This window comes from Lemur catta, chromosome 20 (assembly GCF_020740605.2).
Source record: "Lemur catta isolate mLemCat1 chromosome 20, mLemCat1.pri, whole genome shotgun sequence".
Taxonomy (NCBI): Eukaryota; Metazoa; Chordata; class Mammalia; order Primates; family Lemuridae; genus Lemur; species Lemur catta.
Window position 1 is genome coordinate 19,826,785 of NC_059147.1, and position 118,857 is coordinate 19,945,641.

Consider the following 118,857-nt stretch of genomic DNA (forward strand, 5'->3'; position numbering starts at 1 on the left):
GACTGAAACAGGGGGGCACGGGCCTTTGTGGGAGGGGCTAAGTTCAGCTGTCAGAACCTCAGAGGGGGAAAATCTTGCGATTTCTTTTGGGCATTTAATTCTCTAACATGATTCTCACTAATTAGAATAGTAGCTGTAGATCCCGGGGCAGGGAACCTTGTGGCACTGTTGCCACTTAAAAGGCATTTGGGGCAATTGAGAGTGGTTGGACTGACTCCTAATAAAACACCTCCTCCTGGCATCGCCCCCCTGTCTACTATTTCCGCGTTGCCTGCCTTCCTCTCGTCTGTCTTCTTGTAGAACGCCTAAGACTATCTCTGACAGCGCCTACTTGCAGCAGTAGGGAGTGCAGTGGAAAGAAGATGAGATCCGGTAACAGAACATCCAGCTTTGAGTCCCAGCTCTGCCACAGACCAGCCTGTTGACTTCGGGCAGGTCACTTCCGTATTCTGAGCCTCTGTTTCCTAACATGTAAAATGGATAATGATGTAATAATTTCTGGCCCCTACTCTCATAGGGTTGTTGTGCCAGTTAAGTAAAATGGATTTCCGAAAACATTATGCAAATATTCCTTATGATTACTGGCCCGACAAAGGCAGAGCTAATGAGGATGCTGACTCTTGCTGATAGAGTGACGTCTTGGTATTTGCATACAGCATTTTTCCAAATTGTCCTTCCCCCTAATCTTTAATAAGATGATGTCATTGTCTGCCTCTCGTGTTTAATATGATAGAATGGCTGAACTGAAGGATTTTGGTCCTTCACAATTCTGTGATAAATAGCCCATTCATTCATTCATTGTAACTGGTATATTTAGACAGGAATTATTAACTTCAGTCTAGGAAATATTTTAATTCTTTTAAAAATTTAATCTCTAGCCAGAAAATGGCACATTCTCATCCAACCAGCAAGTTTTTAAACTGCTTTGTGTAAGAATGCAAGATGGAATAAACACTGGCTTTTATATTTAACAGTGATCATTTTAGACTGAGGGATACAAATATGGCTTTGTTATGTCACTTTAGAGTTAGTTGACATTTTCAACAGGGAAGTAGCTAACAGGTAAAGTTAGCCTCCAGTGAAATTTCCTGGACTCATTGTTAAGTTACTGTGTAAAGTTGGACAGCTTGTTCCGTCTCCTTGAGTTGCAAATAAAATGAGATCATAATAATGCTATTCTTTCTTTTTTAAAATACCATTATACAAATGAGGAATAAGGCTGTTCTTATAATCTTCCTTTGCTCTAAAAATGTCTCTGAGACCTGTTGTCCCAGCTGAAGCAGGAGGACTGCTTGAGCTCAGGAATTCAAGTGCCTTGTAGTGAGAAGCCATCTCTTAAAAAAAAGAATTTGCTTTCACCTAAACTTGTTCTAGATGAAGACTTTTTAATGAATCATCATTTCTTTCAGCTTCACTTTTATTTCTAGTTTCCCAATCTATTCACAGAGTTATGCCACTATTTTGCCACTTCAGCTATATTAACTTTCCCCTTGAAATATCTTTGTAATCCATTTTATATTTATTAGCTCCTACAATGATCTTGCTAGGGCTTTACATTCCAAAAGTAATAGTATGAAAATTTTAAGAACCTCATACTTAAAACATTATTATTAAGGTATAATTCACATACCATGAAACTCACAGTTTAAAAATGTACAATTAAGTGTTTTTTTAGTATATCCACAAGGTTGTACAACATCATCACTATCTAATTCCAGAACACTTTCATCACTCCCCCGAAAAATCCCATACCATTAGCAATAACTCCCCATTCTTCTTCCCCCCCAGCTCCTGGCAACCACTAATCTTATTTTCTGTCTCTATGAATTTGCCTATTCTGGACATTTCATATAAAAATGAGATCATACAATACGGGACCTTTCATGTCTGGCTTCTTTCACTTAGTATAATGTTCTCCCAGTTCATTCACATTGTAGTATGTATCAGTATGTCATTCCTTTGTATGCCCAAATTATTTTCAGTTGAATGGATAGACCACATTGTATTTATCCATTCATTAGTTGATGGATTTTTGGCTTGGTTCCACTTTTTGGCTATTATGAATAATGCCACTAAAAACTGTGTACAGTTTTTGTGTACATATGTTTTTAATCCTCTTGGGTATATATATACATGTATCTAAGAGTGGAAATGCTGGGTCATATGGTAACTCTGTGTTCAATTTTTTGAGGAACTGCTAAACTGTTTTTCAAAGTGGCTGTATCATATTATATACCTACCAGCAATGTATGATAGTTCCAATTTTTCCACATCCTGGCCAACATTTGTTATTGTCTCTCTCTCTCTCTTTTTTTTTCTTGTGGAGACAGAGTCTTGCTCTGTTGCCTGGGTAAAGTGCAGTGGCATCAGTGTAGTTCACTGCAACCTCAAACTCCTGTGCTCAAGTGATCATCCTGCCTCAGCCTCCTAAGTAACTGGGACTACAGGTGCATGCCACCATGCCCAGCTAATTTTTTTATGTTTTGTAGAGATGGGGGTCTCGCTCTTGCTCGGGCTTGTTTCCAACTCCTGGCCTCAAGCAAACCTCCCACATCAGCCTCCCAGAATGCTAAGATTACAGGCGTGAGGCACCGGGCCTGGCCTTTTTTAATACTCCTTAATAATTTAAAAAACCATTCTTATCTGGAGAGGCAATACAAAAACACATCTGACTGGTTTTGGCTTGCAGGTCTGTTACAGACTCTTACACTGTTAATATTTGGTTCAAACACTATATCAGGTTTTAGTTACAGCCACTAGTAATAATCCATTTACATAAAAAAGAGTATCTGGTTATGTACCAAAGAAATGTTACATGTTAATTTTTCTCCCAACAGCGAAACAGGATTTTCAAGTGAAACAATGTGTCAGTTTGCTTGTTTGTTTATTTTTTATTATGTTTAGTTTCTGAATGAAACTGGTCTGTTCAGTGAAGGACAGAGATACTGTTTTGAATAACAGGCTAATTGTGGTACAATTTACAGTTGATGTATTATGGGATCTAAGTAATTAGATGGATTTGCTAAAACCCAGGACACAGGTGATTGTTGAACCCAAGCAACTCCTGAGTAGAAAGCAATTTTTCTCAACAAATCGTATCACTTTTAGTAGATGGGGCTCAATGACATTTTCAGTTCTTTACTTTCATGGTTTGGACAACGTTGCAATAATGTCAAGAATCCCAGACGTTATCTAAACACACTGTGGTACGGAGGGCTTGGGGAAATAGAAACTCTCATACGTTGGTGGTAGTAGTGTACAGTAACAATACTTCCTCTTTGAAGGGTGATTGGGCAATATCTATTAAAAATAAAAATCCACCTACCCTTTGACCTAGTTCTTCTGCTTCTGGGAATTTACTCAGTAAGTACAATTCATGCAGGCAAGTATCTAATCATTGCAGCATTGTTCACAGAAACAAAACATTGGAAATAACCTAAATGCCTGTCAATAGAGCACTGCTTAAAATATTATGGTATACATACGTAATGGAATATTATGTAGTCCTTTAAAAGAAAGTCATAGATAATTACTGATATGAGACAACCTCCAAGGTACATATCTTAAAGCAAGTTATAGTACACTATGTATAGTATGCTACTATGTATATAAAAAAAATACATATGGTTTTACATGAAGATAATATCACTGGAGGAATATTGATAGTGTTAAACATTATGTGTCACTGTTCTAAGATCTTTTCATAAATTAACACATTTAATCCTCACAACTTTATTAAGGTAGTTGGTATTATTCTCATTTTATTGATGAGGAAACCAAGTCACAGAGATTAATTTGCACAAAGGCACAAGAATCTGGTAACAATGGTTACTGCTGGAGAGAGGGGCCGAAAGACTGAGTGAGGGTCAGAAGAGGGAGGCTTATTTTCACTGTATATCTTTTTCAGCTGTGCATTTGGTTTGCCTTGTCTATGCATTACTTAAAGAATTTTATTTTTATTTATTTATTTTGATACAGGGTCTCACTCTGTTGCCAGGAGAGTACAGTGGCATGCATCATCATAGCTCACTGCAACCTCAAACTCCTGGACTCAATCAATCCTCCTGACTCAGCCTCTCAAATAGCTAGGACTACAGATACATGCCACCGCAGCCCCCTAATTTTTAAAATTTTTTGTAGAGATGGGGTCTTGCTATGTTGCTCAGCCTGGTTTGGAATTCCTGGCCTCAAGCGATCCTCCTGCCTCAGCCTCCCAAAGTGCTAGGATTACAGGTGTGAGCCATTGTGTCTGGCCTAAAAATATTTTATTTTTTTAAATATTTTTTACCTTTTTTGAGCTATAAAACATAGCAAAAAATTTTTATCTTCAAAATAATCTGTAACATTAAAAAGATGTTTCCTTCAGTGTGCTGTGATTAAAAAAAATAAAAAAAGAATTAAAAAAAAGATGGGCAAAAGACTATCATGAGCACACTATTCACAAGATAGTCAATCTTACTAATGTAACTTACAAATTAAGATATTTTGTCTTAGCTTCAGAAAGATTTGAAAGATTGATAATGCCCACAGTTGGGGAGTATGAGAAAATGGGCACCCCCATACACTAGGAGGATAAACCGGTAGAACTTCTTGGGAACTCTGGTTTTGGACTCTGTGAGTTTGCTATGGCTACTATAACAATATACCAGAAATTGGGTGGCTTAAACAACAGAAAACCTACTGTTTCACAGTTCTGGAGGCCAGGAGTCTGAGATCAAGGTGTTTGCAGGATTGGCTCCTTCTAAGGGCTATGAGGAAGAATCTGTTCCATTTCTCTCTCCTAGCTTTTAGTGGTTTTCTGGAAGTCCTTGGCATTTCTTCACTTGTAGATGAAGAAATTTCTGCCTTGATGTTCACATAGTGTTTCCCCTGTGTGTGTGTCTCCAGATTTCCCTTTTTATAAGGATATGGGTCATACTGGATTAGGGCCTAATACACATATATACAAATGGTCTAATACACAAATACACATAAAAATTACCATTTTAGCCATTTTTAAGTGTATAGTTCAGTGGCATTAAGTACACTCACATTGTTGTGCAACCACCATCCATCTCTAGAACTTTTTTATCTCCTCAAATGGAATCTCTGAACCCATTAAACAACCATTTCTGGCCATTTGTGGTGGCTCACGCTTGTAATTCTACCACTTTGGGAGGGCAAGGCAGGAGGATTGCTTGAATCCAGGAGTTTGAGAGCAGCCTGAGCAACATAGTGAGACCCCATCTCTCCAAAAAATTAGCCAGGTGTGGTGGCACATGCCTGTAGTCCCAGCTACTTAGGAGGCTAAGTCAGGAGGATCACTCCAGTCCAGGAGTTTGAGGTCACAGTGAGCTATGATGAGGCCCCTGCAGTCTAGACTGGGCAAAAGAGGGAGACCCTTTCTCAAAAAAGAAAAAAAAAAAACCCCACAAAACACAATTTCTCATTCTCCCCTTCCCCCTAGTCTCCAGAACCATCATTCTACTTTTTGTCTCTATGAATCTGAAGTTGACTACTCTAGGTACTTCACATAAGTGGAATTATACAGTATTTGTCCTTTTGTGGCAGGTTTGTTTCACTTAGCATAATGTCTGTTAAGATTCATCCATGTTGTAGCATGTGTCAGAATTAAGGCTAACATTCCATTGTCTGTATATACCATCTTTTGTTATGCATGCGTCCCTTGATGGACAGTTTGGTTGCTTCCCCCTGTTGGCTATTGGCTATGAACATTTGAAAAGACACTTAAAGGTACAATAGTCCAATAGTAGCCATCATCCGATTCAACAATTATTCAGATTTTTGCCATTTTACCCCCACATACAGGATGAATTTCTAAAATTAAAAAAAGAGAGTACATTTTCTTACAAAATTTCACCGCCATTTTTAGGCTTATCAAAATAACAACTCTTAGGTTATTTGGTATCATCTAATACCTAGTCCATAATATAATTACCCGGATTGTCTCACAAACGTCATTTTTAATTAGTTTGTTTGAAAGAATATCTAAACAAGGTCCACACACACACTACATGTGGTCTCTAGGGCTCTTTAAACTAGAACAGTTTGCCCATTCCCCCTTTTTTTTTATTTTGTAGAAGTGACTCAGTTTATATGTGCGTGTACTTACTGAAGAAAAGAATCTGCACATTTTAAAGGAACCAAACACTGTGTATTTTGAGGTCCTGGAACCTGGTCTTATCTTGAAAGGCTGCAAATGGTGATAGAGACACGGTATTTCTAAATCCACATAAACCCCTTAGGGTAACGCGCAGCTTCGTACTTGTCACGTGACTGCCCCAGCACAACTCAGCGAACCACAATTTTGGTCTCCGTCTATGCAGCCTCTACAGCAGGGGGCAGGATTACTTCCTTCTGGGAGCCCCTTCCAATGCTAAACGGAGTGAATGGATTTCAAGCTAAAAACAAAGATAACCAAATGAAAAAGTTTCCTCTGAATCCAGAGATAAATAAGAAATCGCCAGAGAATGTGGTGCTGAGGAAACATGACTGGATGAAACCCAGACCGGAGAGACTGGTTGAAGGGGCAATCAGACTTGGCCGAAGAGCGGAGCAGGGGAATCAAAGTCCGTAGATGGAAACAGAGAGACACAGCGGTGAGCTGCCAGACACAGGTCGAAACCTGGTCGGCCACTCCACCCGGGGACAGAAACCACGAAAGACCCCAAGGCCGAGAGGACAATCGAGCAGGGGAGGGGAGCACATCTCGGGGAGTAACGTCTGGCGTTTGAGAGGCAGTACTGGAGCCTGTTTTTCTGGGGGCCGGAAGAACCCGGAAAAAGAGCACTGGGCGCAAAGTCGCAAAACCAGCCACAGACCCCACCTGACCGCGCCCAGGGCAAAAGCCAGAGCACGCCCAGGGCAAAATACAGGGCGCGCCCAAAGCAGGTGACTCAGTGGAAACGACTTGCCACCCGCCACGGCCCGTGCCTCCGCCGCAGGAAGTAGTCCCCGGGCCGCGCCCGCTCCAAAAGGAGCCGAGGGAGAGAGCCCCGAAGCCCTCAGTGCGTGCGTCCGGGCAGCGGCGGGAGCGTAGCCAATCGCTGGGTAGGAGGGCGTGGCTACCTCGGCCCCGTGGATCCCTCCGCTCGCGCCCCGGGTGCTGAGTCCGCGGGAGCCGCCATTTTGGATGCTGATCCGTGGTTTCGGTGTCGGTCTCTGTTGTTTTCACGGCTGGACTCGGTCAGGTGAGTGGGGTATCCTGTGTTCAAGGGTTTTCTTCGTCGTCTTCGCTCTACGCTCAGGATTTAGCAGTCCTCAGCCAGCGCTCAGGGCTGGGGTTCAGACGACCCCGGAGGTCGCCCCTGAGAAAGGGAAGGATTTTGGAAGTGGGGGTCAGGCCAGAGGTCAGGCCCGCGGGGCAGGAGGCGGCCCCGGCTCGGGGGTAAGGGCGTGGCGGGGCCGCGAGCTGCTTGAATACCGCTGGTTCTGGGTCCTGGAAGCCGCCAAACTTTCCTGTCGTTCTTCCTGCTTAGAGGCGTCTCTTCCGTGGGGCGGAAACGCCGCGGCCTCGGCCTGGGCTCTTCGGCTACACCCCTCCCGCATCTCCTCTGCCCTGGGGGACTTCGGGAAGGTAGGGGTCTGCAGTGCCGCGAGGTCGCCTCCGGGTCCGGGCGGTCTCCGCCGAGCGGGGTGGCCTCCTGGGCTTGTCTCTGGAGGGCCCAGACTTGGGCCCTCTTTGGCCGGAGGAAATTACCGTTTCTTTCGCTGAAGCAAGCAGCGGCTTCTGCTCCCTTTGTCAGGCCCCCTACATGTGTGATGAGAGACCTTGTGAGGAGCCCGCGGCCCCTCTCTGTATTCTCAGCGCTCCCCTCCCGGGGTGCTGGAGGTGAGGTGAGCACTTGGAATTTACCAGTATAAACTTCGAGGATCCGGACCCAACAGCATCCGTTTCATAATTAGGTAATGGGACCGTAGGGTAATCACAAAAGACAGCCACCTGCACTGTGCGTAGTAGTGAACTGAAAGCCTGGTCTTAAATAGCTCTTTGGGGGAGTTGTAATTTTTAAAATGGTGATGTGTTGTAACTTTTTATTGTGGAAAATTTCAGTCAGACAAAAGTAAGGAATATAATGAATTCCCTCTTCATCTAGTTTCAGAAACGCTCAGCTTATGGCCAGTCTTGTTTTATCTGTACCCCTCCTTATGTCTGTATTTGTTTAATTTAATAAAATAGTTTATCTTACCCCCAAGTAGAAGCCTTTTGGCTCTCGTATCTACAAACCAAATAGTTCATTGGAAACTTTGTTTTTACAGCTTCTTCAGAACCACATCTTTTGGCATAGGAGGACTTGATAATAGTCATTAGAAGACAAAGGTGTTGTGAAATGTTTGCATTACATTTTTAAACCATCCAGTTTCTTAAGTCTTATTATTTTTAACACATTGACTGCCACACTAGAAAAAATTCCGCTGGGACCACGGTGTTTTATTAAAACAAAAGGATCCTTCCTAATTTGTTATTTTTCATTGTTTTCTGTGAGGGAGTTACATACAACACAGTCCACATTTTTAAAATTAACTTGTCAGTGTTAATTGTAACAATGAGAACATCAACAAGATTTTCACTAACTGCAGGGTTTTGCTTCAGGTGGTCCAGGGCTCAAAACTAGCCTGAGTTAAATACAACTCACATGGCAGTCAGTGTGTTAAAGTAGTGTTATTATTTTGTCCAAATAATTTTTGGTTCTCCTTCTCTTTTTTTTCTGGCTTCTAAATGATCAGGAGCTCCAGAATCCCCAACTCCAGTCTACTTAATTTAAGCAGTTATATTTTAAACTTATCAGAATCAAATCCCAATTAAATCTAGCCTGTTGTGATTTTAAAATTCAGCTGGAAGACAGAAAATGTAGTCTGAAGAAATCATTTCAAAGGAAAATCATTTACAGGAGAAGTAATATGCACATGAATACTTCAGCATTATTTATGTGATATAAATGTTGGGGAATTAAGAAGAACATTATTACCCAGTGAAATATTAGGCAGCCGTATTTTAAGGTTTTTAGACTGTAACGTGATAGGATGTTAGGTGATAGAAGGATTCTATAGTGTTTGTAGTCCATGAGTACAGCTTTATAACAATATGCCTTAAAAACTCTTGGTAAAAGTATAGTGTAATGTTTTTGTATTAACTTTATTGAGAAACAAATTAAGGTTAAGGTATTATACTTTCATATTTATAGCTTCTTCAAGAAAACTTTGGTCTCTGAATTCTGAAGCCTGTACTTTATTGTGAATTTTACATGATGCTGCTGGTCTTAGAGTCTTTTATTAAATTCTCAGTCTTGATTAGTTTGGTCAGTGAAGATTTGATTATGTTTATAGTGTGAAAACATGGTAAACTTTGTGGTAGCCTATACATGAAATGCTTTTAAGGGGATTGGACTATATTATGTTGGAAATGCCTTGTAGCTTCACATTATGTTTCTACTTTTATATCACATTTTCATAATTGCAGTACAGTGGTCATACCTAAATCTGTAGAAATCACTTATAAGAAAAAGTGTTCAGAATAAATAATACATTTCAAACACTAAAGTTTTTGTATCTATTGCAAAGTATCTCGTAGCCACCATTGACTCTGCTCTGTCCCTTCCCCAAGTAGTACTTTCAGAGCCAGAGAATAAAGCTTGTCCCTGATGATGTCTTCTGGTTCTTTTTATTTATTTATTTATTTATTTATTTATTTATGTATGTATGTATGTATGTATGTATGTATGTATGTATGTATGTTGGTTTTAGCTACTTTGACTAGAGCTTTCAGGATCACTACCTCTGGGCAGCTTCACTAGTTTGGGCAGCAGTTCTCTGACTCCTTTCTTCCCCTAAATAACCTGAGAGGAAGGACTCCATCCATGGTTTTACACTTTTCCTTTGTTCATGACGGAGAGATTATCTAGCTCCAGAAGGCTCAGGGAGCTGAGTGATAAAAGAAGGACTAGGTGGGATTGTTGTGCCAGCATTAAGGATTGGAGTAAAGTGAGGACTTGGAAAGAGCCAAGACGTGAGGCTGCCACCCTGTGTGTGACAGTAATAAAAATAATGGTGTTACACTAATAAAAACAGTGTATTTTAGTATGTAAATAAGCAGAATACTGAGAATTAGTATCGCAGTCACTAGTTTATAATCCTCTAACAGGGGTAAGTGGCATAAAAACAACTATAAGACAAAGTATAAGACAACTTATAGTTGTTTTTATGTCGATTACCCACGTTAGATTGCGAGCTCCTTCAAGGCTAGATAGAGTCAGCTATCATTTAAATGTCTCTCTACTACAGCGGGTTAACACAGTGTCTGGTAGAATAGCACTCAACAAGTGTTTGTTGTATGAATGAATGATAGTAAGATGTTGAGGCATGGAGTGCTTTTAGAATAACCTCTGAATGACAGAAAGAATTTTAAATTAGGTATTGGACAATATTAGTATGTGGTATATATAAAAATGTATTTATATACACATAAATTTGTTTATCTATGTTTATGTATTTGTACATATACAAACAGTAACTGTTGACCAGAACATTTTAACATTTCTGATACTGATGTTTTCCTTTTTCTTTCTTTGTCAGTTTATTATATAGGTTTATCAATTTTTAAAACCTTTTTGAAAAACCAGTATTTGGTTTCCTCTATTTTTCTCTATTTTTATTTAGTTTCATTGATTTTTATCTTGTTTTTGTCTTGTTTCCCCCTACTTGCTTTGGGTTAATTTTACTCTTTTTTTGGTTTCTTGAGATAGAAGCTTAGATTACTAATTTGAGACTTTTCTTCTTTTGCTAATAAAAGCTTTAGTGTTGTAAATTTCTCTCTGAGCACTGCCTTAGCTACATCTCACAGATTGTTGTATTTTCATTTTCTTTCAGTTCGGTCCTTTTAAAAAAAGATTCTCTCTTTGACCCAAGGATTATTTAGAAGTGTATTGTTTAATTTCCAAGTGTTTGGAGATTTTTTTCCTTCTCTCTCTTTTTTTTTTTTTTTTGAGATAGGTTCTTGTTCTGTCACCCAGGCTAGAGTGCAGTGGTGTCATCGTAACTCACTGCAACCTCAAACTCCTGGACTTAAGCCATCCTCCAGCCTCAACCTCCTGAGTAGCTGGGACTATAGGCACTTGCCACCATGCCTGGCTAATTTTTGTATGTTTTATAGAGACCAGGTGTCTCTCTTACTCGGGCTGGTGTTGAACTCCTAGCCTCAAGCGATCCTCCTGCCTCAGCCTTTCAAAGTACTAAGATTATAGCTCTGAACCATCGCACCCAGCATGGCGATTTTCTGTTACTGATTTCTAGTTTAATTCCATTATGATTAAAGAACTTTCTTCATGTGACTTCAGTTCTATTTAATTTGTTAAGGTGGTAACCCTGGACTTGGTCTGCATTCATGAATGTTCAGTGTGCACTGCTGTGTTGGGTGGAGCGTTCTGTAATGTCAATGAGATGCAATCAGTTGGTGGTGGTGGTCAGTTCTATAACCTTGCTGATACTCTGTTTGCTAGATTGATTAATTAATGAGCGAGGTATGAAGTCTCCAACTGTAATTAGATTTTATATTTCTTCACTCCTGCCAGTTTTTGCTTTCCGTATTTTGAAGCTCTATTTGTTGGGTGCATTCACAGGATTGTTATATTTTCTTGTTGAATTCACCCTTGTATCTTTATGTGATGTTTTTCTGTATCCCTGATTTTCCTTGCTTTAAGTCTATTTTGATGATACAGCTTCTCCAGCTTTTTTTTTGATCCAGATTCTTGCTTTATGGCCCTGGGTAGAGTGCAGTGGGGTTATCATAGCTCACTGCAACCTCAAACTCCTGGGCTCAAGCTATCCTCCTGCCTCAGCCTCTTGAGTAGCTGGGACTACAGGCACACCCCACCACGACCGACTAGTTTTTCTATTTTTGGTAGAGACGGAGTCTTAGTGTTGCTCAGTCTGGTCTCCTGAGCTCAAGCAGTCCTGCCGCCTCGGCCTCCCAGAGTGCTAGGATTACTGTCCCAACTTTTGTTTTGATTAGCATTTACAGATATACCTTTACCGATAGTTTAGAGAGTTGAGAATTCTGCTAGAAAGGCACTTTACTTTTAACCTATGTATATTATTATTATTTGAAGTTCCTTGCTGACGGTATATATTTGGATAATTTTTTTGGTCCATTCTAACATATCTATCTTTTAATTGTGTTTATACCATTTACATTCAATTATTTATGTAATTATTGAATGTTCAAATTAAGGTCTACCATTATTTGTTTTGTTCCCTGTTTTTCATTTTTGTTTCTGTTTTTCTAGCTTTTGGATTATTAGAACACTTTTTAGTATTCTAGTTTAAAATCTATTCAGTCTACTTAGAGTCAGTATTTTTCTCATGGACTATAGAAACCTTACCATCATATAGGATATGTCTCTTTTCCTTCCCCTCCCCTTATGTAGTGGTTATGTTAGTAATACATCTACATACACTGACAATTCCATCAGATAGTGTTACTGGTTTTGCTGTCAAACATTATACAAGACTTTTTTTTTTTTTTTTTTTGAGACAGGGTCTCACTCTGTGCCAGGGCTAGTGCGCATGGCATCATGATAGCTCATTCCAACTTCAAACTCCGTGGCTCAAGCAATTTTCCTGCTCAGTGTCCCAAGTAGCTGGGACTACAGGCGTGTGCCATGATGACACCTGGCTAGTTTTTCTATTTTTAGTGCAGATGGGGTCTCAATCTTGCACAGGCTGGTCTTGAACTCCTGAGCTCAAGCAGTCCTCCCACCTTGGCCTCCTAGAGTGCTAGGATTACAGGTGTGAGCCACAGCACCCGGCCTTTTATGAGACTTTAGTAGGGTCATCTATACCCAGATAGTCACAATTTCTGTAACTTATTTATTCCTAATGTTCCGAGTTTCCTTCTAGAATCACTTCCTTTCAGCTTTAAAAATGTCTTTCAGCAATTCTTTTAGAGCCAGGTGTGCTGGTGACAAATTCTCTTATTAGTTTTCCCTCATGATATGACTTTATTTCATCTTTATTTCTAAGGGATATTTTCACTGGATATAGAATGTTAGATTGACCTTTCTTTTCTTTCAGCACTTGAAAAATGTTGTTCCTCTTCCTTTTGGTCCCCCTGCTTTTTGATATGAAATGCACTGTCATTTGACTAGGTCCCCTAGAGGTAATGCATTGTTTTTTCTCTGGCTGCTTTCAGTATTTTAAAAATTTGTCTCCGGTTTTCAGTAGTTTGATTGTGATGAATCTGGGCATGAATTCTGTAGGGTTTTGTCCGATTGCAGTTGCTGAGCTTTTTGAGTCTGTAGATGTAGATATTTTGCCAAATGTGGCATGTTTTCAGCCAGTATTTTTTCAAGTATTTTTTTTTTTTTGGTACCACACTCTTTCTTTTATCCTTATGACTTGACACAATTGTTAGTCCCTTTGCTGTTGTCGCACAGATCTCTAAGGCTTTGTTCGCTTTTTTTCAGTTTCAGATTGGTTACATTCTATTGTTTGCTGCTGTCCCACAGATCTCTAAGGCTTTGTTCAATATTTTCAATGTTTTTTCTCTCTGTTTTTCATATTGGATGCTTTCTATTGATTTATCTTCAAGAGCACTGGCTCTTTCCTGTTATTTTCTACTCTGCTATTGATACCATACAGTGAGTTTCTAACTTTGGTTATTGTTATTATATTTTTTAGTTCTAAGAATTCTTTTCTTTTTCTTTTCTTTTTTATAGAGACAGGGTCTAATTCTGTGGCCCAGGCTGGAGTACAGTGGCACAATCAACAACAGCTCACTGTAACCTTGAATTCCAGGGTTCAAGCAATCTTCTTGCCTTAGCCTCCTGAGTAGTTGGGACTATGGGCACACGCTACCATGCTAGCCTAGTTCTAAGATTTCTGTTTGTTTCTTCTTTATGTCTTTCATTTCTTTACTTTTTATATTTCCATTCAAGAGTACTGTCCCTTACTCGTTGCAGTATTTTCATAGTAGCTGCTTTAAAGTCTTTGTCAGTTAATTCCAACATGTGTTGTGTCAGATTGATGTGTGCTGATTATTTTTCCCATGTGAGTTGGTATTTCACCCACTCTTCATACCAGAGGTCCCCTTTACAGTTCCGCAAGCCAGGACTAGAGAGCTTCTCTTGATGCTCTGTGCTGATGTATGCTTCTTGGTTTCAGGCTGCTTTGCATTCAGGCCAGGGATTATCAGAGGGGAAAAAAAAGATAAACTCACTGCCCATTTATTTGTACTTCACATTCTGTCCTTCATCCATCTGCTATTATTTACTTTTCAGAGTTTTCAAATAGCTGCTACATGCATTCTCTTCAGGTTTTATAGCTTTGTTCAGTGAGAGAGACACTGAACCTAGAAACCTGTTCCTAATTTTTTTTTTTTTGCTTCTGTTTTTAAAGACTACCCATGTTGCTCTAAGTATAGCTGTTTCAGTAATTCTTACTGCTACATAGTATTCTGTCTTACGTTTCTTTCACATTTTATCTGTCCTCTTGAAGTGGAAAATTAGCATTCTTCCACCTGCTTACTACCATAAAATCCTCACGCATGTGTCTTCATGTTCCTATGTACAAATTTCTTTGGTCATACATGTCTAGGAATGGGATTGCTATATCTTAAGGTGTATGCATACCTTTCATTAAAACATAAATTTCGTTAAGTACTAGAAATTCGTTTCTAAAGTGGTTATACCAACTTATACATTTATATTGACCAATATTTGAAACCCTACTTCTAATTTTTGCCAGTCTGATAAAATTTTATCTATTTTTGTTAGCACATTAACTTGTAGGATTATGCACAAGTGTAAATGAAAATTTGAGAATAACTCCTCAGATTATTCTTCTCTTCAGAATGTTACTGTTGGCTTGGCGAGTTTGATTTATCCACATTAAGCTGGAGTAATTGTCTGCTAACGGCAAGATCTTTGTAGGCATATCCGGGAAAACTTTTTCTTATATATTTTTAAACCTAATTTCCTTATTAGTCATGTATTAATGATTAGCCTAATCTCCTTATTAATCATGTATTAATGATCTAGCCCAAGCTAGAGTGCCTTGGCGTCAGCAACCTCAAAGTCCTGGGCTCAAGCAATCCTCCTCCCTCAGCCTCCTGAGTAGCTGGGACTACAGAGATGCACTACCACACCTGTCTAATTATTTCCTACTTTTTAGTAGAGATAGGGTCTTGCTCTTGCTCAGGCTGATTGATCTCAGACTCGAGCTCAAGCGATCTTCCCGCCTCACCCTCCCTGAGTGCTAGGATTACAGACATGAGCCACTGCGCCCAGCCTAGTTTTCTTTACAATATAATTAAAAACCTTGATATGCAGTAGTCCCTTCTTATCTCAGCTCTCAGTTTATGTGGTTTCAGATACCTACAGTCAACTGTGGTCCGAAAATTTTAAATGGAAAATTCTAGAAATAAAAACAATTCGTAAGTGTTAAATTGTGTACCATTCTGAATACTGTGATGAAATCTTGTGCTGTCTGCCTGAGACATGAATCATTCCTCTGTCCATCATATCTCCACTGTATATACTACCTGGTTGTTAGTCACTTAGTAGCCCTCTCTCGCCTCAGATCAAAAAAACATAGTACTGTATATATACCATTTGGTACTATCTGTGGTTTTAGGCATCCCCTGGGGGTCTTGAAATGTTTACCCTCCACAGATAAGGGAAGGGGGACTGCTGTACTTAATAAGGGAAAGGGTAGTTACGTAGAAAACATTCTTACCTAGACATACTTGAATATATTTTTATAAATATTCATTAATATAGAAGTATATAAGAAAATATTAAGATTCCCATTCAGCACTATTTTCCAGAGCTAACACTATTAAAATTTTGGTATGTGTTTTTATAGACCCCTTTCCCATGCATTTGTACATGTGTATAAAGTGATATCATACTATATATGCTATTTTTGGTGTGATTAAAAAAAATCTTGGAGATCCTCCATTTCATTTATTCAAATATTTGAGTGCTAGCTATGTGCCAAAATGTTTTAGAATGCTGCATTACCTTTTGTTAAAAAACTACTGCCAAGTAGTCCGTAAAATAGATACATCTTAATTTTAATCAGATCTTAATTGTTGGAATTTAGATTATTTCATTGTTGTACATTGCTCTGTATACATGTGAATGGTTCTTCAGGGTAAACATTTAAGCTTGATAATTTGAAAGAGTGCCCTTCAGAAAGGTTGTACCAATTTACAATTTCAGCAGGAGTTTGAGAATGTACCTGTGTCCTCACACATTCATCATCGCTAAGTTTTATTAATCTCTCTTGCAGCATTCCCCCCAATATTGCTTACCTTTTAATTTCACTTATGGTTTAAGTCTAATTTGTACAAAATAATTAATTTATGTGTCTTCTTAAAAAGACCTATCTCCATTATAAAAATATTCTTTTATATTTATTCTAAAACATTAATAGTTTTTTAGCTCTTAAAAATTAAAAAAATCTTTTTAAACTGTGGTTAAAAAACACATGACAAAATTTATCAACTTAACCATTTTTAAGTGTACAGTTTAAGTATGTTAAGTATGTTTATATTGTTGTACAACAGATCTCCAGAACTTTTTCATCTTGCAAAACTGAAACTCTATAACCATTAAACCATTAAACAACTCTCCATTTCTGCCTACCCCAGACCCTGGCAACCACCATTCTACTTTGTTTCTATGAATTTGACTACCTTAGATACCTCACATAAGTGGAATATTAACAGTATTTGTCTTTTTGTGACTCAGAGTTCATCCATGTTATAGCATGTGACAGGATTTTCTTTCCTTTTTAAGGCTGAGTGATATTCTATTGTATGTATATACCATGTTTTATTCATTCATCCCTACCTGGATATTTGGGTTGCCTCCACCTCTTGGCTATTGTGAATAATGCTGCTAGGAACTATGGGTAGGCAAATATCTCTTTGAGATCCTGCTTTCACTTCTTTTGGATATGTACCCAGAATTTGGATTGCTAAATCATATGGTAGTTCTATTTTAAATTTTTTGAGGAATCACCATACTGTCTTCCTTAGTGGTTTGCACCATTTTACAGATCCCATCAGCAGGGTACAAGGGTTCCAGTTTGTTCACATCGTGGCCAACACTCGTTATTTTCTGTATATGTGTGTTTGTTTGATAATAGCCATCCTGATGAGTGTGAAGTGATGTCTCATTCTGGTTTTGATTTGTATTTCTTTAATGAGTAATGATACTGGCATCTTTTGATATGCTTTTTGGCCATTTGTATATTATCTGTGGCGAATTATCTATTGAAGTCCTTTGCCCATTTTTAATTGGATTATTTTGTTGTTAAGTTGTAGGAATCTTTATATATTCTGGATATTTTAGCTCTCTTACTAATCTGAAAATTTTTTTGTCTGTATGATAGACTGAATGATACTCTCTTGCATGTATGTACCATACTTGGTAATATATGTACAGGCAGTGATTTTTTTTTTTAAATTGTACTTACAGAACCTAGCACAGTTTCTAGTATATAATAAATTGCTTAATAATTATTTGTTGAATGAGAGAATAAATAAAAAATTGCTGGGTTTAGGCTGGGTGTGGTGGCTCAGGTCTGTAATCCTAGCACTTTGGGAGGCCAAGGTGGGCGGATTGCTTAAAGTCCAGCCTGACAAAGAGAGACACCGTCTCTAAAAAAAATAGAAAAATTAGTCCAGCGTGGTGTCGCACGCCTGTAGTCCCAGCTACTTGGGAGGCTGAGGCAGGAGGATTGTTTTAGCCTAGAAGTTTGAGGTTACAATGAGCTATGATGACGCCCCTGCATTCTAGCTGTGGTGACAGAGTGAAACCCTGTCTTGAAAAAGAAATGAAATCACTCAGTTTATTTTTGTAGGAAAATAATGTTATGTTACGTTTTAGAAATAAGATTCCTAAGGAATGGCTTAAGGCACTAATCTCAATTGTGCCTTTTCCCTGTTCCATGTAATTTAGTACAGTTATTTATGTTCTTTAGAGTCTTAGGGCTGGAAGGGACTTTAGAGATTATATTGCAAGAACTTAAAATATGTTCACTATACCTTATTTTTATTTTATTTTATTTTATTTTAGAGACAGAGTCTCACTCTGTTGCCCAGGCTAGGGTGCCATGGCGTCAGCCTAGCTCACAGCAACCTCAAACTCCTGGGCTCAAGCAATCCTCCTGCCTCAGCCTCCCGAGTAGCTGGGACTACAGGCATGTACCACCATGCCCGGCTAATTTTTTATATATACATTTTTAGTTGTCCGGCTAATTTCTTTCTATTTTTAGTAGAGACGGCATCTCACTCTTGCTCAGGCTGGTCTCAAACTCCTGACCTCGAGCGATCCTCCGGCCTCGGCCTCAACCTCGGCCTCGAAGAGTGCTAGGATTACAGGTGTGAGCCAGTGCGCCCGGCCATCATAACTTTTTAAACTGTATGTCATTATATCATTAATATATCCTCATGTCAGTAAATGCCTTTTAAAAATATCCTAATGGCTATGAAAAGTTATATACTATAATTTATTTAACTAATAAACAATATTAGTTCATTATACAGTTTAATTCTAATTTTTAGGTCTTAAAATGTGATAAATATTTTCATGTAAAAATATGTGCATTGGCTGGGTGTGGTAGCTCACTGAGCCTGTAATCCTAGCACTCTGGGAGGCCGAGGTGGGAGGATTGCTCGAGGTCAGGAGTTCGAGAGCAGCCTGAACAAGAGTGAGACCCCTGTCTCTACTAAAAATAGAAAGAAATTAGCTGGACAACTAAAAATATATAGGAAAAAAAAATTAGCCGGGCATGGTGGCACATGCCTGTAGTCCCAGCTACCGGGGAGACTGAGGCAGAAGGATTGCTTAAGCCCAGGAGTTTGAGGTTGCTGTGAGCTAGGCTGACGCCATGGCACTCTGGCCCGGGCAACAAAGCAAGACTCTGTCTCCAAAAAATAAATAAATATATGTGCACGAAGCTCTATTCCTTAGGTTAAGTTCTTAGGAGTGGAATTACTAGGTCTAAATACATACATATATATACATTTATGTATTTTGTTTGTTTGTTTTAGAGACAGGGTCTTACTCTGTCACCCAGGCTGGAGTGCAGTGGCGCAATCATAGCTCACTGCATCTTCAAACTCCTGGGCTCAAGTGATCCCTCTGCTTGGTCTCCCATAGCTAGGACTGCAGGTACTTGCCACCATGTCTGGCTAATTTTTTAAATTTTTTGTAGAGACAGAATCTCACTGTGTTGCCTAGGCTGATCGAGAACTCATGGGCTCAAGTGATCCTCCTGCCTTGGCCTCCCGAAGTGCTAGAATTCGAGGCATAAGCCATCACAACTGGCCCAAAAATATATATGTTTTTAAGCGTATTGAAAATACTTAAAATATAGACATGACGAAAATTTTGTCTGCAGGCATTGACACATCACAAAATTGATACAGACCCCAGCATAGACTAGTGAAGAACCACACAGAAATCTTGACATTTTTATGTCGTAACTTGTGACTCTGTATTAGACGCCCAGTTTTGTTATCTCTTATCTTTCAGACAGTTTCCAAGCAAGAAGCTAAAGACGTCAGATCCCCTTATAATAAGTCCAGAATACCATTTATTTCTTTGTGTCACTGACTACCGTTGTTATTTTACAGTTAGTGACACAGTAAGTTTCTCCAAGTGTAAACTCCATGAAGGCAGTAATAACCCTGTATGTATGCTTTTCCTTACTAATATATCTCCAGTGCCTGTTACAGTGTAGTAGGCATTCAGTAAATATTTGTCAGAAAGGGTTTAAAAAACGTATTATGATATATAGTGCTGAAAATGATACAGTAGTGTATGATTAAGATTGTTTACTTGGGTTTTGAATTCAGATACACTTAGGTTTTATTCTTAGCTCTACCATTTAGTTGCTGACTGATCTGGGCAAGTGCCTGGTAGAGTAAATGATAGTAGTATTTAGTGTTTTTCTGGCTGCCTTCCCACTTCTTATCCTTTTCTGGTTATGAATGCCTTGAGAACAAGGATACTTTCTGGATCTAGCTAGCACCAGAACCTAGTACAGCGCTTGACATCTTATAAAATTGTTGAATTAAAGTCTTGAAGTTATGATTATGAGAGGCACATTATGGCATAAACTATGGTTAATCCCATACTTCAACTGTACTGAACTTGTGTCTCTCAGAAAGCTCCTTGTTGTCTCTGGTACCTTGGTTTTAGCACACACCACTCCCTCTTCCTGGGATATTTATACCCAGGTCTTTACACATATCTTGTTTGTCCTTAAGACTCAGCTTAGGCTTTCCCTTCTTCTGGAAAGGTTTCATCGTCTCCCTCAACAGGTTGGGTGTGTTTTCTCTAGGATAGCTTTCTCAGTCGTGGCACCGTTAACATTTTGGACTGGGTAGTTTTTTTGTTGTAAGTGCGGTGTCGTGTTCATTGTAGGGTGTTTATCAGCATCCCAGGCCTCTGCCCACCAGATGCCAGTAGCATTCTCTCCACTTGCGAAACCCAAAACATCTCCAGTCATTGCCAGATGTCCCCCTAGGGAACAAAGTCACTCCTGAATGAGAATTAGAATCTAGAATTAAAGTCCTTATATAATAATATTGTAGTTTTCAGATTTTCTTGGCTGTTTTTTTCAATAGAATGTAAATTCCCTTGAGCACAGGGACTGTACTGTATTTGTACTTTTTATCTCCAGCATCTAGCTAGTGTCTGACATACAGGTAATCAGTACATATTTGTTGAATGAATGGAACATAAATCAGGATAATGGATTCCAGATACCTCGTGACATACAAGCCTCATTTTAAACTGGGACTTGGCTTCATTTTTAAATGTAACATAAAGGCTTCTGGAGGCGATTTCACAAAAGGAAAATACATCTGATGTTTTCTATTAGTGGTTTATTCACAAGTAGACAAGTACTATTCCTAGTGTCTTCTTACATTGGATCTCTTTTAATTTGTCTGTTTTTCACTCACTTTGTTAGACCTAGCTTTTGTTTGGATATTACCTATTTTGAAGATTGAGTCCACGGTTGAGTGAAATTGAAATTGTGCTGTCTTGAAATAGAATGCACAGTGGGCAGTGGTATACCCTAAAGTCTTGTGGATAGAGGAAGGATAGTTTTGTTGACTGTAACTTGCTGTTCAGTGAAATTCTTGGTAAATAGCCTTTTGTTGTAGAATTTTGTAGAGCATTTTTCCCCCCTTGGGCTTTTCACCCCTTTTTATAACTCTGTACGTGAGTAGATAGTAATGATATTTCTGTGATGTTGTGCAGTGTCTTTTCCCCAAAGGCTGAGATTTAGTAGCAGGATTTGAGGAATTAAGAATATATTTGGTTTTGGATGTAAATTTGATAATCTTTTCCCATCACCACCTTGGTTGAGATTTTTGGGGAGAAGCAGGGGGCCTTACTGCTTCTTTGTCTTTTTATCATCCCAGTCCTATGCCAATACCTAGGTGCTCATTTCATCTATCACCAAGTTCTTTCAGCTGTGCCTTCAAAGTAGATTTCAAATCCAGTTGCTAAACCACCCTGGTCTAAGCTATTACCATCTTTTGTCTGTACTGTAGAATTAGCCTTCCCATTGGTCTTCTTGCCTACAGTATTACTTTTCCCTGATCAGTTCTCTGTACAACCACCAAAATGATTTGTATAAAATGTAAATTAGATCATGTCATTTTCTTGTATTGGAAAAATCAGTGGTTTATTGTATCAAATAATTCACCTTTAAGTGGTGTTAGTTCCTGAAACAATTTTGACTTGAAAATAGTCATTGTGCTGCTTCTTTTTCTAGGAGGAACAGCACAACATGCTGGGCTCTGGATTTAAAGCTGAGCGCTTACGAGTCAATTTGAGATTAGTCATAAATCGTCTTAAACTATTGGAGAAAAAAAAAAGTGAGTAGCATATGATTGCTCTACCTTTTCTTCACTAAAATATATCAGTGGGTGCTAGCACCGCGGTACTAGATCTTTTAGGCCAGTACTGTGAAGTCTAAGGGATCTCATATGTTTTGAACTTCTGATGCATTTCTGCCTTCTGTACCTAGTTAGACGGAATCATTTTGTTGCAGGGAAAGGGACATAGTCTTGCTGTGGAATAGGCAACATTACTCCTGAGTTGGAGATGTCAAGCCACAGGAACTATATCCTTACCTAGACAAAGCAATAAGTTCTAGAGTAGATGGGATGGAACTAGATTTCCTAAGGGAGAGTGTGCTGGGATATAGTGGAAATACCCAGTTCTCTGTTGGGATGGAGGTCAGCTCGCAGACCAGGTGCCAGTGCACTACTGCTGTGTGACTGGAGTGGAATCTGTACCTTAGCGGAACTGGCTCAGAAAGCAAGGAAGGAGATTGCTGACTATCTGGCTGCTGGAAAAGATGAACGGGCTCGGATCCGTGTGGAGCACATTATCCGTGAAGACTACCTCGTGGAGGCCATGGAGATCCTGGAGTTGTACTGTGACCTGCTGCTGGCTCGGTTTGGCCTCATCCAGTCTATGAAGTAAGATATCTTGATTCAAAGACCTAAATCACTTCTGGAAGTTGAGAAGGGAGTAATAATGATCTCTTCCTACTAAGGGATGATTTCATGTACCCAAGGATGTTTTTCCTACCAGTTGGCTTGAAGGTCTGACCTCAATGTAGGTAACGGTTGAAAAGAAAATATAGAATCTGAAATTGAGTTTGAGTCTGGCTCAACCTGTGGCCTTGGGCTTTTGTTGCCTAGTTGAATTTCCCTAAAAGAAAAATAGGGTAATGAAAACGGCTAGAAGCCTAGAGTTACTGTGAGAATCCAGTGAGATTGTTGAAATAGCTTTAGAGGCTATCAAATACATGATACAAAAGCCATGGTTTTGTTGATTTTGAATGGTTAAGTTACATTAATTTTTTCCTTGACTAGGGAGCTAGATTCTGGTCTGGCTGAATCTGTGTCTACACTAATATGGGCTGCTCCTCGACTCCAGTCTGAAGTGGCTGAGTTGAAAATAGTGAGTACAACCAGTTTCAGTGCTGTTTGTAGCTTTTCATATTAGGAGAAAGGTTCGTTAATGTAAGTTACTTCTGCTCATTTGACCAGGTATTTTGTACCCTTCTCATGGTTTCAAACAGCTTTGTAAATTTCTTTTTCCTTTTCAGGCCTCAGATGATAGAACAGTATTTTGCAAACTTGAATAATTGTTTTAAGGAGCAAAGTTTTGTGTATCTCTAGTTTTGTCTTAAATTATTTGTATTATAATGTTATTTATACAAACAGAAAAGTTTTTATACAATTGTAAACCAGCAAAGTTAAAATAACAGTAATTTAAGGTGATAGATGTTTTGCTTTATTTGTTAATTCCACAACTATTTATTGAATGGATGCTGTGAGCTAGGTGAGTGCTTGAGGGTAACAGTGGTGAGCACAGTGTGGCAGTAGCCATACTGTTGTAGCTTAAAGTCTAGTGGAAGAGATGGACATTAACCAGCAAATTGCACATTACGGCATGGGTACGGTACTAACTGCCAAGATACAGATTCAGTTGAGTTGTTTTCTATTTTCTGCATCTTTGGCTTTTTATTTTCTAGGAGTTTGTCTCAATCTTATCTCCTGCCCCATCTTTTGAGATTTCTTTGTCTTCTATGTTTTTTTTTTTTTTTCAGAGCTCTTTTTAATTCTTTGAATATTTTTTATAATCTGTTTTTTTGTTTTTGGAGATTGGCTCTCACTATGTTGCCCAGGTTGGTCCTGAACTCCTGGGCTCAAGCAATCCTCCCACCTCAGCCTCCCAAGTAGCGGAGACTACAGGCACCATAGTCTATTGCTTTTGTTTCATGCCTTCTAACTTCCTGAGGATATTAATTATAGTTTCTTTTAAACTTTTTTTTCTTTCTGTCATGTTTGTTTCCTTCAAGTTCTTTGTTTTTTATTTCTTAGTTTTACACTCTTGTTTTGTAGTAGAGGCTTTTCCAAAGGTTTAGTGGTCCTTGGCTGTCGGTTTACATTTGAGAGAGAGGCACTGAAAAACAGATTGGAGCCTCTGTGTGCATGGATGGGGTTTACTGCCAGATGCCCTCATGATTGAGTGAGCTAGCAAAGCCCTTTCTTGGGGGAATTCCAGACTGTCGGAAACTAGTTTTCTTCCTTTGGGTTGGTCATTTTCTCCAGAGGAATCCTCCTATCTTCTACCTGGAGGGTATAAACTGGCTGCCAGTGTTTCTGAGAGCTCAGTGAAGAAGGAGGCCAAAAGTCTCACTGTTTAACATGTAGACTTACACTTAATTCTCCTGTTGTCAGTAAGTATCTCTGCTCTGTCCTGTGTGTGGAGTCCAGAGTCCCTCTGATTGTACTTCCCCAGAGCATAAACCTCCTATTTTCTGCTAGGGTAAGGAGGGTAGTCATTGAGTTATGTGGACAGAGAAAGGGGAGAGTAAAGGCAACTGCTTCTTACACAGACTTTTTTTTTTGAGACAGAGTCTCGCTGTGTTGCCCAGGCTAGAGTGCTGTGGCATCAGGCTAGCTCACGCAACCTCCAACTCCTGGGCTTAAACAATCTTTCTGCCTCAGCCTCCCGAGTAGCTGGGACTACAGGCATGTGCCACCATGCCCGGCTAATTCTTTTTTCCATATATATTTTTAGCTGTCCAAATCATTTATTTCTATTTTTAGTAGAGACGGGGTCTCGCTCTTGCTCAGGTTGGTCTCCAACTCCTGACCTGGAGCGATCCTCCTGCCTCGGCCTCCCAGAGTGTTAGGATTACAGGCGTGAGCCACCGTGCCCGGCCCTGAATATTCTTCATAAACCCATTTTGACTTCCTTTAGTATATTTACCATTCCATCAGAACAACCTCAAGGTTTTATTCAAAACACAGATGGAATCCTGTCACTACCTCTTGCTTTAAAGCCCTTTAGTAGCTTTCTGTTGCCCTTGTGATTGAAACAAAACTTCTTAATATGGTCGACATGGCCCTGTATTGTCTGGCTCCCACCTGCCTTTGTTACTTAGTTTCCTACCATACTCCTCCCTCAGGCTGTGTACTAGAGGCTCCCTGCCTTTATTTCAGGCTTGAGGGATTGGCCATGTTTTTTCTTTGCACATGCTGTTTTCTTGTCCTGGAATCTTCTTCTTGAAGCATCATTTCCTTCAGAAAGCCATATACTTTTCTCATCAGATCTGATTGTCCTGTTATAAGCTGGTGATAGCATGGTGTACATTCCCCTTGGTAGCATTTATCACAGCTGCAGTTGTACCTTTATTTGTGTGATTATTTGGTTAATGACTGTTTTCCCCAGAGACTGTAAGATTCTGTGAGTAGGGACAAATGTCTGTTCATAATTATATTTATATTGCATGCCATAATACTTGTTTGTATAGTGTTTGGCACTTGGTTGCTGTTAATTGGATGGATAAACAGATAAGTCAATGAATGAATGAGTATCCCTTAAGGTTTTATAGACTCCAGTTTTTTGGAAATCCTATAATAGAAGCATGTCAACTATTGATAGAAGGAAGCTTGAAGTGGTCTATAGGAATGGCTTCCATTTTTATTTACTGTTCTTTTTTCTCTACAGGTTGCTGATCAGCTCTGTGCCAAGTATAGCAAGGAATATGGCAAGTTATGTAGGACCAATCAAATTGGAACTGTCAATGACAGGGTAATGAGCATACTTGGTAAAAATGAAGCAATGCATGGGTGGGAGCAGGATATTTTATTGCTTGTGGTGATTTTAGTGGGTGCCACTGTGTGACTCAGATCATCTAGGATTGCCATTTCATAGTGAGGACAAGAAGAACAGCTGTGTGACTGGCAGTTCAGTCAACTCCTTACCCCTGCCCAGCACCTCTAATTGTGATGCTGTCATTCCTGGCTTTTCCCTCATCCTTTGTGGCCCTTGTGATTTGTGAAGGTGGGGAGAAGTGTGGATGAATTGAAATGTGGAATGAAGCTGTGTCAGTCTTTTACCAGCACCTGGGTGATGTGTACTGGAGAATGTGAGGGAGAGATGGGTGCTGTGACATGCCTTGTGATTCTGAAAAAACAAAAACAAAAACATTGAATTGCTCTGAACTTCTTTTTTCCTCAACTTTACCTGTAAAATGAGAAGAACGAGGTTTAAATAGTGAGACAGGTTAGGATTAGGCTGGTTGATGTAGATCCATCTTAACTATGGGTCTTCTGCTTATAGCTAATGCACAAACTGAGTGTGGAAGCCCCACCCAAAATCCTGGTGGAGAGGTATCTAATTGAAATTGCCAAGAATTACAACGTACCCTATGAGCCTGACTCTGTGGTCATGGTAAGTTTATCCCACAGTGCAAAGGCAAATGAGTTTCTAAATATGACCTTCTTTGAAAAAATAACCATATTCTTTGCACTGACTTAAGTTTGTGGATGTGAATTTAAGCCTTTCTTCAGTTACTGCCTTTTTCAGTGATAATAAATATGCCACCCATATTTCTCAGAGTATACTTAAGAATCAGATTAGGTGAATAAATGCAAGCACTTTGAAAAGGTACAGACCTTGATACAAATATAAAATGCCATTATTGCTGCTAAAAATATATAGTGAAAGTCAAGAAATAGGGAATCCCCGCTATGGGTAGCAAGAAATGTCCCAAGACCTAAACAGTTCCTAAAACATTTCTTGGGTGTCCACCATGTGCCAGATAGTGCATGGAAGGCTGAGAATACAGAGATATATATAAATAAGGTCTCTGTCCTGACACCTTACAGTATATAAGGTAGGTAAATACGCAAACAATAATCATCAGCAATTAAAGTTGACAGGGTGTGGTGGGTGCTTTGGTGTGCTGCTCAGTCACCCCCTTTAGCCCTAGTTGAGGATACTTCTGCAGGTCTATCCCAGCTCCAGAACTCACTGGAGAATTGGCTGACGCCTTTGTTGTGACCACGGTGCAGTCCAACTTGTCCGACTAGCCTACTCTGCTTCCTTCACTTTCCCCACAGGTGTTCATCCCAAGAGCACTCTCCCATAAACTTCCTTCATGCTGATCTCCCTCTCAGAGTCTGTTTCCTGAGAAACCTGGCTTTGGACATGGATTAATGATAGAGGTTTCTCTCTTTTTCTCAGGCAGAAGCTCCTGCTGGGGTAGAGACAGATCTTATTGATGTTGGATTCACAGATGATGTGAAGAAAGGTGGCCATGGAAGAGGAGGAGGAGGGGGCGGGTTCACAGCACCGGTTGGCGGGCCTGATGGAACAGTGCCAATGCCCATGCCTATGCCCATGCCCATGCCATCCCCGAATACACCTTTCTCATATCCACTGCCAAAGGGACCAGTAAGTATATATATAAATAAGTGTGGAAGTAAGCTTTATAAAACGGTACAGAGGATGACAAGTCAGCTCTGTGAATACACTCAGGAATCGTAGGTTGTCAGGAGTATTTAGCAGTATGAACATTTGGTATTAGCTTAGTTGTGGGAAAAAATAGCACTGGGATTCAGAGAAAGTCTTTTGGCTGAGGTTTATAGGTAATGGAGTGGGAAAATCTAGAAAAATGGTGTTAGAAAAAGCCTTTTTCTATAGGTTTACTTAATATCTTTGGGACTTGCTGCAGTCATGCTAGCAGGTTTTTCCACAAATGAAGAAACCACCATTTATTACCAACCCAAAAAAACACCTTTGTGGACAAGGAGAAAGAGGTCATAGCTAGTATGGAAGTCTGATTAGAATTTTCCTTTGTAGACAATGAAGTACTTAAGTAATTTGAAGAATAGCTATTAGCTGTAGATCTTTAAAAATCTGGAATCCTTTCAACCACATGTGGCCCTTTTGGGCATCTTGAATATATATATTCAATGTGAAGATATATATATATATATTTCTCCCTTCCCACACACAAACCTCAGAAATTGCAAATTGGGGGCAGTGTCTCTGATGTTGCCTTTCTCCTCCTGCAGTCAGATTTCAATGGATTGCCAGTGGGGACTTACCAGGCCTTTCCCAATATTCATCCACCTCAGATACCAGCAACTCCCCCATCGTATGAATCTGTAAGTGCCTGAGCCTCTTTTATAAGCAACAGGAGAGAGAATCCCACGAAGAGAGCGCAAAATAATAACCACAGGGAAGGCAAAGTTTTCATCAACTCCTAGTACCAGCATTGCTGTTGCTTTGGGATTCTTGTGTTGCTTTAATGCTACCCTGGAAATGGGGAGTGGCGGTGATGGCAGCGTCATTGGTGGCAATGCTTTGTCCATGCAATTAAGCCAGGAATCAGGAAGGAGCTGCAGGTCTCTTAGAGTTGTAGTACCCTCTGAGGGTACTTAAAAAAAAAGAAAAGAAAAAAAACTGGTTAACTAGCTATGCAGAAAATCACATTGAGCTGGTATAGTCTTGGTGCTAGACTATCATAATTATTAAAATAGTAACGTTAAAAGTTCTCAACACTTATGTAAAGGAATAGTGACCAGATTTTTATCTTCACAAGCATTTAGCAAATTTTAGCCTATAGCATTGATTTCACATTTTAGTCTTGTAGGTAAAACTTGCTATTTATATTAATAGCTAGTATGATAATGATACCTTGAATTTTAAGTGGTTGTTAACAGCTTTGGTTCAGAATTAGATTTTTTTTCTGCCAGCCTTGTTTCCTCAGTATATACCTTTTGACCCCTGTTTCCATCTGACACTTTACTGAGAAAACAAGTTGGTATGGCACTTGGTGTGTAAATTACTCATCTAGGAAAATCTCCCTGTTCCTGAGCTTTTTATTTTTTTGTTTTCTACTTGGGCCTGAATTTTTCTTATGCTTTGGTCTTGCATGTGTCAAAGCATGACCCACAGCTATTTCTAGGAATGAAGTAGAAGATCTTTAACAGTATTTAAGGACTTGGTTCTTATAGGTGTATTCAGTGGTTTAGTGCTTTCTCTTTGCCTGGAAGGTGAAGGTATCATTAAAAAAAAAAAGAAAAAAAAAGGTGTCATGGTGTGGTAAGAATTTTCCTTTTCTCTGCTTGGCAGTTAAGAGTTCAACATGGTATCTACCTGGTTGGAAGAAGGGGGGGAGCAGTTCTTTGGAGCAGGTTCTGTTGTTTTTGGTGAGCAACTTAGCTCTTGGGAAACACAGGGGCTTGTTGATCCTTGTATTTCTCTAGTGCTGCCATTGCTTTATCCTCTGATAACAATCTTTGTGTTTCAGGTTGATGACATTAATGCTGATAAGAATGTTTCTTCTGCACAGATTGTTGGTGAGTGTGTCAGAAACTTTCCAGGTTTCTGAGTCCTCTGTTTTGTCATTATTGTTCTTCCCTCAGAGACTGTTTACACATCCATGGTATTCTACCCACGTTTCCTATTCTCTTCCCAGAAGTAGTATGGCTAAAACAGAACTCAAGATTTCCTGCTTCCAAAGATAAAAGATTTTCCTTGACTCAAAAGAATTTCCCAAGTTCCCTGTTTCTGTCAGTGGTATAACCTTTTTTTCTGGACAGGATCTCACTCTGTTGCCCAGGCTAGAAGTGCAGTGGCTCAATCTTAGCTCACTGTAGCTTTGACTCCTGGGCTCAAGCAATCTTCCTGCCTCAGCCTCTCTAGTAGGGAGGACTGGTGATGTGCACCACCATGCCTGGCTAAGTTTTTAAAGGTTTTTTATAGAGACAGGGTCTCGCTGTAGTGCCCTGGCTGGTCTCAAACTCCTGGCTCAAGCAATGCACGCCCTCCCCAAAGCACTGGGATTACAGGCATGAGCCATGCCTGGCATCACTATTCTTTTTGATCTTGTAAAGATCAGTTCACGTGCAAGTGTTTTTATTATTGTTGCTTCAGTTTCCATTGTGCCTGGAAATACAAAAAAAATTTTTAAAAATCAGGGCACTAGTGAGATGTTAAAGAGGTGAAAATAAGCACAGATCATAAGAGTAGCTCAGTTGATTTTCACAAAGCAAGCATGTTCATGTAGCTCTCCATGTAATTAAAACACTACCAGAAACCCAGAGGGGGAATACTTTTAAACTTAGAGACAATAGTTTATTATGTACAATTTGGATTTTTAAAAAAACATAGACTGAGTTTTTATACACACTCAAATACCACTGGAGTGAAGGAATAGAATGTTTCCAACACCCCAGGAAGTTTCACCCTTTCCCCCATAGGCAAGCTCTGTTCTGTAATTTAGTTTTGCCTATTCTGGAAGAACTTAAGATATAAATAGAAACATAATAGGTAAATGGGGGGACGATTTTTACATAAGATACAAAGCAGAAGACTGGAAATACAGATTAGGCCATTACATCAGATAAAATAGGTTGTGTTACAGCACCAGACTTTTGTGAAAGGGAACCGTCTGTTTAGGTGAATGTTCTGTGGACCTGGCCCCATGCATTACACTTTGACTTCCCTTAAGAAGAAAATGTTGGCCGGGCACGGTGGCTCACGCCTGTCATCCTAGCATTCTGGGAGGCCCAGGTGGGAGGATTGCTCCAGGTCAGGAGTTCGAGACCAGCCTGCGCAAGAGCAAGACCCCCCCTCCCTACTAAAAATAGAAAGAAATGATCTGGACAGCTAAAAATATATAGAAAAGATTATCCGGGCTTGGTGGTGCATGCCTGTAGTCCCAGCTACTCGGGAGGCTGAGGCAGAAGGATCACTTGAACCCAGGAGTTTGAGGTTGCTGGGAGCTAGGCTGACGCCACAGCACTCTAGCCCAGGCATCAGAGTAAGACTCTGTCTCAAAAACTAGTGTTTTCTCCTGTATTTTGATAGTTTTATTTTTTCTGCCAAAATGGATCTGAGCCATTTCTCTGGCATTTGTAACATCGTGCTCCTCTTGCCCTAATTTAATTAGGTCCTGGACCCAAGCCAGAAGCCTCTGCAAAGCCCCCTTCCCGACCTGTGGATAACTACGACAACTTTGTACTGCCAGAGTTGCCATCTGTGCCAGACACACTACCAACCGCATCTGCTGGTGCCAGCACCTCAGCATCGGAAGACATTGACTTTGATGATCTTTCCCGGAGGTTTGAAGAGCTGAAAAAGAAAACATAGGCCTCTTAAACCAGGCAGCTTCCAAGTTCTGGGAGTTGAGACTGAGCAGTTTTTCATGTAACAAAGAATCTCCATGAAATTCCGTTTCATCTATTAACCATCACTGAGCACACTTCCTTGGGGCTCTCTTCCTGTTTCTCCAGATTCTGCTGCTTTCCAGTTCTCTATTGATCCTAAGAGACTAACAACCAGAGACTCTGTGGCCAGAGCGGCTGGCTCCAGGCAGCTGTGCTTGTCCATTTCCTGTCAGCGTGATCCTAGGTTCTCTCCTGGTCTCTCCACAGGAGAGCGGTAAGATGAACGCCTTGTGGGGAGAGCTGTCAGAGATGGCTGAACAGTTGAGGAGAGCACCCCATGAAGCCTTTCAGCCTTGTGTTGGGGTTCTAGACTTAAAAACAAACCCTTCTCTGTACAGGGGGATTGAGGTGAGAGAATCAAGGCCCTGGTGTGTGTTTTCTCATGCTCTAATATGAATGGGGAAGAAAGAGAGAGAAAATGACTCAGGAGGCCAGTGTTGTAACGGTTACTGGAAGCTGGGCCCTCTCATTGGCATATACACTACTCTTCGCTGCAGGGCACTGTTTGACCTGGATCCAGTTGCAAAGTTTGGAAAGTTGAAGGCCTCTCTTAGTTCTGCTGGATTCTCAGGGAGCCCTCTGTGGCCTTTTGCTTTATTTTGAGTGCTGTGTTTCCCTTTTACAAGAGGGCAGCACTGTAGAAATTTCTGTTTTCCACATGGCATGTTCTGTTGGATTGCATTACTGGCAGAAGGAGGACAGGCCACATGCTGGGCAGAAGATGCCATTCAAGCCTAGGGTGGGCTTCCAGCTGCCTTAATAGAAGTACTCAAGTCTCTTGGGTAGTGAGCTGGAAAGCCTACAGGAGAAGAGGAGGACCTGTTTTCATTTGAAAACTTTATGATTGGTGGAATCTTTAAAAACTGATCTCAGATAAACTTTTGGTGCCCATGTGGCTGTAATTCATGGCTTTCTGGAAGGGATGAGGCTCTTACTGTTGTAACTCACATGCTCCTGTGCCCCATAGCTAAAGCCATCCTTCTTCACAGGGATGGTTTTGGGATCAAAAGCTAAAAACTTTTGTTTCTGTGTAACGTACCTGTACGAACCTGTTTCAACCAATTTTAGTGTTTTTGATTGGGTTGTATCTCATGGCCCAGTAATTGCTAATAAAGTTAGAAGATCCTGTATCCTCATTTCTTTGGGTCAAACAATGATGTATAAATTTGGATTTTAGTGGAGAATATTTTAAGCAAGTGATCCAGGTTGGTGTATAAGCCAGAGCCAGCCCTCACCTTCAGCCCCCTCAGTAATGCAGGGCTTATTTTGATCTCTGTATTTAAGTACACATAGCATCTACGAATTTGGCTACTCCTCTGTGGCAGGGTTCTGCAGCAGCCAGAGCTCATGTTTATCTCTAAGTTGCAGTGAGCTCACTTCTGACTCATTCATTTCTCACAGCCATCCTATGGCATGGGTGGTGTGCGGTTGACTTGCTGCGTGGCAGCAGAGCTGGTTTATTCTGTAATGTTCTTGCAGTGTTATCCTGACAGTGCCAGGATCCATAAGCAAGAACTTGTGCCAAGGGTACTTTGATTCCTTACTAACGGAATTAAAAACAAAAGTGTAGGGAGGGGGCAGTGGCGGGGGAAAAAAATTGAAAAAGTGTGTTATATACATCTATAATTTTCTAAGCTATGCAAACATAATAATATGCTAGGAAATAAGCCAAGATAGGAAGTACCAGGATTAAGGTAGTTCATCTTCTAAAACTTCAGTGTCAGTGGCCATTGATGTCATGGCTTCTTGCTTAGATGAGGGGTTCTGGTGTTGCTGGATTCCTAACAAACTTGAGAACTTCTGTAGCAGCACATCTACCAGTGTAGCTTCTCTCTGAGTATTTGAAGACCAAAGGAAAAAACTGAAATTATTGCTAATGTTCAAGTAAAGAAACACCAAAGATAAAAAAAATTAATGATTCATTCTCAAGTACTGTAGTGTTTCCGTGACTTAATGGTTGAGGGCCAGCTTTTTATGGGACATTGGCTATAGAACATTAAGTCGTCCTGGTTACATGGGTTTCCTAGGAAAATAGTTGGCAGAGCTGTTGAAACTAATAAAGGGAATATGCTGATACTGTGTATTGTGTCAGTCTGTAATCTTAACAGTTGAGCTTTCCCAGTGATACAGTTCATTTTTCAGTTACCAAGCCAGAGTTACCTACCTTAGAGGACTTTCTTTCTTTTCTAAAGGCCATTAGAATGGCAGAAACAAAAAGATTAATTATCACAAGTACTATCAAGATGACACTGGTGAGGATCAGAAAGGAGCCCAGGACTGGGTCTAAAGCAATAACCTGGAAAGACAATAAGAACACGTTGAGAGACTAAATTTATTTTCTACTTTATGAACATAGCTATATGCTAACATTGGGGATCCACTCATAAGACGTGGCTGGTAGAAACTAGAGAGAGAGGCAAGAGGATATTAAAAAGGAAAATAATTTTAAATGAGCAGAGCAGGAATGACTGACAGTAAAGATGTTAAAATTTGATTTCAAGGCTTTCACAAGAAGAAAACAGTAGAATTGTAAATGATTGAAATCGCCTGTGAGTTTTGACTGTTCCAGAAAATATATCTAAACATGGAAGCTTCAAGGGATAGCAGATGTGTACTGAAAGAATAAACGCACATCAGAAGTGAGAATGCAAACAGTCTCTGCCATATCAAGAAATTTCTACTCTGCTGGGCACAGTGGCTCACACCTGTAATCCTAGCACTCTGGGAGGCCAAGGCAGGAGGATTGCTGGAGCTCAGGAGTTGGGTATCAGCCTGAGTAAGAGCAAGACCTCATCTCTACTAAAAATAGAAAAATTAGCCAGGCATTGTGGTGTCCCAGCGACTCTCAGGAGGATGGCTTGCACCCAGGAATTTGAGGTTGCAGTCAGCTACAATGACACCACTACATTCTACCCAGGGCAAGAGAGTCAGACTCTGTCTCAAAAAAAGAAAAAGAAACTTCTACTGTAAAACACAGGATTCTGAATAAATTTTAACAAGGTTAACCTACAGAAAACTGGCTTTTATTACAGGATTTTTTCCGTTATCATTATAATTACCAAGTCCTGTCAATTTTTTTCTTGAGACAGAAACTACCTCTGAAAGTTCTGTCATTTACTTTTCTGCATGAAGAGATATTTTCTCAAATTCCAGGCCAACTAGAATGGTTTCTGTAACAATGATTTTTTTTTTAAATCTGGGTGTTCTTTTTAACAGATGTTTATTTTCCATTGGTATTGACCCCATTCCTTGTTGCCACTAGGGCACTGTTTAAAAAAATAAATAACCCAACTGAGAGAACAGTTTACTTGTAATAAACACTACCATGACAAGACTCTCCTAGATTACAAAATATTTTCAAGCACCAACCTGTCAGCCACTTAAAAGTGCTTAATTATATAACAATATAACAATTGCAGGTGAACTGAATAATCTGGGCAGTCTGAGTTTGAGAGACAAGATTTTTTCCCAACAAGTTTACTGTTTTTCCTTCACATTGCACAATTTCATTGACAACAGAAAAAAAATTTTTTTTTACTCAAAAAGTACATGTTAGGGTTGGGTGCCGTGGCTCACACCTGTAATCCTAGCACTCTGGGAGGCCGAGGTGGGTGGATTGCTCGAGGTCAGGAGTTCGAGACCAGCTTCAGCAAGAGCGAGACCCCGTCTCTACTAAAAAAATAGAAAGAAATTATCTGGCCAACTAAAATACATATATAGAAAAAATTAGCCGGGCATGGTGGTGCATGCCTGTAGTCCCAGCTACGGGGGAGGCTGAGGCAGTAGGATCACTTACGCCCAGGAGTTTGAGGTTGCTGTGAGCTAGGCTGATGCCACGGCACTCACTCTAGCCCAGGCAACACAGCAAGACTCTGTCTCAAAAAAAAAAAAAAAAAAGTACATGTTAGCAATAGTTTATTCTGGTTGTCACTTCCTTTGGAGCTTTAGGATACAAAGTGCTCCAGGGGTGAGGGCTCATTCCCTAGTGATTGGAGCTGGGACCCACAACAAAATAGTCCAGGCAAAATAGCAGTTACAGTTGCCCCTCACTAGCTGCTGGAGATTGATTCCAGGACCCCTTTGGATACCAAAATCCAAATGCTTAAGTCCCTTATGTAAAATGGCATAGCATTTGCATATAACTTTTGCATACCCTCTTGTATACCTTGTCATCTCTGGATTACTTAGAATACCTAATACAGTAGAAATGCAATGTAAATAATTATTCGATTTTTTTTGGATACAAGGTCTTATAGTGCACCCAGGCTGGAGTACAGTGGCATCATCATAGCTCATGACTGCAACCTCAAACTCCTGTACTCAAGTGATCCTCCTGCCTCAGCCTCCCAAGTAGCTGAGACTACAGGTGTATGCCACCATGCATGGCTACTTTTTCTTTTTTTTCTTTGGTAAAGATAGGGTCTCCTCTTTGTGGCTCAGGCTGTTCTCAAACTCCTGGCCTCAAACAGCTCTCCTGCCTTGGCCTCCCAAAGTGCTGGGATTACAGGCATGAGCTACTATGCCTGGCCAAAATATGTATTACTTTTTATTGTATTTTTAATGTTATTTCCAAATGTTGAATCTGGATACAGATTCCACGATACACAGGGCTGACTGTATGTTCTTTCTCAGAGAGTAGTAATTTCCCACATTAGAAACAGAGCTTTCCTATTTTATTTAGTAACCTTTGAATTTCAGATCATCAGGATGATCAGCCTTGATCAACGTCTTGCCAGTTTCACTAACTAAAACTGCAGTGTTTTTCTTTCCTTGTGCAAATGTGCCGATCACGCACTCGTGTTTGGAGCCCAAATCTTCATTTGGGTTTTCTGCTGCTTTATCTTTTATGTTGAGGAGGACAAGGACTTGTATTGATAGTCCCTTGGGGAAAATTAAACCAAACAGAATTACGTAGAAATTTAAAATAGAACTAAACCAAATAGAACTCTACAGAGACACTAGGATGGGTTTTGTTTTTTACCTCCTTGTGGTGAGAAATTCCCATCAGGAGACCAACAACAGTCATTGCTGAGCTGACAAAAGTCTGGTAGTCAGAGATAGTCCATCCAAACAGCAGGTTAAACTGAAGAGGAGAAAGGCGAGTCAGTGGGTGGGAATGCAGGTCTCTGTCCTGAGGTGCCTGATGTGGCCAACATAGAACCAAAGGAATGGAAAGAAATTCCTTGTGGCATTCATATTACTGTGCCCAAACATTACATAAGATTCCTTTGTAATTACATAGTATTGTCATTTAAATTTATTTGACCATCACATTACCCAGTGAGCTACATTTTATCTCCATTTTAGAGAGGAGACAAACATCTGGGTATAAGTTATACTAGTTAAGTATGGAACTACAACTAAACCCAACTTTCTTACTCTGCTACCTTTTCTCCAAAACTCAAGGGTTTTCTTTTCTAAGGGGAGTGATGTGATTCCAGGATCACAGCCCCTGGGGACAGACAGACAGTGGGCCCAGGGGCTTACAGCAATGGCATAGCTTGTGAGCAGGATCAGGATGATCAGCAGGAAGCCCGCCACCTCGCCCCAGGCTTTGCTCAGTGTCCTGCCAATGACCTGCAGCCTGGCGTTACGATGCAGCAGATTCCACAACTGAACAGTGGCCAGCAGAACCAGGAAGCCTGCGAGGTGAATGGCAGCAGAGTTCACTTTTGCTGCCTTGTAGAAGCTGATGAACCTGCACCAAGGAAAGCGGGCAGTTACTCGGCAGGAAATATGTGCCATCCTCAATTCCTGTGATGGCAGTTTCTCCAGAGCTCCTGCTGCCGAAGTGCAGCAGCTCTGAGTCCTATTAGGTTGAACACTTGCTGATGTAAGAACTGTGCTTTCTAGTGTGGCCTCCTGTCCTGGCAGCAGATGTGAGAACGTTAGCAAAAGGCCGTGTATCTGGTTGGGAGCTGTGCTGAGGTTGAAATGTGACCTCTAGCTGATTTTATTTAGTCCAGATTCACCTGGAAATCAAAACCAGCCTCCTGTACTGCTCTGGTCTGAGTTTAAATCTCCCGTCTCAAAAGGAGATGAGTTAACCCAATTAGAGGAACCATCATGCTAATCTGTTTTCTCTAGCACTGTACTCCTGTATGGTTCTGTGGTAGTCAATAATTGACCTATAGGTTTAATGGTGCTTAGAACAGATGATGGATAATGAACTAGAGGCGAGGGGTGTTGCTCACCAAATTAGGTTTTGTTATATGAGAAATAACAATTTCATGTTGCAGTAACTAGGTTACTCAGAAAGACCCCCATAGACACAAGCAAGTTGGTGCTTGATCACAATTCTTTTACTGTCTGAGACCTAGGCAATGCCACACAGCAGGCTGGACTCAGGCTGCCATCACCATTCAAGCTGCAGACCTACTGTCCCTGTATGAACAACTTTGCATAAGGCCCACTGGGACAGTACCTCAAGAAAAGTCACACAGGTCGCAGTCCAGGCTGGTGCTCAATGAAGAGATTAGCAGAGCACCAATTGGCAATACCTGGTGTGGGAATACTTGATTCTCCTCTCCATGGGAAGACCAGAGAAGGTGGCCAAAGGGGCAGCAAACATCTCTCGGTATGGATGAGTTTGGATGAACATCCCTACCCAGAAAGTGATTCCATTGGCATTTAAAGGATGGACTAGGCGTTGTGGTTTTATTTAAAAGGTGATTATTTGTCATGCCTTGGGCTTTATGCCTTGGCCAGGGTGCAAAAAATGACCAATTCCAGGACCTTGCTCTGTGAAATTTAAATGCATTGTCCTTGACAAGCACATACCTAAGCACTGTGAAGGCAGAAGAGCTTTACAACGTGACCAGCGGTTAAATGGTTTGTAGTTAATGGTCTTCTCTGCTGTGGACATGAGTCCAAGTTCTGTTTTCACTCTGATACTATACAAATACACTTCCGGTTGGGCAGTGGAAGAAGAGGAGAGGAGTTTCAAAGAACACGTGTGTAACCAGGAAACTTCAGACAGGAGGTAGGGATAACCCGTGCTCCTCTGGCTCCACCTTACCTGTTGCGGTCTCGGTGGTATTGTGCCATGTTTTTCTTCTGGAGAAAAATGCTCTTCATGTCAAGCCCCAAGATGGTGAAGCTAATGAGGATTATGCTCGTGACCAGGATGTTTCTCTTCCTAGCGAAGAACCTCCATCTCTGCCGTTTCAGCCGCCGACCCTGAACACACCAGTGAGAAAGGTTAGCTGGTCTCTTGCTAATTAAGTGTTACAAGTACAGCTGAGTCCTACAGGCAAAGCACATCTATCAGATCTAATTTGGACACACGGCTATGGTCTTGGTTCTGCTCTGTAGTCACTCAAATGCTTACAGAAATGGTAGTCTGCAATAAAATTTCCACTGGATACATACATTCTTTTTCTTGGAGATCATACACCTGTCACTTAAAAAACATTTCTAAATTAATCAAGTCTGAGAATAAAGAAAAAACTACTGTGTTTGGCTTAAGATATATTCTCTTCTGAGTGCAATCATTTGTATTTTTGAGTACTTGCTCTTTGCTCATCATACTTTCTTGATAATCACATAGAGGGGTAGTAAAAACTGTACATAAAATAATATTTCTACAGACCTAATTCTTTAGCTCCCGAAAATTGAAAGAGCTACACTCTGCTTGGTGAAAAACAAGTCAGCCTCTAACTGAATTCAAGTTTCTAGAAAGGACCAAAATCATAACCGTAATTCTAGTAACAGGTCTTTGTAGAGGTCCCCAAATACAACCTGGCAACCTTTATTATTTCTCACATCTTCCACATTCAGTTCACCTGTACGAAGGCATAGTAACAGACGAGTAGATAATAGATGACTTGTGCGACGACAGACCAGGCAAAGCCCTTTGATGTCTGCAGGTAAGGTAAGCTGTCCAGTCTCATGGAAGTGAAGAAAGCACCTGGGAATAACAGAACACCTGGAGTCAAGAGTCTTTAAAACTTTTGCTTTCTCTTCAAACTTTGTCTTTGAATAACCCCAGCTGTTCCTATATCATTGATTCAAATGATTCTGAGTCTTTACACTCCACTTAGTATTTCCTGTAGAGCTGCTGTGAACATTAAATGAGATCTGACCCCACCAAGAGGAAGTGTCAGTGGCTGAAGGGCAGTTAGAATAGTCGCAGAGACAAAGTCTAAAGCACTAACAACCTGTAAGTACTGTAGTATCCCATGGATATTCCAGATGTTTAAACGAGGATGAACTGAAAAGCTTCAGCCTCCACCTCAAAGGGCAGAATATTTATAAAATCATGAAAGGTCTTGTGAATATAAACTTTTCATAAAGCTCAAAAATATTAGAGCTAAGATGTACTCCTTTTAGGTAGAAACTACATTTAAGAACAAACTGAATTTGTTTCACATAGTGAGTTGTCAAGACTGGGACTTTTGCCATGTTTTATTTTTACCCCATCCAATTTTTGGTAGTTACTGCTGAAAACCCTCAGTAAGCTGTTATGCTTTATTTAGAAATAAGGATAGAAGTGGTCCTTCTCTCTGAGGGTCTGGGAAGAAAAAATTCCTGATTAGGAGTAAGGCCTAGTAGTAAACAGAAGGATACTTGGGGGCCAATTCCGGGGGAGAAAAAGAGGAGAAAATAAGTTGGCTTAGGACTGACTCCTTGTTAAAGGTGGGAGAATTGAATGCACCAGCTTCCCTCGAATCCCTTAAAAAAGGCCACTACAATGACAGTGAAGGCATTAAAATAAAATGACCCCAAAGATAAAAAAAGAGAGCAGATGAGAGTGACAGAAGTGTTGGAAGCTGAGAAATAGAGGAATAATACCGACTTAGCAAGTTCAAGAAAATAGAAACCTGAGCCAGCAGCGTAGGACCCAGAAGTAAGCCAGTTCTAACCTCAAAACCCTAGAAAGGCTCAGGAATTGGAAGCATCAGGGATCTCTGGAGGTTGAAGCTCAGGTGGAACTGAAAATAGCAGTGATTTAGAATCCGAACATAAACAATTAGATCCCAGATTTCCTCTCTCACCATTCAAAAACCAGGTATTTGCTATTCATCCTGCCTTTCACCACCCCAAGAATAAAGGTTTATTTCCTAGGGATGCTGAACTGAAGAATCTGGACTCAGGGACACCAGGTACATTGGAGAGCAATGATTTACTGAAAAAGGGAATTAGAGAAAATTTACATACTGCATGGTGAGAACTCTTCTCAGTCCCTTTCCCTTAACTGGTCTGAGAAGTGTAATGCTCACATCTTCTAGGCAGGGGTTTGGAGGGTCCTTCTGTGAAAACTGACCGCCCAAAAGAGAAGATACAGATACCAGTTGACAAGCTCTATCCATGGGCTTAGAGCTTCTAATTAGCATTTATTTGCTTTTTATTGCCTTCCTTTAAACGTAAAAGGACAGCCAGACACTTGAACCTCTAACATGGAAAACTGTGGATCAAAACAAAACATCAAAAAAAGCAGCTCAGAGGAATTAGAGAAAGTGAAGGAGCAGAAGAAAAAAAACCACTATAATATCCTCAGTTAAGAGAGGATATTGCATCCATTAAAAAAAAAACAACAGGTGACTATGAAAAGTAGTATGAGAACAATAACAATTTTTGGAAATTAAAACATTATAGAAAAGAAAAATTCAGCAAATGGTTTGAAGGATAAAGTTGAAGTAACCTCTCAGAAGAAAAATATGGAAAATAGAAGCAAAAACACAAGAAAATCAGAGCATCAGTCTAGGAGTTCTAACATCAAAATGCTAGGAATATCAGAAGAAGTGAACAGAGAAGATGGAGAAGAAATTAACAGGGAAAAGAAGAAAATGTCTCAGAACTTAAGGACACAAGTTTCCAGGTAAGAGGGCTTACCATGAGGTCTTTTCATAACCCTGGGGACAAAAAAAGAAATCTAAATACTTTTGGGGGTAGGGGCTGGGAATCAGAAGGACATCACTCATATTTATGTGTGTGTATCTGCAATCTAATGTGATAGCAGAAAAAACTTTTTGGACATGGAGGCTTTGAAAACTTTACCTACCTTGCACCCTTCCAGGAAGTTACTGGAGGACTTGCTCTAGCAAACTGAGGAAGTAAACCAAGAGGGGAAGACGTGGAATCTGATCGAGGGGAAAGGTAGAGATCATCCCCAGGGTGACGGTGAAGGCACAGCCTGGATGACAGCTGTAAATAGCAGGCCTAGAGAATAACCAATCCGGGCTGTACCCAAGGGATGGGAGCTCCCTTAGAGGGTGTCTCTAAGGCAAAGATAAAGTGATACTTTATGTGATACTCTTGAACAGAAAGATTTTTTGCTTCTAAGAAGAGTGTGGAGATGAATCAATGACAGATACATATAAAACCAAGCAAATTAAAGAAAAACAAATTATAAATTCCAGGGAAAACAAAAAGTTCTAAAAGAAAGGAAATTTAGTCATAACATATTACATGTCTCATCTTTGAAAAACATAATCACAATGGAAATACTCAAACATATTACTATTAATACATTGGAAAATGAAGAGGAAAGATATGTATGAATGTGTATATATTTGGGATATATGTGGGTATAAGGAAGCTAAATCTTCATCCTCAAAGAAATAATATCTAAAACTGAAAATTCATGAAATAGCTAATAAGCATGTTAATAATTTTTCAACTCTGAAAGATCTAGTTTAAAAAACCTGAAAGTAGATGCTTCTTGGGAGTAGGAATGAACTGAGAACTGCTGGTTTTTTTCCTTCAACTATTTGGCTTTTAAAATTATATAATATTTACGAGCTGGACTCAGTGATAGGCACCTATAATCCCAGCAACTCAGGAGGCTAAGGTGGGAGGATTGCTTGAGCCCAGGAGTTCAGGCCAGCCTGTGTAACATAGTGAGACCCTGTCTTAAAAAAAAGAAATATGCATGATAACCTTAATTAAAATATCTTTTAACGAAGAGTATAAGATAGAGAAAGAAATTGAGCCTTCTCCTGAGATACCCAGGTGTCTTAGTCTGTTTTGTGTTATTATAAAGGAATATCCCAGTCTGGGAAATTTATAAAGAAAGATGATTCATTTGGCTCACAATTCTGAAAGCTAGAAAGCTCAAGGTGGGCATCTGCATCTGGCGAAGGCCTCGGGCTGCTTCTACTCGTGGCGGAAGGTGAAGGGGATCCTGTGTGTGCAGAGATCACATGGCAAGAGGAAGCCAGAGGGGGCAGGTGCCAAGCTCTTTTTAACAAGCAGTTTTCTCTGGATCTAACAGAGTGAGAACTTACCCCCAAGGGAGGGCATTAATTGATTTATGAGGCATCTACCCCCATGGCCCAAATATCTCCCCCATCAGGCCCCATTTACAACTTTAGGGATTAAATTTTAACATGAGGTTTGGAGAAGACAAACATGCACATCACAGCACCAGATCACAGAGGGAGGAGAGCAGAGGCCTTCATACCCACATCGCTGGACTCCAAAATCAGGGTCACAACACAGAACAGGTTCACATTAGCACTGAAGACCACAAATTCCACAAAGAGGCATTTTGTGCATCGGTCTAGCCAGTGCCTCTGTTCAAGATGCTGTAGAACTCTGGGGAAACAGAAGAACAAGGCCAGCTACTTTCTTCATTCAGCACTGCACAGGAGAAAAATGTCCTGACATTTCCAACATCGCTGTCACATACCAGGTAAGAAGCTACATTTCCCAATCTAGTTTCCTTATAAAATATTTTATGATTACTAATGCCCAAACTTTCACTGGTGTCAAGATGAAATTTAGTAGACTACAAAAAATGAAAGTTGTCACAACAGCATTCACACCAAGGTTAAACATTTAGGAAAATATATTTGGCATTAAAGTCTGAGGTGTAATTAATTTCATATCCTATGTAAGCTACTTCCATTTGAAATAGTAAATGCTACTCTTTACTAACAGCTATTCCATTGTAAGAGGTAGGAGTATAAACGTCATTATTTAGTTGGCAGTATTTTTGAGTAATTCCTTGCTGTAAGTTTACATGAAGAGATAATTATTAATTCTGACTTTTTCATATATAGTGACAAAGAGTCGCAAAATACTAAACCATTCTATAAGTCTCTGGAAATTTAATCTTGGCATTTGAATTTTGGATTGATGTACACATCATAACTCATGAAGGGCAGTGTTGCTTTTTATAGTTGAAGATGACAGTGTGTTCAAGCTAGAGTTACCTGAATTTAACTGCAACTAGGATTGAAATTGATATGTGTTTTTCCAGATAAGGCAAAATTTGGCAAATTGCCAAACCTAAACATACCTGTAGTTTGAAACTGAACAAAGAATTTTTTTTTAATGAAAAAGTATATTTCCTTTGAAGCCTAAAATAAAAGTGTCTACAAGTGGTATAGACAGTATAGTGGCTGTTGAAACTACTCAAATGGGTCCTGAATTCTTAATCATCCTATGAATAGCCAGAAACAAACACACCTTGGTCCCCTTGCTCAGGGCTCAGGCTCGCTCACCTGGTTGCAGTACTGGAGTTTCTTCCAAGTGTGACAACATATCCGCCTCCTGAGTAACTGGCGAACTCCCCTTGGATAGGATAGCGACCCAGTGTCTCCTGCTTCTGATAATGCCAAATGCTATCTGATTCGGTGATGTTCGTATCAAGTGGTCCCCAATTTACCCCATAGTTCTCTGTATCCTCCTGATGTTGCCGAGATGGCCTCACTCGTTCTTGGGGAGACACTGTAGCTGGGAAGAGTGTGGCATTGGGAATGCGAATCTGACGAAGCAGAACATTGCCCAAGAGAAAGGAGTTCCCATCAGTAATAAATCCTAATGTGAAAGTAAAAGAAACAATTTTATAAAGTGCCTCATTAACTTACTGACAAGACAAAGATGCACACTTTCACCACTATGTTTGAAAACATTTTTAGAGGTACTAGCTAATGTAATTAGATAAGAAAAAGAGGTATAAAAATTAAAAAGGGAAGTGAAATTATCACCATTTGTAAGTTATTAATATATGTGTGTGTACTTAAGAGAATCAACTGAAAAGCTATTATGGTTGACCCTTGAGCAAAACACCACAGGTTTCAACTGCACAGGTCCACTTATAAGCAGATTTCCTTCTGCCTCTGCCCCCCTGGGACAGCAAGACCAACCCCTCTCCTCTTCCTGCTCCTCTGCCTACTCAGTGTGAGGATGATCAGGATGAAGACCTTTATGATGATCCACTTCTACTTAATGAACACTAAAAATATTTTCTTGTTTAAAACTTGTTTATTTATTATTTTAGAAACAGGGTCTCGCTCTTGCTCAGGCTGGTCTCAAACTCCTGGGCTCAAGCAATTCTCCCGACTTGGTCTCCCTGAGTGCTAGGATTATAGGCGTGAGCCACCACACCCGGCCTATTTTCTCTTCCTTATGATTTTCCTAATAACATTTTCTTCTCTTTAGCTTACTTTATGGTAAGAATATGATATATAATACATATAACATACAAAATATGTGTTAATTGACTATTGATGTTATCAGTAAGGCTTTTGGTCAAAAATAGACTATTAGGGGTTAAGTTTTGGGGGAGTTAAGAGTTATATGTGGATTTTCTACTGCATGAGGGGTCAGTGCCCCTAAATCCCATGTTCAAGGCTCAACTGTAGTTACGAAAAAGATAATTCAGCAAGGCAGCTGGGTACTAAATAAATGTCAATCAATAGCTTTCATATGGCCACACAATATTTACTTAGAAGATATAAAGAAATAAAGTATCTCATTTGTAATAGCAATACAAAAGACAAAATGAACCTAACAAGAGATATGCAAAAACCATTTGAGGAACAATTCTGAATATTACTCAAGGGTACAAATGAAGATGAAGACAGAAAAGCATACCATGCTCCTAGGTAGGAAGAGAATATAATAAAGATATCTCTAAATTAATCTTTATAGGTTCTTAATCTATATAAATCTCTATCTACTAGATAAGCTCTTAATGTATAAAAAGCTCCTACAAGTCAAAACAGGTAAATAAAACCAAGCAGCCCAATGGAAAATGGGCAAAGAATATAGGCTGACACGTATTATTTCTTTCCATCAGTATGTAGTGAGTGCTCACACGTACCAGGACCCGTTCTAGGTGCCCAGAATACAGTAGACATCAGAGAGTACCTGCCCACACAGAGCTTATATTCAGGGACAGAGACAGGTAACAACCAACAATATTCAGGTAACAGTAAGTGCCAAGAAGGAAAATTAAGCAGGATAAGGGCAGAGAGAGTATTTTGTGCGGAGGGAACACTGATGTTGTGTTAGGTAGGATGGCATGTCAGAGACCCTAATAAAGTCTGGAGCACATGATTGAAACACAAAGCAGGAGAACAGCAAGTTCCAGGGCCCCAAGGTAGAAAAGGCCAAGCAGCTGCGGCCCAGGTCCTCGAAAGCTTTGGAAAGGATTTGAGACTTTAAGTGTGATGGTAATCCATTGGGAGGTTTTGAACGGGACCACAGGTTTATGCGTTTTTTGTTGTTGTTGTTGTTGTTGTTGTTTGAGACAGAGTGTCACTCTTGTCACCTGGGCTAGAGCACAGTGGCATCATGATAGCTCACAGCAATCTCAAACTTCTGGGCTCAAGCAATCCTCCTGCCTCAGCCTCCCGAGTAAAGCAAGATTAAAATGCTGTAAGAGAAATTTAATTAAGTCCTACCAAAAATGATCCTTCCCTAAAGGTGATTAAATGTTAGATTACCCTATTCAAGAAAATTATGTATTTATAGGGTACATATTTTTATCTGTTAAAAAAACTTCTGTATAAAAATCTGTGAATGGCTTGGGTGTCAGAGTTCCTGAAAATATTGGACCAATAGGACTGGGCTACATCAATCTTGAAAGTCAAGATTTTTAGTAGTTGAAGAGATAAACCATGTCATCGCCAATTTTTATTGCTTTTAACACCATGTCTACTTAATTCTACTTCTTCATCTACATTCACAGATTTTCAGTTGCTGTTCCTTAGTACGTCCGGGTAACTCACATAAACTTTGTAGTTCTAGTGGGTTAAGCAGAACTCCAAGTGCCCAGTTCATATTAATAATAGCTAACACTTACCCAGTGGATATCACATGCCAGATCCTGATCTAAGCACTTAGATCTATTAACCTTTTAGTCTTCATGTCAATCTTACAGGGTAGATTCTAAAATTATCCTCATTGTATAGACGGGGAGACTGAGGCACATAAGGTTGAGTAATTTACCCAAGATCACACTGCTGGTACGTGGAGAGCCAGGGTACAAACCTGGGCAGTCTGGCTTCTGAGTCTGTGCTTTTGGACCACAACTCTACCACAGGGCCAAGGAGTCCACGCCTGCTGTGATGGCACCAACCTTAGCCATCCAGGCTTCCAGATGCTTTGATTTAGTCAATATTTTGTTCAGCAGAGTGACAGAATGCAAACAGAATGTTCCTGGCCAGGTGCGGTGGCTCACGCCTGTAATCCTAGCACTCTGGGAGGCTGAGGCGGGAGAATCGCTTGAGCTCAGGACCAGCCTGAGCAAGAGTGAGACCCCGTCTCTACTGAACATGGAAAGAAATTAGCCAAACGACTAAAAATAGAAAAAATTAGCCAGGCATGATGGCACATGCCTGTAGTCCCAGCTACTTGGGAGGCTGAGGCAGGAGGATCGCTTAAGCCCAGGAGTTTGAGGTTGCTGTGAGCTAGGCTGATGCCACGGCACTCTAGCCCAGGCAAGAGAGTAAGCCTCTGTCTCAAAAAAAAAAAAAAAAAAAATGTTCTCCTGATCCTAGAACTGTCACCATCTAGCATTGAACTCAATAGAATCAAGATGCAATGAGTAAGAGTTTCCATCTATAAAAACTCTCCTAAACACACTGTGTATCTTTAAGAAAAGACCATACATGTTTGCTGAGATGAACATGTATTTTGGATTCTTTTCAGGAACCTAGGAGATGCTATGAATCTCATCAGGAAGCCATCCTGAGATACATGAACACAACCATGTCTAGAATACAAGATATAAGGTTATATAATGACAAAGTGTTGCGCACCCTTCAATAGCTCAGCTGGTAGAGTGGAGGACTGTAGACTGGACAGGTATCTGCCGACAAAGTGTTGGTAACTGGTGAAAAATATTGAACAAGTAGTAGTCTTTTTTTTTTTGAGACAGAGTCTTACTCTGTTGCCGGGGCTAGAGTGCCGTGGCGTCAGCCTAGCTCACAACAACCTCAGACTCCTGGGCTTAGGCAATCCTCCTGCCTCAGCCTCCCGAGTGGCTGGGACTACAGGCATGTGCCACCATGCCCAGCTAATTTTTCTATATATATTTTTAGCTGTCTGTATAATTTTCTTTCTATGTTTAGTAGAGACGGGGTCTCACTCTTGCTCAGGCTGGTCTCAAACTCCTGAGCTCAAACGATCCGCCCGCCTCAACCTCCCAGAGTGCTAGGATTACAGGTGTGAGCTACCGCGCCCGGCCAACAAGTAGTATTCTTAAGGAAAGACATTTTTTATCATTTCTTCAACACTGGCCAGGGCAAACCATACTATATCCATTTTTTTTTTATCATTAGCTCCAAGGACAGTTCCCAGCATATTAGGGGTGTCCAATGCATCTTTGTGGAACTGACTAGGATAACCACACAAGTTATACAGACACAGTGACAGAGCTGGGACAGACTGCACATCAGGCCAAAACATCATCTCATGTGGAGACCCTTCCAGTCAGACCATATTCCTGCTTTGCACTCACTGAGCAGCTGCTTTGCTACATGTGATTGAGTCCCAGGGGTCACTCCAGTTTCTGTTCTTGCTGTAGCCAAATCCATTCTTGTTCTCATTTGTCAGCCTTTGATAAGACACAGCAGTGGGAACCAGCGCCCATGGGCCTGGGTGCACAGATGTAACTGAACCTGCTTAGATGAGGTCCAGGGAACAGACCGTCTGGGTGCCCACAGGGTGGCAGCCGTATCCAAGGAGCCCACCCCTCTTTCTCCAGTTTCTCATGGCTCTTGGCGGGGTGTTTGGAAAACTAATTGCACCCCACATTGGCATGACTGGGCCCCAGGACTGTGACTCTTACCTCTGTAATCCCCATACAGGTTAGGAAGGAGGGTGCGATTGGCCCAGGGGTAGAAATCCTCAACAAGTCTGACTTCTGAAAAATGCTGAAAGAAGCTCTTCCAGATAGCTTGATGGAGGTAAAATCTATTGGAGTTCCTTGCAGAGTAGACCGTAGTCATCAACAGGATAAGGAAGACGATTTGTACTAGTTTAGATGGAAAAATATCATAACTGAGTGGGTAGCTTAGAAATACTCTATACATTTTTATTTTTTCTAAGCCTTTAGACTTTTGCAGGTCTAAAAAGGTCAGAAATTGGCATTTCACATGGTTCAACCTAATAATTGATGATATATACATACACATATACGTGTATGTGTGTGTGTATATGTATACACACACACACACACACACACACACACACACACACACACACACACACATATATATAAATTCCTTCCTAGAATTATTCTGTTACTAATCAGAAGTTTCACTTAAAATAAGATACATAAAATCCCACACAAAAATATTGGGCTTAGTTCCTAGAACTAAGCATGTGCGCATACGTGCACTCTTTCTCTTTCTTGCTTCCTCTCAATTGTCCATGTTCACAAGAAGTGACGGCACGATATAACAGAACCTATCCTGTTTGGTCTAAGGAATCCAACAGAGCACTAGATGTGTTGAAGCCAGTCACCTAGCACCTACAGAACAGCCATTTTCCAAAGCATTTTCATTTTCCCTCCACCTCATATGTATGTATTTAATGATCAAAGATTGTCATTACATTTTGTAGGTGGAGAAAGTGACTTACTCAAGTACACAATGAAATCTCAGGACTCCAAGTTGAGGAGTCTATTTATCATACCACTTTGTTTACCAGAATCTCAATTTTCACAAGGTGAAGATTTTAAAAGATACCTTTTGACCCTTCTGTATTTTCCATTTTATCTTCCCGCCCCCATCTCCCTCCTGGGAAGTGTGCTGCACTATGGACATGTTGCCATTTCCTCTCCATACCCAAAATATCTCCAGTCAGCCTGAAGAGTTTCTTCTCTTTCAAGGTTCTTGTTGGATGCTTAGGAGGACTGTTCATAGGTGGGGCTACATAGATGGGGTTGTTCTTATCTTTTGAACCAGGTAATGGTGGTGAAGAACATTTTGCTGTCAAAAATTCAAATGTAGAGAAAAGAAATGTCATATTTCATTAAGTGGTCACTCACCAACGTTTGTTTATCATTCCCATGCATTTCTTTATGCTTTATAAATTTATAAAGAAGATACATATATGTCCTCTAGTCAAGACATGCATTGTTTTTACATTATTAAAATACTGTGCTAATTTTTCTGCAACTTGCTTTTTTGTCCAAGGTTGAGTTTGTGCGCTTCATCCAGGTGGTTTGAGAGGCTCCTATTTAGAGGGTAGACATTTCTCAGGCTTGGTGACTGAATGTGGGGAACAAGACAGGAATTTAAGACCTGGTACTCTGACATTTTTAGGGAATGGTGGTGCTCTTGATTGAAATAAGGAAATATAGTAAAGAAGTGGATCTTGGGGCAGGTAAACAATTTGTTTTGAGACACCTGCAGGCACTCAGCTACAGATGGTGAGCAGTTGAAAATAGTACCTGGGGATCAGGAGAGAAAAGAAAAGATTGAGAAGGACATCTAGAATGCTGGGGAGAGATGAAGCACGGAGAGAGGGTGATCTAGGGAGGAATGTGTAGAGTGTTGGCGACACATTGATTAGCCTTGGGCAGAAGAGGAGGCGTAACAAGCTGATCACAGAGAGACAAGATCTTTCAATGGATACATCTGTCATGGACAAATAAATGTATCAGTAAAGTGGTTAGACTTCTACCAGTCTGATATAATTTGATCTTTGCAAAATTAGATAGTAGTTAGAACTGCTTGAATTACCCAAGAGTGTCAAGACCCTCCTCGTTTGTCGTTCCTTCTCCTTGTTAAGCCATGGCATCCTGTTCATCAACAGTGAGAGGAAGAGGGTGAGGATGATCACCTGGACAGGAAAATCGTAGGAGGAGAACTTAATGAGCAGACAGGACAGATCCAGGAAGATGACATCACACATACAAAGGTAAAGGTGGGTATTAATACATTTCAATTACTTGGCCCTTTAGTTTTATGGAAAACTAACAATGAACTGATTTTCTACTCTTTTTCATAATGATGGGGACCTGGAAGGGCCCCAAGAGTCTACATAATGTTAACATTCATATTTTTGATTGTAGTCCTTAATGTCATTGGCTAGGAAAGCTTAAACTGTTAAATGATTTGTGATGACATGTGTAAGTTGTTCAGTGATGTCTCTCAGTATCTTTGGAAGACCTTTCATAGTCTTACACATATCGCTAACAAAGGTCAATCTGCCTAGTTCTGGTTTTTGCATTTTTTTCCTTGTTGTTATTGTTGTTGTTAAATTTTCAAAAACTGTTAGGCGCCTTGGATTGACATCCATGGGACCTCAGTTTCCCAAGCTCCCTGGGAGTAGAGCGGTTTGTTCCAGTCCTCACGTACCTTTACTGGCTGGCTGATGAAGACGTTCTGAAGCACTGATAAAATAATCGAAACCACCCAGCTGGTGGCTTGGTCTTTGTTCAATTCTAAGCTATAAAGTGCCGTAAAAAAGGCGGAAGCCAGGCTAGTGACCCCTAGGAGGAGCCAGCAGATGTAAGGCAGCCATGTGGGCAGGCCGCCAGAGATGCCATTCTTCCCTTCTGCTGGGCTCAGGATGGGGAAACCGGTCACCTCCCTGAAGGACAAAAGTAGAAGGAACCACCTTGCACCCAACAGCTCAGAGAGAGGATAACAGGTGATCCAGAAAGCCTGGTGCGGTGCATACCTGGATGGCTCTTCCTCCGTGGGAAGAGTATGTGTTTCCAAGAGTTCCTGGAGTTTCTGAAGCTGGTTGGCTGCGTGTAGGAAGTCACAGGGCTGGTGAAGCTGGGTGAGACCCAGTCTGCCTATGTGAGATTTCAGCCTCTGCAGAACTCTGAGCAGGTAACAGCAGAAGTGACGGTGGTTTTCAGGAACCACTGAAAATATATGTCAACTTGACACTTTCAACAAGTGGAAGATTTCAATAAGTAGTAATTAGCAACAGAGATCAGCAATTCATTAGTTGATGATAAGGTTACACATTTTCCGTGTACTAATGGAGGCTGGACCCAACATCTACAGTATTACTGTCTTCTCTGAGGATGCTGGTGAATTTTTAACAATTGTAAAATTTTAAACTTCGATCTAAAGACTTTTAAAACCTCATTGAGCTATTTCTCTAGAACGGCAGGACATCCAACCTATACTGGTTAAGTGCCCAGGAGACTCAAACTGTATTTGAGTTTGATAAACTGCATAATCTCTCCATTCCATGGAAGAGAAAGAATGACAAGTTCCAACAGGCTTTAACAAAGCAGACGGAATACGGGGGTCTGATACAGAGAATATTTCTGTTTTTTTTTTCTTAATCCTGTACTTTGAATCACCAGGTAGATTGTCTAGAAGCCATCAAAGGGATCAAAGCTACTAGCTATATACTGGAAGCTTAAAGAAATTAAAACAAGCAGGTGGTTGTATCATGACTGTTGGTTATGAATGAGTAAGAAAGTAAGAGACGCGCAAGGGAGTGGGAGGCAGATCAAAGGTGAGTTACTAAAATTTACCCACCTTTACCATTTGCCCAGCGGGGTTCTGCCTGCTGATGACAACCTTGACCCTCTGAGTGAGAATAAATGAGGCTGGATAAGAGTGTCACCAGCTTGTTAATGTCATAACAACTCCATGGAGATTGTTCACACTCTGAGAACAGATATGGATTTCTCCTGAACAGGAATCCCACAGTTTCCTTTAATTCCTGAAGGTAGAAACAAGATGAGAAAAATCAGTCTGCCGTACATTAATCCAGGAGTGGTAGTGATTACAGATGGTCAGGCTGTTTCTCATAGTCAGAGGGGGATAGGCTTAGTGTAATGAAGCTCAGGTTTTCATTTTCTAATATTACAGAGAGCAGTCACCTCACAGTAGATTCGAAACCAGTTTTATGAGAGAATATGGAATGAAAGAAGGGACAGTTTGATCAAACATCAAACACTAAAACAACTCGAGTAGTACATAATCATTCCCATTCTGTCCTCAGAATACTTTATAATCAACAGTAAAAGCTAGAGGTATGACTGATCACAACCCCGGGGACAGGAATTAGGGGGAAGATATTAAGGGTAAAAGGACCCCAAGAGCCTTCCAGGAGATCCTCTCCACTGCTCTGTCCCATTACGTAGGGAAGGGGACCGTGTCATTTACCTCGACCACCTCTGTGAGACAGGGGGGCTTGACAGAAGCATCCGAGAGGCAGGAGGCCTGGCCCGGGGGTAAGGGAGGCAGAGTTTCCTGTGGTTGAATCAACGGGAAGAGCTGCCCAATGACAAGATTGATTGGGAAAAGGATGACAGCAGTTTGGACGCTGATAAGCAGTTCGGACCAGGTCACAGCAAATGGACTCACTGAAAGAAAAGCACTATGTCAACCTTCATTCTCAACAATCAAAATCCTCACAAAGTCATTCCTCTCCTAGGTTTGACTATTTATTTAGGAATTTAACTACGTTTATCTAGGGATAGACAATTATCACGGCAGTAAAGATCCCGATGTGTTCCTAAGACTGCTCCATTTGTTAATGAACGAGAACAGTTGTAAAATTTCCTAAAGTATTCTAATGTTAGGGCAGGGGGGCGGAAATGAAGGTGCATCGTGATTCTGCTTCTAACCCTGAAGTTAAGGAGGGCGGAGCACAGTGCGAGGGTTGCACGCGACCCACGCCACACGCTAGGGCTCGTACATGTGTGCTCGTCTCTCTCGGCAGCGGTGCTGCTTCTCTTCCAGAACATGAGGCTGGTGACCGTGTTGCAGAGGAGCAGCGTCACGCAGCACGAGAGCCGCTGGACCCTCGTGAACTGGTTCCAGGGATGCCGAGTTGCCACCGAGAGCCACAGGTAATCCTGGGTGAACTTGTCCACAATCATGGAGGAAAACGTGTGTCTAAAAAGAGAAATCAGAATAGCAAAAATGTAAGATTTCAGTCTGAAAGTGCTCCAGACTAAGATGCGGTTTGCCCAGCAGTAAGCTACATGGCAACTCCTCAGCCTCTGTTCTACACCTGTACAGACGGGCTTTCAGATAATTTCATTCTTTTGTTATTTTAGGATAAAAGGTTTCTGAGGATAAGGATAATTTATACTGTATAAGGGTTTAAAATTCAAAAAACTGTTGTTTTAGGTTTATAAGAGATTTGATAATTCTTTCACTCTTCAAAAGTTTACAGTAAGCTTCCAGTCAAAATAGTTTGGATAATTCATCCTTTGAGCACCTAGTCTATCCCAAATGTGGAGGAACGGTAAATAATATATAAAAACAAAGAACCAAGAAGACTCGGCTGGGCTTAGAAACTAAATAAATATATCCAAGGAAGAGAAATGGAATGAAAAAACAAGGTAGTGAGTGACATAGAAGCCACAGGACTATGGAGCAGCTCTAGGCCCAGAAGAAAGCAGGACACAGAGGTGGGAGTATGACCCTGTCACCTAGGCTGGAGTGCAGTGGCACATTCATAGCTCACAGCAACCTCCAACTCCTGGACTCAAGTGATCCTGGGCTCAAGTCCCAGCCTCCCGAGTAGCTAGGATTACAGGTGCATTTTAAAAATTTTTAGTAGAGGCAAGGTCTTGCTATGTTGCCCCAGGTTGGTCTCAAACGATCCTCCCACCTCAGCCTCCCGAAGTGCTAGGATTACAGGTGTCACCCACTGCGCCCGGCCAAGACAGTGATTTAAAACATGGGAGTTGGGAGAGAGGTTATTCAAGAGTAGTTAAGGCATTTCTAGTTCTTTGTCATGTTCAGGAGGAACAAACATATTCTAAGACCTTCTTAGAAAATTAATAGTGAAAAACTATGTTAAAAAGTTAAACCTAACCACCAGAAAGAATTAGAAGAAGGAAGAAGAGGAGAAACAGCAGCAGGAGGTAGAAACAGAAGAGGAGGAAGACAAAAGAAATGCAATGTATAGTTTCTAAACCAGGAAAGATTAACAATACAAGAGGTAGGAAACATTTAAGAAAACCCTGTCACTCCAACAGAAAGGATGGTAATAAATAATGCAAAATAAGATGGTATAGTCCAAATGGATCAGTAATCATAATTAATGGAAACATATTAAACTCATATATTAAGATATACAGATTAGATCTTACTTTAAGAAAATACCATGATATGTGGCTTACAAGACATGCATCTAAACAAAATCATAGGAAAGGGCTGAAAGTAAACAGATAAAGATAGTCAATAGAAACATTAACCAAAGAAAGTTGTCATACTAATATCAGTATCAGGCACAATAGAATTTAAGATAAAAAGTGTTAAAAGGATAAAAAAGCTATATAACAAAAAAAGGAAAAGGAAAAATTCGCCCAGAATAACATGCACTTAAATTTCCTAATAAAATATCTTTAAAATATGTGTATGTGATAAAAACATACATAATTAAAGGAGAATTAACAAAACCATCATAATACTTCTATGAGAAACACAGAGATGAAACAATCACATTTCAACAAAATGAATACACCTGAATTCTTAAATATACCCATATATTATAAAAAATACTAGAACTAGCTGGGCACAGCAGCATGCACCTGTAATCCCAGCTACTTGAGAGGCTAAGGCAGGAGAAGTGCTTGAGCCCAGGAGATTGAGACCAGCCTGGGCAACACTGGGAGATCCCATCTCAAAAATAAAACATACTAGAACTTAGTCAGGTATCGGGATGGGGGATACTTATTTACCACTTAAGTTTTCATAAAGAAGAGGACATTTCTACCAGTTTACTCCTATACACAAGCAATATACAATTTAAAATATGTAACTTTAGAAAGATATCTACATTAAAAGCGAACTCTACCATTTGACACTTACAACCAGTACGTAATACTTCCCATTGTTGCACAACCTCTTCAATCCCTGGAATTATCAGACTGTCATTTTTGTTTATAATGTGCACACCCTTCAACTCAGAAATTCCGCTTCTAGGTACATACCCCAAAGAATTTCAGCACATATCTGAAGAAGGACGGATACCAGAATGTTCCCTGCAGATTGGCAGACACTCTTGGTTGCCCGTCCAACAGCCATTTATTTCCTTCTTCCTCTTTTCTAGTAGAAACCTGATTTTCCAGTAACAAGTAGCAACATGGGTATGTCCACCCCAGAGAGTGAATCATGATTGTTTTAAGCCAATTAAGGTGACCCCATGCCCATTGTCATTATTTAGGGACAGAAATGTGTTTTAGTTTGGCCAAAGAAACCTAGGGGGAAATCTGCTAGGGTACTTTTCAATAAAAGATGATATAACTTTAGCTAGCACACAAGTCAAATGTGAGCTTCCATGATGCTAAAGGACACAGGCAAATTCAAACCCAACAACCTTTGCTATGGCAAACAAAACCACCAAAAGCACAATTCACAATTGCAAAGATGTGGAAACCCAGGAGCCCATCAATACACGAGTGGATCAATAAAATGTGGTATATGTATACCATGGAGTACTACACAGCCATAAAAAACAATGGTGGATGGAACTGGAAACCATTCTTCTACATGAAGTATGACAGAAATGGAAAAACAAATACCACATGTACTCACCATTAAATTGGAACTAATTGATCAACACTTATGGGCAACACATGGAAATGACATTCATCAGAAATCAAGCAGCAACATGGATGGAACTGGAGGCCATTATCTTAAATGAAACAATTCAGACACAAAGACAAATACAGCATGTTCTCACCAGTGGGAGCTAAATAATGTGTACCCGTGGAAGCAGAGCGTAGAACGACGGACAGAGACTCGGAGGGGTGGGAGTGGGGAGGGGGTGGGTGATGGGAGGTGCTTGGGGGTACAATGCGCATTGCTCCCGTGATGGATGTGCTGAAGGCCCTGACTTCACCAGCATGCAATATGTTAATGTCAGTGTAGCAAAACTCCACTTGTACTCCATGAATATATACAAATAAAAAAAAATAGAGGAAAAAAATAAAAACAAGCAAAAAAACCGAAATGAGATTTGTGTTCTTGGGGCAGTTCAGAAAAAAAGTTTCAGAATTCTTTGTTACTTCTCCCATCAAAAAACGGGGTCTATGTCCCTTCCCCTTGAATCTGATTTTTCAAAGCTAGGTCATAAAAGGCCAGAGAGCTTCCAATTAGTTCTCTTGAAATGCCCATCCTGGGAGAAGCCAGCCAGCATGTAAAGCATCCAGCTATCCCGAGGCTGCCATGTTGAATGGAGGCCAGGTGCAGACACTCTCTGAAGCCACAGATGCGCTCCCAGCTGGCCGGCAGCACCACCTGCTGGCCGCGCCCGTGGGCCATTCTTGGATCTCTACCACGGAGCCCAGCGATGACTATGCAGGAGCCCAATGGAAAACTGCCCAGTCAGGCCCTTCCCAAATTTCTGACCCACAGAATAACGAGAAAATAAAACTGTCGTTTTAATCCACTAAGTTTTGGGAGCAGCAATAGTAATCGGAATGACTCTTAATAAAGAACTAAGTATTTCTTGCTAGCTGGAAGTCCTGACTACTCAATCACACAAGAGGAGAAAAAGGAAACATTCGTGAGGAAGAATTCAGCACAATTTTTAAAAAGGAGAGGGGATCAGGCTCTGGCAGAAGCAGTTCCACCTTTTTCGCCTTTAAGGCATTTTTATGTAAGGTGCTTGGACTTCCTGAAGTCAGTCATCTTGTTCTCATGAGGAGAAAGCCAAGAGCCCCGATATCACTGAACCCAAAAAACTGCAGGGAAGAAATGGAGCAGGTAGTCAAGGTACATTCACCTGGACGGCACATCAGTATTTACTGCTAATAGTGATTTCCCAGCAGTACCTAAAGGAAAAGAGCTCTCTCTTTGCGGCTGGTAGAAAGACCCGGTCCTGCTGGCAATCTCCTAGGTCCACGGCCAGCCAGCAGTTGCACAGGAAGTACCATTTCCTCTTAACTGCCACGTCACTGACAATCACCTGGCTTACATACCTAGAGTAAAATGCAGATAGTCACATTAGGAAGGTGGGCTTGAGTCAAGTGACAAGTAATCTTTCACCATCAGTGGATGTCCTAGTAAATGAGTGGTGTCAGCACAAGGCAAGAACTAAGGAAAGAAAGGAGAGTTGAGCCTGTCTCTCCCTGCCTACCCTCTAAGGGAGTTCATGTGTCAGACACCAGACTGCCAACTCCTATTACCTATGAGCAGCTCAGTATGTGTGTATACTTTATTGATTGATTGATTGATTTTAAATATGAAGGGGCAGGGGGTTGTGAGCAGGCATGCTCAGTTGCCTTGTTCGTTTTTGTTTAGACAGAGTCTCACACTCCATTGCCCTGGGTACTACCCTCGCCTGCAGTCCCAGCTACCTGGGAGGCTGAGGCAGAAGGATTGCTTGAGCCCAGGAGTTTGAGGCTGCTGTGAGCTATAAGGAGGTCACTGCACTCTAGCCCAGGCAACAGAGCAAGACCCTGTCTCAAAAAAAAAAAAAAACCAAAACACTTTAATACCAAGCTGATAGAAAGCTCTAGAGGTGACACATAACCCTGAGAATTTATATGTAATAGATATTTATTGTTACAGTATTAACTATAATTATTAATTATAACAAATATATATTCAGTTCTAATATAATTGTGCCACTGGACTGGCTGCTGAGAAGACAAACATGAGTAAGACAGTATCTCTGCCCTTGAAGAACATAAGACCATTGTGAGCTAACATTGTATAATCGAAGACTACATATAAAGTTACGATTGATGTAAACTAGTGACATGAAGTAGTGAGAAAAGTAGAAACTATTACATAGGTGTGAATTTATTTAAGTGCTTCCTGTGAAAGAGTTATCTACTTTAAATTTTAAAATTATCTTCCTATGATTATAAACTAACAGGAATTCACTGTTACAATTTTAAAATACCTAAAAGTGTACTGAAGAAAATTTTTAAATGTTGTGACCCTACTACCCAGAGATAATTGATAATTTTCAAATATTATGTACTTTCCCCTGTATACATATTTTTAAAAAATAATCAACTTTACTGGGCATAATTTACATATGATGAATTGCACCCAATTTTAAATATGCAGTTCAATGCATTCTGACAAATGTATACACCTGTGTAAGCACCACCACCACCCCTGAAAATATCACCCCAAAAAGTTCCCTTGTTGCTCTTTCTAGTAACCTCCCAACCCCTCACTCCCGGCCTTAGGAGACCATGAATCTACTTTCTGTCTCTATAGACTAGTTCACCTTTTTTAGAATTTTATATAATGCGAATTCCTGCAGTATGTCTTCTTTGTATCTGGTTCTTTCGCTCAGTATGATTTTCTCTTTTAAATTCATCCATGCTTTTTGTACATAAATAGTTGTCTCTTTCTTTGTTGAGTAGTATTCCATTGAATGAATATACTAGGATTTATTTTTTCATTCATTTGATGGACATCTGTGCTGCTTCCAGATTTTCACTATTATTAATAAAGCTGCTATGACCACCTGTACAAGTCTTGGAGTGGACACATCTTTTCATATGTCCTGGGTAAATATCAAGGAGAGGAATTTCTGGGTCACCTGGTAAATCCATGCTTAACTTTCTGAGAAACTGCCAGACTGTTCTCCGAAGTGGCTGCACCATTGCACACTCCCACCAGTGGTGTGGAGTTCCAGTTGCTTCCATCCTCACCTAAACTTGGTTTTGTCAGAATTTTAATGTAAGCCATTCTGGTGGGCGGTTAGTGCTCTTCCACTGTGGTTTTAATTTGCATTTCCTGATGACTAATGATATCAAGCACCTTTTCAAGTGCCTTTTATACATTTTTTACCTTTATAAATAAAACTGAAATGATGGTATACAAACTGTTTTGTACGTACCTCAACAGAATGGGAGCAGCACGGAAGTGATTAGGCTCTGCCCGCCCAGTGGTTGGTGTATCTAGCCCAGTAGGGGAAGACATTTTGCTACTAACTTTAGGCGGACTGCATGCTCTTCTCAGGTGGGCAACCATCGGCAACTTGTCCTTTTGAGTGGCTGCACCTTAGAACTTTGACTCCATTGCCTTTCTTTTTTCCTAACTCCAAAAACCCAATAATCTTCATTCTTTAATTAATTTTATTACCTACTTTTCTCCACCACCTTCTCCTAATTCTCAGGGTGTTGCTGAAGGAAGATGCCAAATGATGCAGACCAAACATGTGCCAAGTTCATGGGTTCTATCATTGTCCTTTCATCATCTCTCCAGCTCCCCAGGCACACCCTACATGCTCATTCTATTCTTTCCCTTCTCCTTAATCTCTTCATTTTGACCCAAAGTAAATTCAGTGGATAGTTGTTTATAAAATTTATTCTTTAAAGGTTTTTTTGTATTTAGAGATATTTTTAATTTACCATACATTGGGCCAACATTTCGTTGTTATTTGCTGTTCGTAAGTAATCATGACAACATTTAATGAAAATAAGAAGAAAAGATATCTATCCTTCTACTATCCAAAAAAAATCATATTGTTGATATGCCATCTTTCTTTCCAGGGTTTGTTCTTTGTAGATAGCTTTAAAACTTAAACCTAGTAGTCATTTGTTACTGTTTGGCCCAGAGAGTCAGTTATTAATGGTGATAGCTTTGCCTTTCTCCATGAGCCGTAAAGAAGAAACAAGGCAGCAAGATGCGGGTGCTCACCAGGAAGGACTGGTGCCCGAATTGTCGTGCCAAAGCCGGAGGCCGTGCAGCTCCCCTAGCGAGGACCGAGTGGTGAGAAGGAAGACGTCCAGGCCTCCCCGCTCAAACACCGTCTTCTGCGGGTCCCAAAGGTGATGGGGCTCACTCCGGCCCTCTGATCCGTAGAGGGTGATGACAACCTAAAATGCGACAAGGAAAGATAAGATATACGAAGTTTTAACATGCTTCTTTGGGTTTATCCCTAAGAAGAAGGATGAAGACATAGAAAACCGTACTTAAATGAAGTCTTTGGAATCTTAGACAAGCAAAGAGGGCTCTTCGCATTTACATCTTAGAACCAGGAAATACTAGTCTCTGTGATCCCTTTGAAAGTGCTGTTGGAAAGTGCCAATATGTCACCAAGTCAGAGTGGGTCTCATGTGGTGGGAGACACAAAGCAATGAATGAAGAACGTTTATCTCATTAACCTTAGCTGTTGTAGCGGCCCTTCTTCGATATCCTGTGTAGACCTGAATAAGGTAGCGAAATTGAGAGTCGGGGTCATTATCAGCCAGGACAGTGACCTTCACCTGCAGGAAAAGCAGAACCAAGAAACTTAGCAGGCCCCCACGCAGCACAGCCTCCTGCCTCCTCCAGCGAAGGAGCAGGAGGAAGGCAGCACTGCGGGTTTGGCAACTGGATGGAGAGCAGTGGCGGGTGTGGTCAGAAGACAGACAAACCAGCAGACCTGAGTTAAGTGACTGAAGGGAGGATGAGGCCTGAAATTCCAGAGCTTATGCCTTTAACATGAAATATTCATAGCATCAACTGATCAAGTCTTGGGCCTCTAAATCCTACTTCCCTCCCACTCAGGGAGGATTGCCAGCTAACACAGAGGATACCCAGTTAAACTTGAATTTCACACAAATGATGAATAATTTGTGCCATACTTAAACTGCATTCACTATGTATTTAAAATGCAAATTTGACTGGGTATCCTGTATTTTAATTTACTAGAGTTGGCAACTCTCCACCTAGGGCAACAGACAAATAGATACTTTGCATATTCTAGAATTTCCAGGGTGTTTTCTGAGTCCCATAAGGATACAACCTTGGCTTAAAAAAAATAGAGATTAAAGAGTTAAGGTTTTAGGTCTTGAGACAGTAGATATGAAGAGAAATTTAAGCAAAGTCCCACTTGGATTTCTATGCTACCTAGTGTTATGCTACCTGCTTCTTCTGATGAAAGTCCCCCCCCAACCCCCAGTTTTATGTAATATCCTCAAGACACTATGACAAAGCTTTTGGAATCAAATTCTCATTACCTTCTGCACATCTGCTTGGTCCTTCCTCCAAGCCCACACGACTATGATCATATAGAATCCTAAGAGGCTGGCCAGCAAGGACACCCCAACGGGATTGCTGGTCACACGAAGGAACAGTCTGATTGTGTCTTCAACATGCACTGTCCTGGGAACAATGAAGAAGTCACTGCTGAAGAAGGTCAGGTGGTTACAGAGACACTGTGTCCTCCAAATTGTGCTCTGTGGCCCAACCTGGAATGAGAGTCAAGATGCCGATTCTAATCAGAGTGCTAAGGAAGGGACAAACCTAAAATGTAAAACACAGGTAGTTTCGAGATGGAAAAGGACATCTGGACCTCTCACTCACTGCTGGTGGTGGTGTGAACAATTATAACCAATGCAGGGAGCAATGTGGCAATAGCCAGTGAGGCTGGAGAAGCTCAAACTCTGAATCCTGAAATTCCAGTTCTGAATATATATCCTAGGGGAACTTTGCATGAAGATATGTGAAAAGGAATGTTTTGTCAGCACTGTTTGTAACTATCAAAAATAGGAAACAACCTGTATGTCCAATAACAGCGCAATGTAACAAATTAACAAGTATATAAGTACATAACAAGTGCATAAGTATATAAGTAGAGTCAAACTGATGGAATACTATACGGCAGTTAAAAATGAATGAATGAGAAGTAGATGTAGCAACACAGACAAATGCTGAGTGAATAAAACAAGCATATTTACAGTACGGTACCATTTACACAAAGCCTAAAAGCACGCAAAATAACAGTTATCTATTCAGTTTCAGTTTCTCTCTAGAACATAAGCTCACGAGGATACTGTCTTGTTCATTGCTGTGTCTCTAGTTCTCAGACTTGAGCATGGCATGTGGAAGATACTAAATAAATACTGGCTCAAAGAATGAACACATACAACAGACTCGGGACAGTGGTCACCCTTTGCTGGAAGGGAGGGAGCGAGATTAGAGAGGGATACACAGACGGCTTCAGTTACTCCCGAGTGTATGATTTTTAAAAAATCCGCAGTAAATGGAGCAAAATACTAACTTTGATAAAGCTGAGTGTACATTTAATGTTTATCATATTATTCCCATATGTTATAACATTTCTTCATAATAAATGTTTTTTTAAAATGTCAGTAAGTAAGTGGAAGCCACCAATTCTGTTTGGTTTTGTGGATGAAAAGCCTAAGATACCGTCATTATGACTGACTCCGTTCCGTGGCACAAGGTTAAGTTCTGGACGTCCCGCCTCTGTGCTCTGCCCTGGCAAGAGCTCTCATGCTGTGCGTGGCAGCTCTAGTCCTTTCACAGAGTCCAAGCACTACAGGGAGCTTCGAGGAGGTGGGAGACACCCGATGCCTCCGGCGATCAATGGGTCTGTGTCGCCAGAGGAGCAGAGCTCTCCAGCCTGGCCACTCACAGTGTGGCTTCCCCAGGACACGGCACTGGCATCGGCCAGGAGCTCGTGAGAAGCGCAGCATCTCAGGCCTGGCCCCAGAGCCACTGCATCAGAATCTGCACCTTAACAAGCTCCCCAGTTTGAGGAGCTGCTTGAGAAGCCGCCATCCCAAAACCACTGCTTGAGGCCAGGAATGGTGCAGACACCTCGCTAGGAATCCCTTTTCCTTCTCTTCCCAATCTGGATGACACTTTCTCAGCTGTTTTAAGAAGAACAGCTTCATAATCCCTCCAGGAATTGCACTGCATTTTTTGTGCTATTGAACCGAGACTTTAATCAGGCAGGAGCTCAGAGTGTGTGCAAATGGACAGTGCTGATTTAAAGTGGTTTGACATCAGGAACAAGGTGATAATGATGAAAGTGATACTCTGTCCCCATCTGGCCTGGAATATACAAGAATCTACATTTTTTTCTTAGCTATAAAAATTCTGTTTTGTTCAGCAGGAAGTTTGTTTCATTGTACCCACAGCACATTTAATACTTCAAGACTTTTGCAGCTTCTAGATCCTGCTTTCCCTATTTTAACTACAACCATCAGATGCACCCTGGACTGTGTCTGAGAAAGAAATTACGAAGATAAAGCACAAACCTGCTGCTGCCCCAGAGAGGCACACTTTCCCTGCCCACCACGCACAACCCCTCCTGTTCCCCAGGCTGATTTATTTCCCTTTTGATTATTTTTCTTTCTGGGCCCAGATAACAGATGCGCCCCGTTTAACAGGGCAGCCAAGGTAGCAGAGAGGCCTGAGAAGTGTTGGTTTCTTACTTGGCATCCGTTGCTCCTCCACGTCCTGTTGTGGCTGTCCCAGAAATAACACTGAGTGATGGCAGTGACAACGGAGACGAGCGGGGATGTCAACTGAGCGCCGTCCTGGCTCCTGTTCCACACGGCTGTTATGTAGTAGGTGCCAGTCCCGTACCGCAGGCTCTCCGGTGTCAGCACCCACGTGTACTCCTCATCTTCGAGCAAAGAACATGGCTGCCCTATATTTCACATGGGACAACAGGGCGAGTAGAACTTCTGTTATGATGGGTCTATTGTTATTTTATTTTACAAATGAGGAAATGACAAGCCAAGAATTACAAACAATTTGAAAGGAAATGATCAGTGATACAATCCCGGGCTCCGGATTACCTGTGTTCTGATAAAGGATCATATTCTTTTGATAAATGAAAATTTAGGCCTAATGAATTAGCATGTATTATGAGTTTTAGAAAAATATGAAATAATCACACATCTAATAGAAGATCCAGATAATAAAAGAAACCCAAGGGCGAAGCAAGGGTAGGAATAATGTCGTTCCAGGAAGAGAGTCCTACACCGCATGTCTGGGGCCTGATGCCAGGCCCAGCTCTGTCACCAGGTGGCTGCTTAAGGGCTAAGGCAAGTCACCCAATCTCTCTGGGCCTCGGTTTCCTCATCTTTCAAACAAGGAGTCTTGTCTTTCAAACAAAGGATCTCTCAGGCCCCTTCCAGCTTTAAATGACACATTATTATTGCCAAGATCAGCACAAAAAACCGAGGGCACCTTCTGAATTAGAAAAAAGCCCACTGGTTTTGATCAAGTATATGTAGGCACTATTTGTGTATCTTAGAAATTTTTAACCATTAATGTCTCAAATTCTTAGCTTATCTAAACTACAATGTAGTGTTTCTGGTCTTATACCAAGACTTCCTGAGATAGCCTTACCCAAACCTAAGATTAGAAATGAAGTTGAAATATATGACATATTGCATGTATGTATCCATCTACAATATGTAAGATTTAAAGTATATATGATCCATGTTGCTGGAACTTTACTTTTGCTATAGATCTCAACAATTATGAAAATATAGAAAGTTGAGAGAATTTTTACAGTGAACACCCATACAATCACTAGATTCTACAATTACTGTTTTACTAAATTTGCTTTCTTACATATATATCCTATTCTCCATCCCATAATCCATTTTTCTTTGTTTGTTTTTTGTTTTTTGGTATAGGGTTTCACTCTGTCATCCAGGCTGGAGTACAATGGCACAGTCATAGCTCACTGCAGCCGAGAACACCTACGCTCTAAAGCTATCCTCCCACCTTTGCCTTCTGAGTAGCTAAGGACTACAGGTGTGCCCCACCATGCCTGGCTGTTTCTCTGCAGAGATGGGGTCTCACTATGTTGCCCAGGCTGGTCTCGAACTCCTGGCCTTAAGTGATTCTCCCAACCTCAGCCTCCCAGAGTGCTGGGATTAGCAGCATGAGCCACTGTGCCTGGCCCCCATACTTTTTTCAAATGCATTTCATGGTCACATGTACCTACATGTGTTAAAATAACACAGAACCAAATACACACACAGAGAAATGAATGCTTGTAAACCTGGTGAAATCTGAATAAAGTTGATGTATTATATATATCATTGTCATTTCCTGGTTGTGAAACTGTACTATAATCATGCCGGCCATTACCATTAGGGGAAACTGGGTTAAAGGTATATGAACTATTTCTTACAATTGCATGTAAACCTACAATTATCTCAAAATGAAAAGTTTAAAAAAGAAAGAAAAATACATTTCAAGGTATGTTTCCAACGTCTGATTGGGGTTTTACCTTTCTGCCACATCTGATCCTTTGGAAGGGTGACGTTCAGGTGGAAGTGAGTGTGGTTAGGCTGATACTGGAAGCCCAGGTAGAGTGTCATTAACAGGGGACTTTCAGGCTCTATGCTCACTATCAGAGTTTTCTCCAAAGAAGTGATGTTCACTGTGATCACAAAACGGTCCGTGCTTGTGTTGAGGCTGATGGGATGGGTTTCCATGCTCACATTTCTCCAGAGAATGATCTAGAATAGGAGATAGTCACTCTTCAAGTTTAAGATGGTCCATCCATTAACACCTTTCAATTTCCTTTATATTGATAAGGTTGTGAAACTTTCTCATTTTCCTCTTTGAATATTAGTAGCTAATGTACTTCCAAGGGTTAAAGGAGAGTATACAGTCTAACACCTAAAACAGCTTTTTCTAAGGGTAAGGAATCTTTCTGTAAAAATTCCCAAAGATGGTCATAACTAAATAATGGCACTACCATGAATCTATAATGATTTCCTGCAAGTCGTTGCATCCTTCTGTCCTACTCTCCAGGATGGCCTGTGCCCTTCTATTTTGTTCCCTGAGAATCAACTCCTACCTCAATGTCTTCCATTAAATCATGGACTTGGAGCAATGTATGATTAGAGCTTAGTTTCACACTTCCAATGCTTCCGACAATGTTTCCATCACCAAAATCCTTGAAGGGATTTAAAGCTACTCCTGCCACCTGGAGACAAAGAAAAGCCCAGTTTCATCAATTGCTGAAATATTTATAAGTGACCCTGTGATAGGTTACAAGGTATCAGATATCATAAAGTAAATGTTGGGATTTTCCCCCTGCTCATATCTCAAATGAAGTAAGATTTTGTACTGTAACATCTATGAGGAATAATTAAACACAAATCATATTATATTTGGGACCCTTAGAATTTTTTTTTTTTTTTTTTTTTTTACATTTTTGTACATGGAGGAGTCTGTTTTACTAGGGAGTAAGGCAGCAATGCTATTTGTGTTTGTCAGGTAATGCTGAAAGAAATACAATGCATGGACATAACCAGGTTGGTATACCAAGTCAGTAATTATTGAGATATTCCCAGCTTTGCGTAAATAGTGAAGAGCTGAGATCATTTCAATTCACAACACAGAAGCTTAGTTAAATCCAGAAACCTGTTTAATGCTCTCAATTTTTCTCCCTGCCAGTATAAAATAAACACTGCTGCCACAAAACCTCTCTCATGTGGTCCAGTCAGCTTACATACATTTCATGGTACACTCCTTTCACCCAAATGCCTCCCTGGCCATCCAACCCCATCTTCATTCTGATCGGAATCAATTTCACACTCACCTGGACATTCACTGCTGGGTGTTTGTTCAAGAGCTCCTCCAAAGCCGCAGCCGATGGAAAGCATAACCTCACAGGAGCTGGGTGACCCAGAGTATAAGAGCTCAGAGGCAAAGTTGATATGTTTTGGCTACTGAAAAAGAAGTTAAAATGGAAATCCATTTTTGTGTGTTCTCTAAAGGTCAAAAACTTAAAATGAAACTCTCTCCCCCTTCTTTCCTCCTGTGTTAACCTGCTCAGCATCAGAGTGGCAATGGAAGAGGTCAAGGTCACTGGAGATGCAGGAAACTGGTTCTCCTGTAGAAATGCTTCCTGGATGTTCCCAAGTGCCACCAAGGACATTTCTAGCATGTCTTCTACCTGCATTTAGAGGGAAACGCCATGTGACTTGTATAATCTCCATGTATTATGTTAGTGAAATAATGGTTTTAGAAGGGTGGAAGGTTTGTCAGTGATGTAATGTAAGGTGACATTCAATGGAGAAGACTTGGAACCCCACACAAAGTACCTGCAGTCCGGCTAAAGACTTATTATCCTTTTTATCAACTAAGAGAGCCAGCCAAGGAAATGTTCCTTTGCCCGATTATGTAATTGTCCTAGACCTGCTCATGATGTTTTTTTTTCTTTTTAAAAGACAGCTTTAGGCCGGGCGCGGTGGCTCACGCCTGTAATCCTAGCACTCTGGGAGGCCGAGGCGGGTGGATCGCTCGAGGTCAGGAGTTCGAGACCAGCCTGAGCAAGAGTGAGACCCCGTCTCTACCAAAAATAGAAAGAAATGATTTGGACAGCTAAAAATCTATACAGAAAAAATTAGCCGGGCATGGTGGCACATGCCTGTAGTCCCAGCTACTCGGGAGGCTGAGGCAGTAGGATCGCTTCAGCCCAGGAGTTTGAGGTTGCTGTGAGCTAGGCTGATGCCACGGCACTCACTCTAGCCTGGGCGACAAAGCGAGACTCTGTCTCAAAAAAAAATAAAAATAAAAAAAAAAAAAGACAGCTTTAAGATAAATTTCACATATACAACTCACCCACCGAGAGTATGTAGGTCAATGTTTTTTAGTGTATGCACAGGGTTGTGCAGCCATCACCGCAATCTAATTTTAGGATCCATCCTCCCTAAAATAAACCCAACATCCACTAGCAGTCACTCTCCATTCCCCCATCCCTACTTTTCCTGTTCCCAGATAACCACTAATCTATTTTCTGTATCTATAAATTTGCCTCTTCTGGATGTTGCATGTAAATGAATCACAACATATGGTCTTTTGTGACTGGCTTCTTTCATTCGGCATAATGTTTTCAAAGCTCATTCATGTTGGACCATGTACTTCATTTCTTTGTTGCTGAATGATATTCCATCGTATGGATACAACACATTTTATTTATCCACTGATCAGATCATGGACATTTGAGTGGTTTCTGCTCTTTAGCTATTTAGCTATTTGGACAATGCTGTTATGAACACGGGCATATAAGTTTTTGAATGGACATGTTTTCAGTTCTCTTGGGTGTATACCAAGGAACAGAATCGCTAGGTTACATGGCAATTCTATTTTTAACATTTTGAAGAACTGCCCAACTGTTTTCTAAAGCGGCTATATCATTTTACAATGCAAAAATGTATAAGGATTGCAATTTCTCTGCATCCTTGCCAATACTTGTTATTGTCTGCCTTTTTTTTGGTGTACAGTGGTATTCCATTTTGGTTTCGACTTACAGTTCACTAATGATGTTGAACATATTCTCATGTGACTAGCAGATATGATTTACTATGTGTTTACTATGCACCAACCCTTTGCTAAGTCCTTTTCACTTGGTACCACAGCACTAGGTAGTCTCCGCTCCCTGGTATGGAGGAGAGGGAGCCCCCGAGAGGCTTGGCAGAGTGGTTTCTTCAGCAGGGCACAGCTCAGCTGGATGCTCTTTGAAGGTCTAGGGAGGCTGGACCTTTCAAGATTAAAACGTTTCTAAACAGAGTTGGCCACTTGCGTCTAGTGCACCTACCTGCTCAGCATCCTGCTCAGAGTTCTGCGAACTTCCTTCACCAGCTTCCATGATGCTGTTGAGGGAGTGGAAGAGACAGACGCTCACAGGGACTCTGAAGCCCAGACTGCTGTTGTTCTGAACCGGGATCTTCAGTAACTGCTCACTCAGGTAAATAAGAGAATCGATGACACTGACCTGGGAATATTAGGAAGCAAACACACATCTCTGAACTGGTTATGATGGTTTTCAATTTGTGTTCTTATTAGCAGTTCAATATTCTTTACACATTTTAAATGTATTTTTACAAAAAGCAACATTACAATTTGGCAAGGAAGGAAAATATGTTATTTCATATTACCTACAGGGGAGGATTCATATTTCATGCCATTCAAGAAAGCTGATAATTCTATGGAGTGGTAAGTACACCAAATGTCTGGCTAACAAAACTAAGGTAAGAAAAGGAGTGCTGAGGAAAAGGGCAATGCTGAGTAGACTGTCCACTTATATCTAGTCTATCTTGATATATCTTTTGATATAAAGTATTCAAGATAGATTTAAAATACAGAACAAAGAGAAATTCTAAATGGAACAGAAAACACCAATTCTCTTTCAACGTAGGTTGTTCTCATGAAAAAGATCAAATAAGAAAGGTTAGGCAAATTGACAGGTATTTACTGAAATATTCACTATAGTTACTACTATTTTTGTTTTGAAATTTTATTCTCACAGTTACATTTATTAAAAACTTGTGAAAAATAAAAAAATAAAAGATATAGTAAACAATGTTAAAATTAAGACAAAGTATGTGCAACATACATAGAAAAGGTTAACATTCATAATAAATAAAGCTCTCTTACAAACAAGTAAGCAAAAGACAACCCAATGTGGGGAGGAGAATGGATGAAGGACATGAAGAAACAATTCAGGGCAGAAGTAAAAAGGTCAATAAATATATAAAATGATGCTCAGCCTCCTTAGTAATCAACCAAACGCCCTCCACCTTTTCTATCTTTTCTTTTATTGCTTTTGAAATTGGCAAAAGTGAGAGTATGGAGAAATGGTTGATGGGAATGTAAAAATGGTACTTTTTTCTTTTTTTAGACAGAGTCTTGGTCCGTTGCCCAGGCTAGAGAGCTGAGGTGTTAGCTCAGCTCACGGCAACCTTAAACTCCTGGGATCAAGTGATCCTCCTGCCTCAGTCTCTTGAGTAGCTGGGACTACAGGTGCACGTGACCACGCCCAGATAATTTTTTCTATTTTTAGTGGAGACTGGGTCTTGCTCTCGCTCAGGCTGTTCTCGAAGTCCTGAGCTCAAGTGACCCTCCCACCTCAGCCTCCCACAGTCCTTGGATTATAGGCGTGAGCCACTGCACCTGGCCAAATGGTGCCGTTAAAAGGGATTTTTGTTGTATCTATTGAAAATTTAAAAGCCCATAAGTTCTACTTTTAGCATTGTATCCCACAGAAGTATTTGAGTATGTGCTCAAAGGTATAGATACAAGGATGTTCACGGACATGCTGTTTGTCAAAGTAAACAAATGAAAAAAATCTAAATGAACATTGAGTCTATTTATGTATACTGGCATGAAAAAATGTTCATGACAAGGTACTAAGTTTAAGAAACAAAATCAAGGATCCAAAAAATTTGTATACCTTACCCTATTTTTATTAAGAAAAAAACTCCCCAGAACCAAAAAGAGCTTATGTACACACAGGAAAAAAGCCTAGAAAGTTATGTGCAGCAAGTTAACAACAAACTGAAAACAGCAATTGCATCTAGAGAATGGGATTGGCAAGAAGGACAGAAATGGTGAGGACTCTAGCTTTTTACTGTGTACACTTTTGTTCTGATTTTTTAAATAATAAGCATGTATTATTTCTGTCATTAAAAAGCCCAAGGAAACCAAAACAGATTACATTTACATGCTTATTGCAGAATATTCAAAAATATAGAAAATGGGAAACAGAAAATTACAATTCCCACTAATCTGACCACCTTCCTTTGCCTATGTGTAAGAAGCCCTTCTACTCCCTAAGCATGAACAATCGGGGGGAAGTGACCTTGGTAAACGTGGCTGCAACAATGCAAGGATCACGACCATGCTGATTTTTGATGCCTGTTTCCAGGCTGTACTACTCTATCCACCGCCAGGAGTGGATCTATGTCATCTCCCATTATTTCTTCTAACAAATGCATCCGAAAGGCAGTAAACCTGATAAATAAACAAATGAACATAATAAACACAGCATGTCCAAGGATGTCACTACTCATCAACTTATTCACAATCTTTAAAGATACAAATATACTTGCTAATGTTTAAATTCAGGCTCCACAAATCCTGCACAGGGCACAATCTCCAGATCATCTTTTTCACTTTTCCCCTTTTTCTGTCTGGTTCCCTCCTGATCATCCTCTGCTTACGTGAGCTTGCTTAGAAAACCGTGGGGCAAAGGCTGTCAGCGTCTGGAGGACCTCGCAAGCTTGCTGTAGCTTGTCACGAGCTTGCAAATCATAAATCGCTCTGCTGAATTTCCCAGCTACATCATCTATAACCTATTGGAAACAAAGAACTTGGTTAAAATTACTTGCATATAATCATCAGACTTCAACAGTTTGAGACATTGTCTTAACCAGAGTTGACTTTTGGTAACATTAAGCTCTAGGAAGCACAGGCTCTCCAAAACAGTTACTTTCAGAAGCTCTTCTGCAAATGCACAGAATTTATTTTCACTTCTTCCATACAGTACACAAAATGAGTAACAAGATCATACAATGATTATAGTCCAAGGGCAAATGAGTATGGGAATAAGATGATAGGAGTACCTGTAAGTCTAAGAGCATGATCAAAGGTGAGGGAAACCAGGAAATCAAAACAACAGAAACAAACTTTCTATTCAGAAGTATCTTTTGCCCTCAGGTTTCCCATGGTGTTTGGTTCCCTCCATTCAGTGTGTTCAAGGGGGAACTAAGTCAAAGACCACACAGCAGGTGGGAGGCAGAAAATCTCCCTGAAAAAACAAGCTGAGCAAACCGGCCGTGATCCCAGCGCTGAAGAGGCTGCTGCTTTTGAACTGGACGTCCAACCCCGAGAGGCTCTGTGGACGCCAACTGCTCGGTCCATGTCTAGAGAACAGCTCATTTATAGCTTAATCCAATCACACATTCGAGAAACCTTTATTAAATGTCTAGTGTGTACTGCCAGGTACTAGAGCAGTTAAAGTCAGCCATGGTCCCTGCCCTTGGGAACCACGCAGTCGACAGGGTGATTCCTGATTCAAGAGATTTGTGAGAGGTCAAGTCATTTATAAAGTGATCTTAGAATTGAGGAGCACCCAATTTTGGTTTTATACTGTGGGACTGAGGTGTAAATAAGCAGGTGTGAAGATATGGGTGAGATATATAGTTCGCACCCAACCACACATTTGCCAACAGCAGCCAGGGCTTGATGCCATTCTAGCTGCAGCCAGGAAGGTCACTGAGGGGGCCTCATCGGACATGTTAGAAGAGAACTTGTAACCTGGGCTGAATCATGGTATATCCCACCATTTATCTAGTCTTTTAAAAAATGTATCTTCATTGAGTTATATAGTTGTCTCCAGAGAAATTTTGCACATTTTTGGTTACATTGAATCCTAGGCACTTGCTATGATATTTTTTTAAAATTTAAATTTCGAACTCATTGTCACTGATATGTAAAAATACAATTAGCTTTAGTATACTGATGTGGTATTCAGCAATACTGCTAAATTCTTTGTATTTCTAATAATTGTTCCATAGACTCCTGGATATTCTATACTCCAGACTTCTTTTTAAGGGAAAAAACACTCTTTGTTTAAACTACCATAGGTCAGGGTTTTTTTCCCCCGTAAACTGCTGAGCCCATATGGAACATCTAACTTCCATAAGCACTGCAAACAGATCCGGAGTAAACAGGAATCTGTTTTAGTAGGGACATGTTAGATTGCATACAAACAGTGTTTATGTTAATAAAAAAAACCAAGTCGGGGGGAAGCAGGACGATTTTCTTTAGTTAACATTGTCCAAATGGCTTCACCTTTTTTTGTGTGTGGGAGAAAGGAAAGGAGGTGAAAGGAAAATGCAGAGGAGGAGGAGGGGTTGTTGCGCAGAAGGGTTTGCTGCTGCTGAAGAAGCAGAGCAGGTGAGCAAAGCTTCTTCCCCGCCTGCAGCGCGGTGTACAATGGCATTAAATACTAAGTCATTAAATACTGACACGGGCATTTAACCCACTGTGGAATATTTTCATGACCTTGTTTTGGTTTAGGTTTTAACTGGGACACATGCCGGTCCGTCAGGCATTCCTAGGTATAGTTCTTCCAGCAGGTGAAAGTATACACCAGGCTCATTCTTATGGCCATTGTTTTGGAAACATCACCGTAATAGAAGGAAAGAATAAAAGTGCTTTTTCAGTGTCACAGGGCTACTCAGTGGTGACTTCGATTTTCCATGTTTACCTGGTCAGACGCATTCTGAAATGATGCTTGTAGGTAAGTGAAGACATCCGACTGTGAGTCCTCCTTTGGGCTTGAAGTCATTTCTGCCAGGGATTTTCCAGGAGGCGTGGCAGACGCGTTCTGAAATGATGCTTGCGGCTGAGTGGTGAAGACATCCAGATGCGAGTCCTCCTTTGGCCTTGAAGTCATTTCTACCCGGGATTTTCCAGCACGTGCAACAGGCCTGGCGAGCTCTGTTGTCGCAGGGAGAGGCTCGCTGGTCGGCACAGACGCGACTGATAACATTGGCAGTGTGACTTCCGGTTGTATTGACGGGAAGCGGTAGATGGGGTAACATAGGGGCTTGAATTAAAAGATAAAAATATGTAAAAGAGGCCGGGCGCGGTGGCTCATGCCTGTAATCCTAGCCCTCTGGGAGGCCGAGGCGGGTGGATCGCTGGAGGTTAGGAGTTCGAGACCAGCCTGAGCGAGACCCCGTCTCTACTAAAAATAGAAATAAAAATTATCTGGACAACTAAAAATATATATAGAAAAAATGAGCCGGGCATGGTGGCGCATGCCTGTAGTCCCAGCTACTCAGCAGGCTGAGGCAGTAGGATCGCTTCAGCCCAGGAGTTTGAGGTTGCTGTGAGCTAGGCTGACGCCACGGCACTCACTCTAGCCCGGGCAACACAGTGAGACTCTGTCTCAAAAAAAAAAAAAAAAAAAAAAATTATGTAAAAGAAAAGGCTGAATCTGATCTTACCAAATAGTGAATAATTAAGACAGCGTTTCCCAGATTGCTCTGAAACGCCCACATCTCATGAGATAATAGGCAATTCTGTCAAAAGATCCAGTGATGCTCAAACAGCTTTGAGAATGCTGCACACTGTATATTATCTCTTTAAGATTCACAATTTTCATTAGTGTATTTGCCATCAATCATTCAATAAATTAAACATCTGTAATATAAGCTGCTTATTGCTAGACTTGGTAAGTTAGAACAACAAAAACAAAACCCTAAAACATCTATAAGGTGCTAAGCCATGTTCCTGACAACTTGGAATACAATGCCAAAGAAAATAAAATCTCAGGACCCGCGCCCCCTGCCACTTATTATGCACAAGGGAAGGTAAAGACCTCAGGCACTGGGGAAGATCTGGCCCCACAATTCATTCAATAAGGAAATTTTTTTTTGAGAGATTTTTAATGGCTGCCTATATGCAAGGAAGGACATGCAAATTTTAACTTTAGGTCTGTAGGCTACATCTACCTCCTAAAACTCAAGTCTCTTCAATGTTACCCTAATAATGAATTACAAGTTTATCTTCACAGGTGTAGAACACAGACAAGACAGAATGGAACATTCTTCCACCCACCCAGGGACATCTACGTAATTGATGCTTCCTTCACTCCCTTTTTCTCTTTAACATTCACCTTATCTTATGTAATATGTGTATTTTCCTGGGTCTCGCAAGAATGTAACCATTTTGTCTCACTACTCCTACCCCCCACTTTTTTCTTTCCCTTTCTGTTTGCCCAACTCCCCTTTAAATACTGAAACTTTCAAATTTCCCTTCAGAAAACAGCCACAAATTTGTCTGTGATGTGTATTTTGCCCAGGCGCATCCTCAACTTTGGTTTAATAAACCTCCGCTGACTGAGATCTTTGCCTCTGTCACTTATTTGGGGTCAAAAACAGCAGTGAACAAAATGAGCCAAGTTTCTCCCCTTGTGGAGTTTCCGTGCTAGTGGTGGAGGCAGATAAATTACATCATGTATTGAATAAGTGCAAAGAAAAAAATAAGGGTAAGCAGACAGAGAGAAAGGGTGTGTTTTGGAAAGGGTATGCGGAGGTAAGGAGACATTTTTGCTGTGAGTAGAAGAAAGGGAGACAGAGAGCTCTGCCAACGTATTAGAAAAGAGCATTTCAGGAGTGCAAAGGCCCTGAGGCCACAGCCTGCTGGGTTTGTTTGAGGAAGACCAAGGAGGCTAGATGAGCAAAGGTGGTAGGAGGGGGATAGGAAAGATCCTGGGGGTGGGGGGGTGTCAAGTGTCAGGCAACTGAAGGGAGTATGAACTTGACTTTGAATGAGATTGGAAGACACTGGGGGCCTTGCAGACCAGCGGCATGAACTGACTTCTGTGTTAAAGGCTCAACCATTCTGTTGAGAGGACAGAAAAGGGGGCAACAGTGGAACCCCCGAGATCAGCAGGAGGCAAAAGCAAAAGTTTGGATGGGAGATGATAGTGGTAGCTTGGACCAAGGTGTGACAGTGTTGATACCGGTGAGGAGGGGTTAGTTAGATTTGGGAAATAGGAAAGGCTCTGAGAAGTCCTGTAGTCAAAAATCTTTATTTTCTTCCCTTCTGGTGACATTTTGTAGGGGTGACAAAACTCCATCTCCATCCTCTTGGGGTCCCATCTGGGCCCGAGAATGAAACGGACAGAAGATAGGTTAATAGGAGAAAAGGACACAAATTTATTTAATACAAGTTTTATGTGGCGTAAGAGCCCTCATAAAGAAATGAGGACCCCAAAGAAGCAGAGTCAGTAACTCATATACTGAGTTGGACAAAGAGTGGTAAGTTGTGAAAAAGTAAATTATGCAAGGAGGCTTAAAGGAGTTATTTTAACGAGACAGAATTCTGTCTTGACTTGTTGTCCTTGAGGATAAGGATGTTGTATATTTCACCTGGGGATTTTTACCTCTTGCTTTTAAGAAACAGCACAAAGACCAGAGAGATCTTTTTGCACCTACTGTTTTTCCAGTGTCTGTAACTTACATATGCCAGAGGGGTATTTTTAACTCCTGCAGTTCCAAGGCCTACTGCTGGTCATTCTGCACAACACAGCTTGGAGAACACTGATCTGAGGAAGTTTTACTTTGTCCTTGTTCTCTATTATACTGCTAGAAACACTTATTTTTGCAGTTAACATTAACATTATTTTGCAGTTAACATCAAATAAATGTAAATCTACATTTAGGCATCCACTAAAGGGTTTCTATGTAGGACACAAAGGCAAGAAGCTGAGAAATTTCCTGAAGGTGAAATTTTATAGATTATGCAGGCAGCTCCTGCCTTTATTTTCTTTTCTCTCTGATTTATTTCCTTTTCTTTTTGGCTTTTACATTTTATTGCATTGTTTATATTTTTGTAAGATGCAACAAGTCCTTTTTGGAATGCAGCAGGGAATAACCAACCTACAAATAAATGCTAATTATATCAACATGAAAGCCAAGGATAGGCTTTAAAATTTTCTTTAATAAAGCACCCATCAAACCCAATTCTCTCTCGCACTTAAGTACTTTCATAATTAGAAAACTCTATCCAGAGCTCTCTATGAGACAGAAGAGAGTTCTGGCAGGATCTACCAGGTATGACAAAGAGACTGATAATTCAAGATGTGTATTGTGAAGGTAAGTAGGTACTTACACGTTCAGCACGATCGGGATGGTGACATGTGGGGTAATGATGAACTCCTGTGGAAAAAAGAAAGCAGATTAAGCTGAAATAAAAGTGTAGGACAGAAATATTTACCATTTTATCTGAGGATGTCTTATTTGTATCTAGAAACAATGTGAATTGTTTTACACAGGAATCCAAAGTGAGTATTTCCCACTGTTGATAAATCTGTAGACAAACAAGATTTCTGGAGCTGAAACATTATAAATCATTAATGTCTAACGCATTTGTTTACTGTTCAAAGACCTCTGTACAAAAAAATAAACATTAAATCAATCATAAAGCTACCAGTATGTAAATATTACTGCAGAATTATCTGCCTCATAATTTTAACCGAAGAGGAGCTCTTTATTAGTTAATCATTTGGAAAATGATCATTTACAAAATTTTTACCAGATTACTGTTATTGCTTTCTCTTTCCACATTTTCCAGTAGGAAACTCATGACCTGAAGGCCCTATTGACACCGCCCTTCTATAACGGGGTGCAAGGTGAGAACTGTGGTAAGGGCCTAGCTAAAAATAATGCACAGACCTAGCTAAAAAATAACGATAATTAGTAACTGTGCCCCTGTAATTGCCACTGCAGAGCCATGCAGCTGGTGGTTGTAAAGATTCTTAACTTCTCCCCATAGCTGGTGTCCATAAAGATTCTTACCTTTCTCCATAGATAACATCACCTATTCGAAACCTAAAGGTAGTTTTTAAGGTATCTTATAGGCCCCACATTCCAGTGGATCGAACGGCCCACCCAGACCAACAACCCGTACCAAGAAACCAACTCAACTGCAATTGTCACCCCAGGGACTGGAGCAACACGAGATGATTTCTACATCCCTACGAGTTTGCCCCAATTAACAAACCTCATTGCCTAATCCCTTGTCTGTCAAAGGTATATCCTTAAAAACCCTGTCTCCCAAGTTGTCTGGGAGGTGGATTTGAGAAATTTCTCCTATTTCCCCACTTAGCGCTATGCAGAATAAAGACTTCCTCTGCCGTCCACCCTGCTGACTCAGCATACTGGCTGCTGCTTGGGCAGCGGGCAAATGAACCTGGCCGGGTGGCAACAGTATCTGTGCGTTAACTCTGTTTGCTATTAGCTTAGGTTGACTTCCTTCAAGGCATGAGCTTTTAAAACCTATTCAAATGTACCCGGCTATAGCAAGGCTACTTTGCCTTGTATCTTTTCTTGTAACATTCCCTCTGTTGTTCATAGGACTGACGTGTATATTTAGCAGCAAAACCATGGCAGGTATTTCTGCAAGGGGAGGACACAGTTCTGGGACGCTCTTCTGATCAGACGTCATGTCTAACATGGCAAAGATGACAGAGGGTTGAATAAATAAACTGGAAGCTAAGTCGAAAAGACCCGAGTTCCAGAGCTGATTTTCCCTTAACTGTGAAGAACTCCCGGCCTCAGCTGATCCTCCCACCTCAGCCTCCCAAAGTGCTGGGATTAAGGAATGAGCCACTGCCCCCAGCCCAGAGGTGGGTTTTTAATAGTTATATTAGTTTCAAATAGCTTATAACTACACCTTACATAAATCTCCCTGCTTTTTTCTATAATATTCACGAAGAGAGAAAAACATGAGAAGTCACTTTACTATAAACCATGACTGACCAACAGCCTAATGCTAGCATTTCGGAGTAACTAAGACTCTCTCTTTAACCAAATTCTAGTCAGGCTTCTCTAAGCCTTCTTTCTCAACTAGGTCTTGACTTTGGTCCTGTCCTTGCTAGACCTGCATGGCCCAATTTTCCAAGAATCCTGCTAAGTCCATTTAGAGAGAATCCTTCCTCCCCGCCGTCCCACCTTGATACCTGATCACCCTGGCCTGCCCTCAGCAAGAATGTCCCAGCCTTGATTTCTCCTCTTAGTAGTTTCCACCCAGCCTGCTCCTTGGCTATAAATCCCCACCTGTCCTCGTGTGTGCAGTTGAGCTCGGTCTCTGCTCTATTGCAGTTGTCTTGACACTTACCACAACTGTCCTGAATAAAGTCTTCCTGTTTTAAAGAGCATCAGAATAATGTCTTTCTTGAACAAGAAGAACTGACACAGAGGAAGATGTGGATGCAATGGACGGTGAAGACCTACAGAGCTTGCCCCTCGTCTTTCCCCGTGTGGAAGTCGGCCTGGTCAGTTCGGGTGGAAAGGAACTTGACTCAGATACCCAGGGCCTTCACCCGGCAGAAACACGGGCAGCGTTTGCTCTTCTTCCCCAAGTCCCATTCTGGGAGATAAGCACAGCGCTGTAGTCGCCGTTCTCAGTGGCGTCTCCAACTCAGGAGGCCCCTGGTCGTGATAGACAACGACTAGGCAGGCAAGAGAATGGGAGCTGGCAAGGGTGTGACAGATCCGTGACTTACTGGGGGCCCCACCAGTACGGTCCCCCAAGGAGAGCACCAGGGAAGGGGATCGAGGGTGGAGTCCTGGGGAGACCTGAGTGTCAGGGAAGCCAACGCTGCTGGAAGTTGTAGTTCTTCACATGCGTGGGCTCAGAGCACTAGGGAACCAGGCCACGGACGTTAGAGAAAACGTCACCTCAGATGAGGGTCATTAGATTGACAGCTTGCTCGGAACAGGGCACTGACCCTACACTTTAGCTGTAAATCTGAAAAGGGGTTCTGACCATTAAATAAGCTGACAGCCTGCGGCATTAGAGTGATCCAACTTCTTGGTCCACTGACAAACATTGCATTTGGACAGCTCTTGCCTTAAAAGGAAAAATAAAAAAAACCCAAAGGGAGCAGGGGAACTGAATCCAGAGGACTTAAAGGAAAGCACACCCCTGGAAATTATCCACAGAAAAACCCAGAAAAACAAATTTCAGAAAGCTGTTTAATACATCCTTAACAGATTTTTTTTTTTTTTTTTGAGACAGAGTCTCACTCTGTTGCTCAGGCTAGAGTGCTGTGGAGTCAGCCTACCTCACAGCAACCTCAAACTCCTGGGCTCAAGTGATCCTCCTGCCTCAGCCTCCTGAGTAGCTGGGACTACAGGCGTGTACCACCATGCCTGGCTAATATTTTTTAGTTGCCTGGCTAATTTTTTCTATTTTTAGTAGAGATGGGGGGGTCTCACTCTTGCTCAGGGTGGTCTCAAACTCCTGAGGCTCAAGTTATTTTCCCACCTCGGCCTTCCAGAGTGCTAGGATTACAGGTGTGAGCCCGCACGCCCGGTCGGAACAGAAAATCTTAAGGATAACCAACTAAAGTGAAAATGCACCAGAGCGAGATAGATTGAGAGAGAAATAAATTCTATGAGAGGATTTCAAGAAAACTAAAAATGCCACCTGAACATTAAAATCTACATTGGAGTTGATACAGAACAGAACTGATGTGGAAAAATCAAGTTGCTGACGTGGAGGATGAACGTGAAGAATGAACGTGAAGAGTTCTGTCACCCTGCAACAGGAAGGGTGCTAAGTACAAAACCATCCTTTTCATTTAAAGAGATGACAGGAAAGATACGGAGAACAGAAGCCAGCTGGGCAGCACATAAACACCTGCTACTGCTTAAGGACAAAACCAGAACAAATGAAACTGAAGTGATAAACGGGTAGAATATAACATTCTTCAGCCAAAAAAGATGGGTATAGATAACATTACATTCTAGACAAAATCAGGGAAAGGTAACCTGGATACATACTAACAAAATGTCTGGATTACAAAAAATTCTACAAGTAATCTGATGGGGGGGGGAAAGGCTGCCTATACAAAGAAAAACTAGCCTTAGTTTTTTTCACCATAGTATTAAAATGCCAAAGGACAAGGGAAAAATGTGTACTATGTTTTGAAGAGAAGACTATGACCATATAATTATATATCATTTTCACTGCAGAGACTGCCAATTATTCTCCACTATGTCCTCTTCCTTCTATTAACATATGAACATGATATTCCAGCTAAGGATGCCACTAAGAACTACATTTCCCAGACTTCCTTGCAGCTGCGTGTGGCCACGTGATCAGGTCCTGGCTAATGGACACAAGCAGAAGTTATATGTATAATTTCCAGGCTATGCCCTTAAAAGAAAGGATCAGGCACTCTATTTTCTCCTCTCTTCTCTCTTGCTGGAACGTGAACTTCCAGTAGGAGGCTAAAGCAGCTTTTTTAGACCACAGGATAGAAGTTACACATGGATGACAGCAGAACAAGGAAGAGCAAGCTTGGGTCCCTTAAACTGTGGAGCCACCTGTTGGCCCTGGGCTGCCCCTTCAGACTGTATGTTAAAGAGAAATGAGCTACTCTCCTGTTTAACTACTGTTTTGGCCTTTGGCAGCTGATCCAGTATTTTAATGAGTACACCATGCTAAAATATGGTTCGCTGGGAAGGGAGGAGAAAGACCTCTTTTGACTATTCAGGAGTTCCCCAAAATATTTCCACCAGTAGATCCTTCTTGAAAAGACAGTTGGAACAGATATGAGGCAAATTTAAGAATTCAAGAAAAGGAAAGTTATGGTATAAAATGATGGGTGATAAACACAAAACCTTAAAGTAGAAATGAGTTCTAAGTTAGTGTTGGAAATCTGTTTCAATAAAAAAGCATTCTTGAGAGAAGTTGTATAATATGAAGAGAATAATTAAAAATAATAACCCACATAAAAACCACAGATTATACTAACAAAACCTTGGACAGAAGCACGTGGAGGGGAAAAACTGACACATGCTACACTCCCTTTGATGCCCTGTAATAGACATATAAGGGCATCAAAGGGGGGAATGATAAGGAAAACCCCCATCTATTACTTGGCACAGCAGCCACCTGAGATCCCCACCCCTCACGGAAGACCCACATTACCATATTACTAACCTAACACTTGGCACATTAGCATACCACTAACCTAACATCTAGCACATCAGCATAACACTAAACCTAATTACCTGGTGCAAGACACTAACCTAACACCTAGTACATTAACATATCACTAACCTAACATCTGGCACATCAGCATAACACTAATCCTATTGCCTAGTGCAAACACTAAACTTATTACCTTGCGGGCATTAGTCACCTGAGACCCCCTCCCCTTGGATCACTCCAACTTAATAAAAATGGGAAAAATTAGGTAGATGGGGCTCAGAATTTGGTGGCTAGACCCCTCTGAGCCCACCGGTGAATAAACCTTGATTTTCCGACTCTCCATGTGCCGCTCGGTTTGTCCTTGGGACCACTCACTGTAACACTTGCCATAACACCTTAATCAGATGAGAGGGTCTCCAAAGAGAATGTTTCATCTTCTAGCCTGACAATTAGGAAACACAGGTATAAGAATGTGTTTTTGAAAAGAGCAACTCCTTAAAGGTAAACAATTAAAAGAATATTGAGGTCAGGTGTGGTGGCTTACAGCTGTAATCCTAGCACTCTGGGAGGCTGAGGCAGGAGAATTGAGTTCAGGAGTTTGAGATCAGCCTGAGCAACGAGACCCCATCTCTACCAAAAATAGAAAAATGTCAGCCTGGTGTGGTGGCATGAGCTTGTAGTCCCAGCTACTTGGAAGGATGAGGCAGGAGGATCACCTGAGCCCAGGAGTTTGAGGCTGCAGTGAGCTAATGATGATGCCACTGCACACTGGCCTGGGCAACAGAGTGAGACCCTGTCTCAAACAGACAAAAAGAATATTGAAGAACAAAAGTTTCAACCAAAGACAGAAGAAAGTAGCAAGGAAACAGAATCAGAAGGCAAGAAATGATATTTGTTATCAAGATATGCTAAATGTGATAAATGCTACTATAAGAAAGTAAAGATTCCTGGAGTAGATAAAATTAGATCCATCTACATGGAATTTGAGAGACACTTAAAATGACAAAAAGTTTTAAAGGACCATACATACATAAATATTAGGCATCCCCCCCCATGAGGCAATCTATTCTTTTCCCAATAAGGAGATTTTAAAAAGTCTGGGGGCAAGCTTAGCTATATAAATTTGAAGGATATGGGTCAAATAGTCAAACGTCTAGTTATTTGATTCAGTAACTTCGTTTTACAAAGGCATATTTAAAAATCACGTTATCTGAAGTCATATTAATTTAGAAACATTGCTCTCATGTGCAGGGAGTTGGCTACGCTCCCCGCAAAGAGGTTTTTTCTTCCAATCATGTCTCTCAGGCAGGGGTCGTCACAAAGGATGAAAACATAGTAGGGAACAGAAATAAAAATAAAATAATGATAATAATACACAGAGCCAAAGATATAGTTTATAAAGTAAAGGTTTATGAAAATAGATGAAAGGAGGGTGTCCGGATGGATATATTTCTTTCCCGCAAAAAATATATCCAAGACTGAAACTCCACACAGGTATATAGGGTAGATACAGGCTCCTGTTGCCAAGGGCAATGGGATTTACATACTAACAGGCAGTTTGGTTTAGGGTCAAAGTCTCCTAAAAGGCTACTACAGATCCTTTAATTAACTCTATCTAGGGGAACAATGAGTTACAAAATCTTCTTGGGGCAAACTTCTAAGTTTTATGATAAGGCTATTACTTTAGCAAAAAACAGAGACATCTTGGCTCCGGTGATTGTGTTCTTGGAGACAGAGATGATTTCAGAAGTCAACATGAGCTGTGCTTTGTGTTAATTACTTTAACTGCATGGTTCCATCTGGGCCTGGCTTGGGCATTAGCATATCTATCTGGTCAGCTCTCATCTCTGGGGGGTCTTTGTCTGTCAGCTCCAGCAACCCATGGCTCTAGGCCAGGCCTGTCTTGTCTTTCAAAACAGGTGAGAACCATAGGCCCAGTTTACAACTGTCTCTTTGAAGTGCAGCTGTTACTGACCAATGAGACGCCCTCCTGAGGTGAGGCAGCTTTTGAACTAACACATTTATTTTTTCTTTAAGGCAAAGCCTTATTTGACTTCTGAAATCAAATCTTGTCTCCAGAAATACAGGGGGCATTTCTATAACTCAGTATTCTCAGCCTCAACACTCATGAAACTCACATTTCATGACATACTTTAACTCAAACTTTGCACGTGCATCTTCAACATCATTGCTTTAATTATAATCAGAACTTTTTGAAAAATTTACCAGTTTTCTAAAATATGTTGTCTTTACTTCCACTTAAGGCTATCACTAAACATATTCCCCCCAACTCACAAGTACACATTTACAAACCATTCAGAATCTTAGTTTTCACATTTGTTCTTTAGATATATATTCATGTCTCTAAACACTACTTTCTACATTGTTCTTTTAATTGCTATTTAAAGGGCTTGTGGACAAGCACATCCAACACTTGCACCTGTGAGGTCATACCCGAGGAATCATCACTAGATCCACTTTAAATTTATCTCTTTTTTTACCCTTTCTGTCAGATGATCTCTATAACCAACCATGCACTGATGTTCACTGAGATAATTTCAGGCTAACGCATCTTCCCCAAATAGTATTTGTTTTGCAATTTTTTTTTTAAAGGAGAACATTATAATTTGAAAGACTTTGCAAGGACTTTAAGACAACTTTTCTCTTTTTTGATGGAAAATCTTGTGGGTGAAGAAAACCCACAAAATTTATTTGGGCATTTGTGAAAAGAAGGTGCCAAAGGGTTATCAAGAAAATAAGCATAGAAGGTCGGGCACGGTGGCTCATGCCTGTGATCCTAGCACTCTGGGAGGCCGAGGCGAGTGGGTCGCTCGAGGTCAGGAGTTGGAGACCAGCCTGAGCAAGAGCGAGACCCCGTCTCTACTAAAAATAGAAAGAAATTATCTGGCCAACTAAAAATATATATAGAAAAACTTATCCGGGCATGGTGGTGCATGCCTGTAGTCCCAGCTACTGGGGAGGCTGAGGCAGTAGGATCGCTTAAGCTGAGGAGTTTGAGGTTGCTGTGAGCTAGGCTGATGCCACGGCACTCACTCTAGCCCGGGCAACAAAGTGAGACTCTGTCTCAAAAAAAAAAAAAAAAAAAAGTAAGCATAGAAAATGAAAGGAACCAAAGATTGCAACAGTAAGATTAGCCAAAATAGAATGCAACAAATATTTATTGGGTGCATGTTATGATAACATGTTTCTGCATTAATTTAGTCTTGTGCACTTTTTAAGCAGGAATTGACTTCACTGATGTTAAGGTCACTAGAGGACCAGCACATTACCTGGGTTCATGTCATTTCTTGGTATCGCAATTTCTGTTTCTGTCTTCTTGGGTCTCTTGAGTAAAGTGGAATTATTTTCGTTTCTTTCATGACTAGTATCTTGATCTGGAAAGGAATCTATTCGGAGGCCAATACAAAAGTTAATGTATAGGTTATAGCTCTAGGTGTAAGTCTATAACAATTTCATGCACATCTATGATAATCAGGAAAATACAAATTAATCATTATATCCAATTTTTTAACACAATAATACAAGCATTCTGAAGTAGCTCTTTTGCTCTGGAGGAGTCACATCGCCTTATACTATTCGACATCTCAAATTAGGTCCACCAATTGAGTCAACATTTAGAAGACAGAATTAAGTTCATTTTAATAAATTACATACTGAGTGTAATATTCTTGTTTGTATTCTGTAACTCTCATTGGTACATATACAAGAGTCCAGAAGTGGGCAATCACATTCTTGCACATGTCTCTTTGCATACACGCACAAGAGTTTCTCTACACGCTGTTGCACATGGCTGGAGACAGTCACGTAACCAAGTTGACTACATCTTAACTTGAATTCGGGATCCTGCCTTCACTCAGCCTAATAATCACATTAGTCTGGAGTCTATTCACTCTTCCACTCTCCCCCACTTCCTTCTCTCTACTCAACACCCAACAACTAGAAGCCTCCCTTAGCCTCATTCTCGGGCCAGGTGATAACCTTGCTTTTTAACTCAAGGAGAAAATTGAAGCAATTTAGAGAGTCCTTCCATGACTCCCACCACCAAATCTGGCCACCCACCAACACCTGTCCTGCAGACACTGCCTCCTCTCATGTTGTTAATACTACAAATCTTTGTATGCCTGCCCTGAGTAAAACCCTCTAGCTGTTCAGTAGCTCAAATCAAGCACATGGTTCCAGCATGTTCTTCTTCCTGCCTTAAAAAAAAAAAAAGTCCATATTGGCCTCAAGAATTACTGCTCCGGTTCTTTCCTGCTCTTGAGCAAAATTACCTTAAAACATTGTCCAAACCTGACAGGCTCCAATTCCTCCTCTCCTTTCTATTTTTAGGGATTGCTTTTAGAAATTTTGATTTAAATTTGTTTTATAATTGTCTTAGTCCGCTCTGTGCACTGCTGTAACAATACCACAGAGCGGGTAATTTACGAAGAACAGAAATCTATTTTCTCACAGTTCTGGAGGTTGGAAGGCCGAGATGAAGGCCCTGGCGTTTGGCATCTGAGGAGGGCAGCATCCTTTCGAGGGAGGAACACCATAACCCTGGAAGGGAGAGGGCAAGAGAAGGCCTATCCCCCCTGTCAAGCCCTTTTATAAGGACACCTGGTCGGGTTCACAAGGGAGGAGCCTGCATGGCCTAATCACCTCTTAGGGCCCCACCTCTTAATATTGTCACAGTGGCAACACCTGAATGTTGGAAGGGACACATTCAAACCTCGCAAATCATTATGTAAAACATTTACAGAGTTCCAATGTCAACATTATAAAACAAAGCACATTCAGAAAGGTCAAATTTCCATCTGTATTCTCTCTGCCCCATTCCCCTTCTCCCCTATAGATAACTATTTTCATTAGCTTTTGTTTGTTCTTCTATTATATGTATGTCTATGTATTTAAGCAAGTATATTCATAGTATCTCCCTTTCTTAAAGTAACATACTACATTGTTCTGCCCCTTTTTTAACCACTGAAAAAATGTGTCATAGAGATAATCCCATTGTGGTATGTAGAGGTTGTCATTATTTTTTTATTTTAATTTTTTTTTTTTTGCAACCAGTTTCCCCTTGATGGGCTTGTGGGTTGCTTCTGCTTTTTTGCTATTACAAAGGGAGCTACAATGAATCGTCTTGTGCATGTGTCTTTTTGTACTTTTGTCAGCGTAACTTTGGGAGCAGACTGCTGGGTCAGATAGTATATGTGTGTGTAATTTTGCTAGAGATTGCTCAATTCCCCTCCACAGAGATATTTTATTGCAATCTCATTAGCAATTTCTGAGAGTACCTACTTCCTTGCAGCCTGGCCAACAGTATGTGTTCAGTTTGTGGATTTATGCCAATCTGCTAGGTGGAAAACAGTATCTCAGTTTATTTTTAATTTGTGTTTCTCTATTCTTTGGCAAGACTACTGGGTAAGTGATGTGTATACTTAGATCAGGGTCACTTTTCTATCTATTTATTTATTTATTTAGACAGAATCTTGCTCTGTCACCCTGGCTAGAGAGCAGAGGCATCATCATACCTCACTGCAACTTCAAACCTTTGTGCTCCAGCAATGCTCCTGTCTCAGCCTCCCAAAGTGCTAGGACTTCTGCCAGATGACAGTTATTTATACGTTCTGGATACAAGTTCTTTTTTTTTTTTTCCTCCTGTGACTTCCCTGGGAGAGGATGGATACGAGTTCTTTGTCTGATATGTGGTTTGCAAACATTTTCTCTAGTACATGCTTTATCATTCATTTTAATAGGATCCTTCTTCAAAGCAAAAGTTAAAAAATTTTTGAGGTCTACTTTATCAATTTTTCCTTTTATGAATTGTGCCTTTGGTGTCAAGACTCAGAACTCCTTGCAGATCCTTTAATCCCAAAGATTTTCTCTTTTTTTCCCTAAAAATTTGGTAAGTTTAAATTTTGCACTTAAGTCCATGATCCATTTTGTGTTGGTTTCTTATAAAATGCGAACTGTAGGTCAAGGTTTATTGTTCTTTCTGTGGATGTTCAATTGTTTCAGTACCCGTTGTTGAAAAGTTTGTCTTTTCTTCATTTGATTTGCCTTTGCCCCCTTTTTAAAAAATCAGTTGGGCATATTTGTGCGGGTCTTTTTCTGGGCTCTCTATTCTGTTCCATTTATCTATCCATTCCTCTAATGTCACAGTCTTGATTATTGTAGCTATGTAAGTCTTAAAACCAGGTAAATCATTGCTCCCTCTTTGTTCTTTTTCCAAATTTTTTTTTTTTGCTATTCTAGGTTATTTTATTTTCTATGTATATTTTAGAATAATCTTGTCTATATCTATAAAAATTCTTATAAAAATTTTGGTAGAAATTCTGTTAAACTTATATATCAGTTTGGGAAGAACTGACATCTTTACTATACTAAGTCTTCCAATCCTTGAACACAGACCTTCTTTTATTGAAATGTTCTTTCAATCACTTTCAATCAATCAATTTCTTTCATCAGCATTTTGTAGTTTTTAGCATACAAATCCTATACATGTTTTTTTTTATGTTTACACATATTTCATGTTGGGGGAAAATTGTGAACAGTATTTTAAATCTTGTTGTCTACATCCTCGTTGCAAGGACACAGGTGGTTTTTGTATGTTTATGTTGCATCTTGTGACCTTGCTGGACTCATTTATTAGTTCCAGGAGATTTGTAGATTCCTGGGAATTATCTGCATAGACAGTCATGTTATTTTCAAATAGGAGAAAGATTGCAATGTATCTCATTTTAGTTACCTACACATGCTTCATATTTTAATAAGAACATATTTGTGATATTTTAAAAGGTGAAACAAAATTTCTACCTAGACAGTCTGAGACATCATAAGGTCTCTGAGAATTGACCGAGCTGAGAATAAGTGTTTTATGTAAGTATGAAAGCAGAAGCATCACCAGGAGAAACATTGCTTAATTAAAAAAACAACAATAACAGCAACTACACATACACAAATACATACACATGTAGCTTAATCCTGATCTGCTACTTCTGAGGAAGCGAACCTTGATCTGCTAACAACCTCCTCACCTTTGTCTTCTTGTTTTCCTACACCGTATTCTCCTTTCTTCCTTAGCTTTCCCTTTCATCCCTCTAAAGCCCAAGTACTGAATGGATTAGGGGTGTACACGTGCAACACGAGGGTCACCAATACACTTTCTCCCGCACTCCACCCAAGTCAAAACACGAGGGGAACATCAAGGCACGACTCTTTTCCAACTACCAGCATGGGATGCATACCGTTGGTCTCTCCAGATGAACACAGTTTCTCATTCTGATCAATATCAGGAAAATCAGAATCCCCATATCTGCCCTCGGGTGTATCACTCACAGACTAATACTCCCAACACATGGTTCTTATTTAGAATCACTTTTAAAAGTTTGAGTCTTTGGTAGCATGGAACTTAATTACTTACCGGTCTGGCAAATGAAATAACATTCCAGTAAGCACGTGTCCTCTTTGGATGAGATCCGAGTCAAGTTTCTGGACAGGTAGGTGCAGCCAAAGGGCTTTGGCGGATGGGCTGAGGCTGTGATATCTGCTGAGAGGAGACCAGATCCGGATGAGCTTCATACTTAAAAGTCAGACATTTAAAAAAAAATATGCAAACCAAGTTTGGCTGGCTTCCAATAAATGAAAATTCAGGATGTCCACCTACATATTATAGATTGTTTATTTTATCATATGTGTTCTTTACCACAAGGCTTAGTATTAACTTACCTACATGTTCATGAGGATGAGGAGGATATAATAATGCCTTGGAGGTTTTTTTCTAAAACTTCAAGATTATGGCACATAACTTTGAAACTACTATGTAAGAAAGAAAATAGGTAGATAATCGTTCCCCTAGTTTTTGCGTTAGGAAACTTGGAGTGCAGAACAACAAAGAGATGTTTGCTAGGGGGAAAAAAAGACCATAAAAAGTGTCCTTCGTTAGAATGTAGCACAATTTTTAGTGTAATGTTAGGTAAGTTAACTTTAGATAGGCTCTGAGAAAAATCTCATCACCTTTGTTGCAGACAAACCGAACTTTGTAGCACATGAAAATATTTTAGAGGAATTACGGTAATGAACTAAAGTGACAGATTTTTCTGTATACAAAAGCAGAAAGATTAGAATTGTTCTCTTTCTCCTGTTCCAAAATAAAATGTAGGGAAGGTTCCTTCCTAAACACTGACCCCCAGAGCCTTACCTGGGTGGTTTTCTTCATGACGCTTTCTTGGCTTAAAGTTTTCCCCAATCCACCACTTCTCTCCTTCGTCCAGAGAGTTCCAGAGGAAATCTTGAACTTCCTTGTTCCAAGTATGAGCAAGGTGTCCTCCATGGGCACGACAGTAATTTTCTGCTTCCTTAAAGCTGCATGTAAATCTGTTAAGCTGGTAACAAAGATTTTTCTCAGGTAGCTCTGAGCTATCTAGTTTACTTCCTAGAATGATGCTTGTCCTGATGTAGAACCAAATCCAGGTTCTTCCTCTGAAGAACATGTTCCCTGTGAACCGTGAGCAGGAGAAAGTGTGGGGGTTCAGCAGCTGCCTGGCCCTTTAAATATATATATATATATATATATATATATATATATATATATATCTTAGTGGGTTTGTCTTATTAGTATTATTCTTTTATGAACTGGGAACAATTTACCAAGCAAACAAAAGGTTTTGTTTTGTTTTGTGGACCCAGGTGCAGCTCTTATATGTTGAAAGCAAACTGCAGAGATCAACAAAGCAATGAGCGTTTATAGCTGGGGCATCACCATCTGTGTCTACACAACCGGCTATGCCTTTAGCAAATACACATCTACCATGAAGCTAAGTTTAAGCTGTTAGGGGGATAATAAATATCTGAATCAATTTTTAGTGTTGCTAAAAATGAATAAGGTACTTTTATTGTTTTAAAAAAGAAAGAAAACCATTCTTACACACCTCTAGGATTTTTTAGAAATAAATTTTATTGTGTATATTTCAGGAATACAAAATGTTATGGGATACGTATAGATAGTAAGAAGATTACTATAGTATAGCAAATTAACATATCCATTATTTAACCCAGTTACCCATTTTTTTGTGTGTGGCAAGAGCATTTAAAATCTCATTTAGCATGAATCTCACAATTTTATCACCCTATAGTCCTCACATTGTACATTAGATCTGTAGACTCGTTCACCCTACATATCTGCTACCCCTAGGATTGGTTTAAGTTACTATTTTTTAAATTCATGCAGACCAAACTAGGCATAAACTCTATCATAAAGCTCACACACAATCATAAAAACCAAACAATAAATATTTAATGGAAGAATGAATACAAATTAAATACAAACAAAACTGGAAACCAAGGAAATCCACATTTGCTGCACTAAATAGCAGATAAACATGGTTCTGGCTCATGGCTACACAGGTTCCTTTGAACGTGGCATGCACACTACTCTATGCTATGGGGAAGATTCAATTCTCCCACCACTTCTCTTTGACTTGCTGAAAAACTGTTGTTCATACAGCAGGTCATTTGGTCTTTACCTCTTGCTCATCCACCATTTATAGACCATAGCTCGTTCTTTATTGGTCCCAAACATTGATCGTAAATGCAAACAAATGTGAGTCCTGAAATTGCTTGGCAAGTTTCAGGATTAAGTTGGTTATCCAAATGGTCCAAATCATGCTTATGTTACTTTTAAAAATCACTATGGAAGCGGCCAAAGTTAAAAATTTTCTAAAGCACAGACTCCAAGAATACATCCTTTGGTTTGAAAAACACTGAAGCAATCAAATGAAAGATAAATATAGTATAATCCCTTCTTTCAAAAAGTTTAACTAGGGAATAAGAGACACAATAATGGTAATTAACAAAGACAGTGAAAGTGCCAGCAGAGAAGGACACCTTAAGCAGTATGAAGGTTCAAATGAGGAAGAAATTATTTCCAGCATTTGAACATATAAGGATGGTCATGTTTAGACAGATGAAAAGGACTCTTGTCAGAAGAGTCGATGTCAGTAAATGCGCAGAGGTGGGAAAGTGGAAGGTGTTTATAAAGAGAATGAAATAATTCCGCATGTACACACATGCATAGCGGGTATTTGGTGGGACAGCGGTGGAAACTACAGTCAGAAAATGAGATGAGAATGTTTCATATACCAGGAGAGAAAGCCTGCGGTTCATCTGGAGGGTTTCTGAGTAGTCTGCGCTTACTAAGACTGTTACAGTGGAATCATTTGGGTGCAGGATGCTTTTGTTTTCAAAGTTCACAAAGTCTCAATTTCCAAACAGCTTCATATACATACATGTGTTTCAAGCATTTTTAAGTGACCCCTGATGTTGATGAAATCTCTGAAAGTCAACTCAGGTATTATACAGAATGCTGTAATTTCTTTCAACACTTTTCATAGTAGTTGACATATACTCTCTCAATACATGCTTTATTGGGGTGGTGGGGCAAAAAAAAAAAATACATGCTTAATTGGCTAGGCGCGGTGGCTCACGCCTGTAATCCTAGCACTCTGGGAGGCCGAGGTGGGAGCATCGCTTGAGCTCAGGAGTTCCGGACCAACCTGAGCAAGTGCAAGAGCAAGACCAAGACCCTGTGGGCAGGTCTTTTCCTCCACTGGCCCAAGAGGGGAGCCAAACATTCACAGAAGGGGCTTTGAAATTCTGTGTCACACCCTATCCTAGAAGTCTGCCTTCTTTCCCAGAAGCCTCAGCCCTGTTCTGGAAGGTCTGAGGCAGGGGAAGGATGAGAGACCTTCCAGCTTGGGTGACAGGTCCCTGCCGGGGGGCCTTTAAGTCTGGACAGTGGCCTGCCAGCCAAGTGCAAGGCTCTGAGGTCACTTCTCCTGATACCACAGACTTGGCACCTGCAGGCACGCTTGGTGGAGTGGAGTGGGAGGAGTGCCCCAGATCTGATGCCCGCACCCTGGTGCCTGGGCAAGGGGCTGGGGAGGAGCGGACTGCCCTGGGGTGCCCAGAGTTCAGGCCCTGCGGCAAGGGCAGGGTCCGAGAAGGCTAGGCCACTGGAGAGGGCACTGAGTGGCCCAGTCCCCACCAATGCCCTGCAAGGCTGACCTTGGGCTCAAGGGCACTGAAGGGGAATGGAAAGAGCAAACCCCTTCTGAAGACCTCAGAATCTCTGAAATGGGGTCCCACCTTGCTCTTTCAGCACCTTTATTGTTTTTTTTTTTTTTCCTTGAGACAGAGTCTCACTGTGTTGCCCGGGCTAGAGTGAGTGCCGTGGCTTCAGCCACCATGCCCAGCTAATTTTTTCTATATATATTTTTAGTTGGCCAGATAATTTCTTTCTATTTTTAGTAGAGATGGGGTCTCGCTCTTGCTCAGGCTGGTCTCGAACTACTGACCTCGAGTGACCCACCTGCCTCGGCCTCCCAGAGTGCTAGGATTACAGGCGTGAGCCACCACACCTGGCCAGCACCTTTATTGTTGATGCCACCAACAGTTGCTAAGAGACAAAGCAGGCATTTCAGGAGCTGGCAAGAGGGGACCCCAGGGTGCTGTGCAGAGCGCCCACATCCTCGGCCCTCCGCACAGGCCAGAGGTCTCAGCCAGCCTTCGCTGGGAAAGCGCTTGCTTGGAGCACGCAGGCTGCGCCGGCAGTCCGCAAAGAGCAGGCGATGGCTGGTGGCGAGGACACGGGATCAAGCTGGCAAGTCTGGTAACCTCTTTGAACTTGAGTTTCCTTCTCAATAAAATGAGGATAATTAGACAACATAGACTGACCTCCCAGAGAGATTGTTAGGATTAAAAGAGATGATGGCTGGAGAGGGCTTAGTGAGCTGTGAAGTAGAGTTCAATGTCAGGCATTGTCATTATAAATAAAAGAACTGGGGCTATGGCACTTGGAAAAGCAGAAGACAGGCCTATCCTCCACTTGGCCAAATAAGGTTTACCAAATTATGTCTAGAATGGGTTCTTATCTCAAATTGTTGCAAAAGACATTAATTCATTCTTTTTGTGGCTGAGTAGAACTCCATGGTGTACATATGCCACATTGTATTAATCCACTCATGAACTCATGGGCACTCAGGTTGATTCCACATCTTTGCAATTGTGAATTGTGCTACAATAAACATTCAAGTGCAGGTGTCTTTTTGATAGAAAGATGTCTTTTCCTTTGGGTAGATACCCAGGAGTGGGATTGCTGGATCGAATGGTAGGTCTATTTCAGTTCTCTGAGGACTCTCCATACTGTTTTCTACAGAGGCTGCACTAGTTAGCAGTCCCACCCATGGTGTATAAGCATTCGTCTACTTTTGCAGTTTTCTCCTGTACTGCATTTTCTAGGATTGCAACTCCTAAGTAAATCAAGGAAAGATGTGTTCTGTTTGGTTCAGTATTTTACCAAGAGATTTCAGAAAATCAAACTACCAATAACAACATAGCTTACTGTATTTTACTCCCCAAAACATCACTTTACAGAAAAACAAAAGCAGCAGTTGGGTGTGGTGGCTGTAATCCCAGCACTTTGGGAGGCCGAGGAGGGAGGATTGCTTGAGCCTAGTAGTTTGAGACCAGCCTGGGCAACATAAAAAGACCTCGTCTCTACAAAAAATGTATAAAACACTAGTTGGGTGTAGTGGTGTACACCTGTAATCCCAGCTACTAGGGAGGCTGAGGTGGGAGGATTGCTTGAGCCTAGGAGTTCAAGGCTACAGTGAGCTAAGATTATGCCACTGCCCTCTAGGCTGGGTGACAGAACTAGACACTGCCTCCAAAACAACAACAACAAAAAAAAAAACAACCAAAAATTGAAAAATAAATAAGAGCATATTATTTTAAGTTGTGTTATTATAAATTGCTTTTCTTCCACATATATGATACACGTAGGCCAGGTATGTTATCTTTACTTTTTTCCATATGATCCAGCAGATGCAAAGTTATGTATACATTTTGTTTCAGAACAGTAAAGGGAGCTTTTAAAATATTTATTATAAAAAGGGGACATAGGCCAGGCGTGGTGGCTCACACCTGTAATCCTAGCACTCTGGGAGGCCGAGGCGGGAGGATTGTTTGAGCTCAGGAGTTCGAGACCAGCCTGAGCAAGAGCGAGACCCCGTCTCTACCAAAAATAGAAAGAAATTATATGGACAGCTAAAAATATATATATAAAAAATTAGCCAGGCATGGTGGCGCATGCCTGTAGTCCCAGCTACTCGGGAGGCTAAGGCAGGAGGATTGCTTGAGCCCAGGAGTTTGAGGTTGCTGTGAGCTAGGCTGACCCCACGGCACTCTAGCCCGGGCAACAGAGCGAGACTCTGTCTGAAAAATAAATAAATAAATAAATAAAAATAACAAAAAAAAATAGAAAGGGAACATAGTAGCTTCCTTTTTCTCCCTCTCCCCCCTAACACTTTTGAAAAAAAAAAAAAAAAGGGAGGGACATTGATAGTTACATGAAATTGTGGGAGGTGATGAAAGCGGGCAGTGGTGTTGGGGCTGAGCGCTGAGCACCTCGGCTGATAGTCAAATTCTGTATTTCGGAGCCTGACTCCATCCTGCCTTCCTGGTTGTTAGGGGGTCAGGAGCCTCCTCCCACACAGACCCTGGGGGGGAAGCCGGGTCAGGTCCAACAGGCCCCACCCAGGAACCTCTCAAGTCTGAGGCTCCAAAATCAAATGGGACTTAGCAGCTGAGAAACTCCCGTTTAACTTAAACAGACACACTGCAGCAGGAGTCTCCTGGGGACACTAGCCCCCGTGGCTTCCTGGCAGACGCACAACCTAAACTGAGGCGAGAAGGGGAGAAGCCTCTACAGCATCTGAAGGGCCTCCCTCGAGTTCTGGTTGCCAGGGAAACCTTGGCTGCTGGAGCTGTGACCCCACAGGCACCTGGAATCCCCACTGGAGCTCACTGTCTAGGACACGGGGTCTCAAAAGTCAGTCCCCACCTGTGGCCTGAGAGCAGTGAGAGCTCCAAGGCCAACATGTGCACAGATGAATGTAGAAGGGTGGAGACGCCTTTCTTGAGACCATGCTTAATGCTGAGGTCAAGACTCTCCTACTGTTTTCTGTGTTAATATGACCTTTAATGAAATATTGGGGATGTAGAGGAGTTGGGTTGTTCTGGAAAACACCCTTTTACTTGACAAAATGGCTAGCGACCCTCTTTGACACCCTCCTTCTCTCTCTCTCTCACAGCCCGAAACCCAAAAGTCTTCAAAGGAAAAGACACGAAAAGAGACCAAGTTCCCAAAGTGCTGCAGGAGCTGCCGCAGCCACCCAAACCTGGCACAGTGAGGTCACAGATAAAGGGTGTGGTTACCCTCACCTGGGAAAACCTCACAAAGTTGCTGATGGTTTTGCACAAAGTCTTGAACCATCGGGCCTCCTGCTGGGTAGATGGGGGGTGGTGGAGGCAGGAGGGTGAGGGACGGAGGTGGAGACATGGGGGAAGGACATCCCAGCCTGGCCAGTTTAGGAAGTTGCAATCAGAGTGTCTCACTGGAGAGGGGCCATGTGAGACCATGAAGCCAGAGAAGCCACTGGAGGCCACGTGATGGGAGGTTTTGGGGCGACAAGAAGCTAAGAAGAAGGAATGCCAAGGGCCTACATTGATGCCCGCAGATTGGAATGTCCACTGCTTCGGATATGAAATTCCAAACTGGACATAAGGAGGTGGGTGAGTCAGGAGCTACCCCAGTGACCCAAAGCCCGGAGGCACCTAATCTGGCCTTCCCCAGACTGCGGGTGGTGGGGACTGTGGGGCCCCGAGGCACGTAAGCTGGCCTTCCCCTAGACAGTGGGGGGAGACTGTGGGGCCCCGAGGCACCTAAGCTGGCCTTCTCCAGATGGTGGGGAGGGACTCTTGAAGCCGAGGCACCTGAGCTGGACATCCCAGATTGCATCGGAGACTCTGGGAACCGAAGGCACCTAAGCTGACCATTTTCTAGATGGCGGGGGGAGACTCTGGGGGCCCAGGCACCTAAGGTATACTTCCCAAGATGACGGGGGCTGCAGGGACTCTGGGGCCCTGAGAACCTGAGCTGGGCTTTCCCAGACGGTGGCGGGAACACTCTTGGCCGGACGCCCCTATGCTGGACTTTCCCAAGTGGTGGCTGGGACTCTTGCAGCCCACTGGGGACTCTGAGGCTAGGGACTCTGAGGATTGGATGCTCTTAAGCATGCCCTCATCAGGCGCCTAGGGACTCTGAGGGCCGGTTTCACTTAAGCTGGCCTTCCCCCTGTGGCAGTAGGGGACTTCGTGGGCCGGATTAACCTATCCTAGAATTCTCAAAATGACGGCAGTTAACGCTGTAGGCTGGATTCACCGAAGCTGGCCTTCCCCTGGTGGTGGCAGGGGACTGTGAGTGCCCTGGGAACCGGAGGCACTTAAGCTGGCCTTCCCCTAGACACCCAAGCTGGATTCCCCCAAGTGGCGGCGGGGAACTCAGGACGGATGCACGTAACCTGGCTATGCCCTAGATGACAGCGGTTGACTCTGTGGGCCTTATGCACTGAACCTGACTGTCCTCACAAGGAGTCAGGGGACTCTCAGGGCTGGATGAACCTATACTTTATTTACCCAAAAGACGGCAGGGGACTCTTGCAGCAGAATGGACGTAAGGTGGCCTTCCCCAGAGGGCAGTAGGAGACAATGTGGGGCAGATGCACATAGCTGGCCTGCAGTAGAAAATAGTGGTTGACCCAGTGGGCCAGATTCACCAATCCTGGCCTTACCCAGACCGCGGCAGTGAACACTGCGGGCAAGATACACCTAACCTAGCCTTACCCTAGACCACGGGGGATGATGGTGTGGGCCGGACGCACAGAAACGGGCAATACTATGCCAGAAAATGGCAGACTCTGTGGGCCGGATTCATCAAACCTGACCTTCTGCAACTGCTGGTGGGGGCTCTTGCAACCGGATGCACCTAAGCTGGCCTTCCACAGACAGTGGCAGGGGACAATGAGGGCAGAATGCACATAGCTGGATCTCACTACACAATGGAGTTTAACTCTGTGGGTCAGATGCACCGATCTTGGCTTTCCACAAAGGGCAGCAGGGAATACTGAGACCCGGATGCACCTAACCTGGCCCTCCCTAGAAGGCCATAGGGGACTCTGAGGGCCAGACGCACCTACGCTGGATTTCCCCAAGTGGCGGTGGGGGAATCTAAAGGCCGAATGCACCAAACCTGGCTTCACCCAGGAGGTGGAGAGGGATTGTGATGGCCAGATGGACATAAGTTGGCCTCCCGAGACAGCGGTGGGGGACAATGTGGCCCGGATGCACCTTAGTTGGACTTCTGAAATGGCAGCGGGAACATTTGGTAGCAGAGTGTGGCATTGAGAATGCGAATCTGATGAAGCAGTACATTGCCCAAAAGAAAGGAGTTCCCATCAGTAATAAATCCTAATGAAAAAGTAAAAGAAACAATTTTATAAATTGCCTCATTACCTTACTGACAAGACAAAGATGCATATTTTCACTACTGTGTTTGAAAACATTTTTAGAGGTACTAACTAATGCAATTAGATAAGAAGAAAAGGTATGGAAATTAAAAACGGAAGTGAAATTATCACAATATGTAAGTTATTAATATATATGTGTGTGGTTAAATTAAGAGAATCAACTGAAAAGCTATTACAGTTGACCCTTGAGCAACACACCACAGGTTTCAACTGCACAGGTCCACTTATAAGCAGATCTTCTTCTGCCTCTGCCCCCCTGAGACAGCAAGACCAACCCCTCTCCTCTTCCTGCTCCTCTGCCTACTCAGTGTGAGGATGATCAGGATGAAGACCTTTATGATGATCCACTTCTACTTAATGAACACTAAAAATATTTTCTTTTTTGAAATTTATTTATTTACTTTTTTAGAGAGAGGGTCTCACTCTTTCTCAGGCTGGTCTCGAACTCCTGGACTCGAGCGATTCTCCCGACTTGGCCCCCCTGAGTGCTAGGATTACAGGGGTGAGCCACTGCTCCCGGGCTATTTTCTCTTCCTTATGATTTTCTTAATAACATTTTCTTTTCTTTAGCTTACTTTATTGTAAGAATATAGTATATAATACATATAACATACAAAATATGTGTTAATTGACTATTGATATTAGTAAGGCTTTTGGTCAACAATAGGCTATTAGGGGTTAAGTTTTCGGGGAGTTAACAGTTATATGTGGATTTTCTACTGTATGAGGGATCAGTGCCCCTAAATCCCCCCATGTTATTCAAGGCTCAAGTATAGTTACAAAAAATTGATAATTCAGCAAGGTGGCTGGGTACTAAATAAATGTCAATCAATAGCTTTCATATGGCCACACAGTATTTTTTTTTATTTCAGCTTATTAGGGGGGTATAAAAGTTCAGGTTATACATATTGCCCATGTCCTCCCCATCCCCCCGAGTCTGAACTTCAAGTGTGTCCATTCCCCAGACAGTACACATCGCACTCATCATGTAGGTATACACCCATCCCCTCCCCCCACCCTGCACCTCTGTCCGATACCCAATTGGTGTTATTCCCAAATGTGCACTTAGGTGATGATCAGGGAAACCAATTTGCTGGTGAGTACACGTGGTGCTTATTTTTCCATTCTTGGGATACTTCACTTAATAGAATGGGTTCCAACTCTCTCCAGGAGAACAAAAGAGATGCCATATCACCGTTATTTCACACAGTTATTTACTTACAAGATATAAAGTAATAAAATATCTCAATTGTAATAGCAATACAAAAGATAAAACAAACCTCACAAGAGATATGCAAAAACCATGAGGAACAATTCTGAATATTACTCATGGGTACAAATGAAAATGAAAACAAACAGAAAAGCATACCATGCTCCTAGGTAGGAAGAGAATATAATAAAGATATCAGTTCTCTATGTTAATCTTTGTAGGTTCTTAGTCTGTATCTATATAAATCTCTACCTACAACTATATAAGCTCTTAATATATAAAAAGCTCCTACAAGTCAAAATAGGTAAACAAAACCAAGCAGCCCAATGGAAAATGGGCTAAGAATATAGGCTGACACGTATTATCTTTCAATGACTATGTACTGAGTGCTCACACGTACCAGGTCTCATTCTAGGTGCCTGGAATACGGTAGATGTCAGAGAGTCCCTGCCCACACAGAGCTCACATTCAGGGAGAGAGACAGGTAATAACCAACAATATTCAGGTAACAGTAAGTGCTAAGAAGGAAAATTAAGCAGGATAAGGGGGGAGAGAATATTTTGTGCGGAGGGAACACTGATGTTGCGTTAGGTAAGATGATTAGAGAAAGCTGCTCTGGGGAGGTGGCATGTCACAGACCCTAATAAAGTTTAGAGCACATAATTCAGACACCAAGCAGGAGAACAGCAAGTTCCAGGGCCCCAAGGTAGAAAAGGCCAAGCGGGCCAGGTCCTTGAAAATTTTGGAAAGGATTTAGGACTTTAAGTATGATGGGAATCCACTGGGAAGTTTTGAACGGGACCACAGGTTCATGGGTTTTTTTGTTGTTGTTGTTGCTTTTGGAGACAGAGTCCCCCTCTTGTCACCTGGGCTACAGCACAGTCACATCATCATAGCTCACTGGAACGTCAAACTCCTAGGCTCAAGTGATCCTCCTGCTTCCTGAGTAAAGCAAGGTTAAAATGCTGTGAGAGAAATTTTAATTAAGTGCTATCAAAAATGATCCTTCCCCTAAAGGTGATTAAAAATTAGCCTATTTATGAAAGTTATGTATTTATAGGATATAGATTTTTATCTGTTAAAAAAACTTTTGTATAAAAATCTGTGAATGGCTTGGGTGTCAGAGTTCCTGAAAATATTGGACCAATAGGACTGGGCTACATCAATCTTGAAAGTCAAGATTTTTAGTAGTTGAAGAGATAAACCATGTCATTGCCAATTTTTACTGTTTTTAACACCATGTTTACTTATACTACTTCTTCATCTACATTCACAGATTTTCAGTTGCTCTTCCTTAGTACGTCCGGGTAACTCACATAAACTTTGTAGTTCTAGTGGGTTAAGCAGAACTCAAAGTGCCCCAGTTCATATTAATAATAACTAACATCCTGTGAATATCACATGCCAGATGCTGTTCTAAGCACTCAGACCTATTAACCTTTTAATCTTCATGTCAGTCTTACAGGGGAGATCCTAAAATTATCCCCACTGTATAGACGGGGAGACTGAGGTACATGAGATTTAATAATGTACCCAAGATCACACTGCTGGTATGTGGAGAGCCAGGGTGCAAACCTGGGCAGTCTGGCTTCTGAGTCTGTGCTTTTGGACCACGACACTACACCACAGGACCGAGGAGTCCAAGAGGAGGCCATGCCTGCTGTGACGGTGCAGACCTTACCCACCCAGGCTTCCAGCTGCTTTGATTTAGTCAGTATTTTGTTCAGCACAGAGTGACAGAATGCAAACAGAATGTTTCCTGATCCTAGAACTGTCACCATCTAGCATTGAACTCAATAGAATCACGATGCAATGAGTAAGAGTTGCCATCTATAAAAATTCTCCTAAACACACCAAGCGTATCTTTAAGAAAAGACCATAAGTGTTTGCTGAGATGAACATGTATTTTGGATTCTTCTCAGGAACCTAGGAGATGCTGCCCATCTCATCAGGAAGCCATCAGCCCTGAGATACATGAACGCAATCATTTCTAGGATACAAAAGTTATGTAATAACAAAGTGTTGGTAACTGGTGAAAAATATTGAACAAGTAGTATTCTTAAGGAAAGACATTTTTTAGCATTTCATCAACACTGGCCAGGGCAAACCATACTATATCCATTTTTTTATCATTAGCTCCTAGGACAGTTCCCAGCATATTACAGGTGTTCAATGCATGTTTGTCGCACTGACTAGGATAACCACACGAGTTATACAGACACAGTGACCGAGCTGGGACAGACTGCACATCAGGCCAAAATACCATCTCGTGTGGAGACCCTTCCAATGAGATCATATTCCTGGTTTTGCGCTCATTGAGCAGCTGCTTTGCTACATGTGATTGAGTCCCAGGTGTTACTCCAGTTTCTGTTCGTGCTGTAACCAAATCCATTCTCATTCTCATTTGTCAGCCTTTGATAAGACACAGCAGTGGGAACCAGCGCCCATGGGCCTGGGTGCACAGATGTAACTGAACCTGCTTAGATGAGGTCCAGGGAACAGACCGTCTGGGTGCCCACAGGGTGGCAGCCGTATCCAAGGAGCCCACCCCTCTTTCTCCAGTTTCTCATGGCTCTTGGTGGGGTGTTTGGAAAACTAATTGCACCCCACATTGGCATGACTGGGCCCCAGGACTCTGACCCTTACCTCTGTAATCCCCATACAGGTTAGGAAGGAGGGTGCGACTGGCCCAGGGGTAGAAATCCTCAAGAAGTTTGGTTTCTGAAAAATGCTGAGAAAAGCTCTTCCAGATAGCTTGATGGAGGTAAAATCTATTGGTGTTCCTTGCAGAATAGACCGTAGTCATCAACAGGATAAGGAAGATGATTTGTACTAGTTTAGATGGACAAATATAATAATTGAGTAGGTAGCTTAGAAATATTCTATACATTTTTATTTTTTCTAAGCCTTTAGACTTTTCCAGGTCAAAAAAGGTCATAAATTGGCATTATACATTGGTTCAACCTAATAATTGATAATATATACATACATTTGTATGTGTATGTGTATATATATACACACATATAAATTCCTTCCCAGAATTATTCTACTACTAATCAGAAGTTTTACTTAAAATAAGATACATAAAATGCCACACAAAACCACTGTGTTTAGTTCTTAGAACTAAGCATGTGCGCACACATGCACTCTTTCTCATGCTTCCTCTCAATTATCCATGTTCACAAGAAGCAACCGCATGATAAAACAGAACCTATCCTGTTTGGTCTAGGGAATCCAACAGAGCACTAGATGTGTTGAAGCCAGTCACCTAGCACCTACAGAACAGCCATTTTCCAAAGCATTTTCATTTTCCTTCCACCCCACATGTATGTATTCAATGATCAAAGATTGTCATTACATTTTGTAGGCGGAGAAAGTGACTTACTCAAGTACACAATGAAATCTCAAGACTCCAAGTTGAGGAGTCTATTTATCATACCACTTTGGTTTACCAGAATCTCAATTTTCACAAGGTGAAGATTTTAAAAGATACCTTTTCACCCTTCTATATTTTCTATTTTATCCTCCCACCCCTCCCTCCCTCCTGTGCTGCAGTATGGACATGTTGCCATTTCCTCTCCGTACCCAAAATATCTCCAGTCAGCCTGAAGACTTTCTTCTCTTTCAAGATTCTTTCTGGGTGCTTAGGTGGACTGTTCATAGGTGGGGCTCCGTAGATGGGGTTGTTCTTATCTTTTGAACCAGGTAATGGTGGTGAAAAACACTTTGCTGTCAAAAATTCAAATGTTGAGAAAAGAAATGTCATACTTCATTAAGTGGTCACTCACCAATGTTTGTTGGGCAATTACCGTAAGCACCTCCTGTTACATGTTGAAGAAATAAGGAATAAAGCTACCTATGCAATGCTTCTCAAACTATTTGCAGTGAAGGACCTGTTTTCAGAAAAATTCCAATCCATTGGGGATCAACAGTTTTGTACAAAGTGAGTTGCTAGAAAAAATGAAATAAAACAGAAGCATATCAAACACAAGCCTTATTTTGAAAATTAGATTCCACAGGCATAAAATTAGCCTGTCAAATTGCTATAAATTTCTAAATGCTTACATTCAATTTCTGTACTTATCTTGGACTAGAAAGAAAGACTTGTAGTCAGTGGACCACACTTGGGGAACACTGTTCTACGGCAATGTTTCTCTAATCTTAACGTGCACAGGAATCGCCTGGGAATTTTGTTAAAATGCAGATTCTGGGGTGAGGCCTAAGATTCCGCATTTCTGACAATGCCAGGAGATGGCAATGCTGCTGGTCTGCAGACAACACTGAGTAGAAGAATCTAGAGACACATAAATCAAGAGGGAGAGAGGAAAGGAATTAGAATACAACACAAAACATGTGAGCACCTACGTGTCAAGTACCACCGGATCCTGAAGACTGAACAAATAAATCTCCCCAAGAAAGTCAGAGAAGGCTTCACAGAGGAAGTGACACTTGACATTTGTTTTGGAGGATGAATCAGAGTTTTCCAGATGGACAAGGGTGAGGATAAGAAAAAAATGTCACTTTAGGCAGAGAGCACAACAGTTCAAAATGCATTACATGTATCCCTGCATCATGGTATCCCTTCTTTCTCAGAGAAGTCAGACTTTCCTGAATTTTAGAGTTTATCATTCCCAGGCATTTCTTTATACTTTATCTATACATTTATAAAGGAGATACATAAATATCCTCTAGTCAACACATGCATTGTTTTTACATGATTAAAATACTGTGCTAATTTTTCTGCAACTTGCTTTTTTGCCCAAGGTTGAATTTGTGTGCTTCATCCAGGTGGTTTGAGAGGCTCCTATATAGAGGGTAGACATTTCTCAGGCTTGGTGACTGAATGTGGGGAATAAGACAGGAACTTAGGATCTGGTACTCTGACATTTTTAGGGAATGGTGGTGCTCTTGATTGAAATAAGAAAATATAGTGGAGAAGCGGATCTGTGGGGCAGATAAACACTTTGTTTTAATTTGAGACACCTGCAGGCACTCAGCTACACATGGTGAGCAGCTGAAAATAGTACCTGGGGATCAGGAGAGAAAGAAAAGATTGAGAAGGACATCTAGAATGCTGGGGAGAGATGAAGCTTGGAGAGAGGGTGTGATGATCTAGGGAGGAATGTGTAGAGTTTTGGCAACACACTGATTAGCCTTGGGCAGAAGAGTAAGAGGAACCAGCTGATTACAGAGACAAGATCTGTGAATGGATATATCTGTCAGGAGACAGATAAATGTGTCAGTAAAGTGGTTAGACTTCTACCAGTCCGATATAATTTGATCTTTGCAAAATTAGATAGTAGTTAGAACTACTTGAATTACCCAAGAGTGCCAAGACCCTCCTCGTTTGTCGTTCCTTCTCCTTGTTAAGCCATGGCATCCTGTTCATCAACAGTGAGAGGAAGAGGGTGAGGATGATCACCTGGACAGGAAAATCGTAGGAGGAGAACTTAACGAGCAGACAGGACAGATCCAAGAAGATGACATACAAAGGTAAAGGTGGATATTAATAAAGTTCAATTACTTGGCCCTGTAGTTTTACAGAAAACTGACAATGAACTGATTTTCTACTCATTTGTTTTTTCATAATGATGGGGACCTGGAAGGGCCCCAAGAGTCTACATAATGTTAACATTCATATTTTTGATTGTAGTCCTTAATGTCATTGGCTAGGAAAGCTTAAACTGTTAAATGATTTGTGATGACATGTGTAAGTTGTTCAGTGATGTCTCTCAGTATCTTTGGAAGACCTTTCATAGTCTTACACATATCGCTAACAAAGGTCAATCTGCCTAGTTCTGGTTTTTGCATTTTCTTTTCTTGTTGTTATTGTTGTTGTTAAATTTTCAAAAACTGTTAGGCGCCTTGGATTGACATCCATGGGACCTCAGTTTCCCAAGCTCCCTGGGAGTAGAGCGGTTTGTTCCAGTCCTCACGTACCTTTACTGGCTGGCTGATGAAGACGTTCTGAAGCACTGATAAAATAATCGAAACCACCCAGCTGGTGGCTTGGTCTTTGTTCAATTCTAAGCTATAAAGTGCCGTAAAAAAGGCAGAAGCCAGGCTAGTGACCCCTAGGAGGAGCCAGCAGATGTAAGGCAGCCATGTGGGCAGGCCGCCAGAGATGCCATTCTTCCCTTCTGCTGGGCTCAGGATGGGGAAACCGGTCACCTCCCTGAAGGACAAAAGTAGAAGAAACCATCTTGTACCCAACAGCTGCCCAGTACCCTCGGAGGAGGGCACTCGTCACTTCATGGGCTTCTAGTAAGGTTTTCCTTCCTCCTGGAGCCTCGGCTCCTGAGGGATTCTCTGATTCGAAGGTGCGGGTCCGCAGAGAAGCTCCGCGGCAGCAAACTACGCTACGCAGCAACAGTTAAAGCCCCGCGCCGGTAGGCGGGCGGAAGAGGACCGACTGCCGCGACTGCGCACGCGCGCGAGCGTCCAATCAGGACTTCGGGGTGGAGCGGGGCCTTCCCCGCCACCGAGGCGCTCGCCCTACCCTTCTGCCCGGCGATTGGTGGGTTGGCGACTCCAGGCGCGGAGATAGGGGCGGGGCTCCTCCATCTCCTACAATGGAAGCGAGGCAGGGGTGGGCCCAGTGGCGGGAAGGAGCATGGCGTGGAGACAGCTGAAAGTGAGTACCGCAAGTGAGGCTTGCAGCGCCGATGGGGGCGGGGGGACTGGAGTGAGATGGGTACAGGAGGTGGCTCCCAGAGCGTGGGCCCCTTTGGGAGCTTTCTGTGTCTCTGGAGGCACCTGCAGATGCCCGTGTACTTACGCGTGTACCCGTCCAGGCGTGTGCGGACAGCCCACGGGGGTCGGGCAGATGCTGACGTGTCAGTGCCTGCGGGCCTGGCACAGGGCGCTTAGTGAACACGACCGCCTAGCATTGGTGTGCAGGAGCCAACGCGGAAGGAAACTAGACTAAGACATGGTCCCAATCCTTCTAGATAAAGTTTTGTTAGGGCGGGGGCTCAATGCGAGGAGTTCTTAGTTTAATCTCCACGTTCTGGAATGTAGTTAAGTGCTCAAATATTGTTGACTGACATGAGGGGTGTTCCTACAGTCTCCAGGAAGACTCCAGGGTGACAATGAATACTTGATCTACCTTCCATTAGCTTTTGAGGGATCCTTAAAAGTAAATCTTACTATGTCACTTCTTGGTTTAGGGAACAAAACCTAAGTCTTTATTCTGGCCAAAACTTTCGCCTATTTCTCCTGCCTCATCTTAATTCTTGCTTTCTCAGTCCTCAGTTCCAAACAGACGTTCTCTGCTTCTCATTCTGTTCTGTCGCCCAGGGAGCCTTTACACCTTTTCCTCCCCCTACTGCCTCCTAGTTAACTCCTATTTATCCTTTGAATAAAGGATTTTATAAAGTCCTTTATAAAAGCTTTACATCATTTCATCAAAGAAGCTTTTTCTTCTCTCAGATTAGGTTGGGTCCTTCCATAACCTTATACTTCTTTTCCTTCTTAGCAACATATTTGCGTGATCATTGATTTCTGTCTGTCTTTTTTTTTTTTTTGAGACAGAGTCTCGCTCTGTTGCCCGGACTAGAGTGAGTGCCGTGGCATCAGCCTAGCTCACAGCAACCTCAAACTCCTGGGCTTAAGCGATCCTACTGCCTCAGCCTCCCGAGTAGCTGGGACTACAGGCATGTGCCACCATGCCCGGCTAATTTTTTCTATATATATTTTTAGTTGGCCAGATAATTTATTTCTATTTTTAGTAGAGACGGGGGTCTCACTCTTGCTCAGGCTGGTCTCGAACTACTGACCTCGAGCGATCCACCCGCCTCGGCCTCCCAGAGTGCTAGGATTACAGGCGTGAGCCTCAGCGCCCGGCCTCTGTCTGTCTCTTAAAGAGACTGCACCCTCCATAGGGGCAGGGACTAGATCTGTTTTGTCCACCTTTGAGTGCACAATCAGTATGTGATGAAAGATTGAACTAATGAATGAGTGATTTAGCATCTGGCAGCATTAGAGAAAAGCATTGTGAACCACTTGTGAGGTAGGATAGTGGTTCTCAATTCAGTAAGACTTGGAGCTTGTTTTTTGTACTTTGTAAACCCCCCATCATGCAGAAAAGAAATGTGTAATATCTATGTATTATTTCTGAAAGCCAACATAATGTTCTGAGATATAAAGGAGAAATTAAAGTCACTTATAATAACATTTCAACATGTGATAGTAATTGTACCGTATATGAAAACCATGTGGATAGTTTGTGTTTATGTAGTGAAATATAGTTTGGCTCAAGGCTCAGATAACATGAACAGATAATTTTTTTTACCCACACATATGTCAGGATGTTCAAGAGTCATACAGAATGTGCAACAATTCATGTGTCAGATAGTCTCAAGCAAAGAAGGATGTCTGCCTTTACTGATTCCTGCCCACAGAAGTCTATTAGCATTGCCCCATCAGGCTAACCAGAAAAAAAAAAAATGCATGCCCCTAGGGGGTAGGCTGCTCTGGCATCCTCAGCAAAGTCTTCAAGGCCAGAGGAGTGTGTGTAAGTAGAAGTGTAGATACAGCTCCTGACTGCAGAGGCTAGTGTCAGCAGAAGGTGCAGCTTGGCCCAGTGAGAGAAGGGGCCCTAACAGGCTTTTTTTTCCCGCCGCCAGAAACGGGCCCAGGATGCTTTGGTCATCCTGGGGGGTGGAGGACTTCTCTTTGCTTCCTACCTGACAGCCACTGGAGATGAGCATTTCTACGCTGAACACTTGATGCCAGCTCTGCAGAGGCTGCTGGACCCAGAATCAGCCCACAGATTGGCTGTTCAGTTTACCTCCCTGGGACTCCTTCCTCGAACCTCATTTAAGGACTCTGACATGCTGGTAGGTACTCTTGGAACACCTTATGCATTAAATGCAAGGGTGAAGCTGGGAGTAATGTTTCTCAGCTGGGACTGATCCTTTTTAAAACCAGAGCCTCAAGTTAGCAGTGGGATTTAGAGTTCAATCTGAGCAGTATTTGTTATATGTAACATATTATAAAATTAAATAACAAGAAGTATTATATATTACTTACAGGACTTATGTTAGACAGTGGTCTCATTTGAGCTTCACAACTACGCTTGGAGCATCTTTCTTACCTCCTGCTTCCACAATCAGATGGTGCTCACCTTGGGCATCTTTTGCTGGTCCTCTTAAAGATTGCCGGAGCCCAGCAACCCGTTCTGCCCAGCAGAGCAGCTCCTCCCTCTGGGTCCCACGAGAGTCTGTGTGATGTTGCTGGGGCTTTTTATGAGCCTGGTTGAGGAAAGGCACAGCTGAAGCTGACTTTTATTAACCCGATTAAAGGGTTTTGTTGTTTGACGCTCCTGGTTTCAGAGCAGCACTGTCAAGGGCCTGACACCAGTCAGCTACTCTTTCCCACCCAGGACAGTAGACAGAGAAGGTACAAATCGTAACCATAGTTGGAAATGACAGTGCCTGTCGCCTGTTCATGCCATGATAGAAACACTGTTTTTCTCCCCAGGCTTGTTGATAATAGAGCCTCATGGTTTTCCAGCTCTAGCAGGCATCAGAATCACCTGGAGAGCTCTGTTAAAAATAGGTTCTCTCAGCACTCCCTCCCCTGCCTTGGGGGGCGCCCAGCAATCCCATGTTTAACAAGCCTCCCAGGTGTTTCTGATGTGAGCCAGGGACCACACTTTGAGAAACACTGGGATAGCTTTATGTACTTTCTGACTTTTGTCGTCTTCTTCCCAGGAAGTGAGAGTTCTGGGCCATAAATTCCGAAATCCAGTAGGAATTGCGGCAGGATTTGACAAACATGGGGAAGCTGTGGATGGGCTTTATAAGATGGGCTTTGGATTTGTTGAGATTGGAAGTGTGACTCCAAAACCTCAGGAAGGAAACCCCAGACCCAGACTCTTCCGCCTCCCCGAGGACCAAGCCGTCATTAACAGGTAGGTGGGAGACCCAGAGTTGACAGAGGAGGCCTCTTTCTAGCGGGGCTCTCAGTTTTTTCTCTCATAGGACATGGACATTGTTCTGACACTTGGAATGTTCAGGAACCCTGTTGAGCATCTACAGTGTGCCAGGCATCTGTCCTCACACCAGCCCTGGAAAGCAGGTTTCACTATTTCTGTTGAACAGGTGTATATGTCGAGGCTCAGAGAACTAAATAACTTAGCTGCAGTCATGGAGCTAAAAAGCAGGAGAGCTTGGGTGTGGCTCAGGCTTATTGGACTTCAGAGTTTGTACTTCGTCCACCTGTTTCTCCAATGCCCTCACTCAACTCTGCAAGCCCCATATGTAATTCAAAATATTTTGGTGACATTAAGATAGTAAAAAGGGCTGGGCACACACCTGGTCACACACTCATGTTTCAGTTGCCAGCAAGGCTGGAAGGAGTCATTAGCATCTTCCCCGGTATCAGGGGAGGTGGGTTCCACTGGAGGCAGAGAAGGGGAATGGCCCCTAGGTCAGCCACCCACAGTGGGGCTGGGGATACAGGGATTAAAAAGCAAGACAGGCCGGGCGCGGTGGCTCACGCCTGTAATCCCAGCCCTCTGGGAGGCCGAGGCGGGTGGATCACTCAAGGTCAGGAGTTCGAGACCAGCCTGAGCGAGACCCCGTCTCTACTAAAAATAGAAATAAAAATTATCTGGACAACTAAAAATATATATAGAAAAAATTAGCCGGGCACGGTGGTGCATGCCTGTAGTCCCAGCTACTCGGGAGGCTGAGGCAGTAGGATCGCTTAAGCCCAGGAGTCTGAGGTTGCTGTGAGCTAGGCTGATGCCAGGGCACTCACTCTAGCCTGGGCAACAAAGTGAGACTCTGTCTCAAAAAAAAAAAAAAAAAAAAAGCAAGACAATGCCTCTGCCTGCGGGGGTGTCTAGTGACAGGGTGATAGAGAGGTAGGACATGTCCCTTGCCCTCAAGATTATAACCGGGATGGGAACTTAAATGTACACATTTATACATACATATCCTGGGCCAGGAGGAGGACAGGTACGAAACCCTCTGTGAATGCCAAGGGGCTGAGGGATCCGCTGCAGCCGGGAGCTCTGTGCAGGAGGAGGGGAGCCTTAGATCTGGGCCGGGAAGAGGGACGATTTCGTAGGGAGAGAGCACAGGGAAGTGGAGCAGCATGGGCCCCAGCAGGATGCTGGTGGAGCCCCGGCAAGAGATGGAAAGCTTCGGCTATCAGAGAGTGGTGAGGGCTGGGGGGACCAGTGGATGGGTAAGGAGCGGATGTAGGATCCACCAGGTCTGGGGCAGCTACTGCGGACGAGCCTGGGCTGTTGCCAATGCTAGTTGGCTGACCAGCTTGTTTGTGACTTTTAATCTTTCCCTTTGTATTAGATGGTGTTCTGGCAAGTTCTCTAGGAGTCCCAGGCAGTTTAAGAACTGACTCTGACTGTTTTTTGTTTCTGTTTTTAAAAGTCCTAAGTATACAGTGGAAATGGCCTCGGAGCTCTCTCCCCACATCCTTTGCCTTCTAACCTTGCCCTCCCCGTCTGCTTGTGTGCTGCAGATACGGATTTAACAGTCAGGGGCTGTCAGCGGTGGAACACAGGTTACGGGCCAGACAGCAGAAGCAGGCCAGGCTCACGGAAGGTAAAATGGAGTTGCATCCGTGGGGCTCTTTGCATTTATTAGGAGGAACCGTGGGAGAAACGCTGGCAACACTCCCAGTGAAATGAACATGGTTGAGCAATAGAAAAAGGCACTAAGGAACTCAGGGCTCCTCTCCTAGGGGAATTTTCCTGGTTCTGCCCCAGCCTCCAAGATTTTAACTCAGTTTCACGATTTAGCAAAGACTCACTGTGTTTCTGTCTCATTATGTAACCTGTGTTGTATCATAACTAGGGAAGGCTGGAAGTAAGCAAAGCAAAGTGGCTCAACTATGATCTCATGGGTGGTTAGGGTGTGAACAGGACATCTTCCTATGTTCCATTCTGTTGTCCTTTTGTTCATTGTGTAAATAATATGTATTAGTTGTAGAAGAGTTAGTAAATACAGAGAAGCATAAAGAAGAAAAAGTAACTCAAACCTCTCCCCACTCAGGGATAACTAATATTAGCATTTGGGAAAATATTCCCCATGACTTACTTTGGAAACAAGAAGCATGTTCGAAGGCTGCCTTTGGAAATGCAGATGCTTACTCTCCGTGGCTGTCTGCTTTGCTGGCTCTCAGGACGCACTTAGTGCTCGTAGCCCTGTGGTGTCCTGACATACGTCCCCAGGTGCCCTCTGGGATCATGCAGGGCTGTGGCTCAGTAGGGATCATTTTCTTCTCTGGGTCCGTCTGAAACTCCTTCCGTGTGGTTGAAGTCTCATTAGATGTCCTGGTGGCATGACGAGGAAACCCATGGATGTCAGATTCATTTCAGGAAGTGAGGCAGAAAGGTCTGGGGCATTAAGCAATGCCAGATTTGGAGAGTAGCAACGGCCTTGTTTGGGAACAGCTGCCTTTGTTATACTGTAGACCTGCCCACTCGGGGAACTGGGAAGGTCACGGTAGGGTGTCACTGTTTGGGATGCTCTCCTTCCTGCTCACCTTCCTTTTCTTCTTCTAATAGTCCGCAGTGCTCTGTGCCCCCGGCCCCTACTCTCAGGCTGGCCCTGACGCTCACTGCAGTGTAAAGCCTATGGCAGTGCTCTGCACAGACGTACCCGCCAGCAGCTGGGAGCCTTGAAAACAGCTTCTTGCTAGCACCATGCCAAGGGACATGAGTTGACAAAGCTGTGGTGCCCTCTGGGGACAGAGCTACCCAGCAATTTCTAACTCCAAAATCTTGTCAGTTTGGGCAGATGACTACTAATGAAAGATTCATTAGCTACACAAAAGTGATATTCTCTTTCAAGCCAATTTACCTATGTGGAAAAGAATTCAAGCTTACAAATGATCTTGGCTTGATGGTTGCTAAACTTGGGAAGCTTGGAGACCTTGTGTTCTAACTTTTGTCTGCTTGGGTTCTAATCCTTTCCCTCGGCCGCCTCCCAGGTTAGCCACACAAATCTCCTTTACTTTCAAGCTGGTGATAAGAAAGTGTGATCTGGAGCGTGGGAAGGTGATTAGCAGTACTAGATATTATTCTTCGATCCTCCCTGGCCTGACACATGTTTTGTGAGCTAACTTGGTGTTCTAGGTCTTTTCCCAATCATCAGATGGAAAAAGCAGCCCAGACCATTGATGTACCACTGACTTTTGCAGATAGGAGAGTCTCCTAGGAGAGTCTCTTAGGAGAAGTCAAGTACAGACAATGCCTTTCACACACGGCGTTATTTCTGAAAATGCATTTTCCTGGAGATCGAAAATGCAAGTCAAGTGATAGTCCTAGGGATTTTTAAGCAAGGTGACCATATTACTTACGTGCAAATTGAGACACTTTGGAGAGTGAAAGGCGGTAGGGAGTAATAATTACGCCCAGGCTACAGGAGTAGTCAGGGCTCTCCTGAGAGTGCTGAGATGTACGGTCACCCCAGTTGTAAGGGGAAATTCCTTTTCTCAGAACCAATATTATAAAACAATTATACCCCTGCATTTTAGGCATGATAATTAAATTTTTTCCAGTATTTTATACATATTCTTTAATTTTGTTTCTTCTTCACAATTACACATTGCTTGTTGGAACATCCCTTGAGATTAAAGTCGCCCCACATATACTGATTTCTGTCTACTCTGAGTTTTACTAAATTTATGGGGCCTACCTTTGGATCACTAGTATTTGCACTCCTAATTTCTCCATTTTCCATTACAGTTTTAAAAATAAAAAAGGCAAAATGCCATGGAACATCCTTGGAGTTGCCCAGAATTGCTATATGGAGACTGCGGTGTTCTTTGGGGAGCAGGCAAAGGGAGCAGGGAAGCTTGGGCTCGGAGCGGGGGACCTACAAGGCCATTCGCAGGCTGTCTGGTCAAGGATGGCCTCCGAATGTTGCCCAGGAAGTGGTGTTGGGGTCAAAATCCTGACCAGTGAGTGATATTTGCAGATGGGCTGCCACTGGGAATAAACCTGGGGAAGAACAAGACTTCGGTGGATGCGGCCACGGACTACGTGGAGGGCGTCCGGGTGCTGGGCCCCCTGGCCGACTACCTGGTGGTGAACGTGTCCAGCCCCAACACGGCCGGGCTGCGGGGCCTTCAGGGAAAGGCCGAGCTGCGCTGCCTGCTGACCAAGGTGGGCAGTTACACCTCCTCGCCCATCCACCCACTCCCTTTCATTCTCCAGGGCCAAGCTTCAGCGTCACCCTCCATAAGCTGTCCCTGACACCTGGACCAGTCAGGCCACCGCACCACACCCTCCTGAAGCACCCTGTGACTTTCTACCACAACACTGATCATGTGCACTAGTTATTAATTATTCAGTTGTCTGTCCCTGCTGTTAAACCATAAGGCCCATGACAGCAGGGACCATGTCTCTCTCATTTGTCACTCTGTCCCTAGCACCTAGCACAGGAGCGAATGGAATGACTTTCCACCATCTAGTACTTGGTGCAGTATTTCTTGGTTATCTTTTGGGAACTAAAGTCTAAAAGACCCTTAAGATATTATTAGCCAATGCCAGTGGGTTTTCTTTGGTTCAAAAGAATTGAATCAAATCCATCTTGATGGGGTCCCTCATGTAACTGAGGGCTGGGTTTCCTAAAATGGAAAAATTGCTCATGCTTAAGTTTGATAACATGTGAAAACCCACTGACCTGCAGCCGTAGGTCCCAGTCGCACTGTCGGGCCGTGGTCTGGGGGTCCCCATCTCTGCCCATTTGTCACCCCAGGTGCTGCAGGAGAGGGAGGCCTTGCAGGGAGCACGGAAGCCAGCAGTGCTGGTGAAGATTGCCCCTGACCTCACGGCCCAGGACAAGGAGGACATTGCTAGCGTGGTGAGAGAGGTTAGAGTCGGGGCCTGGGCCGGGGGGGGGGGGGGGTGGGGGGGGGTGGGGGGGGGTGGGGCGGGCGGCACCTCTCATTGTCTGATGAGGCCATCTGGCCAGCTGGGATAGCCCAGAACAGCAGCCTGTGTGATTTCCTCTCTGTGATACTGAAGGCTGGGTTAGTATCTCTCACAGTGTCATTCATCCTGTAGTAAAAAGTGAATGTTTGAATAAATGTCTGAATGAGCCTTTTTCTCATGCATCTTCCCTCCTCTCTTTCGTCATCTTCATCCAGCAAGGGCTTTAATGCTTATGCTTGTATCCTTGGCCAATCTCAGTTGGGACCCGAGTATTCTCCATCTCATTCTCTGCAGCCTTTCTGAATACCAGGTCTCTATGGCCAGGACAGTGGCAGGAACACAGACTGAGCTCAGCAGTCGTAGGTAAAAATCTTGGTTCCACCACTTCCAAACTGGGGCCTCAGACAAGACACTGTATTATTTATTTATTTATTGAGACAGAGTCTTGCTCTGCTGCCTGGGCTGGAGTGCAGTGGCATCATCATAGCTCACAGCAACCTCAAACTCCTGGGCTGAAGTGATCCTCCTGCCTCAGCCTCCTGAGTAGCTGGGACTACAGGCGTGTGCCACGGGCAAGACCCTATAAAGTGGGTTGTTCCAAGGATTAAACTCTGTCCTAGTGGAACGTTATGGGTGGTCAGTATGTGATGGCTGCTATTGTCACATTGTGGCTCATTCAGACACTTGTTCAAGGAAAGGATAGTGAGGTCTGCGGCAGCTCTTGCCTCTGGGAGCCGTAGGTGTGAGCACCTGGCCCAGCTGCTGTCTCAGACCTCCAGAGAAGCTTCTCTGAGTCCTTCAGTGCCACAACTCAAGGGCTTTTCTCTGTCTCACACTGCAGTTGGGCGTTGACGGATTGATTGTCACGAACACCACAGTGAGCCGCCCCGCCAGCCTCCAGGGTACCCTGTGCTCTGAAATGGGAGGGCTGAGCGGGAAGCCCCTCCGGGATTTATCAACTCAAACCATTCGGGAGATGTACGCACTCACCCAAGGCAAGGACTCCGTGTCTTCAGGCCTGTGTGCGGCCTGGGTTCCTGGGTTGTGATGGGAATCATTGTTCCCTAACCTGCTGTGCTTGGCGGGGGGGCTGTTGGGCTGAAGCCAAACCGAGGTCCTGGTTCTTGCGCCCACCTGACCATGTAGCCATGTCCTTCTCTGCAGGCAGAGTTCCCATAATTGGAGTCGGCGGGGTCAGCAGCGGGCAGGACGCGCTGGAGAAGATCCGGGCGGGGGCCTCCCTGGTGCAGCTGTACACGGCGCTCACCTACCAGGGGCCGCCCGTGGTCGGCAGAGTCAAGCGGGAGCTGGAGGCCCTTTTGAAGTGAGTGGGGCCGCGTGTGGCTGAAACAGGGGTTCATCAGGAGATGTTAATTCCAACCGCTCCAGTCATCGGGATGCTATTCATCTATTGCTCACTCAGAAAGCCTTCGAGGGGTACACTCTGAACTTGGGGAACATTACTCTGTGCTACTACTCCTCTGATGGAGGACAAACAGTGCCAAGGGGACTCGGGATTGACCCCACAGCAGTGGTGTTTCCAAGGCAGAGTTGTCCATTTCTCTGAGGAAGAGGAGCTTGGGGACTCCTGGCAGCGTTCCCTCTAATTAAGTAACATTTGCTCAGTGTCAGGGAGCTGTCTGTACTTAAAATCGATTCTCCTCCTGCTTGGAAGAGCTGCGCAGAAATATCTCCGTGTCGAGGGCATGCCGTGTGCCTGGGTGGGATGGTGCGTTCAGCGGTGAACGTGGGCGTCCTGTAAGAGCAGGGCCCGCCCTTTACTGTTCGCTGAAATTGCTTTATTTTCCTCCTTTTCCAGAGAGCAGGGTTTTGGCAGAGTCACAGATGCCATTGGAGCAGATCATCGGAGGTGAGGATGTTGTCTGTCGGGAAGCCTGATCTGGAACCTTCCTACAAACTCAGGCGAGCCTTTGTGGCTGGACTGTGAGAGGAGAGACTCTGTCCCAAGCCATGTGCCCCGAACCATGGCCTGGCCTCACTGTAAAAGGCAATCGTGGGGTCACCAGAATCAATAGAAGGCCGCCTTCAGTCCCTCGGTCAGACCGTAGACTATGTCTGTGATGCTTTCTAGGTTCAAATCCTGGGATCCTTCAATACTGCAAGGACATTGGATATCTACGGGAAAAAAGTCACGGAAAAAATAAAGCCATTTGGAATCTGGATTTAAACCTGAGCACTTTCTGGAGGGCGAGAGGCTCTCTCCAGATGCGGGAGGTCCTCTTAGGCCTCTGCCGCCTGCATCCTCAGTGGGCTTCTGGGGAACTTAAGTGTTTCATTTGATCTTTATTTTTATTTATGTTTTTATTCTAAAAATATTTCAAATACAGACAGTTGCAAGAATAGTACACTGAACGTTTACATACCCTTCATTTTGATTCACCAGTTAACATTTTTCACATTCTTTCTCTCAGATATAAAACGTAAATTATATGTAGATAAAATCTGTATTATTTATTATTACTGAAGCATTTGAGGGTAAGTTGCAACTGTCATGACCCTTTACCCTCAAGTGCTTCCGTGTGTATCTCCTAAGCACACTGACGTTAGTTTTTACAGTATTGCTGGCATGCGTTCTGATCAGTTCAAACAGTACAGAACAGTGTAGAACTCTCGAACGTTCCTGCTCTCCCTAATCACACTCTCCCCAGCTGACTACTGTTTGGTGTCTGTCTTCCCAGACTTCTCTCCTTGCATAAAAACATTCGTTTTGTGCACACACGGATATGTATATTTTTTGTATACCTGTTTATACATGGAATGTACGACATCACACCACAGACGTGACCCTGCAGTTTACTTCACTGTTGTCATGTGGACATAGTCGATGTTGGTTCCTATCAACCTGCCTGATTCTGTTAGTGGGATATGTTTAGCCATTCTCCTGTCGATGCTCACTTGGATAACTTCCTGGGTTTTCCTGTCACAAACAGTGCCTCGGTGAACATTGCTGTGTGTGTATTTGTGCCTTTGTTTGGGTGTTACGCAGAGCACGGCCTGAACCGTACGGTAGCCGGGCCGGAGCGTTGGTGTGTGTGACATTTAGACAGAGCCAAAGTGCTCCTGTGAGCTTTTAAAGCTGCCCATTTCCCACCATGGAGGCAGCAACGGCGGGGACGTCGCTGGCTTCTCTGGCTGTGCCCTCTCAAAGCTACAGTTAGGTGCCTGAAGAAAGAGCCACCATGATAGCAGTTAATGTCCACTGAGCGCTGACTGGGGGCTGGACACTGTGCCAAGGACTTGACGTTCCCTCCTTACACGTGAGAAATGGGGCAGAGAGGCTACGGGCTGCGGCCAGGCAGTCTGGCCACACTGCGTGGCGTGGAATGGCTCTGCCGTGGGTCAGGCACTGGCTGTTTTAATAGCTGGTTCGTGGCCTTCTCTGCTTCTCCATGGTCACTCCCTGCTCAAGGAAAAGTGGTACACCAGAGGAGAGCTGGGAATGGGCCAAAGGGGAAGGAAGAGAACCCTGGTGCTGGCCAGTCCCCTGCGCGGTCCCTCTCCTCACTACTTTGGCTTTCCTGCCCCATGTTACAGGACCGCTCTTGCTCTGCCCACCTAGCGGCTTCAGGACTGAACTCTTCAGGGAAGGGGAGGAGCCGGGAAAGGGGAAGGTTCTCCCCTGGAGACTGACATACTCTCTCAGCATGGCTCTAACAAGCTGCCATTTCTTCCTGAGCACCAGAACAAGGAGTTGTCTTGCATAGGGAGGGCTGGCGGTGTGAGGAGCACCTACTTTTCTTAATGCCAGAAGCCACTCTCAGAGCCCAGAGCAGCTCACAGTGCTGGGGACGTGGGAAGAACACTAGGCTGGTCACGCTGGAGTGTCCCTCCGGGCAGAGGATAGCGAGAGGAATGGTGCACAGGATTCCAAATACAGTTTCCATCCCTTGCTCTTGTGTTTTTTGTGGAGCACATAATTGGCATCATTTGCCAATTTCACGTTAGTTAAATATAAGCAGTTAGTTAAACTGTATTCTATGACTCTGTTCACGTATTTCTAACAGCCCTTTGGTTTTTCACAGCATAAATACATCCACATCGCTTATGGGTAAACATGTAGGCCGTTCTCAGTTTTTCACATCACAGATGGCGCTGCAGTGACCTGGGTTTATGTGTCTTTGTGCTCCTCTGCAGAATCTCTGTAGAATACATGACCAGAAGTGGTATTGCTGGGGCAAAGGTTATATGCACTTAATGTGTTGACAGTTATTGCCAAATTGCCATTAGAGAGGGTTGTCCAAATTTATCCTTTCTCTCTGACTTTGGAAGAGAGGGCCCTTTTCCTCTTATGTTGCTCCACGCTAGAATTTCCAAGAGCTGAACTGGAATAAGCTGTTCTTCCTTTTCCACTTTCCCACTGGGAACAGCTTACATTATTGCTCTTCCTTGGTGGAAAAAGATAAAAGGAACTAAAGGTTTGGCAAGTTACTTTGCGCTGTAGCCAAATGATTGCCACATCCATTTCTGTGTGTGTGTGCACACGTATGTGTGTGCATAAGGCTAAAATCGGACACGGCAGGACAACAGAAGGGGCATAGTTTCTGCTGGGTTCACTCATTCCCACTTGTCTCAGGTGACCCTGCCCACCTTTCCTCCCCCTGGTGGGGCCTGCAGTAGGCTCAGCTCTGCACCAGAAAGGGCTGGAGTTCTTCACGCAGCAGTTTCCTCCAAAGGGGTCGGCACATCAAGTCACACACACTCGGTGTTTTAAGAGAATCTATTTCCCTGCTGACTTTCTGATAGGCTGCTTCTGGGTTAGGTTCTGTAGCCAATACTTCTGTGTTCAGTTACCTACGAAGACCCGACCAGGAAAACATCCATTAGAATGGTGGTCTCAAGGACGTGAAACTGAAATGCAGAGTGGAGACGATTTGCTCAATTCCACCTTGGAGGCCGAGGGTGTAACTTGCTAGCTCAATAGGTTCCTGGTGGTGCTCACTCAGTGCCTCTTGGCAGGAAAATCAAGTTTGCAGGATACTGAGGGTTCACTTGTTTCTGCTCTCAGCGGCAGCTAGGGGGCATGGGCTCCATCTGGAAGAGGACCC

At 42.1% G+C, this 118,857-nt stretch overlaps 3 protein-coding genes across 5 annotated transcripts; 2 read left to right on the top strand and 1 right to left on the bottom strand.

Annotated features, from left to right (window-relative positions):
* Positions 1-7,082: 7,082 nt before the first annotated feature.
* Positions 7,083-32,211, top strand: IST1 (IST1 factor associated with ESCRT-III). 2 transcript variants are annotated; one of them, XM_045533172.1, is made up of 10 exons: positions 7,083-7,190; positions 21,799-21,901; positions 22,330-22,510; positions 22,910-22,997; positions 25,560-25,643; positions 26,175-26,285; positions 27,081-27,290; positions 27,914-28,006; positions 29,155-29,203; positions 30,799-32,211. In XM_045533172.1, the coding sequence occupies exons 2-10, from the start codon at positions 21,814-21,816 to the stop codon at positions 30,996-30,998; spliced, it is 1,104 nt and encodes a 367-aa protein (XP_045389128.1). In that variant the 5' UTR covers positions 7,083-7,190; positions 21,799-21,813; the 3' UTR covers positions 30,999-32,211. The 2 variants fall into 2 exon arrangements, with proteins under 2 accessions (XP_045389128.1, XP_045389129.1); XM_045533173.1 differs by having other exon boundaries at positions 29,197-29,203; positions 30,799-31,299.
* A 529-nt stretch (positions 32,212-32,740) lies between these two features.
* Positions 32,741-89,735, bottom strand: PKD1L3 (polycystin 1 like 3, transient receptor potential channel interacting). Its single transcript, XM_045533174.1, is given in 33 exon segments — positions 32,741-32,908; positions 33,240-33,371; positions 36,057-36,158; positions 36,563-36,773; positions 38,094-38,254; positions 38,860-38,984; positions 39,235-39,243; positions 47,833-47,899; positions 47,901-48,033; positions 48,035-48,287; positions 49,102-49,245; positions 50,002-50,101; positions 50,620-50,854; positions 50,945-51,137; positions 51,775-51,955; positions 52,402-52,601; positions 52,937-53,136; positions 57,033-57,179; positions 59,866-60,044; positions 60,333-60,434; positions 61,170-61,400; positions 63,393-63,610; positions 65,213-65,444; positions 65,789-65,917; positions 66,536-66,662; positions 66,765-66,892; positions 68,537-68,713; positions 70,941-71,072; positions 72,992-73,333; positions 76,408-76,454; positions 84,531-84,647; positions 88,667-88,789; positions 89,444-89,735. Coding segments are annotated over 33 exon segments (5,313 nt in total). The 3' UTR covers positions 32,741-32,764.
* Positions 89,736-105,318: 15,583 nt separating this feature from the next.
* On the top strand, positions 105,319-115,974 carry DHODH (dihydroorotate dehydrogenase (quinone)). Of its 2 annotated transcripts, none has more exons than XM_045533175.1 (9): positions 105,319-105,511; positions 107,505-107,717; positions 108,594-108,793; positions 110,371-110,453; positions 112,833-113,020; positions 113,616-113,729; positions 114,633-114,786; positions 114,956-115,115; positions 115,611-115,974. In XM_045533175.1, exons 1-9 carry the CDS (start codon positions 105,491-105,493, stop codon positions 115,663-115,665), a joined length of 1,188 nt encoding a protein of 395 aa, XP_045389131.1. In that variant the 5' UTR covers positions 105,319-105,490; the 3' UTR covers positions 115,666-115,974. The 2 variants fall into 2 exon arrangements, with proteins under 2 accessions (XP_045389131.1, XP_045389132.1); XM_045533176.1 differs by having other exon boundaries at positions 105,431-105,511; positions 113,616-113,720.
* The last annotated feature ends 2,883 nt before the right edge of the window (positions 115,975-118,857 follow it).

Coding starts and splice junctions, on each gene's coding strand:
- IST1 (XM_045533172.1), top strand. CDS start 21,814: ATGCTGGGCTCTGGATTTAAAGCTGAGCGCTTACGAGTCAATTTGAGA. Junction 26,286..27,080: donor AGCCTGACTCTGTGGTCATG/GTAAGTTTATCC, acceptor TCTTTTTCTCAG/GCAGAAGCTCCTGCTGGGGT. Junction 28,007..29,154: donor CTCCCCCATCGTATGAATCT/GTAAGTGCCTGA, acceptor TTTGTGTTTCAG/GTTGATGACATTAATGCTGA.
- DHODH (XM_045533175.1), top strand. CDS start 105,491: ATGGCGTGGAGACAGCTGAAA. Junction 108,794..110,370: donor GACCAAGCCGTCATTAACAG/GTAGGTGGGAGA, acceptor TGTGTGCTGCAG/ATACGGATTTAACAGTCAGG. Junction 115,116..115,610: donor GAGCTGGAGGCCCTTTTGAA/GTGAGTGGGGCC, acceptor CTCCTTTTCCAG/AGAGCAGGGTTTTGGCAGAG.